This window comes from Miniopterus natalensis, chromosome 6 (assembly GCF_054644295.1).
Source record: "Miniopterus natalensis isolate mMinNat1 chromosome 6, mMinNat1.hap1, whole genome shotgun sequence".
Lineage (NCBI taxonomy): Eukaryota > Metazoa > Chordata > Mammalia > Chiroptera > Miniopteridae > Miniopterus > Miniopterus natalensis.
The window spans coordinates 8,535,026-8,679,204 of record NC_142086.1 but is presented as its reverse complement, the minus strand read 5'-3'; the positions used below and the strand labels follow the sequence as shown (position 1 = coordinate 8,679,204).

General features: G+C 41.9%; 2 protein-coding genes and 1 pseudogene across 2 annotated transcripts; 1 reads left to right on the top strand and 2 right to left on the bottom strand.

The window, feature by feature from the left end:
• The first annotated feature begins 41,821 nt into the window (after positions 1 to 41,821).
• LOC148092847 (methionine aminopeptidase 1D, mitochondrial-like) lies at positions 41,822 to 63,283 on the top strand (annotated as a pseudogene).
• Positions 63,284 to 68,172: 4,889 nt separating this feature from the next.
• CPA3 (carboxypeptidase A3) lies at positions 68,173 to 96,625 on the bottom strand. The gene is given in 12 exon segments (XM_016221716.2): positions 68,173 to 68,360; positions 77,602 to 77,686; positions 79,537 to 79,626; positions 80,519 to 80,629; positions 81,916 to 82,017; positions 83,385 to 83,486; positions 83,595 to 83,694; positions 92,404 to 92,528; positions 94,985 to 95,009; positions 95,011 to 95,052; positions 95,144 to 95,222; positions 96,604 to 96,625. Coding segments are annotated over 12 exon segments (1,071 nt in total).
• Positions 96,626 to 100,915: 4,290 nt separating this feature from the next.
• On the bottom strand, positions 100,916 to 137,016 carry CPB1 (carboxypeptidase B1). Its single transcript, XM_016221797.2, has 11 exons — positions 136,946 to 137,016; positions 136,764 to 136,839; positions 130,046 to 130,170; positions 118,789 to 118,888; positions 118,601 to 118,702; positions 117,658 to 117,759; positions 115,152 to 115,262; positions 114,974 to 115,064; positions 114,139 to 114,341; positions 102,801 to 102,885; positions 100,916 to 101,103 (listed from the first exon to the last, which is right to left on the bottom strand). Exons 1-11 carry the CDS (start codon positions 137,014 to 137,016, stop codon positions 100,916 to 100,918), a joined length of 1,254 nt encoding a protein of 417 aa, XP_016077283.2.
• Between the last annotated feature and the right edge of the window lie 7,163 nt (positions 137,017 to 144,179).

The window sequence follows — 144,179 nt, the reverse complement described above, 5'->3', positions numbered from 1 at the left end:
TAACCTGACCCCTGTTGATGGGTACTTGGGTACTTAGGCTATTTCCACATCTTTTAAACCATATATAAAGAACATTTTACATGTGTGAAAATTCCTAAAAGTTGAAATAGTAAGTAAAAGCACATATATATGCATGGGTTACTTTGATTACTAAGTTACCAATTTATACTCATAGAAGTATATATGAAATATTTGAAAAGTTATATCTCAGTGTAGTTTTGGTTTGCATTTCTCTTTATTATTGAGAGGTTGAATGTATCATCTATCTTTTTTATATGTAATAATTTCTTTTATTTCTACATCTTTTATTCAGTTTTCTATTGGACTATTGGTCTTCTTCTTAGTGGAATATGGTAGCTCCTTACATATTATGGAGATTATCCATTTGTCTGATACGAATTACAGTTGTGTATATGTGTATAGACTATTTTAACAGAGTAGATTCTCTGCCCCAGAGATGTTGAAACATATTATCACTTGGTAGGATTATTATAGCAGGTATTCTTGGATTATATCTCCGCACTTTATAATTTTTAAAGTACATTTCCATTTTCAGCTTTTATGATTCATTGATTAAACAAACATTGCTTTATTTAGACTAGAAAAATCTAGGCCTGGTTAACTGTGCACTCTCCATATAAAACAGCTTAGTTTAACACAGTCTACTCAGCATCTCGGTAGAAGACAGAGCCTGGACACTTGGCAGGCACACATTTGTCAAGTGTCTAGTAGCCTGTACCTTTGCACCCTTTTCCCTAGAAATGAGGAAGCAGCTGTGGCCTGTCACCTCTGAGTATTTTGGCCAACAGACTGGCATCTTGGGAATTTATCCAGCATGCTTTCCGGAGGTATTCAGACCCTTTTAGAAGAAAGCAAAGTCATTAAAGGAAACCAAGAACATTAAAGATTTATGCCTCTTGTGTAATTTAGCAGCAAGAAACAAAGAAACAGTTTCTGTTCAGCACATAATATAAGATGAACTGAAAACTGCAAAGAAACATGTTTAAAGATAATACATTTTTACAATATTTTTGTCAAATTGCTCCCATCACACGTTTTACGGGCAGCTTGGGAACATTCTGTACACTGGAAAGATAAAAGCGTTTCCTGGAGCTGGAGGAACAGGAGTCCTGGGTTTTGAGGTCCCCGGGAAATGCTTCTGCATGTGCTGCACGCAGGCAGCAACTGCCCCCAATCAGCAGGGCCTCGTCTGGGACGCGGCCCTGTCAAGGAGCAGTATGGGGCTGATTGGGGCGAATGGCAACGAGAGGTCAGCAGATGCAGAAGAGTTTTGTTCCAGTGCTATTTTATTTTAACTTCGCAAATTTAAGAGCAAGACCTCACTAACCCGGAGTGCTCCGAGGCAGACATTTTCTAGAAGGGATGAAGTGAGTTTAGGTCATAGCAAACGGTTTGGTGCTTCAATTTTCTTTTCCTTTTTTAAAAAAAGGTTTTCTTTCTCTGAGCTCTTTTCTAATTAGCTTTCTGATTCCTATAACTGTCCCTCATTTCCCCCCCCCCTTCAAATTCTGTTTCTTCCTATCTCCAGCAAGTGAAATCAAAGGCATACTTTCTTTTTGTCTTGAGGGAACATCTCTTTTGTTCAGGGACCACCTGACATTGTTCAAGAAGAATGGGTTCGGGATCTAAAAGAGGTGTTGGGTGCAGCCAAGTGCACAATTGTGACACAACCCCCAACAGGGAGGTGGTGTTTGGGGGAGACCAAGAATGAACTCAGTTACTCTCAGCATTGTTTGTGGCTAATCTGGAACCTGTTGAGGTTATAGATAGAAGCTGATGCTGTGGGAAAGCATGAGCCAACCCTACTAGGATTCATGCAAGTCAAATAATTGTTAGACTCATTATATTTCGCCAGCCTAGGAGAACACTCAAGATATCTCACCTGTTAGGCTCCAGGCAGAAAATCTTCTGTGTCAGTTAAAAAATGAGAGGCGTAGGTGGGAGGGCAGGAGAGAGGGAAGAAAAGCGGGGGGGGGGGGGGGAGAGAGAGAAGAGAGAATGAATTAAAGAGAAGCAGCATTTCTTTTGTCACCAAGGTTGAATTTGTGAGAAATTCGAGACCTCCAGGTTGGATTCACAATAATGACGGGGAGAGAAAGTTTAAATGGCTATATCCCATGCGTGGTGTTAAAAATGGAGCTTGGACATATGCAAACGGCATCGAGCGCAGAGCTGAGGCAAGGGCGAAGCTCAGGCTCCGGGGTGAGAAATCAGCTTGAGCTGAGAAACCATCTGGGAAAACTCTTAGACTAATTTGAACTGAACCAAGCTGAGACCTCAAGCATTTCTTTCCAATGAGATCCAAGCTAAACAGTGACACAAGCTGATGCTCAGTGGAGATGCCCACCTGTCGCTGCCTAACAGCTGTCACGGTGAGTCCACGCGGCTCGGAAAGCTACATAATTAACTGCAGTTTGCTTTGAAGTCTACAGAAAGCTGCTTCCTACTGCGGTACATTTACAACTTCTACAACTGCCAGTGAGGTGTTCAGGGCCTCCATTGCCTAGGCCCACTAACTCCTTTAATGTTCAGGTTTCTCAAAGGTATTCAAATCCCTGAAGCTGCTACATGAGGGCTTTCAAGACAGCTGTTTAAAAAAATACGCCTTATTTTTAATCATTAGATTATTAAATAACTTTACCAAAAACATGGCTATAAGTCATGGATATTGTATCTTTTAAAAAAAAAAAATTATTAGGGAGAGCTGTTTTCAAAGGGATCAGATTTGGGAGGAATGGATATGCAATAGTTAAATCAATATGATTGTCTACATAGTAGCATCACACTAAGAAACATGAATACAAATATGTTTATTTATCTTTTAAATCTTGATTTGGGAGTCAATTTTGATTTTCTTTACCTTAGAAATTTCAGAATAGGCCTTAGGAAAAATATATTTATAAAAAGATTTAGACCTAAAGTTCAGAACGAACTTAAGTTTAAACTAGTGTATGTATGTGTTGAAGGTAATGGAATAAATACCACTGAATGAACAATTTATTTGTATTTCACATGTAGCTCTCTGTGGCAATGTGACAGTTGGATCCCTGTAAGGGACTTTGGTTTCTATATCTTAATCATTCAAGCCAAAGTGGATATAATTTTACTTGATACTGCTGTAAAGAGAAAATAATTAACTTGATATTTTTAAAGATAGTGTTGCACAGCATAATTTTGAAATGGATTACTAAGGCTGTGAAATTATGTTAGTTAATTCTATGTACTTTACATTGTAGTAAGAAAAATGCCAGCATTTTCATGCTGAGATTATTTGATAGGGTTAGCAAAGGGTAATTGTCAGTTTGGGTTTATCTTTGTAGTAAAAATCAAATGTGGACCTCATGCATTGAGACAGAAATCCAGAACTTAACCCGTCCTGTGGGAACATCTGCACTTAGGGAAGTTTCAGTTATTTTTCTTTTAAATGTATGTTGTTTTACCTTTAGGGAGTTGATGGGAAGGCATTGTGAGTGTTTTTGTGGCTAAAGTTAAAATCTTTTCATTAAGTGATAATGGACTTAATAAACCTGTTCAAAAAATCAATATATTAGCCTGTATTCAGCACTTAATGCTGACATGGCTTATGTTCAGGAATTGCATTTGGGACCATAGAGATGAATGTTGGATGTGAGCACAGGTTAGGAATAGGTTGTGTTCTTTTGCTATAAGGAAATAACCATTCTGTCTATAAACGACTTTGATTTTTAACAAAGCAGCTATTATAGATGCAACCAATTGGTTTATTTTGGCCCAGAGAAAGATCTGACGTCTATTTGAACATTAGGGACACAGCATGGCTCACTGGATGCAACCGAATAGAACTTGAGTTATATAAGATTCCATAATATGCCTCTAACTTTCTTTATCACCTTTACTATAAAATGAGCAAACAATGCCATTCAGAGGGATTACTGATTATAAAGTATTTTGCAAATGTGCAAGAGATTTTTGCTGATTTTTTTTTTTTGGAATGGGTACAATTATGTTACAGTAAAGATGTGTCTTAAAAAGTGAATTTGTTCTTGGCTGATGTAAGAGACTTAAGGTTGTGCCATTTCCTCCAGATTAGATGAGAATATGTATTTTTTGCAGTTTTGAGCACTTAAAAGTACATTCTGTGGAGAAAGCAAGGAATACAGGCTTAGCTTAGTCCACAATTCCCTGTGACCTCCCTCATTCTTGTCTTCAGGAATCACCAAACCCTATGGCTGCAGACACATCTTTGTCAGCTCTTTCAAAATTAAGCAACACATGTTAATATAATCTTTAGACATTTGGAAATGGAAATACGTCATGTCTTCACGACACACGGACCACATGTGGTCATGAACCGTATGGGTTCTACGTCGGCTGAGAGCATGACAATGCATGAGGGTCTCCATTCTGCTCTACTTTACAAAATGGTGAGAAATTCAACCGTGAGATGACAAGATGGTAAGATGAAAGTTTAAAGAACTTTCATTCATTCATTCCACAACTTTTTTTGAGCACCAACTACTTTTCTACCAAAAGAAATTTACATTTTACACAACAGTTTATAACTATTTTTAACTGCAACAATTCTAGCATTAGAGAGATGGATTCATCCCAAAGCACTCAGAATAAACAACATACACAAAATGATGACAGGTGGAGGGGGAGGCAGAGAAAGAGCTTGAGACTAATGAACGTGACCTCAAGGAAACAACTGAATTCTCTAGGCCTCTGTGCCCTCTGAAATGAGGGTGGATTGGTGACCTGAGAGGCTCCTTCTCACTCTCCAGCTCTGAGGATCACACAGAGATTATTGTGGATCTTACCTCCTATCCCAGCGTAGGAGGTAAGGCCGACGCTCGGTCCTCCCTGTGGAATGAAGTTTTCTAAAATTCTTGTGGTCAGTTGTTTCGTTGTATGTTATACCTTTGTGTAATGATCCAGTGCTCTGAAAGCTGCCAGGTGCTTGATGACGCAGGAATATTTATTGAAAGATCACATCTCTTTAGAATAGAAAACACAACCCATGGGTAAGTTTCTAAGCTCCAGTCTCTACTTTGAATTTCTTTTATGGACAAAAGGGGGGCATCGGCTGATAGAAGGAACGTAAGATATAATTAAAAATTAGTCATGGCAAGCCTGCATAGACATTCATCTATCTTTTGGATTTTAGCAGTTAAGTTACCTTTAGGAATTCACGATAATGCTATCGCCTTCCTGACCTGACAGTGTTTGGTTCTTTAAGAGGTTTTACATGTTTACGTGATAATTTTACCAATGTCCAGAACCATAAAGCTGGTCACAACAGGACAGAGTGATGGTAATAGCTAATGTTCATTTCTTTCTTTTGCAGGGTGAGGAGACCTAGCCACAGAGAGGTCTGCCTGACATCGCTTAGACTATAAGTGGCAGACCTGGGACTTGAACCTATGTGGTCTGTTTTTAAGGCCCAGGCTTATGTCCACAATAACACAACTGCCACCCAGCATGACTAATGATTTTCCATTTTTGTAGCGACTCACACTAGTAGCTGGTCAGCAGGCGTTTTCACCCAGTGTTTAAGCCAGGTGCTGCCGGGCTGGAGGCAGGGCTGCCTTCACCTTGTAGGCACAGTAGGCCAGGGCCTAGAGCCCATGATACTTTTAGGGACCCTAGAAAATGTTTTATATTTTTTTAAATCAGAAGAAATACATAAATGTAATCTAGCCTGGATCATACTTGTCTTTATACTGGTAGAGTTGTAACTTATATTTTAGATATTTTAAAATGTGCCAGAGACAACATTATGCACTCGATCGGAGGGCAGAGCAGTAGCTGGGGATGCACAAAGCTGCTGCTCGGAGGCCCTTCGGAGGCTCCTTCTCTCTGCAGGTGGGTGCCCAGGTGAGTGGCCGCAGAGCCCGTCAGGCAAAGCTGCTCAGTTCACCGTCAGATCTTCACTGTCCTTCCGGGAGAAGCGACCCCACCCTTTCCTGCCTTCGTCCCCAGGTGGGTGCTGGCTTACCTTCTCTCGTGCCTGTACCGAGGCAAGCTTGCTAACGTGCGTCACTGCTGGCCTGCAGGTGGGTTTGGCCTGGTCTGTACAATTTTTAACAAATCAGAGTTAGTTGCCAATATTAAAAAAATTGGGAGAGTTTACATAAAAATCTTCTCTTGGAAAATCAGAAGTCTTGGTAGCACAGGGCCCATGTTGCATGACTCCATCTGGCAGGGGCTGAGTAAAGCTCCTTGCTTCCGTCCCCTTCTAGCCCTGCCTGTCCCGGTCAACACTCGCATTTCAGCCTTTGCATAAGATGTAAGTGGCAGCTTAACGTATTCTGTTTCCTCAAGATCCTTGCAGGGTCACTGAGAGGGAAGGAAACTGTGGAGGTTAGGGTTTGTAGCGAGGGAATCGCAGGCTTCGGCGGGGAGACCGGGGGGCTGTCGGGGCTCTGCACACCACGTCAGGGGAGGCCCTTGCCTACTTTCCATAGGAGCAAGAGTCACTGCGCCCCCTCATGAATGGCGCCACCAGGGCAGCCTGGCTTTCAGGGGTACAGGGAGCGGAGAGCCAGGCAGGACGACCAGCGGGAAGTTGATTCGCACCCAGCCACACCCCCCACGTCCCTTCAGGTGCTCTATGCTGCTGAAACTACATACAAGATGGACTGAAGACAGAATTCCTGCATCTCTTATCTTTAATTTATTATTTTATTGAATTGAATTTTAATTCCATTACAATATTTCATAGGGTTAAATAAAGAGAAGTTTATAGTATTCAGGGTTTACATCCTACTTTTCTCAAAGTAAATATAGTCCTTTTATATTGTTGAAATCACTGTACATCTATATTTTGTTATTTTCACTGAACATTTTTTTCCATGTGCTAATATAGTCCATGTGCCAATGCTGTTAATGGTGTCACTGTATTCCACTTTTTATTTTTAATTAAAAATTGTTTTTACCATCCTTTTATCTTTTTTTATTGAATTTATTTGGGTGACATTGGTTAGTAAAATTATATAGGTTTCAGGTGTACAATCTTATAATACATCATATGTATATTGTATTGTGTGTTCACCATCCCAAGTCAAGTCTTGTCAAGTCTCCTTCCATCACCATTTATCCCCCCTTTTCCCTCTTCTACCTCTCCCACTCCCCTTTTCCTCTGGGAATCCTCATACTGTTGTTTGTGTCTATGAGATTTTGGCTTTCAGTTGTTTTTTTTTTGCTTAATCCCTTTACCTTTTTTACCCAACTACCAACCCCCCTCCCCTCTGACAGCTGTCAGTCTGTTCTCTGTATCTATAAGTTTGTTTCTATTTGGTTTGTTAAATGGGACTACATCAAACTAAAAGGGTTTTGCACAGCAAAGGAAACCATCAACAAAATGACAAGACAACCCACTGAATGGGAGAACATATTCACCAACGATACATCTGAAAAGGAGTTAATGTCCAAAAATTTTAAAGAACTTAGAAAATTCAATACCAACCCCCCCCCTGAAGCAATCCAATTAAGAAATGGGCAAAGGACCTGAATAGACACTTCTCCAAAGAAGACATACAGATGCCCAATAGACATATGAAAAGATGCTTAACATCACTAATCATCAGAGAGATGCAAATTAAAACCACAATGAGGTATCACCTCACACCTGTCAGAATGGCTCCATCAACATACAAGTGCTGCGAGGGTGTGGAGAAAGGGGAACCTAGTGCACTGCTGGTGGGAATGCAGACTGGTGCAGCCACTATGGGAAACAGTATGGAGGTTCCTCAAAAAATTAAAAACAGAACTGCCATATGATCCAGCAACTCAATTTCTGGGAATATATACAAAGAAACCCGAAACACTAATTTGAAAGAGTATATGCACCCCTATGTTCATTGCAGCACTATTTACAATAGCCAAGATTTGGAGGCAGCTCATGTCCATCAGTACATGAGTGGATTAAAAGCTGTAGTACATTTACACAATCAAATACTGCTTAGCCATAAAAAAAGAAGGAAATATTTTCATTATTTTGAAGTATAGGACTTCAAATGAGCTGGTAAATCCTAACTTCAAAGAATGCACATAAAACACTGTCCAGAGAGTTCAGTTCCATTGAGCAACTCTCTGCAAGGCCATCAGGCACCCAAAGGTGAAAAGATTCCATTTTAACTTCTTGTTGGAAAACTTTCTATTTAAGAAAGATTGTATATCAGAGAGATGCAAATTAAAATGACAATGAGGTACCACCTCACACCAGCCAGAATGGCTACCATCAGTAAATCTGCTGGTGAGGGTGTGGAGAAAAGGGAGCCCTAGTGCACTGCTGGTGGGAATGCAGACTGGTGCAGCCACTATGGAAAAATTAAAAATGGAACTGCCACCTTACCCAGTGATCCCACTTCTAGGAATATATCCTAAGAAGTCAGGAACACCAATCAGGAATAATATATGCACCCTATGTTCGTAGCAGCATTATTTACAATAGCTAAGATCTGGAAATAGCCAAAGTGCCCATTAGAAGAGGAGTGGATAAAAAAGCTGTGGGACATTCACGCCATGGAATACTATGCAGCTGTAAAAAAGAAGGATCTCTTACCCTTTGAGACAGCATGGAGGGACATGGAGAATATTATGCTAAGTGAAATAAGCCAGTTAGAGAAGACAAGTATCACATGATCTCACTCATATATGGACTCTAATGAACAAAATAAAAAAGATTCAGAGACATTGAAGCATGAAACATACTGACGTATTTCAGAGGGAAGGGGTGGGGTAGGGAGAAGAGATTAATCAATGAACTTATATGCATACATGCATAGCCCATGGACAGACAATAGTGCATGCAGGGCAGGCCTGGGGAGGGGGCAAGAGAGGGTCAATGAGGGGGGAAGAGGGGGACATCTGTAATACTTTCAACAATAAAGATAAATTTAAAAAATTAGATTTTAAATTCTCTTTGTAACCATGCAGGCTTTATAAGCCTTGCCTATTTTTTCATTCGCACCCACGTGAGCTTTTTATGTCTGCAAAACATTGCTGCTGCCCAACCTTGACATTGGCAAAGGCTCTTCAGATGTATTAGCATTAGCAGTTGTTGGCTCAGGAAGTTGAGCACATTTCTCCCATTTGGTCCTACCACACTGATAGCGTTTCTCTAGAAAGTCTGTAGTTACATACACTCAATGTTTAACATAAATATGTGATTATATAGCCAGTTACTGAAGATAGGGCTGAAAAAGTAAGATTTGTGTGACCATGCTGTCGAGCTTACCATCCCTCCTAGAAAGAAGATTATGACTTGCACTGAAAATCCCTCTTGCCTGCAGAAAAAGGAGGGCTTCACAGATACATTATGATCATTTCATTTCATTTTTCTTACCAAGCTCAGCACCTGACAACCCAGAAATCCCTCTTTGTTAATATGTATTGTTCGCATTTTTCATGAGTTATGGTTTGTATGTATATGGCACTCAAATGGTGCACAGGATGTAGAAGACATGGTTCCTGCCCTCAATGGATTAGTCTAATTGATGAGCCAGGACTAAACAAAGAGCAATGGGCCCTCTATGCTGCTCTATATTGAGCACTAAATTGGATGGTGATAATAGATGACTTAGTGCACCAGCTGTTCAACAGAGAAGACAGTCTGGTTTGGGCTGTCTGCTCAGAGGAGGCTAACATGGGCCTTGGGCCAGACCTCAAGGGTGAGAGGGAGGACACAGTGTGGTGTAATGGGCGGAGGTCACTGGAGTTGAGGAGGTGGGAACAGAGTCATAGAGCGAAGAGTTTAAGCCAGATTGATGAAGGGATGGGCAAGGCACAGGCTAAAGAGCTTCTGCTTTATCCTACAGGTAATGCTAAGCCCTTTTTACGCAAGGGAACAAAAGGCATGATGAATGCAATGCTCCAGGAAGATTAATCTGGAAGCTTAGAATAAAGGGGTTAGAGCAATCTAAGCTGCTGGAGGCTGAAAGGCCAGTTAGGCTCTTGAGCAATCCAAGCATAAAGTGAGTGGAGCCTGAACTCGGGGTGAGGGTGGAGCAGGGAGGGTGATTTCAGAGAATCACCTTTAGAAAAGGTGACTGAATATAGCTGGAGCAAAAAAAGGGTGGGAGGAGTAAGAGATAACTGCATTTAACTGCAGTTTCCAGCTGGATGGGAAGGAGAGCTGCGAGACGGCCCTGCCCTCACCTCCCTTGCCCACTCCGCCTCAGTCACGCAGATCTCCTGGCTGTTCCTGGAACACGAAGCGTGATCCCTTCACACCTGCCAGGCCCTCCCTCCTAAGCCTTCCTCCCCCGCTGTCACCTGGCTTCTTCATTTCGGTCCTACCTGCCCCTCCCCACTTATTTGTGCTAGCTTTGTAAACATTGGGATTTTCAGCCAATACACTAAGTATGAAAGTATCGCTGCCCCCAAACGCCCCTGCGGGCACACAGAGACGGAGGGGCTACGCCGTGGGGACTGTAAAGTGTGCGGTGGCTGGAGTGGCCTTCCCTGGCTGGCCCGCCCTCCTCCTCCCTTACCCGCTTGGTTTTCCTTCCAGGCGTTTCCTCAGCCCACACAGTCGTGTCTGGCCAGCTGCTTGGTCTTCTTCCTTCTCTTACAAGAACGTAAGGGCACCTGGAAGGGGGCCGTTTCATTTTTAACTCACCGCCTCATAGGGTACCTGCCCTATAGTAGGTTTGCAATAAATAAATGCTAATTAAATGAATGAAACAGGGACGTTGAAAAGGAGCTAATTTGGGGAAAGGAGAAAGGCGACGAGCTAGCTTTAAACAGAGGTCATCTAGAAGAGACAGCCCTTCAGGGGGCGACGGGCAGGGCGCTGAGGCTGGGAGGCAGCTCAGCGCCTCGGCAGGCCCGCCTCTCTCTAAGCATCCCGCAGCCTCCCCCAGCACAGCCGCCTTCTCTGTGCGGTTGTCTCCGTGCTGTCCACCTTGCTTTAGAGTCCATCGCCCCCACCATGTGACTTATCTTTCGTCTGGGAGAGAGGAGAAGAAACAGCTTTGGGACAGGGGGACGTACCTGGCACCTGCTGAGTCTCTGAGAGGACAACCCAGGAACCACATTTTCCCCCTTAAGCTACCCAGCAAACAAATACCTGATACTTTCTAGAAACTCCAATTCTATTTCTTTGGATGATCTACTACAAACTTTGAAACAGACTGATGTAGCCTGTAATGACCCAAACGAGACCAGAAACGAAAACAAGGCACACCTGTAACTCATTTGTTTCCAATGCTCTGGTTGCTGCGTTCCCACCACTGCCAGCAGCGTATGAGGATCACCTGCCAACTGACTCATGATTTAATGAAGTGTCTCACGCACATTCATTTGGTTCTCCAAATAATCCCTGTAAGAGAACACATTTCTCCGTTTCAAATGCAGCTCAGTCTTTCTTGATATGAACCACTCTAACATCACTACTGACTGTATTGAAATGAATGAATACATTATAAAGCATTTTATCTTTATTGCTGCCTGAAGTGATCCACAGAGGGTGCAATTGCCAGCTGTGTATCCAGGCACATAATTCCATTACTGGGCTCTGATGGAGCCATCAGTCCTATGGATGGTCCCCTGCTTGACAAATCAGCCATCACATTCCAGACGTGCCTTCCTGGTAAGTGCCCTCTGCAGGTCGGGTCACCCAGCCCGAGTGCAGCAGGTGCTACCAGAAGCCTGGGTGCCAGGCTGATCTTAGAGCTCCTCAGAAAGCCCATCATGCCTCTGGGAACCAGAGGCTACAGCTTCTGATCAGAGGGTCCCTCTGGGATGATACTGACCTATGTTTTCTGGGACTGTCCATAAACATCCTTAGCCAACTGTAAACCCAATTTTAATTCTCTCACCATGTTTGTGTGCAGGGCAGGGGTCAGCTACCATTCGACCGGGAGTGGCAAGGAGTCTCATACTGTTCTGGTCTTTGTGTGTGCACCAGGGGTGAGCCAGTTTCCCTGGTGTCTTTAAATGCCATGTAGTCTATCAACTCAAGATTAATCGAGTGGGGGTGGGGGTGCTTACAAAAGCAGTCCTGCCAGCATGCAAATGTACTCTGCATTCACACTTGACTATGCATTTCTGTGGAATCCCTGGAATTTAGAGGTAACCCTGTCCAGAATTCTCATTTCATAGGTGAGGGATGGGAACTCCCATCACTGAGGCCTCCTGAGTGTCTGGTACAGTTAGGGGCTCTTCATTCATTCTCTCTATTGACTGATGTGAAAGCACTGGCACCTTTGTCCTAGCACAAAGTAAATGTCCAGTCGTGAAGGAAAAAGAACTTTGATTAAAGAGGAATGGGTGAGTAAGTTTGGGGCGGAGCAGAGGACGGTACACGTGGGTGGCTTTGCTGTCAGGAGGGGGAAGACTCAGGAGACCAGGTGGTGGGAGGGGATAAAAAAGGGAGGTTGCCCAGGGTACACTGAACACACTCTGTGTCCCAGGGGAGACAGTGCAAGGACAATCTCGGAGCCAGGTCCTGGGCAGCCTTTGCCACAATATTCCAGGTTGCAGATGTCTCCTTCCAAGGTAAGTTTGTTTGATTGGAATATAGAGATGTACATTTGAGAAGGCTCCAGGGAGTGAAGTTGTTGTTGTTGTTATTTTAATGGTAATAATAGTTACCATTTGTCAAAACTTAACGTGCTGAAACTGCTTGCTATTTGTGCTATGCATCCTACACAAATTAGGTTTTACAAAAACATTGGGGGTTGATGTTCTTACTCTTATTATAGGGATGACATTTCTTGGCCAAGTTCTCATAGCAAATGGCAGGTCTAGGTTGAACCTAGACTTGTTTGGTTCCACGTTTCTGTCACAGAATCCCTAATAAGGAATTTAATCTCTACTCATAACACATGGATTCAATGTCTTCATCCTACATTTTTTATGCTGCTCAAGCCAGTTCAAAGCATAGCAGCACTGAGCATAGTGGCACTGAACATAACAGCATAGAAGAAACTATAGCAAGAAGACAAGCTGCCCCTGGAGCTATTCCCAAAGTCGTGATCTCCAATAATGCTTCTTGACATGTGTCAGCCTTGCTGATCCCTGGGGTACTTATCCCTGAGTCCGGATATCCAATAATAGCTTATGGCCTGGAATTAAACAGACTACCATTCCCTTATTAAACCCTTTAGATAAAGTCTTTTAGATTTGATGTTGACAATTATTCTTGTTTTCATTAATAATAATTAGTCATATTAAACTGTGATACTGAAGGCCTTTAAAAGTCCAACAAGAAGGAAAATATAATTAGGTGATACTAGGATAAAGAAATAATCTTAAGAAGTGGTATAAAGGGGAGAGAGGTTGCTTGTTTATGTATAATAACTATTTATTTATTATATGTTCCTCATCCTTCCTCATTTACTGGAGAAAACCTAGCTTTCTTGGTATGTAACTGGACAGTGTGCACTGGGGAAAGTGCAGCTGTTTCCAGCCCTCTGTGGCCTTGAGCCTGTTACCAGTCCTTTCGGTTCCGGTTGCTTCCGGTATGAAACGGGTGACTGCAGAAATAGTTCATTCTTCACTGAGAAATCACATCACTGCCTTCTTACAGAGATGAAAGTCTTTTACCGTATGGCTCATTCTTTCATTATTAACATTTCTAACAAAACTTTCTTAAAATCACAGAATGTTACTGCCAGAAGAGAGATAATGGATGAAAAAACTTTCCACTGTAAAGGTCCATTCAAATACAAAGTCCTTACAAATACTTATGGGGCATTGGGAGTCTGTTTTCTGTTTGTTCTGTTCTCAGCAGGGAGAGCAGCTCATTAGTGTCCTAGACATGAGCCTTTTGTTTTTCAAATTTATCTTTATTGTTGAAAGTATTACAGATGTCCCCTTTTTTATACCACGGAATACAATGCAGCTGTTAAGAAGAAGGATCTCGTACCCTTTGGGACAGTATGAATGGACCTGGAGAATATTATGTTGAGCAAAGTAAACAAGGTGGAGAAAGACAAATATTACATGATTTTACTTATATGTGGAATACAATAAACTGATGAACATAATAAACTGATGAACAAAATAGATTTAGTGACAGAAGCATGAAACAGACCGACAAGCCTTTTATATTTTGGGAACCATTGCTGGCTAATCCTGTAATCCTTTGGCCTCTAAACAGAATTACCTCAGTTCTTTTAGCCTGTCCTGGTCTTTATTTCCCAAACAAGGCCTGTGCCTTGTGAACCATTTCCTCACAGAGCATCCACAAGGCTTTGCCAGGGCCCAGTACCTTCCTGGAATTCAGGAAACTGCCAATTCTTGGTCCTCAAAATTCTGCCAAGTTTGTTTGTTTTGTTCACATAGTTAAAACTATGTTTTAATTAATTACTGACATTTTAAAATTAAGAGGTTTTGCCTCCGAATTATTCTGATTTCTAGTTTCTTTCAAATTCTGAAGGCTGGGGAATATTAGGCCTCATGCCAGGCTTGGCACTGTGTGCTGGAACTGGGTGTAACTCCCCTGTATGGAGGGGAACTGCCCTCTGGTTCTCCTAAGTAACCATCCTGTCCATTGTTATGGACTGAACTGTGTCCCCCTAAATTCATGTTTTGAAGCCCCACCCCTCAATGCGACTGTATTTGGGGAAAAGGCCTTTAAGGAGGTAATTAAGGTTAAATGAGGACATAAGGGTGGAACCCTAATCCCCTAGGACTTAAAGGAAGAGGGAGAGGCACCAGAGAGCTGTCTCTCCATGTGTGCACAGAGGGAGAGGAAAGGCCCGTGAGGATGCGGGAGGAGGCAGCCCTCTGCAAGCCAGGACAGGGGCCTTCCCAGGGACCCACTGATGGCACCTTGATCTTGGGCTTTCAACCTCCAGACCTGTGAGAATGTTAATTTCTGTTGTTTAAGTCTGTGGTATCTCGTTATGGCAGCCCAAGCAGACTGTCACACCCATCATCTCACCTACTTTGTGCCTCGCTTCTGGGGGTGTTTGAGTTTGAGACCCCTGTTCTATGCTTGAGTGTTAAAAGAGTGAGAATCCAGTTCCTCTACTTTGTCTACTGGTAGAGAAAGATAAATGGAGAAATAATTTGTAACACAGGACATCATGTAAGAGATATACAACGGATATCATAGCGCAGAGAGCTATTGATGGCTGGGATAGGAGGGACAGTGCAGAAGTCTTCACTGTGGGGAGACAGCATGTCAGGCTGTCGGGAGGTTAGGAAGATTTCAATAACTGATGATGAAACGGAGGCAGGAGCACAGGCACGCGGGCATGACAGTGGGTGGCATACTACTAAGTGTGGTTGGAGTTCAGGGTCCATTGCAGGTGTGTGACGGAAGGTGAGCCCAGAAAAGCAGATGGTCAAACCACAAGCCTTGAATGTCATGCCTAAGAATTTGGTTTAATTCTGATGTGAATGAGGAGTACCTGAGGGGATGGAGGAAGGAACTGAATAGATGAAAGATATGTTTTAATTAAGCAATTAAACATATATTTTTTGGGAACATTTAATGTGTCAGGTACTCAAATACAATTGTGGACAAGATAGAACTAAGTCTCTGCCCTCATGGACCTGACAGAATAAACCATCAGCTATGTAGCAATGTCAGGGAGTGATGAGAGCTATGAAGAAAAGTTAAGCAGTGTAAGGGAATAGAGTGAATATGGCAGGTGCTGGTGTTTAGGGAAGGCATGGTATTAGGGCATAACCCTGAATAAAGTGAGAGAACGAATCATTGGGTATCTGCGAGAATAAAATTCTAGACACAGGGACCCACACGAGCAAAGGCCCTGAAGCAGGAGCACAGTCATGTTCAAGAAACATAGAGGCCCATCTGCCAGGAGTCAGCGATGGGATGCAGGGGACAGTGAGGTTGCAGTCAGGGGTCAGATCTTTTTCCAGGAAGGGAACTCTCGGGCAGTGCGAAGGACCAATCAGGGACCAGGACTGGAGCAGGGAGACATCTAGGAGCCTACAGGAATGACGGGGACCTGAGCCTGGGCAGAACAATGGGGTTGGAACTGGGAGGGTCATACACAGGAGAAGGGTGCATTTTGGACCATTACACAAATGAAATCCCCAAACAGAGCTGGCCTTGGGGAAGACAGCGCTTTGGGGGCATGACATGGGCCACCACCTCCCAACCCCTGGATCAACTGTGCGCGATGGCAGCTGTTAGAGATGAGAATCAAAGTTCTATCTCTCCTAAGGTTCAGCCCATCAGTCTGTGACTGTCCCAAGGAAGGGTGAAGGCAGAGACAGGGCTCATCTGCTTCCACAGCTCAGAAGCTCAGAGTCCAGGGCGGTCTCCATGGGGCATCGTGGGGAACAAAAGTTTTCTTCCCTAAAAAGTACAACACTAGCTGCGAACACTATAGACGTCCGGCATGTGTCTCCAAACCAGGAGGTTTGGTCTAGCCCTAGAATGAAATGGCTCGTTCTAACAGCTGAAAATAAAGAGTTGAAAGGCAATGCAGGCGGAGGGGCTACTGCAGGCCAGAATGGGAGTTGGGTTGGTATAGTTTCTCTTCACGATTTTCTTCTGGAGCTTTAGCGAGGAGGTCAGTTGTCTTTAAGAGCCGTGTAAAACTCTGCCTCCACAGTGCAGTGGCCAGGGGGCATGGTGATCGCCCTGGGCATTCTCTGCTAATCTTTCACCCTTGGTGTTTGTCGCTTTCCTTCTTGCATGGCGGGGAGAATTATGAGCTCCTTCAGAAAGAACGCTGTGCTTTCCTTCTTGGCCCCACTGTGGGGCATCCATTAAAAACCATTAGTGAGTATCTGTGGTAAGGGTGCCCTCTACTGGTACACCCTTCTTGTTCTCAGGTCCCTGGCACTACTATCAAATAAATTTATTCATTAAATAAATTGGCAAAGGAGACAAAAGGTATTGTTGTTGGGATAAGTTAATTTCACTCAGTGTTTCTGGAACCTGCTCCCTCGGTCCTAATCCTTACTTGGCCGTGGCCTCTGAATCTTCTGACCCAGGCTTTCTTTGGGATTTACATTTAACCTTTTACTAATCTAGGAAAAAGGTACGAATGGCAGCAAGCGTGGAAGGGGCGTTGATACAACCGGTCTAACCACCTTTATTCCTCTGTTTCTGTGCTATTTACTTAGTGCTCACTTAGGCTATTGAAGGCTTGATGGCCAAGCATTGTCCTAGTCCCTCTACCATCCTAAATGAGTAAGATAGTTCTTGCCTTTGCTGAGCTTGCAGTGTGGTGGGAAAGATGGATGAACAAAAAGAAAATTATAACACCAGGTGACAAATAACTGAGCTGTGAACAATACAGTTGGTGGTCAGAGGGAGATATAAATTAATTTTTTTGATAATTCAAACCCAAAGGTGAAAAAAATGAATGCCTCCCTGACCTGCATCATCCCTCCTGACAGGCGCACCTCTGAGCACTGGATTTCAAGGTGGCATGTGCAGGGGTTCAGGGGGGCGGTGGAGTAGGGGGATCTGGCTCCCAGCGCCTCCCAGAGCCTCGCTAGCAGTTGCAGCTAAATCCCAGTTTTCCCTGAAGTACTAACTGGAGGCTATCTGAAGAGGAGACTTCTAACCAAGGACTGCAAAAGCCACACCGAGGAGGTAGGAAGGGCGCAGTCGTGGAAGGCGCGCTAACTGGGCCTCCGGAGGGTCCCCCTGCGAGGCGAGGAGTCCATCTCCGCAGCCTGGAGCTCCCGAGCGGGGGACGCGCGCCCAGGAGCACCCAGCCGGGAAGGCGCTGGGTTAGGGTCCCCAGGGAGACGCGCGGCCGCCCAGGGGAGCCGTCGGTTTACAGCAACAACGCGCCAAGCCGCTGCCGGCGGACACGCACCTGGACGGCGCGGACGCGGGGGCGGGGGTCACCGCAGGAGAGTCTGGGCGCTGGCGCTGGGGGAGGCGCGGGGGGGCGGGTGCGGGCGGAGCCACCCCAAGAGAGTCTGGGTGCTGGCGCTGGGGGAGGCGCGGGGCCGCGGGAGCGGGCGGGGGTGCGGGCGCGGGCGGGGGCGGAGGTGCGGGCGGGGTCACCCCAGGAGAGTCTGGGTGCTGGCGCTGGGGGAGGCGTGGGGCCGCGGGAGCGGGCGGGGGTGCGGGCGCGGGCGGGGGCGGAGGTGCGGGCGGGGTCACCCCAGGAGAGTCTGGGTGCTGGCGCTGGGGGAGGCGCGGGGGCGCGGGCCCTCCCGACACCCCAGCAGCGTGTCTCCGGGAGGAGCGAGGACTCCAGGCCCAGCGGCCTCACCCGGGGAACAGCAGCGCCCCCTCCAGCCTTCCTCTCCCCGCCCTGAATTTTAAGCCCCGCGGAGGAGGAGACATCACAGGCTGGGGCTTGGACGGCTGGGCAGCCCCAGGGGCTGTCAGTGACTTGCTCTGGGGCAGGGCCAGTCCCCCATTTTCCAGGGAACCTCACGGGAAATCGGATAGAAACCTGCCCCGCGCCCAGCCGCCCGCACCCAGCCTCGGGACTCCGGGGCCGCCCGCTGGCTGCTGGGGCTGCTCGGGCTGCAGTCGGGGAAACGCGGGCGGACTCGGACTCGGACTCGGACCCGGGGCTCGGGCGGGGAGCGCGCCCGCCGGCTCCCCTGAAGCCTCCGCGGCACCTGCCCCCGTGGAAATCCCGTCACCCCGTCGCCGGGTCCCCCGGCCCGCCGGAGCCTCAGGCTGGGCCTCTCCACGTCCGCGCCCCGGCCGCCCGCGGGGGGAGCGGAAGGCGGCGGGCGGGGTCCCGCGGAGCTTGGGGCTGTGCCGACCCGGGCCCCGTGCGGGCGAAAACCAGCCTCGGGCCGCAGCTGGGCTGTTCGCAGGCGCGGCCGAGCCGCAGAGGCCGCCGGGCCGCGGGGGGCACAGCTCCGGGCGGCCGCGGGCGGGGACCTGCAGCCAGCGGGGCTCCGGCCGCGCCGGGCATCGAACCAGCTGCACGCTTTTCTTTATTTTTCTTTTATGTTATTTTTAGGAGGTGGTTGGTCTTTTTTCTCCCCCCCCTTAATATTTCATCTCTCTCTCTCGCTCTCTCTCTCTCTCTTTTCTTTTCTAATTCTATTTTCTTTCCTTTTTCTTTTCTTACACTTTTTCCCCCCTCTGCTTTTCTCTTCCTAATCTTTTTTTTCTTCATTTTCTTTCTTTTTTCTTTTTCTTATTTTCTTTCCTTTCATATATGTTTTCCTCTTATTCTTTTTTCATTTGACTTTTATTATTATTTTTTGTCTTTTTACTCTTCTTACTCTTTGTTGATGATGGTGGTGGTGGTTTATTTCTGTTGTTTTTTGTTTTATCTTGTTTCATTCTATCAGCACCTGTACAACAACTTGCATGAGGTAGTAGGGGTTGAGCCTCACAGTCATCCAGCCTGAGGGTTGATCCCACACACCAAGGGGCCAACAGCAATCAACACCCGTTTACAACAGGAGGACTCCCATAATCCACACAAGGATTTCCTAGAGCACCCAGGTCAGGAGAGCAAGGAGACTGTGCCCCAGGGTCCCACAGGACGCTTTACTTAAGGCCACCTCGTGAAGACCGGGAGGTATAGCAGTTCTACTTAATACATAGAAACAAACACAAAGAGACGGCTACAATGGGGAGATAAACAACCCCCAAATGAAAATGAAAGGAATCTCTAGAAAAAGAGATAAATGAAACTGAGGCAAGAAATTTATCAGATATAGAGTTCAAAGTAATGTATATATGGATGCTCGAGGAAATTACTGAGAATTACAAGAAACTTACTGGGAGCTACAAAGCATGAAAAAGAAAATAGAAACCATGAACAAGAACCAGTCAGAAATGAAAAACTCCATATCTGACATCAAGAATACACTGGAAGGAATCAAAATAAGATTGAATGGAGGATCGAATCAGTGACTTGGAAGACAAGGCAGAAAAAAACACCCAATTACAGCAGCAAAAAGAAAACAAGAATTAAATACAGGAGGTCAGTTTAAGGGAATTTTGTGACAACATTAAACATAATAACATCTGCATCATAGGGGTTTCAGAAGGAGAGGATAATGAGCAAGGAATAGAGAACCTGTTTAAAGAAATAAAGACAGAGAACTTCCCTAACCTGGTGAAGGAAAGAGCCACACAGCACAGGAAGCAGAGAGAGTCCCAATCAAGATGAAGCCAAAGAGACCAACTCCAAGACACATCATAATTAAAATAACAAACATTAAAGACAAAGAATCTAAAGAAAGCAAGAGAGAGATGGAAAGCTACCTACAAGTGAGTTTCCATTAGAATGTCAGCTGCTTTCTCAGCAGAAACACTTCAGGCCAGAAAGTATTCAAAGTAATGAAAAGCAAGGGGATGAATCCAAGACTACCTATCCAGCAAGGCTATCATTTAAAATTTAAGGCAAATAAAGAGCTTCCCAGACTAAAATGGCTAAAAGAGCATATTACCACCAAACTAGCATTGCAAGAAATGTTAAAGGAACAGCTTTAAGAAGAAGAAAGCTAGAGAGAAGAACATTGGTATAAACAAATAGAAATAAATAATAACCTTAAATATAACTGGATTAAGTGCTCCAATAAAAAGACCTAGGGTAGCTGAATGGATAAGAAAACATGATCCATATATATGCTGTCTACAAGAGACCCACCTCGTAACAAAAGATTCTTACAGACTGAAAGTTAAAGGATGGAAAAACATTATGCAAATGGGAACAAGAAAAGCTGGGATAGCAATACTTATATCTGACAAAATAGACTTCAAAACAAAGGCCATAAAGAGACAAAGAAGGTTACTACATAATATTAAAGGGATCAATCCAACAAGAAAATATAGCCCCTGTAAACATATATGCACCCAATATAGGAGCATGTTAATATATTAAAATAAAAACCCACATGGTGAACTTTAAGGGAGAGATTGACAAGAATACAGTAATTGTAGGGGACTTTAAACCCCACTGAAGTCACTGGAAAGATCTTCCAGACAAAAAATCAACAAGGAAACAGAGACCTTAAACAACACACAAGATCAGACGGACTTAATTGATATTTATAAAACATTTCATTCCAAAGCTGCAGAATATACATTCTTCACAAGTACACTTGGAACATTTTCAAAGATAGACCACATGTCAGGACAAAAAAATAAGTCTGAGCAAATTCAAGAAGATAAAAATCGTATCAGGCATCTTCTCATATCACAATGGCATGAAGCTAGAAATCAACCACAATCAAAAACTCAAAAACATTCAAACACATGGAGGCTAAATATCATGTTATTAAACAGTGAATGGGTTACCAATAAGATCAAGGAAGAAATCAAACACTTCCTGGAAACAAATGAAAATGAACAAACAATAAACCCAAATCTATGGGACACAGTGAAAACAGTCCTGAGAGGGAATTTCATAGCACTACACGCCTAATTCAGGAAATAAGAAAAAGCTCAAATAAACAATCTAAACCTACAACTAGAAGAATTAGAATTAGAAAGAGAACAAGAAAATTTCAGAGTAACTAGAAGGAAGGAAATCATAAGGATCAGGATGGAAATATATGACATAGAGACTAAACAAACAATACAAAATCTCAATGAAACCAAGAGCCGGTTCTTTGAAAAGACAAAAAATATTGATGAACCTTTAGCTAGACTCATCAAGAAACAAAGAGAGAGGACCCAAATAAAATCAGAAATGAAAGAGGTGATATAACAAGTGACATTACAGAAATACAAAGGATTGTATAAAAATACTATGAACAGCTTATGCCGACAAATAGGACAACCTGGGTGCAATGGACAAATTCCTAGAAATATAATCTGCCAAAACTCATTCAGGAAGAATCAGAAAACCTGAAAAGATCAACATCAACTAATGAAATTGAAGCAATAATGAAAAAACTCCCAGCAAAAAAAGTCCTGGACTGGATGGCTTCACAGAAGCCATCAAAGAAGAACTAACACCCATCTTCCTTGAACTATTCCAAAAAAATTCTAGAGGAAGGAAGACTTCCAAGCTCTTTTTATGAGGACAGCATTATCCTATTTCCAAAACCACGTAAAAGCACTACTAAGAAAGAGAATTGCAGGTCTATATCCCTAATGAACACATATGATATAATACTCAACAAAATATTAGCAATTTGGATCCAGCAATACATTAAAAAGGTTATACACCACGACTAAGTGGGATTTATTCCAGGGATGCAAGGCTGGCACATCTGCAAATCAATAAATGTGATATATCACATAAACAAAATGAAGGACAAAAATCACATGATCATATCAATAGATGCAGAAAAAGCACTCGACAAAACCCAGCAGCCATTTCTGATAAAAACTCTCAGCCAAGTGGGAACAGAGGGATCACACCTCAACATAATAAAGGCCATATGTGACAAACCTACAGCCAAGATTATACTCAATGGGCAAAATCTAAAAGTGTTTCCCTTAAGAACAAGAATAAGACAGGGATGTCCACTTTCACCACTCTTATTCAACATACTATTGGAAGTCCTAGCTATAGTGATCAAACAAGAAGAAAAAAATAAAAAAAATCCAAATTGGATAGGAGGAAGTGAAACCGTCACTATTTGCAGATGACAGGATATTATACATAGAAAACCCTAAGGACTCCACCAAAAATCTGCTAGATTTAATAAATGAATCTGGCAAAGTAGCAGGATACAAAATTAACATCCAAAAATCGATGGCATTTTTATATACCAATAATGAACTCTCAGAAAGAGCAACTAGAATAGCAATCCCATTTACCATTGCAACAACAAAAAAATATGGTGTCTAGGAATATACTTAACCAAGGAGTTAAAAGACCTGTACTCAGAAAACTACAGAACATTGAAAAGAGAAATAAAGGAAGACACAAATAAGTGGAAGTGTGTACCATGTTTATGGGTTGGAAGAATTAACATCATTAAAATGTTCAAAACTGAAAGTAATCGATAGATTTAATGGAATCCCTATTAAAATACCAATGGTGTATTTCACAGATCTAGAACAAATATTCCAAAAATTTATATGGAACCAAAAAAGACCTTGAATATCCTCAGCAATCTTGAGAAAGAAGAACAAAGTTGGAGGCATCATAATATCAGATATCAAGTTATACTACAAAGCCATTGTAATCAAAACAGCCTGGTACTGGCACAAGAACAGGCATATAGACAAATAGAACAGAACAGAGACCTGAGAAATCGACCCCAGCCATTATGCTCAACTAATATTTGACAAAGGCAAGAGCATATAATGGAGTAAAGACAGTCTCTTCAATAAATGGTGTTGGGAAAATTGGACAAGTACATGCAAAAAAATGAAACTAGACACCAACTTACACCATACTCAAGAATAAACACAAAATGGATAAAAGATTTAAATGTAAGTCATGAAACCATAAAAATCTTAGAAGAAAACATAGGCAGTAAAATCTCAGACATCGCATGCAGCAATATTTTCCTGATACATCCCCTAGGGCAAGGGAAACAAAGGAGAAGATAAACAAATGGGACTGCATCAAAATAAAAGGCTTATGCACAGCAAAGGAAACAATTTTCAAAGTGAAAAGGGAACCTACTATATAGGCGAACATATTTTCCAATGATACATTTGATAAGGGGTTAATTTCCAAAACATATAAACAACTCATATAACTCAACAGCAGGTAGACAAACAATCCAATAGAAAAATGGGCAAAGGATCTGAATAGACACTTCTCCAAAGAGGACACACAGATGCCAAGAGACATATGAAAAAATGCTCAATATCACTAATCACCAGAGAGATGCAAATTAAAACCAGAGTGAGGTATCACCTCACACCTGTCAGAATGGCTCCATCAACAAACCAACAAACAACAAGTGCTGGCGAGGGTGTGGAGAAAGGGGAACCTAGTGCACTGCTGGTGGGAGTGCAGACTGGTGCAGCCACTGTGGAAAGCAGTGTGGAGTTTCCTCAAAAAATTAAAATGGAGCTGGTGTTTGATCCAGTGATTTCACTTCTAGGGATATATCCTAAGATCCTAGAAACACCAATCAGAAAGAATAGGTGCACCCTTATGTTCATTGTAGTGTTATTTATAATAGCTAAGATCTGGAAACAGCCCAAGTGTCCATCAGTAGATGAGTGAATTGAAAAAAAAGCTGCGGTACTTTTACACAATGGAATACTATATGGCCATAGAAAAGAAAGATCTCTTAGTCTTTGTGTCAGGTCAGCATGGAGGGACCTGGAGATTATTATGCTAAGCGAAATAAGCCAGCCAGAGAAAAACATATATCACATGATCTCACTTATAGGTGGAATCTAATGAACAAAATAAATTGAAGAACAAAATAGGTCCAGAGGAACAGGTGCATGGAACAGACTGACAGTTCTCAGAGGGGATGGATGGGAATCGATTAACCAAAGAACTTATATGCATATATGCATAGCCCATGGACAAAAACAACAGTGAATGAAGGCCTGGTGTGGTGCAGGGGTTGAGTAGAGGGACAAAGTGGGAGAAAATAGGGGACATCTGTAATACCATCATCAACAACAAAAAGACTGTATGTACAAACCATGATGGGTTTAATATAGTTATGTTACTAATCCCACAAAGTGGTTTTAGATCTGAATACACACACACACACACACACACGTATGTCAGTTTTCTCCTAAATTTTTTCTTCCATGTTCAAGGGAAAGTTTATTCTATTATAATTTGAATTTTTGGAAAGACTCTACATCCTTAGCTTCAACCAATTAAATAATACTTTTAGTTATAGAATACCAATGTTTAATGAGAAAGGTTTTGTGTGGGTTTTGCTAGAAATCATAGATTTGATAGAAATGATTTTCCTCCCTTTAAAAAGAGAGTTATATTTAATGAGACGCTCCCCAAATCGTTTCTCATAAGGGGGAAGCTTGTCTCCCCTTCGCCCCCCCGGGTTTTGTCACATTTATCCATTGGCTTTAACCGATGGGCTTGGTCTTGTATATGTGCAGCTATGAATGTTACCCAGTCTCCCAATGACCCATAACCTTTCATTTTGTTTCATTTGAAAAATTTATGAAGCAGTTTATTGAGATTTTTCCTATGCTCTGAACCTTCTACATAAGAAAATTTTAAATTAAAACTAGGAGAAAGATATGGGGGGTGAAGAGAGAAAGAGAATTTATTGATGAGCTACCTTAGTCCCCCATATCCATCTCTTGGCTATAAATTCAGATAAAACATGTTGGTGATATTTTGGGGTGTACTTCTCACCAGACATAGATGGTGTTGTTCATTAGTTCATATTTATTTATTTATTTATTTAAAATATTTATTTTGTTTTTAACTGCTTAGGATTCCTTAGGATCAGATTTGCATAAATCTGATCATCTTTTTAATTTCTTTTTCAATATTGGTTATAAGTCTCAAGTGTGCACTAAAGAGGACGTTTCTGTTCCTTAAAGTGGCACTGGTAACCTTTCTTTTCTCATAGGACAGCTATCTCTAGGAGTCCAGTTTTGGTTCACTTTACCTCTATTGCTTATACTACACCTTGTCCGAAAAGCCTCCTAAATTCAAGAATTCATAAGAGGAATTCTTGGAGAAGTATCCATGGAGTCCTTAGTTATACCCTGAGAAACATCGATTTTGGCACCGTCTTGCTGATTTCAAATAAAAACTTCAAGTGGACTTAGAGGAACACAGAGGCTCACTGGAGCTTTGAAGCTGCTTGGTTCTGAGCTGCTCTTGGTGACCCGCGTGGCTGGAGGCACAAGGACTGTGCATATGCACAGAGGGTGAACAATTGAGTCTCTTTTTTTTTTTTTTGGTAGGAGCAAAAGTGCTAAATCAAGGATAGAAGTTAAACACTCAAAATGGCACTGAGGAGCAAAAAGAGATGAGGCAAACTGAGACCGAGGGAGCAGGGTGAGGGCGCTCTGGTTCCATTGCCTGTCCCTCATGGGCTAGGTGTCCCTGAATAAGCCACAGCTGCGCTGGGACTCATGTTCCCTCTCTGTAAAGTGATCAGTAGAATGCTTCTTGGAGGCGCCTCAGGGAGGGTGAGGCAGGAGAGGGGACAAAGTAGTTGGGGCTACCGGTCCCCACTCCTGTTTCAACCGGAGCAGCTCAGTTTTATTCTATTTTATGTATTTGGCTTCATTGTAAGACCTTGTTTGAAGAAAGTAAAAGATCTTGTTTGATCAGGCAAAATAAAACACAACAGAACAAAACAAAAGCCTTCTGAAAATCATTAGACTAGATGATTTCTAAATTTCTTATTAGCTCTAGAATTCTCCAGGAGTCTGAATAGTGGTATTTGTTGCTTTTCTGTCCAGTATCCATGATGATTTCCTTCTGATTTTCCTGCAGTCATCTTGTGACTGTTATGACAAAGCCAGAAGCTGTCAGAGGATGCCACAGAGAGCTTAGGCATCCAGCCAGTCCAAAGGCAGCCAAACAGAGGTGGGTCCTGGGGCAGCCTTTAATTTGAGGATGAAGCCTCACCTGTGGCTACACTGTCTTCCAGGGCTTTCAGTTGAGTCAATAAATTTATCTGTTCCCCTCCTGCCCCCCCTTTTTTTGTTTAAGACATTTAAAGTTGTTTTCTGCCCTTTGCAACCAAAAGATTTCTAATAGAATCAGGTAGTGTTAAAAAGATAGTCAACAAATGTTAACTGAGATGTTGGAATACAAAATAGTAAATGTGTGAGATACAGATCAAGGAGCTCTTTTTTTTTTGAGTAAAAACTTTAATATGCTGTGCTTTGTGAATGGAAATCAGTCCTGACTTACTATCAGTAGGACATTCCCTTTGATTTGTTTACTTAACTAGTAGTCATAAAAACTTACCCTGTGCCCTGGTCAGGTAGCTCAGTTGGTTAGAGCATCGTCCCAGGTTGAGGGTTAGATTCCCCCATCAGGGCACATATAAGAAGCAACCAATGAACGCATGGATAAGTGGAACACCAAATTGATGTCTCTCTCTGTCTCTCTGTCTCTGTCTCTGTCTCTGTCTCTGTCTCTGTTCCTCTCTCTCTGTCTCTAAAAACCAATAAATAGAAAAATTTAAAAAAACCCTCTACCTTGTGAGGCAAAGTGATAGTCTTATTCTCACTAACATATTGGGACCACCTGAACTCCTGTGGAGGTAGGTAAATCTGAGAAATGTGAACCAGATAAAAACAAGTAATTGCAAAATAACAAAGGACACTGAAGGAAACGGGGCTAAAATCACCCTCCTGTACTGCTTGGGGAAAGTGTACATGGTGACAACTTTTTAAGGGCAATTTGACAGTATTACCAAAAGCCTGAGAACTGTGACCCATTTTTATTCAGCAACCCCACCTCTAGAAACTGAAATAAGGAAATAACTATGGATGTACACAAAATCATAGATAGAGAGATATTCATTACAGAATTGATTATAAACACATACACACAAAGGAAAACATTGTAGATGTCAAGAAGCACACATGCTCACTTGCACAATAGAAGCCCATCCACTCATTTAAAGTGATGCAATGAATACTGTCCTATATTTGTAAAAATGTGCACATGCACATGCACCGTGGGTATTCACTGTTCTAAGAGACGAAGCATCCCTGGGGGCGGGGGGGGGGGGGGATACAATGTGGCATTGCGGGACCATGCTGCTCCCAAGCAAACATTAACTGTCCACAGAGTGCAAACGATGCCAGAGGCCACTCTGACCATGTTCGGACAAGGTTAAGACAGAGCCCCTCTAAACCACAAAATGACCACATATCTTCCTCTAACGCAGGTGACTGCTACTTTCTTTGTTTTCAAGCTAATGACAACTCTTACCCACTTTGTTTCCCTGCAAATAAAAATCAAGAGATTCATCACTAAACTGCCCCTTCTTGACAGAATCCAACTCAGATTTGATCCCTGTGGCCCCAATTTCTCCTTAAAATAATCCACAAAAAGCTCAAATCTCATAAGAAGCCCCCCTAACTCCCTTTTTCTGAGAGGCCCACAGGTGTGTTCCTGGTGGGTTCTGTCAATGGGCTTTAGCACTTCTAAATGAGATAAGTACAGCTCCTCCCACCCACCAAAGCTGGCTAGAAACTCCATCTCCATGAGTTTTACATGGTTGGTAGTGAACACAGGAAGGGCTACAACTGTCCAGATCCCTGTGGGAGCCACTGGGGTGCTTGTTACCTTTCTAAGAGGGCAGCTTCCTTTCCTCTGTGCCAGGCTGGGTGCAAGCATCTCATGCTGCAGGGTGAGGCCAAAGGTCTTCGGTTCAGTCCCCTTTCCCCAGGAGCCAGCCGCTCCTCCAGGCTCTCTGGGAGTGGGCACTGCCACTGGCCGCCTCCTCTCCAGCCAACCTTCTGTCACTGGTTCAGGCCTCCACTCAGCACCACAGTCCTGCTGGGCCGATGAGGCCTTGGCCTTCTAGCATCTCCCAGCTTCTATTTCTAGCCCTAGCCCTGCAAGTACAATCTATCAAGCTGTCGAGACTGGCTGGGAAGCTCAGGCTCTGAACAAAAAGTGTTTGGGAGTGAGAGGAAAAGTGCCTTCCTTTTAGAGCAGGGCGTTCAGCACGCACGGGCCCGTGGCACACACTCCAGAAGGCTCTGGATATATGCGCCGAGGGTTAAAAGTGGCCGTCTCTGCCCCGGTGTTTTATGGACCTTTAAAAATGTTGACACATATTACTTATTGCTGTTTTCTGATTTTTCTTACAATGAATATATGCTTTCAAACTAAGAAAAATGTACATCATTTATTTTTAGCTAATAAAAGGGAAAAACAGAAGAAAGAATGAGAGAAGGAAGCAGGGCCTTCCTTGGCAGGTGCACGGGCTCGTGGGTAGGGTGTGAGCTTAGGTCAGTCCTGGGGGTCTGCATTCACTGCCTTTCTGGAGCCACGCAGCAGCTTTTTTTTTCTTTTAAAATTTTATTTATTTATTTGTTAATCTTCACCTGAGGATATTTTTTCCATTGATTTTTAGAGAGAGTGGGGAGGGGGGGAGAGAGAGAGAGAGAGATGGATGTGAGAAACATATCCATTGGTTGTCTCCTGCACACGCCCAGACGGAGAACCTGCAGCCTCCAGGTATGTGCACAGGCCTGGTGCTCTAACCACTGGGCCACTGGCCAGAACGCTCATCAGCTTTTTGGCTCTGATCTGTACTAGCGAGAATGTTTTAATAAGCTGAGTGGCTCTTTCATCCTCTATCAGTGAATACAAGGGGGTCCTACGGAGGTGGTAGAGGGTAGTGGGGGCTCCCAATTGGGGGCAAATGTCTTTTGAAAGGGAAATGGCATGATGGTATTAATGCAGGCTTCATATTAGAATTACTGGATACCAGTGACTTAGCTGATTATTGAGTAAGGAAGGGCGGAGTGGGTAAAGAATGAAGACCCCAATTTTTGTAGAATTGAGTCAATTGCCCTGGGCCAGGCCACTCAGCAGGGAGGGTTTCCAGAGGTAGTGGCCATTGGTCTTCACCTGCTTCCAATTTGAAAAGTCCTGCTCACAGATTCCTAGTCAAATTCCAGGAATTGAGCTCCTCCATACAAAATTCTCCTGTTCACAGGTTCCCTTAGGGCCATCAAGTTTTGTAAATGTCCCTCCTTAGTACACACACTATGCTTATTGTTACAGGGGAAAACATTTGAAAACAGTATTTAATGGTATATATTTATTGTATTGAGTATTAGAAAAGATATATCAAAGCCATGATTTCATAGTCATGATATAATAAAAAATTAATTTCGTTTATGCAAAAATGGAAGCCAATGGACATACTATTAGGTAAATTGCGGGGCAGGTGGTACAGAGATCTGGCAAAAATCAACAGGGACACGTGTGAGTTTAGGCCGGAAAGCCTGGCAGCAGTTGCCGTCGGAGACCTTCTGAGAGGTGGGGCTTGAGCTGCAGTCCAGAGCAGCGGCTCAGAGGCTGGACTGAAAGTACGCGGGGCTGGCTGAGAGCTGGAGGAAACCAGGCTCCTGGTGCCCGCCTGGAGACTTTAGTGCAGGAGGTCTGGGATGGGGCCCCGGGCTGTGTTTTTTCATGAAGTTTTCCTGGTGATCCTGGTGCAGCCAGGTTTGGGAATCTTGAAGATGGGAGTGATACCTCCCTGGGCCCGGGAGATCAGTGGCTCTTGGTAATTAAACCTATTTTAAGTATGTGCTGGCTACTAAGTCTACTAACTGCTATCGATTGTCATCAGCATGGCTTTAAAAACTTTTAAGTTTTAAACTGTGCCTCTGGGTCTCAGCACTGTGTGTGTGTGTGAACTAAAGATGTGCACAGGCGAGCATACTGTATTCTGGCCCAAACCATATTTTAATCTGATTTAATCAATTAAACAAACAGGAGTGAATTATGCCATTAGGCTCAACCGGGATGCAGGGACCAACCAACAGCGTGGGGTAGACCAGGCATGGGAGCCATGAAGTGCATGTTTCTGGGAAAGGAGACGCTGGAGGGGGAACTGTTTCATGGCAAAGTGATGTTTATTCTGAGTTTCAGAGGAATCTCCGTGGGCAGCTGGGAGGGAGGCCCTGGGCCCTGCTGCGAGAGTCCTGTGAGAAGGCGGTAGGGAGGAGTGGGGGAGGCGGGGTGGGGACCAGAAAGCTGCCACCACACCGGGCAGGATGAACAAATAGCAGAGAGCTGGTAGCAGCCAGAGGCACAGTGAGCTTACTGAGGGGCTGGTGAGCTTACTGAGGGGCTGGTGGGTGGGGGTGGGGGGTGGCGGCGCAAAATATTACCCCAGAGGACATTAGGAAGCAGAATTGATTCTTTATGGAAGTCAAACAGGGCAATATTATCTATGTAGTTACAGCAAGTGAGTATCTTGAGTTTCCAGGGGCAGTTGGTGGCTCTGTTTTTTGTTTTTGTTTTGTTTTGTTTTTATAAATGTATCTTTATTGATTTCAGAGAGAGGAAGGGAGAGGGAGAGAGAGATAGAAACATCAATGATGAGAGAGTCATTGATTGGCAGCTCCTGCACACCTCCTACTGGGGATCGAGCCCACAACACGGGCATGTGCCCAGACCGGGAATCGTACCATGATCTTCTGGATCCTAGGTAGATGCTCAACTGCTCAGCCACGCCTGGTCGAGCTGGCTCTGTTTTATTTGGACTGGGTGTTAGGTTTATATGCTCTGATATTAAGGTCAGAAAAACTGGTGAAAGTATCTGGGGCTGGAAGTCCAAGGTGGCATCCAGGTGGCTCTGCTTGGTGTGAGCTGGGATGTGTGAACTGCAGAACCTCACAGATTCAGGGCAAGAGTAGATTCCTGGACCCCATGAGGCAAAGGGCCAATTGCCGGGGCCGGGCCACTCAGCAGGGCTTCCAGAGGTAGTGGCCACTGGTTTTCACTTGATTCCAATCTCCTACTCACAAATTCACAGTAAAATTCAAACTGTTCTGTTTCCATCTGATGTAAAAATTTTCTACCATGCTAAAGAAACCTGGGACCAAGATTTGTCTTATTATTTCCTTATCAAATTCTTTGGACATATATGTTTTAAAACTCATTTCAATCTGTCAGTCCCCTTTTGCTCTTTTTATTACAGAGATTAAAGTTACAGAATTTTTGGTGCAATTTTAAAGACATTGGCTTTATGACAGCTTGGCTATCCTGTGGAATAATTTTATAAACTACTTTTGTTATAGGTGGAGAGAAGTCCTGGTCCCCACGTTGCTCATGGGACTGGGCTTCTTGCAATATCCCAAGAAAAGTAATTTTCTGAGACTCTCACAGGAAGGTGAGATATTATTTCTGTGGAATTACACCCCTGAGTTTCCAAAGCCCCACTTCTCTTTGTCTCCCTAAGGAAGAAGTGTAGCTATGACTTCAATAGGGCTAGAATCAGAGCCAGTCCAGAGTTTCTATTCCATTGTGTATGGGGTCTGCAGGGCCACACGGCCTAGAGGAAACAAGAGCCAAGAGTCACAAGAGAGCAAACTCTTTGGTTTGGGGGATTATTTGTTCCCAAGTGTTCATGAGCTTGTAGTGGCCATGCCCATTCTGGCCAATGACCTCTGTTTCCAGGTTTGACTGACAGGCACCTTCCCTAGTCACCTCAACTTCACTGCGCATGCACCTATCTCCTCTTTGTTGGACCCTTTCCCCTAGTAATTTGTGGGGAATGGGCCAGTGGTTCCCTGGGGAGTGTGAAATTGCAGCTTCCTGGTGAAGCTGCCCACATGACATGCCTATAATGTCTGCCTTCCCCCTTTGCTCCTTTTCTGTTATTAATAACTAGCTAATTACAACAGTATCAATTTGACTTGCGGGGTGGGGTGGGGAGATACCAGACAATGGCACAGAAATGGAGTTTAGCAAAGCTTGTCCACTAGGTGTCGCTCTTGATCCAACTAAACCTGGCTGGTGGTGGTTAAATAAAAGTACATTTATAAAATATTTATTTCCTTGGCTTTGTAAACATGAATAACAGAATGTACCCACCGATGTGTTCTCAAGCCCTTTCCTGGTGATCTCTGTCATAAGAGGCGACCAAACGTCGGTCTGTGGAGGACTAATTCCTATCACAGAGCCACTTTTGTTCGGAGACCTCCACCATGCAGGCAGCCATCTGAGCCCCAGGCTCCTCTCCTCACCGATTGTTTTATATGACACAGGACCCAGCTCCTTTGGGAAGCACACTGGACACTCTGGTGATTCAGCAAATGTTTCCAAAACGCCTCACTTCTGCCCCATGTTTCCTGAAGTGCTGCCTCCCGGTGTTTCCTGCAGCACCTTCAGGGCTCCACCTGTCCACCCACCGGCCCCGCCTGGCAGGGAGAGGGACCCAGCAGGGTGCTCAGGGACCCTCAGCTGGCCCGAGGGAGGCTGCCTCTTCACCCGCGCCACTCGGGGCACTGCGGCCCAAATCCCTGCTAGCAATTTTGAATTTCAGAATATGGAATTATTTGGTACAAGTATTGGTAAATTCTATTCATTTCTCTTTTGCACTGTAAATTTAGAGTTTACAAGAAAGCAATAATCTGATCCAGACAGATTGTCTATGGTTCTAATTAAAAATGGATTTTATAATTATTTAAACATTGTCTTTCTCTAAAATACAGGGAGTTCATCTTCAGGGAAGAAATAGGGCAATAATAACTAATATTTATATAGTACTTTCCAGTTCAGAGGGTTGTCTCAAGCCCATTATCTGGAGTTAACCTCAGCATAACCTTGGGAGATGGATGTTTTTGCCGCCTTGTATCTGACTAGGCCTATAGCTGTAATGCCCAGGCTTGCCAAACGGGAATTTTAATCCAGATTACGTGAAAAGGTATAATATCCATGAAACCAGTAGTACTTATCTAGGGTGTTCATTGGAATCTCCTGGTGAGCTTTTCAGCATAGGTACTCCCAGACCTAAGCTGGACCTCCTCCATCAGAATTCCTGGAGTGATATTGGGTTCATTTAATAAAGAAACATGAAGCAGGTCAGGCAGTGATAGATGTCTTGGGACGAAAGAACACAGCACAGTGAGGTAGGAAAGAGAGACAGGAGGTGATATTTTAGAAAGGGTCAGTGGGTCAGTTGGGGAGAACCAACCTCTCCAGGGAGGGGACATGTGAACTCAGACACTAATGAAGAGGAGCAGTAACCTTTGCAGAGGTAGGTGGGAAGGGTGCTCTAGCAGAGGGAAGAGCAGATGCAAAGGCCCTGAGGCAGGAGTGTGCTTGGTGTGGAGAAAGAGCAGGGAGACCAGTGTGGCTGGAGGGGAGTTGAGGAGGAGAGTCAGCCTGGAGCCAGATGTCAGACCTTCAGCTGGTGTTGCACAATTTTTAAAACAGGTTCTCATTTCTCTTATGTTCTTTTTTTCTTTTCCTTTTATTCTGCCAAGCAATGAAAAGGAAAAACAGGAAAGATAAAAGCACAGCTAAAATACAGGCCTGATTAGCTGCCACCATTGCAATCAGCTTGAAGCTGCAGTTCAGGGCTGTTAGAGACCAAGGAGACTGCAAATGGTTAGCGGTGAATGCGTAGCTGCTAATTTGATAATCACCGTGAACCCGAGGGAAACAGATTTGTTCGCCTCACTGTCTACAATTTACTTTTATTTGTGATTGAATTGTAATTTCCATTTAAAATAATTATAAGGAAACAATACGTTCCTATCAGGCTCACTTAACTACCATCCTAGAGTTTTCAGTTTTGCTTTAACATTAAACCTGGTCATGCTGTCTTTCATTCCTGCCACCAGCGCTTTCCCTTAAGTAGATTCTGTTCTTTCCCTTGTGTGTTTATAACATGGGACCCACTGCACATGCCTGGAGAAATGATGATCGTGTCTGGTTTCTAAGACAGGTGAAATTTACATTTGAAATTTTCTCTCAAGAGAGTTAAATATCTCCCATAATTTTAGGGAAAGAAATCTTTCATGTAGATATAATTTAAAAATATATTTCTGAGAGCAGGGATCGAATGCCACATCCACAAAGTTTAAACCCAGTACTGTCGTGGATCTTAAACAATTAAACAACTAGCCATGATGAATCCATTTACATTAGGTAGCATTAATGGCCATTTCTTTTCCATAAGCTCAGATTTATTATTTTAAATACCACGTGGAAAAATGACATGCTGTGCTATGATTGGCCACTTGCTTACGCCAGCTGGAAAGGCTGGCTGAGAGAGGGCTCCAGATAGGAAAGTAGGGACCGTCGCTGGTCCCAGCAGTCAGAAGCCTGCACTCCGAGCACCTGCAACACGTGGGAGGAATGACTGCAGGAGACATGCACCTGCCAAGACCTCAGGTCGCCTCAGGGAAGCGGCAGGTTGTGAAACTGGAACCAAAATGTGCTCCTCTCTTTGTTAAAACAAAACCCTGCGTCTACCTGTGCATTTAATAATGTCTGGGACGGCATCTTCCCAGCATTGCCCGTGGTGTTCCTTTAAGGGGTGGTTTCTGGGTGATCTCATTTTTATTTTGTTGCTTATCTGTACTTCTTAAGATGAACACACACAATGAAAGACTTGTACAATAAAGTTTATATACTTTTATATTATAAAGAAACCACTAAATGGTATTTTTAAAAAAATGCCATGTGTGTGTTGCATGATATGCAGACCACATCCTGGCTTCCTCTGAGCCTCACGGGTCGCTTTATATCTCACCAATGAATCATTGGCTCCTACTTATTTTACTTCAACTCAAACTTTGCCTTCTACAGTAGAAAACCATAGTTTAATTACTCTGCAGTTTTTTTCACTTTTCATTATAATCACTCCAACTCAGCACCGCAGTGGAAGGGGTGATTTTTCTGTGAGTTGTCTGTGTTTGTAGGTAGGCCTCAGGGAGCCTGGACCACACTGTCTGCTGTATCCCCTTTGTCCACTAGAGGACAACAGATGACAGGGCTCATGGGCCGTTAAGGTTAACTGTGTTGACAGCTTTTTGGGAGACCAGTGAGAAATGGCCCAGGAGTAGCTGGCTGGGTGTCACAGTGACTGTCATTCAGAAAGCCATACGGTTTATTTGCATTGGTGCAAGTTAACACAGAACGTTCCCCTTGCCTCTGAACTATGGGGATGCAGAAAATTAACTCCTGCCTCATTGTTAGGAGGCTCTGAAGATGCCAAGGACTCAGATCTACACACTTAGGAACAGGACTTGCACCAAATAGGGGATCTTTTATAAGACTTGTACACTACGCACTAGGTATTCCTGGAGGTTCTGGTAACTAAATTTGAGGCAGGGGCTGCATAAAGTTGAGATATAAAACATAAATTGTTTTTGCCCTCAAGGTATATAAAATACAAAAGCCAGATAATACAGGTACGAATTCTGTATCAATTAAGGGGGTATAAAAGAGGGATTATTAGTAAAGAAAATAATAGAAAATAAGTTTGACTTTGTGAGAATCTGAAGAAAGTAATGTCTGCAGGTTAGAACTGAGACAGGGGTTGAAAACTGGTGTCTGCCGAATCCAGGCTGCAGAAGTACTTCGTTTGATTAGTAGAATGCTTTAAAAATTTGAATTTATGTAGACGGGTCATGCACCTTCTAGTCTGCTACACTCCCCACCATTCCCTATCATTGTGTGCCCAGCACTTGATGCATTTCTCTTACCTTCCAGGCCCCTGGAGACATTTCGGATGGCAACCCCTGGCTTGGGGGATTTGGGGAAGAGAGGCACAGGAGGCTGGAGGCAGAGTGGCATGGATATTGGGCCAGAGCTGGGAGCAGGAAGGTCACACTGGAGGGCGTGTGGGGCGGGCCGCTGTGTATACACGGGGTTGACTCAGACCAAGGAGCCCTGTTGGAAAACAGGTTACAAGCAGCTGAGGGTGGTGGTGGTGGTGATTGCAGAGTTCTTGAGGCCTGAGACTGCTACAGAGAGCTCGGTGAGTGCTTGAGGATGGGAGAGCAGGGAGCCCTGGGATCAGAGCAGGAGCCAGCCGGGCCCCTGTCCCTGCTGAGCCGGCGGCGCTGCTGCCCCGGGCGCTGGGCCACTGGCTTGCCGGGTGCAGCGGCTTAACCGCGCGCTGTCGTTTCCCCCCAGCGATGGACAGGGGTGGCGCCAGGCAGCCTCGGAGGACTCGCTCGGCGTTAGTTTCCGGTGACTGGAACTCAAAAAATACAAATACAAATGCCAAGACCCTGCTCTTAGTAATTAAACCAGCCGTCGGCCTAGCACCTGTGCTCTTGAGCAGCGCTGCCTGAGTCGCCTTATGGGAGGAAACAGTGGGGGGAGGGACAGGGGCAGAGAGTCGGATAAGGCCAGACCTGGGTTCCCGTTCCAACGTCACGCTTTCCCGAGTGGCCCGAGGACAGCCACTGAGCTTCTGCGAGCTTCTGTTGCATTAGCAAAAGGACGACGCTGGGAGGTGGGCTGGCAGGGATCTTTGGAAAGTAAACGAGGAGTGTGTAGATGGCCGGCACGTCTTCATTCCTAGTTGGTCCTCTGGGGGTCGCTGGGGTCCCGGGGCCCTGTCTGGGAGCCGCTCTCCCGGGGGAAGGGGCCCGGGCAGGGCCGCACCGTCGGAGCGCACCCGCGTGGAAGAGCCGCGGGGAGCCCCGCGCGCCGTGCCGGCCGGTGGGCGCGCCCTGGGCGGGCGGCCTGCGGCGGGCGGTTCCGTGCTCTGCCGTCGGGAGGTCCAGGGAGAGCTGTGCCCAGGACCGGAGGCCGCCGCCAGGGGGCGCGCGCGCCCCGCCGCTGGGGCCCGGTGCTGCAGAGGAACCTGGGGCCGAGGTGCGGCTCTGCCTGCCCCCGGCTGTGGCCTAAGTCGCCTGTTCCTCCCGGAGTCACTTGGCCACCTCCAGCAGTAACCGCGCTTTCCGCACCCCCCGCCCTTGCTAGCGCCTTGCCCCGCCGTCGGTCGTCCTGGGAAGGAAGAGAGCCCAGCGACGAACCCCAGCAGGAGCCTCTGTGAGACCAGTTTCCTCCAGAGAACCTCCCTCAGAAACCTAAACAAACAACGATCTGTTCCACAGCTAACTAGAAAGGCCCTGTCAGACTTTGCCTCAGCCTTAGATGGCATCTGTTTTGGGTAGAACTTTGGGAGGTTTGTAAGGCCGATGTCACTAACTGTGTTTCAGAGGCTCATAGCCCAACAAAGAACAGCTCTTTGGCTGAGTTTTGTCATCTTGAAATGAGGCCTAGAACTATTTATTAACCTCTAAATTAACCTCTGTGGCTGTCTAAAACCCAGCCATAGGCTCCTAAGCACAGAGGCAGCTTAGCGGAGGCAGGCGGGAGCAAGGTGGTGTGGGGAGGAGGTTCAGAAGGGTGGGAATGAGAGAAAAGGCACTGAGATTACTGCCAAGGCAGAGGGAGGAGCACTGGCTGGGGGCTGGGGGCAGGGGAGGGACCGGGTGGGGCAGGTGAGGCAACTGGGTGCCACATTTAAGGAGGGCCCCTTGTCAGGCTCCTGTGCGTGCAGGGCTGGTCCCCGAGAGAGAGTGCCCCCTCACATTTGCACCAAGGGTGCTTGGTTTGCTCATCCCAGCCCAGGCCCTGGACTGAGATGGAAAGACATTCCGGTTTCTCCAAGACAGTTTCAAGTTTTCTTCTTATTTTGGTTATCCAGAGGTTCTGACAAACATCTCAATAGCACAACCTCGGGGCAGAAAGTCTCAGACGATTATAGAGCTTATATTACAGAGAGACCACAGCTTACCAGCTGTAAACACTGGCCATTTAAGGTAAAAAGGAAAAACAAAGTCTTTCTCCAGGCGAGTGTCCATTTGTACTTTAAGTGCAGGTGCACCTCGTTCATTGCACTTCACAGGCGTGTTTGTTTACACTCTGAAGGCGCGGCCCAGCAGCAAAACCATGACGACCTTTCTCTTTATTGCCCTGCTCTCTGGCAGAGGCCTCCTACCCTGGAACCCATCCCGCAGGGTGGCCAAGGGATGTCTGCTTACAGCGGGGGTGCTGCGACTTCCTTCCTCCTTCCCCTTCCGACTCTCCTGTCTCCTCCTGGTTCCCTCTGCTCCGTGTGACACTACTGGCGGGGCTGCCCCCCCTTTTGTGCCCTCCCCCCCTTTGCTTCCGTGGCTCATGATGGATTCAGAGGGAGTGAGAGAATCGAATATCTGTTTCACAGCCATTTCATAAACAATACGGGCTGCCTTCTCCCGACACCACCAGGCAAAGAAAAGCACCGTGGGAGGACGTTTGTGACAGTGGGGTGATGAATTCATGCGGCCAGCAGTGTAGACGGGAGGCAGGTCCGCTGTGCCACTCTGCTTTTGGCCGGGCCCAGGCCGGGATGAATGCCCCTGTGCGCTCGGCTGGAGGCAGGAAACAAGGAGCTTTTCTAGTTTGTGATGAAAGAAAGCAATTTGGGGGGAGGACAGGAAAACCTGCCCCGACCAGGAGTTCAGTTTGTGTTTGTCTCGGCTAAATTGCTTCGAGCCCAGTCGCGGACCCCGTGGCCCTCAGCTGCAGAAATGTCCGCAAGGCCTCTCAGGTGTCCTCACACCCCTCCTGCGGCTCATTCCAAAGTGAAGGAGCGAGTGCAGCTTTCCCAACATTGGAACATAGTCAACACTCTTTACTTTTAAACAACTTGAACTTTTTGAACTAAGTTCCTTTTTTTCAAATTCCATTTTCAAGTAAAATGGATTTCAGAAATTTATTTTAAATCTGCTAAGGATGAAAGTATCCCGTCTCCCGCAGCAGGAGGAAGGATTAACGTGGCTTATGCCGCCCTCCTTTGTTTAAAACTTTTCACGGGAAAGACTGTGCGGCATGAAGACCAGGAGACCAACTGTGCGGAGCTGGGAGCGGGTGTGCGGCGTGTGGAATGCACGCTGCGCAGGGCTGGGGACGCCCTTCTCCTCACAGCCACTGCACATCTGTGTATTTATTACAGTAATTTCCTGGCCAATCACTTGGAAATGTTTTGGGGAAGGAGCTCCCTCTTCACCCCCTAATTTGCAATAGGTGCCATTTGGGAAAGCAGTGGCCCTAATGCTGAGTTAATATTTAAGAGGTGTCTTTTTACTCTTTTGGTCCTAGGCCTCCAGCTGAACTGAAATGATGAATCTGGATTAGGACCTTTCTCCCAACTTGCTGATCATTCCAAAACAAACAACAAACAAACAACAAACAAACATGGAACACTCTAGTTCCTCTGTTCCCCTCGCTTGCATTTGCTTTCTCCTGGGCCTAACTGCTTTTTGCTGGGCTCCTCTCCTTAGACCTTACTTTATGCCAGATGCTGTTCTAAGCTCGTGATGGATGCTAACTTCTTGATCCTGTGTTGTTGACTTTTTTAAGGGTGAGGAAACTAAGAGAGAAAAAGTAATTTGCCTGTGGTCACACAGCCAGTCAGGGGCAGAATCAGGATTTGAACCCAGGCACCATGGCCTCAAAGTTCCTAGTCTTAACCACCCTACTCTCCTGCCTCTCGTGAGTTGGTCTCTTTCCCCCTAAAACTGTGCCACTGCCTGAAGTCCTGTTTAAACTGCTCTGACAGTGGCTATCCCCTTCCTCCACTGTGCATTCAGTCGGATCTCTGGGCACTGTCATTTGATGCCTCACCAGGCCTCCTTCAGGACCAGCCCTAATCTGAATCACTTCCTTAGCCCCGGTTCCCTGCGATTCCAGTTTTCTGCCGTTCTCTACTGACCCACAGCCGAGGCGCCGGCGTGCCTTCTGGTGGACCCCATTCGCCTTGTGAGGACAGGGATGGGAAACTGCTGTTGAGGGTACGCGATTCCTGGGTCTTTTTACCTACCAGTGTGGCAAAGCCTCAGGAGCCTGACAGTGTGCTCCTGGGCTAGGGCCTGCAAAACAGGAAGCCTCCTTTGTTGGTGGGAAGATATATTGGTGCAGCCTCTTCGGAGGGCAATTTGGTAACCTCTGTCACGTGCTTCAGAATACAACTGGGCTCTGACCACATTTTAGTACCTCGGCTACTGCCATCCGGGTCTGAGCCACCACGTTGCTCACCGCCTCTAACGTCTCCCTGCTCCATGCTTGTCCCCCAAAGTCTATTCTCAACACACATTCAAAGTATTTTCAAACAAAGGACAGATCATGTCACATGTCTTTCTCAGATCCCTCCAATTCTCACCAGGAGTCACAGGGCCTTATATCACTTGGCTCTGGCCACACTGGGCCTACTTGCTGTTCCTTGAGCATGTCAGTGATCTTTCCATTCCAGAGCCTTTGCATGAGATGTTTCCTCTGCCTGGAAGAGTTTCCCTAGATATCTGCAGGTCAAACCCCTCTCCCCCTTTAGGTCTTAGATGAACTCTCCCCTCCCCTGGGGCCGTCACTGGCCACTCGATTTAACACTGCAGCTCTTCGTCCCATTCCCTTTCACTCTTCTCTACTTCTTTCCACAGCTGTTCTCACCTTCTTACATACTGACTTACTTATTGTGGTTTTATCTGCTTCTTTCCATGAGAGTGGAAGCTCATCAAGGGTAGGAACATAGTTTTCTGTTTCATTTATTGACAATGCCTGACAAGCTGTCAAGTAAATATTTTTTATAAATATATTTCTAAAATATTTATTGGATATTTTTGAATTTTTTGAATGGCATTTGACTCAGCAATTCCACTTCTAGGAATTTATTTTATGACACACTTATATATGTGCACAAAGCAACATAAACACTGGTAGTCATTGAACATTGTTTATTGTAGCAAAAGACTGAGCAGTTATCCCAAACGGTTAAGCATTACCTAAAGGGGATATAAGTGATTGGCCAAAGTCTCAAACCAGATAGGAATAAAAGCTGATTTGTGTTCCACTACCTCCTGGACAGTGGGGGCTGATGTTGAGGACCAGATCAGTTATAGTCAAAACTTCATTGTCTTTGCACCTCTGATGAAAACTTGAAATATGTACATGTATGGAGCTGTACTTTTCCCATTACTCCCTAAATGGTGAATATGTTTCAAAGTTGGGGGAAAAAGAGGTGTTCTGTTCCTATGTGCTAAAGAGAAGTGCTAATAATTGAGGTCAGGCACTTCCCTCGGGCTGACCAAGAGGTGCTAAGCTGATGCTGTCCCCTCGATCATCTCCTCTGTCCTCATGTGCTTGTATAAAAAGATTATGGAATAAGTCCAATGGTCAAAGTTCAGTCTCCTAAAATATAGTGAAGGGTTTCCAGAAGGCTCACTCTGAGGAATGGGGCTCCTGGAAGAAGGCGGGGAGGGGACTGGCATTTCCTCTCTTGGCTGGATGCAGTTCTACCTGGAGGCTCACTGTGGTATTACCACTGGAGTAGAGTCCACTTCTTGGGAAGCTTAACTGGTGCTCCAAGGGTTTGGAGATAATCTGAACCCAGGGCCTACTGCTTATTTGGTTTCCTCAAGCTGGAGGCCTGTGGGGGTCAGCCACTGCTGGGAAGGAGAAGCGATGGTGGGCAGTTTGCATGGGAAGAGGAAGGAGGCAGCCCCACCTGCAGCTCCTCAAGTCCTTTGGAAAAAGGGAAGATGAATTCACAGGGTGCTGGGTCTATTTTCATGTAAATGAAAATGAAGGAGAGAATCGGGAGTACAGGCCACGAGGTTGTCCAGGCAGCCTCTGGTCCAAGTGAGTGTGCAGGCTTTAGGGACTGTGTTAGTGTGCTAGGGCTGCCATAACAAAGTACCACAAACTGGCAGGCTTAAACAACAAGCATTTATTTTCTCATAGCTATGAAGTCTAGAAAACCAAGATCAAAGGTGTTGGCAGGTTTGGTTTCTCCTGAGGCCTCTTCCTTGGCTTGCAGATGGCCACCTTCTTACTGTGTCCTCACATGGCCTTTCTTCTGTGTGTGTACAGCCTTGGTGTCTTTTTGTGTGTCTAAATTTCCTCTTTGTAAAGGGATAATAGTCAGATTGAATCAGGGTCCATGTTAACAGCTTCATTTTAACTCAATCATCTCTTTAAAGGCCCTTTCTCCAATACAGTCACATTCTGAGGTAGTGGTGTTTTGGGTTTCAAACTATGAATTTTGGGTGGACACAGTTCAGTCCATAACAGGGACCTACTTGTTGTGTGTGGCTGAAGGGAGACACAGCTGCCACTTTCTGAGGTGGCTCTCAACAGTGGAGGAAGGCGTGGTGACGCTGAGCACCGTTCCAAGAAAAGCATCCCCCACGCGAGGAGACAGCCCCATCAGCACGGGCTCCCAGTGGCAGGAGGAGCTAGACTGAGCCGGAGCAAGACCAGGGGGGCCTCCCAAACACCCACAGGTTGCCAGTAATGTCAGAGGGGCTCTGCCTCTCCTGTTCCCTGCTCTCCACTCTAACCCACAGTGCCTGGTCCAGAAAAAGTGTTGGACTCTTTCCTTCTCTCGTCACCCAGTGAGCCTTTTCTCAACTCCAAGTGCCATGAGGCAATGCTAGGTCTACACTGGGGAGAAGAGAGAAGATAAGTTTTAAATTGGACATGAGGCAGGGATTTTAAACAAATTAAACTGAAAACTGAAAGTTATAGGACCTGCCTAAGAATTCACTAGGAGGAAAAGGAGATTCTTCAGAGCTCAGTTGAGTTGCGGTGCTTGAACAAAAGTAAAGGTATCTCAACTTAAACTCCCCTGAGTTGACATTTCTCAATAAACTGGATCTCTCTCTACACAAAGAGAGGAGCATGTCTTGGAAACACAGTAAACTGTTTTCAGTAGTTATCTCTGGGGAAGGAGAGCTTGAGATGGGGGTTGGTGTGGGAAGAAAATGTACTTTTCATTCTACCCTTTTACATTAAAAAGAAATCATGTGCATATATTACTTAAAAATTCAAATACTTTAAAACTAAAGTAATTCGAACCATATGATACTAACAGAGCAGAAGACTGAGTTAAGAAATAGCCCCGGAAGATACATGTCAGTTCCATATATTTTAAAGGAGTTTCTTACTAGTGGGAAAAGTAATTGTTGTAGGGTAAAGCAGGAAACTCGTAATGGAAAGAAGGTGAGGTGTGCTGGGTGCGGAGGGAACCTCTTCTAAGCACCTGGAGCAGATCTGTAGGAGATGGGAGAGGAGACACTTGGGCCAGAGCTCCAATGTTAGGCACCAGCGTGAACCACTGATGCTGTTGCTTGAAGGGGAATAAAAGCTGTGACAGATGCCTGCAAAGGTTTTGGCAAGAAATGGGGTTCCATTTGGTCTGATGCACTTCAAGGTCAAGCTCTTTTGTGTCATGTAGATGTGGCATGTTTTTGGCTCGATGCTGAACCCTGGGGTTTGGGATTTACATAATTGAGGAAGGCACCAAGTCGAGAGGCAATGCACAGTGATTTGGCCAGTGACATTTGATATCATTCCCCGCACTATGCTCACACAGTAGAAATCACTGCCAAAACACCAGAAAAGTATTCTGCTAAAAGAGGAAGGAAAGAGAGAAGGGTCATTTTAGTTCACATATGTGTTAAGTGTATGCATGTATCATTCATTTCCCCACCCATGTTTAATTCTATTCTCGGGTGTGTGGAGTAAATAAAAATTGTGGAGTCATAGGCACTCTGTGTGCACAGATAGTGGCTAGAAGGTAGGGGGATAACCCTATTATGTTCCTAGACCTGAAGTAGGCCTGGACGGAAGGAGTTCTGATGAAATGAGGTACAAAACTGGACATAGGACTGGATGCAATAAGTGTGGCCAGTCCACACAAATGCCCACCACAACGGTTTCCCCCGATACTCAGAGAGATGACAGGGGAAAAGCTGTAAAATGCCAGTGTCTGCTTTGTTTTAGAAGGAGCCTGCCATTGAGTGTGCTCCTCCAAGCAGTCTACTGGGTCTTAAAGAAAGGCAGTCGTTGGCTTTATCTCAATGTTTGTTACTAATTCACGTCACTGGATCTGATGGCTTCAGCCCAGTTATGCCCCACAGGGAGTGTCTTCCCAAGGAAGGACTCATATACCAACCCATCTTGGCTCAGACACTCTATTTCCATTAGGTTTTTAAATGGCAGTTTTATAGTAACAGATAAGAAAGCTACTATGGCATGTGACAGAGCCCTCACTCAAAAAAGCTGGAGCGAAATAAAGATTTGGGTGGAGAGGAAGGGGTAAAAATTGTGACATACTGAATATATAGAGAAGTTAATATGAATAAACTACTGTGGGTATCTATGTGAATAAATATAGAGAACAGTGTCTAATAAAAAAATAAGTTGGAGAAAGAGTCATAAGATAGGCTAGTATTTAGGTAAATCTTTTAGAACACCCCACACTATGATATATTACTTTGTGACAATTGCACATGTAGTAAAAGTATAAAAATATGGAGAGGGACAATAGACACCATATTCAGAACAAGGGAATAAATAGGATGAAGGGTTTGGGAAGCTTATAAAAGGAGTTTCAAATATATCTATTAATGTTCTTTCACTGAAACCTGGTGAGGAGGGGCTGGAGGTGCAGGAGGAGGGCACGGCACTGTTGAAAGCATTTCTGTAGGAGCCGAGTGGCTGCTCCCTGGTTTTGCTTGGCAGTGTCTTTGCATTTCCGAGCCAGGGCAGACAGTGGGGAGGGGCAAAGCATCTTTCTACCTTCTTTTCAGTCATCAGGTTTTCTGCAATGCAGTGCCAACGCATTCATGGGTCACCAATTATATTTCACATCCAATTCTAAGGGCTTTGCAGATAGTGGGCATTTCTCCCAGGTTTTGACAATTAATTGCCAGCTATAGTTTTTATTACTGTAAGTTTCTGTAATTTTTTGGGGTGTGTGTGTGTCTAATGAAGCATCTGTAATTGCTAAAGCAGGCTAGACTATGTTGTTGTAATAAACAAACACCCAAATTGCAGTGGCTTAATCCAGAGGAGGTTTCTTTCCGGCCCCTGCTGTGTTCAGTGCACACATTTCTGGCCAGCAGGCTCTCCTGGGTGGTTCTCCTCTAAGCAGCCTGCTCGTGTATCTAGGCTTCTTGCACTGCACAGCTCTGCCGCCTTCTTAGCCATAGGGGCAGGGAAGAAAGATGGTGGCAGATTGTGACAGACGTTCAATGGCCAGTTTTAAAAGTGGTGAACTTTAGTTTTGGCCAATATGATCCACCAGGATTCAGTCACATAGTCCCACCTAGATGCAAGGGGGTCCAGGGAAGGTAGCCTTTCTTGGTGCCTGAGAGGATAATATAGTAGTGTGGTGAACTCAGCATTGTTCAGCCACCACATTTTATTGAGAATATGACTCTGAGATAGAATTTAAAACTATCATGTTTTGTTCTTTAACTTTTGCATTTAATTATTTACCTAATTATTATCAATTGTGTGATAACTACCTGCAAATTCACCATCCAAGAAGATCAACGACCTTGGCGATATCCCACAACCAACTATATAGTCTTTAGTTACTATGTCCCCTGACTCTCTATACGAGTCAACCATCATCTTGAAACTGCATTGCTCACTTAATGGTTTTCCTTTTTAAAAAAGTTAACCTTTTATCTTTAGATAATTCTAGATTCACATGCCATTGCAAGAAATAGCTATACTACAGTGTCATAACCAAGATATTAAGGATATTACCATTGACATGGTCAAGATATAGAACATTTCCATCATCGCAAAGATAAGTTATGTTGTCCTTTTATAGTCACAGCAACTTCTCTCTGGCCCTCCACCCCCATTAGCCTCTGGCAACCACAAGATTGTTCATATTCTTATAATTTTATAATTTCAGGAATGTTATGTAAATGGAACCACCTCTCTTTTGGGTTGGGATTTTTTTCCACTTAACATAACTCTTTGGAGATTTATACAGATAGCTCCATGTACCAATAGTCCATTCCTTGTTATTGATCAGTAGTATTCCATGGTATGGATGTACCACAGCTTGTTTAACCACTCACCCATTGAATGACATCTGGACTCTTTTCAGTTTTGAGTTATTACAGATAAAACTGCTATAAGTATTCATGTACAGTTTTATTTTTGGTGAACATACATCTTCATTTCTCTGAGATAAATGCCCAAGAGTGCATTTGGTGAGTTAAGTCTTTTAGCTGTTTTAGTTCCCTTGCCTTTCCATATACTGTAAACTTTAAAATAATCTTGTGTACATCTACAAAGAAATCTTGCTGGGATTTTGAAAGAAATTGTGTTAAACATGTATATCAATTTGGGGGGGCATTGCCAGCTTTACTATGCTGTCTTCCGACTGATGAACATGGTGTGACTCTCCTTTTATTTAGATCATCTTTGATTTATTTCATTACTGTTTTGTAGTTTTCAGCATCCATGTCCAGTACATGTTTTGTTAGATTTACACTTAATTACTTAGCTTTTTGTGCAGTTATTAGTGACATGTTTTAAATTTCAGTGTCCACATGTATTCATAGCTAGTATGTAGAAATATAATTGATATTCCTATATTTATCTTGTATCCTGCAACCTTACTGACTTCACTTATTGGTTCACTCTCAGATGGCGAAACAGTGAAAGACAGCAGAGCAGGCATTGTATGAGCCTGTGAAATGCAAGCTCAATTCAGAGGAGACCCTGTGGAGGCTGCAGGTGACAGTGAAGGTGATCTGAGCTGGGTTCTGTCATTGGAGTGAGGAGGCCCCTGGGGACTTTGAGTGCGGGTTCCTAGTGCTCTGGGAGAATGTCTCCCATCCTGGCAAACAAGGAGGCACAAGTCTGTGTGTGACAGTGTGGAGGTCTATGACCTGTGGCAGAATTCAGAGCAATTCCCACTTATTTAAATTTTTAAAAAAACTGATAAATAACTCATTGGGTAAAATGAGGTCATAATGGAAAAATTTAAATATCTAGAATGAATTAAAAAAAATTTATATATCAAGTTTTATGTGATGCAGAAAAAGCAGTGATCTGAGGGAAATTTATAGCCTTAATCTTAAATATTAAGGAAAAAAAAAAGAAAACCTAAATATTAATGGACTAACTGCCTATCTTAAGATATCAGAAAAAGAACAACAAGATCAAACTAAACAAAATACAAAGATGAAAGATAAAAGAATTTTAAAATAGATAAAACTAACAAAGTTAAAATTGTTATTTGGGTAAACTAACAAAATAAATAAACTTTGGCAGAATTAATCAAGACACAAATGATTCTATAAGTAAAAACAAAGAAAATTACTACAGAAAAGAAGGGGTTAAATTGATTTAAAAAGACTTCTACTTTCAAACAAGATGGAGAATCAGGGATCAGATTGACTCATTTGCCAGAAACAACTTAAAAAGGCCAAGAGTATGGAACGGTAGTTTTTAGATCTTGGTCATTAGATTACAGTTGACAGTGAGTGATGCCTGAGAGAGAGAAAATTTAAGGGGAGCCGCATAATTACCCCAGCTTACTGCTTGGAGAGAGTTTTCAGGCTGCAGTTCAGTAAGCATCTGTAGTATCTAACACATTGCTAGTGGAAATGTAAATTAATGCAATCACTTTGCTAAAGAATTTAGCATTATTTTCTATAGTTGAAGATTTAATAGGCTGTAGCCTAGCAAGTCCACTGCTAGGAATACATCAAGAGAAACTCTAGCACATGTACCGCAAAATACATGTCAAAGATTGTTTACGCTAATATTGTTCACAATGGCAAAACCCTGGAAGTATCACAAATGTCCATCCACAACGACTGGATGAATAAACCATGATCTATATCCACAGCAGTCAAAACTGATGAACAACACTGGCATTTGTTGCCTTAAGGATAATGCCTAAAAATATTTTAATGTGAAAAAAGGAAGCACCTTAAGTGTAGGTTGAGCATAACACTCTTTTAGTAAAGTTAAAAATAAGTAAAATAAAAGCTACATCGGAATAAGTAGAGATACAATTAATCTATATAAAAGGAAAGCCGCTGCCACTTCTCCGGACAATAGGTGTATTTTTCCCTGTTCCTCCCACTAAGTACAACTAACACCCTGGATGTAACATATAAGACAAATATGCTGTACAGTACATCCCCGTGACTTATTTACTTAATAACTGGGTGGTTATACCTTTTGACCCCTCACCCATTTCCCCCACCCCCACCCTGGATAGTCTGGCTATTGGTGAGCAGCACCAACACGGCTGCATCCAACAGCGTCCACCTGCTCATCCGCAGAGGTTGTCACAGAATTTCCTCTTCACCGCTCAGTCATATCTGCTTCCATAGCAGCCAAGCAGTCAACAAACACATTTCTTCCTCCAGAATCAGAGCTACTTCACACAGCACAGCCTTTCCGGCTGCAGTTCCTTCAGCTCACCCAGCCCCTGAGCACAGACAGAAGCCACACTGTGTGAGGACAGGCATTGTACCGGACTGGGGAGACAGCATAGAAGCTAAGAACTGAGATCAGGTTCAAGGGCCTGTTGGGCTTGTGGCACGCCCTCCGGCGGGCTGGGGAGTTGAAAGGAGGCATGACAATGGAAGAGATGAGTGTTCTTGTTCAGCGGGACTCATCAGTCACGGTGCCCGTCTCTCACCTCTAGGCTATGGAGGTTTCCCAGACTCTGTACCTCTGTAAGCAACCTGCTGTGTCATGTGTGGTATTCCTGACACTCGACCTCTTCATGATGGACATATTATCAACACTGATGCCATGGTCTATTACAATGGCATTTTTGATGGGCAACGTGGGTGAAAGTGGTAAACCTTGGAGGTTGCTAGGAAGTGTGTGGAGATAACACAACTGCGGCTTGCAGTGCATGGATTTTTTTGCTGTAACTGGAAATGCCTCCAGCCATATAACACATCAGAATGGTTGGCAAGTTTGCCCACATTTGGTGGGACGCGGGCAGGGATGCCTTTCCTTGCCTGTGCTGCCTGAACCAGGCTGGGCACTTCTTTGAGAATTGAATTAAGCAGTGAATTGAATTATCTGTTCCTAATAATACATTTCACTTCAACATTTATTTAGTTATTAGTATAGCTACAGCAACTTTATTTTGGTTGTATTTACTTCATATTTCATTTTCTGTTCTTTTACTTTTAACTTTTTTAAAAAATATACTTTAGGTATATCTTTTTTAAACAGTATATTTTAGATTTTATAAAATCTAAACTGTAACTTTTATCTTTTAAAGTTTAGTTCATATATATGTTAATCATTAATATGTTTGGACCAGTTTAAATATCTCAACTTATTATTTATGTTTTTTTTTCTCTATTTCTATTTCTGTTCATTAACGTCATCTAACTATAGCCTTTCTAAATGCTGACCGAGGAATTGTTTGTTATTGAGGCACAATGAATCAAGAACCTTGTACAGAATGTAAATTAAAGCATTACTTTCTTCATTCAGAAAGTCCTTATGTAAAAATCATGTCGGCTGAAATAAGCAGTTTGATTAGTGATGTAGTTGATATACACTCTGGTGCAAGATCCTTCTCTTGTCAAGAACTGATTAATAGTTTGCAGACCAGCTTGGTGGAACTCACTTTCAGAAATACTGTTTTAGCATGTTCTCACTCAACTTTCAACAGACTGATAGTATTTAAGCTTTTAAATAAGGGTTATTCTGAATATATTTCCTCTTTTACTTTGATGATAGATTTCTCATCCTCTCTTTAAGATAGCAACCAAGATACCCGATCGCTTTTATTCATATATCACTTGCAGCACCTCTTGTATTTCTTTGTTCTTTTTTTTTAAGAAGTCCCCTACTCTGTTTTCAGTCCGGATCTTTGTACAGCAAACTTTCTGAGGCCTTACATACCTGGGAATATATTTACGCAGCTTTTAGACTTGACTAATATTTGGGCTGGATACAAAATTCTAAATTTAAGTTTTTTTCCTTCAGTACTTTGAAAACTCTACTTCCATATTCTTCTTGCAGTCAGTGTTGATTTTGAGCAATTTGATTTTATTCCTTTGATATGATACACTTTTTTTTTCTTGTTCGTTGTTAGAATTTTCTATTTCTTTTTCTTATTCTTAAATTTTAGTGTAATGTGGTGTGGATTTTTCTTTGTTTCTCCTGTTTGGTACTCTATAGACTCTTGTAGTCTGAGACCTGTTATTTTTTTATTTTTTAAATCTGGGACATTTCTTCCCCATTATTTCCTCAAAGATTTACTCTTCTTTTTAAAATTTCTTCTGTTTCTCTGACTTGGATTTTAGTACTTCTGTTCTATTTCTTATTCCTATTGACTTTTCTTTTATATTTCTCATTTTTTTTTTTTTTTTCCCTTTTCATTTTTTCTTAGCAGTGTCCTTTTAAAAATGTAACTTATCTTTGTGTATTTTATTTGAATATTTGTAATTTAAAAAAAAAATTACCTTTATTGTTGAAAGTACTACAGATATCCCTCCTTTTTTCCCTCATTGATCCCCTCTATGGGGCATCCACCTCTGCCCAGGCTTTCACTGCACTATCGTCTGTGTCCATGGGTTACGCATATATTCATATAAGTTTTTTGATTAATCTCTCCCCACTTACTCCCCCACCCCTCCCTTCCCACTGAGATTCATCTGTCTGTTCCATGCTTCTATGTCTCTGGATCTATTTTTTTCCTCAGTCTATTTTTTTTATTAGATTCCACAGATGAGTGAGATCATGTAAAAGTGAATCAGGAAGAATCAGAAAACATGAATAGGCTAAAAACTGATGAAATAGAAGCAGTAATAAAAAAAATTCCCAGAAAACAAAAGCCCTGGCCCAGAAGGCTTCACAGGGGAGCTTTCTAATTCTTTAAGTTGTAGGGTTAGATAGTTTACTAAAAATTTTTCTTGCTTTTTGAGGTAGGGCTGCAGTGCTATGAATTTCTCCCTTAGGACTGCTTTTGCTGCGTCCCATAGATTTTTGGTTGTTGTGTGTTCATTTTCATTTATTTCCAGGAAGTTTCTGATTTCCTTCTTGATCTTATTGGTAATCCATTCATTGTTTAATCACATGCTATTTAGCCTCCATGTGTTTGAATGTTTTTGAATGTTTTTCCTGTAGTTGATTTATAATTTCATGCCATTGTGATCTGAGATGCTTGATATGATTTCAATCTTCTTGAACTTGTAGAGACTTGTTTTGTGCCCTGACATGTGGTGTGTCTTTGAGCATGACCCATGTGCCCTTGAGTGGAATGTATATTCTGGAGCTTTGGGGTGTAATGTTCTGTAAATACCAATTAAATCCATCTGATCTAGTATGCCATTTAGAGTCACTGTTTGTGTGTTGACTTTTTGTCTGGAAGATGTATCCAGTGAAGTCAGTGGGGTGTTAAAGTCCACGCCTATGACTGTATGGATGTTGATTTCTCCCTTAAAGTCCTTAAAGTTATTACTGATAGGTCCTTATTTATTGCCATTTTAATTCTTTATGCCTATGTTTCTCTCTATTTCTTCTTCTTATTACAGCAGTCCCTTTACCTTTTCCTGAATGCTGGTTTGGTGGTGGTAAATTCCTTTAGCCTTTTTTTGTCTGGGAAGCTCTTTATTTCACCATCTGTTTTGAATGATAGCCTTGCTGGATAGAGTAATCTGGGTTTCAGGTTCTTGTTTTGCATTACCCTGAATACTTCATGTCATTCCCTTCTGGCCTATAGAGTTTCTGATGAGAAATCAGCTGACTGCCTTATGGGAGCTCCTGTGTAGGTAACAGATTGCTTTTCTCTTGCTGCCTTAACATTCTCTCTTTGTCTTGAATTTTTGGTATTTTAATTATGATGTGTCTGGGCATGGGCCTCTTTGGATTCTGCTTGCTTGGGACTCTTTGTGCCTCCTGAACTTGTGTGGCTTTTTTCTTGACCAGATTAGGGATGTTTTCTGCAATAATTTCTTCAAACAGGTTCTCTAACCCTTGCTTACTTTTGACCTCCTCTGGCACTCCTATGATGCGAATATTGTTATATTTCATGTTGTCCCACAGCTCCCTTAGACTGTTCTCCTGTTTTTTTTAATTGTTTTTTCTTTTTGGGTCTCTGAGTGATTTTTTTCTACCCTGTCTTCGAATTTGCTGATCTGATCCTCAGCTTCCTCTAATCTGCTGTTTGTTCCTTCCAGTGTATTTTTTATTTCTGCTATGTTCTTAATTTCCTTTATAATTTCCATATCTTTTATCATGCTGTTGAGCATCCTTACAATCTGTATTCTGAACTCTATATCTGATAGATTGCTTATCTGCATTTCATTTAGCTCTTTTTCTGGATACTTCTCTTGTTCGTTCATTTGGGGTTTGTTTTTTTGTCTCCTCATTTTGGCTGCCTATTTGGATTTGTTTCTATGTATTAGGTAGTACTGCTAGGACTCTCAGTCTTTTTGGAAGGTTTCTCGTGCAGGCCCTGAGTACCCTGTTTGGAGCTATCAACAACCCTCAGCTTGAGGTCTCTGCTGGGGCTAGGTGCATTTGGACAGGACCAAGGTGCACACCAAAATCTGGTTTTTCAAGGCCTGGGTCCAGAAGCAGACCAGGCAAAGACTCAAAGCACTCTGAGGTCTGTCCCTGTCTGCAGGATGATTAATCTGATTCTTGTAAGGATCCTCAGGCTGTGGAAACTCTATGGGGTCGGGGGAGAGGTTTTTTAGTAGTGTGGGGAAATTGTTCCCTCCTGCTCCCCAGGCAAAGGCTACTTGGAAGGTAAATGCCTGCCTCTGCAGTATGGGGAAATGACTTGGCACAGGAATCAAGAGGGATGCCCTTGAGCTCTATCTCCAGAGTCTACAACCCTAGGTTCTCACATAGTTCCAGTCCACTCTGCCCTCCCTCTGCTGGAGCCCAAGGTGAGTGGCTGCACACGAAACTTTGTGCTTTGCCTCTTTAAGAGGGGGCTTGCATTTCCAGCTGTCTCTCCCTGGCAGAAAGAAACCAGATGCTTTTCACAGCCAGATGTTATGTGGGAAACTTTCTCAGTTCTGGTGCTCTTGGCTGGGAAGCCAAGCCTGTGGTTTAGGCCCAGAGTCCTCAATGGGAGCCCCCTACAGCTGAGATATCCCTCTGGACTTTCAGCTGCTGCCTGTGGGAGCCCAGCCAGTCCTCTTGCACCTCCGCACTTCCTACCTCTATGTGGTGTTTGCTTTTCCTTTTTGGTTATGAGGGTGCTCACCATCTCGTCTTCAGTTGCAGTTGATTATTCAGGATGGTTTTGCTATATTTTCGTGGTAATTCCAGTTTGGTCCCAGGAGAGTGTCAGTGTAGCTTCCACTCAGTCTGCCCCCATCTTTAATCTCCTGAGCAATTGTAATCTTATCTTTAAAATATTTACTTGACACTTTTTTAAAATAAGATTAAAAAAAAAATCTTTATTGATTTCAGAGAGAGGAAGGGAGAAGGAGAGAGAGAGATAGAAACATCAGTGATGAGAGTCATTGATCAGCTGCCTCTTGCACGCTCCCGACTGGGGATTGAGCCTGCAACCCAGGCATGTGCCCTGACTGGGAATCGAACCCGGATCACCTGGATCCTAGGTCGATGCTGAACCAGTGAGCCACGCCCGGCCAGGCTACTTGACACTTTTTAATGTGTTTTTTTCTTTTATCATATTGATACATTCTTCCCTTTTAAAATATATTTCATTAACCTAATTTAAAATTATTGGTTTAAATATTTTTGCTTCTGATGGGATCTAAAATCCAGATAGTTGTGCTTCTCAAATATCTTTTCCTTTTGTTTTGTGGGCTTGCTTTTTTTTCTGAGGGTATTTTTGAACCTTTCAAGCAATGCATACAGGGGAAGGCCAGACTACTCTCTGTCACCACAGTCTGCTCAGGGGATGAGAGTGGAGTGTATTCATGAGCCCTAATATGGGGAGGGCCACACAGTGAGTCAATCACTTCTCATTTAAAAAAGGAACTCAAGGTAGAGCTTTGCTCTTTGCTCCTCAGGAAAGAGCATCTTTAGGTGGGGGTCTTCTTTAAGCACAGCAACTTCCCAAAGTCAATACCTCAGTTTTAACACCATTTCACAGTCCCTTCTGCCATTGATTTTCTCTTATTTTCAGATCACTTGGACCACACTGAGTTTCTATAAGTGTGGGTGGGTGTAGCTTTTGTCCCAGGATGTCCTTTCTATTTTATCCTTGCTATACTCTACTGGGCTGCCTCTTGTGCAGGCTGAAGCCATTTTTGCCTTCTTACATCATTTCAAAACAACCCTCTGTCTTCATCTCAGGCATTTCTCATACCTTCCTTGTTGTTTTTGGTTGGTCTTTGGGGTGAGAGCCAATAACAATGCTTGGTCGTCTTCCTTGTAGGATCTGGAAATGGATCCATCCACACTTTGCTACTATTTTTGGGGAACCAAAATTTCTTTTAGAACAAAGTAACATATAGTTTTGTCTCTTGGCTTTATTTTTCACAAAAGGTGTAAATATAAATAAAATGTAGAATACAAAAGATTATACCCAAGCTCTTTGTGCTCCATTTCCAATCTTTAGCCACATACAATCTTAGCATTTTTTTATGCTGCCAGTTTTTTTTACCTTAAATTATTTTGAGTGCATTTCTTTTTGTTTATTGTTATGATTCTATAGTGTTTATTTTTAATGTATTGCATAGTTTTAAAATTATATATAAAAACTTAAAGCTCTATTAGATTAGATTATTTTTACTTTTCACACTAGAGATGAGTATAACATCTTTATAAATATTTGATTCATTGCTTTACATTTATTTTAAGAATAAGATTAAAAAGTTCATGAATATAAAAACTTTATGGCTGTTGGTAAGTATTGCCAAATTGCCCTTCAAAGAATGATACTATTTTTTGAATGGTTTTCTATACACTTATTCTGATGTATACTTAATTGCATATGCACAAACTTCTTGTATATCACTTAAGACAAATCCTCTTCTGTCTTTTTACACTACTCTGATTACATTTTTAAAGATACATTAAATTAAAATGGTGATAGACCTCTTTTTTTAAACCACCATTACCTCCAAATAGCCCTGTAAAATCCTCTTAATTCTAATTCTAATTCTAATTTAAGTAATTAGGAATATAAACATAAATTAAGACAATGGGTGACATTTACTCCCTCAGATTCTAGCAATATAGCAATATGGAGCACATGTCCTACTTATACATAGTTTGAGGTCTTAGGTGTTCCAGAAAGGTACAAAATATCTTTTGAAATTAGTGTTACTTCTGTAAGTTGTCTGAACATCTGGCCTCCCCTGTTTGGAGCCATGTAAGTCCTGGGCTTTTCTCTAATGCAAGAAAGGGGTGGGGATGGAAAAAAGGCGGCTGTCAGACTTCTTGCCAACTCTAATGCCTGGTGTTCAACTTAGATTTCATTTGATATTAAAAAAACTCAAAACTGTAACATTTTTTACATATTGAAGGCCTGCTAGTTGTACCTACTACTATCTTTAAACAAACACTCTGAATATATTGCTTACATTTTTATTGTGCAGTATAGTTTACAAAATTCTTGAAATAATTATGGTAAATATGTACCAAGCACTGTTTTAGATACTATATGTTTAATCCTTGCATTAATTTTTGCTATATAACAAACAATGTCAAAATTTTGGGAGTTGACAATAATAAATGTTCCTTTTCTTCTTCACAGATCTGTGGGTTGTCTGCGGCTCAGCTGGGCTCCAGGAGGCTGGCCTTGACTCCAGGCTGTGAATTGGGTTCCCATCTGCTTCACCAGTGCCAACAGCTACCTAGGGCCTGCTCTCTCATCGCAGAGCACAGGATGTAAGTGGAAAGGCCAAGCCACATAAACATATTTAAAACTTCTGCTTATATCACATTTGCTAAACTTCCCATGCAGATCTCATGGCTAAGCCCAACTGCAGTAGACTGAGGGCTGAGGTGTATACTCTGCCCACAGTGGGCAGCACAGAAGTCACATGGGGAAAAGTGTGGATGTGTAACTTAATTAAGGAATGAGTGAAGAACTGAGACCAATAATTCCATGCATCATAATCCTCAAAGCAATTGTGCAGATGGTCTATTGGAAACTCGCTACCATCCCCAACGTTATATTTAAGGTGTTGATTGCACTGCATTAGGGGAGAAGTCTAGTGTACTAGGCAGCTTGAGCAGCCATAACAAAATACCATAGACTGAATGGCTTAAACAACAGGAGTTTATTTCTCACAGCTCTGGAGACTGGAAGCCTGGTACCAGCATGGTCAGGGTCTGGTGAGAGCTCTCTTCCTGCCTTGCCCCCTTCTTGCTATGACCTCACATGGCAGACAGAGAAAAGGAACACACTCTGTTGTCTTCTTATTAGAGCACCAATACCATCATGGGGACCTACCCTGATGACCTCATTTAAACCTAATTATCTCCCAAAGGCATCTGATCCAAATACCGTCACATTGGCTGTTAACGCTTAAACATGAATTTGATGGGGCTTGGGGGTGGGGCTCCAGTCTGCCCATAGTTCCTAGGAACAACATTTCCCCGAGTTCCTAGCCAACAGTTCTGAGTCAGGTTCTGTTAGTGAGAAACCCTTAACTCGAGATAGCAAATGTTCAAAATTAGGAGCAGGCGGTACGGCCTGCAGGGTGGGCGGGTCAAAGGCAAATGGCAGGCAGGAGGCTTACTTGAGTTCTGGACGTGCTTTTGCAAATTACTTGCTTTGGCACAGCCTGCAGCTGAGATCTGCAGAGGTTTTCTGAGATTTCCTTAAGCCTCCTGACATCTGAAAGCCAGTGGTGGTTCTCCTGACCTTTGCTCTCCCAGACCTCCCCGATTTTATAAGCACTTGCCATATTTTATGGAATTTAAGATGATGTCCATTGTGTCACTAAGAAAGGAAAAACTTCCAAAAAGAAAGAAAAAACTTCTACTAAATTAGATGAAAAAATTTCAGCCCTAAGATTTTTATTCCATAATTTAAAATAAAGCTCTTTTAGACGTATGCCGACAGGTTTGATAAAACATATATTACAATCATACATACATAGAAGTGCAGAGACGGGCACAATACATTCGCTGCTCTTTTCTGAAATAACTTCACACTCGGTATTTTGCTCTTGTGAGTAATTCTTCCACAGAGAGGCCTCAGTGAGTGTGTTCCAATCATCAGGGGACACCAGGAGCATCAGTGTTGGATCATTTCTTAAAACAGTGCTCCATCAGGATCTCCTGTCTTTTCCTCCAAGCTGCTAATAACTATTCTGCCAATTTAACTGGTGTTGTATTGTTTTTGTGTGAACTCATGGTCTGTTCTCAAAGCGTCCTTAAGAGGTTTGTGGATTCAAAGTGTGAGGATTTGCAGTGGTATTGTCTGCCACCAGGAAAGACCATAAGGTTCTGCACTTCTCAGTGAGCTAACTCTTTACAGTCTAATACCCATTCCTGCAATACGTCAAGAACTAACCTAACTGCTGGGCTGTGTAGGGTTCCTGGATATCTATTCTGAAGACTTTCAGCTAGCTCAGTGGTAATCCATCTACGTATTTGAGCATATACTATAACTTCTTGGGGGAAGATCTCTTTTTCCTATATCATTTTAAAATTTAAAATTAAATGTAAAACAGCAAAAGTGAACCTTAATCTAAATGTAGGCTTTGAGTGATGGAGACGTGTCAGTGTTGGTTCACTGATTGTAATAAATGTACCTCCTGGTTTGTAATGTTGCTGGGGGAGACTGTGCATGTGTGGGGCTACGGCATCTCTGTACTTTCTGCTGAGCTTTGCTATTAACCTAAAATTGCCCTAAAAATAAAACCTTTTTAAAAATTAAATGTGACAACAACACTTTTGTTGGCAATTATAAGTAGCTTCACAGGTTTTGGCTGCTTTTGTAACCTGCGTCATGGACTCCATCTCTTTAGCACCTTTAGTAATGATAGCATCAGTCCTGGAGTTTCTTTAGCATTTTCTATTTGACTAAACAAATATTTTTATTAATTCTGCAATTGAATCATGTGTTGCTAGATATTAAGTAACTTTTGTCCACGGTCAGCAGAAAGCTTCTGACTGATACGAAGGGCCTTAAGGATGATCCTGGACGGTGCATGAATTATTCACACGAGCCTCTCTTTGATCTCTTCTGGAAGATTTGTCTGTTTCTCCTGTTTTTGCTTCCCTCTGAATTTGGGTGCATAGAGAGCATATTTAGAAAGTAATCTCTGGGAGCAAGTGACCCTCTGGGCATTAACTTCACCCCTGTGGGCACTGACTGTCCCCCACATCCTAATTTCCAGGCGTCTCTGATGTAGAAAAGCAGAGACACCCTTATTGTTTTGAGTAAAGAGAAAGAACAGTGCTGAAGACAGAGAGGTGGCTCCAGGGAAGCACGATGCCGCTCTTGCTTTTCTCATGTTTGCCAGGCCAAAGGCATGAAGCTGAGACTTAACATGAGCTCATGACATTTACTCTCCCAGCCTGTTTGCGCTTCTGCCCCTTTACTTACTGCTTGGGATGGCGGGTCTGTTTATCCCCAGTGGATCTTTTCAGCATTCTCCAGTTCACTCCAACCCCCCATCGGCCCATAAGAAAGTAATAATTGGCAATGTCCTGCAGAAGGGAGACCCTAGTGCATCTGGTTGGCACGCGCTCACCTAGCAGAGCCTGTTCACTCCCCGTCACGTTTCTGCATGGCAGGCAGATTCGGGACTGTGGCCACTCCACCCGGGCATTGCCACACCAGCAGGCCCTGCTAGAGCAGCCTGCCAGGGTTGGTCTTACCCTTTACTATGTCAGAGAGATGTCAGGTGCTATTGGGAATTTAAAAAGTCCATGCAGTCATGGCTGAGTTTCAGGAGTATAGATGCAGGCTCAGGAGTAACCCTACCTGAGGGGCAGTTCACCAAAGTCAGCAACTCAAACTCTGGGAGCAGCTGAGAGAGTGGAGAACAAAAGTGAGCTGGATCCTTCAAGAAAGGCCCAGAGGGAGCCAGGTCTGAGCAGTGAGTTTGAATGGAAGGAGCAACGGATAAGGGCCCCAGGACACTTTTTGGAGCCCAGGCCTCTCAATCAAGTGCCACTTTAAAATGTGATGCTACGCCTCTCTGGTCACCAGATTGTCTGGTAAGTTAGTTGGATTCTGTAGATCTAAGAGCAGACAACTTGATTGTGGGATTGAGGTTTGAATGTGAGTCCAAATGCTACTTTTGCCAAAGAGGCGGGTGACTGACACTTCTCAGTGCCCTTGGAGAGGCTTGGTGGCTGATTCGTGTATGGGAAGCTCAGTTTCTGAATGCCTGGGAGCTCTGAAGAAGAGCCACAGATTAGGTGGGACCATGAAGGGGAGAATCTGGAGGCTTGCTTTCTGGGACAGCAAGACATATTGTGGTCCACGCACTTGGGTTCAAGCCATCGTGTCACTCATGCTAGACCTTGCTGGGGGAATTGCTGTACCTGGCCTGTTGGTGACACTGAGCAGCTCCTGAGTGCACCTGTACCTTGTGGAGCCATGCCCCCCTCTTGCTTTCCCACGGGCTGTGGTGGGGTGGGGGCAGGGGCTAGGGTGTCTGGGAGGAGCAGTTAACCTATCTTTTATTGACTCCTCCTGTGTGAGTCTCTGTTGTCTGTAAACTCTCACCTGTTAGACAGGAAACAGTTCACTTTCAGCTCCAGGGGCCTTGAGTGATGTACCACAGGGATTTATGGCCACTATTGGAAAGCATTGTTCTTGGGTCTCAGGCTTGGGTTCCAATCCTAATGCTCTGGTGAAACCCATGGGCGATTCTCTCAGGTGGGTCCAGCTCTGAGTCTCGGTTTCCTCCATTATATGGTGGTTAATTATACCTGTCTCAGAGCATCATTGGGAGATTAAATAAAACAATGATGTAAAGAGCCTGGCGTGGAGGGCCAGAGACGTCAGCTCTCCTCCAACATAGTCTGGTATGTCAGTTGTGATACCTGATGCTGAAGCCTTAAAAATACAATTCAAATGAAAAAAGAAGATATTTATACATTATTAAAGAAAAGAAACACTCTGAGAAGAATCTTTAGATTTAAAATGAAGAATTTCAAAGGTGGAAGTATAGTTTTATTTCCTAAATGCAGTTGTTTCCAGTGAGTATTTTATCCACTTTAGATGGAATAAAATGTCATATAGAAGAGATGGCCTTCGCATAAAGACATCTGATGAAATGCAGTTAATTAAACACATAATTTGGTACAGGCTGTGTACCCAGCATATTTTGGCACCTAAAGTATTTACTCTGATAAACGGAAGCTGTTACTCTGAGCTGGTCTGAGTTGTTACTGAGACTGAGTGTTTTTAATCTAGCAAACTAATAACTTCATCCCTTCTGACTTAGTGCGTCTGCTCTCAGCCTGGAAAGAGGCTTTACTGCCTCCCAGCTTTCTGTAAGAGTGCTCCATAGACTATTTCTCCAAGATCCTGTTTTCAAAAAGAACATTAAATACTTGTTAATTTATATTTATATTCAAAACTCTAAATTCATTCTAAACATAAGCAAGTCTCCTAATTATGAATTTCTCCCTATAATATTGAGTTTTGGGTGAAAGCCAAGAACTTGAACAGCACAAAAAGTATATCGGCTCAAAGTTTCTTTTCAAAACATTTTGGTCTCTGCCGTCCCTATTGCCTGATGCATCCGTATTAGAAAAAAGGTATCGTTTCAGTCGTGTTCTAAGGAGGCATATTTTGAGGGAGAAAAACCCAAACCTGTGTTTAAAAAAACATTGTGAGGGTTTATTTCAGCTTTAAGCTTACTTAGTGCTTTTCGGTTTCTTCTGGAGATGCAAGTTCTACTTTAGTTCAACTTGAGCTTCCTTCATTCCTGAGTCTCTGTGTGGCTTTTAGAGGTTTGGGGCTTCAGATTTGTGCCCTCTTGAACTAGGGGCATGAATGAGAAGTTGCTAATGTGATGTAAAGCTCAAGACTCTAAATTGTTTTCTGGCTGCAGGTGTCTCAGGGCTGGAGCCTAGTGTCGCAGCAGACCCTGGGTCGGTCAGTCTGGGCGGCTGTGGCCCTGAGTCGGTATTTCTCCCGGGCTCCCAGGTGACGCCGAGGCTGCTGGTCTGAGGAGCACACAGAGTAGAAAGTTCAGTGCACACATTTTAAACTTTAACTGCTTGGGTTTGGATGCTTTTTCTACCATTTATTAGCTCTGTGACCTTGAGTAGGGCATTTAGCTGCTCCACGCCTCCACTTGGCATCTGTCAAAATGGAAGTAATTAATATGGCATTTAGCTCTCAGGGTTTATGGCATTTAAAGAATTGAGAGAATCCATGTAAAGTATTGAACATATAATAGCAAAGTGATAACTACTAATAAATAGTAATATTTATTTTAACTGCTGAAAATAGTTTCTAGAGAATTGGAAGGGGAGAGGAAGGAGTCCTAATATTTATTTTTGCTGGAGAAACATTTTGGAGCAACCTGGTGACTAACCATCCCAGTTTCCCCAGAACTGTCCTGGTTCAGCCCTAGAGTCCTGCCTCCTGGGAAACCCCTTGCTTCTGAGCCAAGCAGAACAGTGTCCCTTATGTTCTATAGAGTTCTTTTTAGTCTTCACAAGAGTCTCGGGACATGGAGTGACTGTGACCCCTTGTGGGCTCCATTACATGTGCTGTGCACTCAAATGTTCCAGCATTCTCACTTAGCCTTTATTTATTCTTAAATATATCTTTATTGATTTCAGGGAGAGGAAGGGAGAGGGGGAGAGAGAGAAACATCAGTGATGAGAGAGTCAGTGATCGGCTGCCTCCTGCACACCTCCCACCGGGGATGGAGCCCACAACCCGGGCCTGTGCCCTGACCGGGGATCGAACCACGATCTCCTGGGTCCTAGGTCGACGCTCAACCGCTGAGCCACGCCGGCCGGGACTTACTTAGCCTTTTAAATTGTGTTCCAGAAGCATATTTGGTTTAGAATAAAATAAAGAGATAAAAGATCTTACCTCCTCTAATAGAAAATGAGATGGTAATCAGGAATACTCTGGACATGCCATGTCCATGAGGCTGCCCTGCCCAGGGTCTGAGGAAGGCACCTCCTCTCCAAGACTTGCTTTCTTATTTCAAAGATGGGCTTTTGTAGGCCAAGTGAAATGGGCAGCGGGTTAAGATGAGGCAGAACGTTTAAACATTTATAAGAGAGAGTGTTAGTTTGTGGAAGGGGCTAGGGAAACTCTGATTTTATTACTTTTTTCTTCCTGACCCTTTTTTCCCAGTCTTCTGCCAAAACCACCAGACACGTGCTCCTTACCGCCTTCATTTCTCTGCCTTTGTAAAAAGTTAATTACAGCAGATACAACTGAGCTTTGTCCGCGGGAACATCAAGGGAAGCCGGGACACCAGCGAGCCCTCGGGCATGCCCCCGCCCCGTCTGAGCTTACGCGACAGCCAAGAACCACGCCAGCTGGAGTCCGCTGCTTAGTCTTCACCAAACAAGCGCTGTAACTCCAGAAATATTTCTGCAAATACTTCTCAGGACTTCGCTTGGTTTCCCTGTGAAGGAAGCTACTGCTCGTTGCCAGAGGAATTTTTACAGTGGATTCCGAAGTGGAGTTTCCTCAGCAGACACAGCGGGCCTTGGAGGAGGTCACATTTTTTATGTTCTAAAATGGATTCGAATATGGCATGTAACATAAAAACCTAAGACATTCAGTATGTTCATAAATAAAAATATAAGTAATAAAAATAAATTAATGCCAGTTATCTTATAATTTATAGAATCATCAAAATTTTAAAGCAGGGAGCCTTATTATACTTATTTATGTATATTTTAAAACTGCTTTAATGTTGAGTGGATTTGAAGTATATAAGTCTGTGTTCAAACACTTGTCTTTGTGATTTACAAACATTTTCATAGATGATGGGGATTTTAATGAAAGTACTCCTGCTTTATTTGGTTTTCAGTCTACAATTTCAGTTGAAGATAAACTGGTAAGTTACTTTTGCAAGTAAACTGTGCAGTTCAATAAAGATCACTAAAATTGTTGAAAAAAACTATTGACAAATAGAAGGCAATTTTAGAATCATTTTGTATCAGTGGTTCTCCGAGTGTCTTCCTGCACCAGCAGCATCGGCATCACCTGGAACTTGCTAAGCCTGAGGATATCGTGCTTCATCGCAGACCAGTTGTTTCGGAAACTGGCGCAGGGGCTTCGCAGCCTGGGCCTGCGCTTGAATAAGCGGCCCGGGCGACTGCAATGTGCGGCCACGAGTCAGAATCCCTAGCCTAGATCATCAGGAAGAGTGAATCCAAAATGATGAACCACAGCTTAGATAACCTCTTTCTCTCTCTGCCTTTTACAGAAGTAATGACCACTGGACAGTGTGGTGTGATGAATTTGAATTTTGAACTGTGAAGATCTAGTTTCAATTTGCAACTTTATATACCCAGGCCACTTAAGTAGTGAGTGTCATGGATTCTAATTTATAAAATGTGGATGACAAATAGCCTCCCCTCAACTCAGTCTCATAAAGTTGTGGTCAAATGCAGGTATGCATATGGGGCGACTTTTAAATTACCTGGTGCTGTGCAAGTGTTACTTTTCATATGGTCCTTACTGTCGGTATGATTATAATTCTCAAAACTTTCTTCTCACTCCCACCCTTTGCTGCATTAAAATTTAATTACCGCTCAAATTTAACTTTTGCAAAGCAGGGATTTAGTAAAAAAGAAATTGGAGAGTTTAAAATAAGAAAATAGACCAGAGTTCTTGTTATGTCTTTTATATATGAAATAAGCGATGTGGATTCTTTTCTTTGTCTCATGACTCCAAAGTGAGTTGATAGCCCACTTCAGTGATACCAGGGCAATAATAATGCATTTGGAACATTAAGTGTCAAATTTCTCTCACATATTTCAAAAACTGTTTTACATTTTTCTGGTTTAACCTCTCTTGACACCAGTGAACTTAAGGCTTATAATTGAAGGATAAGTGAGCAAAAGAGCAGTTCAAGTGATAATATATCCATTTCCATTCCTATTTTCTGGACGGACACCTTTTATGCTAAGTTCATGTGAGAGCAAATTTTTATGACAAAATTATAATCCTCACGTAGCTGTTACTCAGGCAGGCTGAGATGTGTCCCAGTATAATGGATTTTGTGACAATGAAATGCAAGAGAGTCTCCCAAAAGCTTTGCCTAAGGAGTCTCTGACAGTAGCCTATATGCTGCTGAGATTTTCAAGATGCTATTATGACTCATTTCAACTCATTATAGAAAAATGCTTGGTATTTTAATCATGAAATACAATTGCACTGAAAAGGAGTGAGAACTGTAAAGGCATAATCTTTGAAATATTGCCATGTATTCCTATTAGCTGCACTATTTAGTAAATGTTGTTGCTTTTAATGTGGTTTTACGCAATAAAACCTTCTAATTTGGAAGGTTGCATATATTTGTTACTCCTAATTTGAGTTCCACTCATAATTTTCTGCACGTCACTATTTGAATGAAAAGGAGGCGTCTTCTATGACCAGAGGTAATCTGAACTTCACATAATTCTCTATAAATTCTTTCTTCACTAAATGGTAGAATACTGCTTCTCCTATTTTAGTGAGTTAATTTTCTGAGTGAAAATATGTAAAGTTGCCTCAAAATGTTGTAACATGTACAGTTACAAATATCCCAGCAAGAGCCACATATTGTCTTCTTTTTTTTCCTCCAGTTTTATTGAGATACAATTGACATAAACATTTTATAATATAAGGTTTTCAACCTGATTATTTGTACATTATAGGTTATGAAATGATGATCACAACAGGGTTATTTAACACCTTCATCACCTCACATAATTACGTTTTCCTGAGTGTGTTGAGAACATTTAAGATTTACTCTCAACAACTTTCATATATTTATGATACCCAACGTCCATACATTTGGAATGGCCAAAGTAATTTAAACACTTTTGCAGGAACAAGTTGCTATGGGGAACCTGAGAACAGAGAATTTTTGTATTCTCAGTGATCTCCTGTAAGTTTCACTGGGATTTACTTGTTTCTTTTTTCATCTAAACAAAACCAGGCATAGATGTTTGTCTTCAATGAGAAGCAGGCTCTTGTCAACGAGCCTATTGTTTACTCATTCCCTAGTTATAGGATCTATCCACTGGGTAGGATGTGGGGAAGGTACCTCTGATAAGATATTTTAAAATCAGTTTGGAGTCATAATACCCATTGGAAGCTCAAATTTATTTACATGAGTAAATCAGTAAAATCTTCCTTTTTTTACTTTTTTAATTGAGTTTATTGGCGTGACAGTGATTAATAAAATCACATAGGTTTCAGGTATACAATCCTATAATACGTCATCTGTGTATTGTACTGCGTGTTCACCACCCCCCTCAAGTCTCCTTCCATCACCATTTATCCCCCCTTAGCCTCTTCTACCTCCCCCACCCTATTTTCTTATATAATGGAGATGTGTGTCTCAGCCATTAGACCACTGCCAAGAAAAAAAAATCAAAATATAAAACAATGTCCCTTGAGTGAATATGGTAGTAAGAATACTAGAAAAGGAATGATTCAGAAGAATTTTTTTTGTCTGAGACATGCTGTAAGAGACAGCATCACTTGTAACTTGTGTGCAAATTGCTCTTACTGGTAAATGAGAAATGACAAGGGAAGACTCACAGCACTGAGTACTAAAACTTTCCTATAAAGCTTTAGTTTTTAATTTTAACATGGATATTTTTCTTTGCCTATTTATTTTCATAATTTATATAAAGTCAAAGGAGTAAAATATCCTGAGAAACCATACAAAAAAGCTATGTAATTAAGCTAAAAAACGGTCTTGTTAGAATTTTTGATTTTTTTACTCAAATGATTTTCCTCTGATTGAGAAAATAAATGTTCAACTACATAATTGCTTAACAAAATAGTGTGTAAAACTTTTGTGTCCTTTGTAAACTGAATAACCCAGGATGATATTCAACAATTGGGATTATTCTCTCACCTCCTCCATCTATACAGCCAATGGAATTAAAATATTTATGTAAATTTTAAGGTTAGAATTTTTCAGCCCTTTCTCAGTTGAGTAAGCTAGTGGATAATTCCCATGTGACATATTTAATAGGACAAATTTACAATCCCATGTTCTGATCCAGTTTTGAATGCTAAATGTTTACGTATAGATGTTATATTTTTTATAAGGAACAATTTAATATCCTAACCACAGTCTGTCTTGTAATTTATTGGCTCTTTCATGTCTCCCTCCTCCTCTTATAAAGCAGTCTTGTTAGTTTGTATTGGTTTCCCTCCGACAATTTTACACAGGGAACTTTTTCCCTACCTCCATCAGAAACACTATCGCCTTGTAGGTCTGGTGGCACTCATTCTTCTATGGGCCCTAAAGGATTTATGAGGAGTGTCCCAGATTATTTGTTGACCCAGTTTCTCAGGATCTTACGGATCCTCAAAAATTTTATGCAAAGTGTTCTGAAAAGTTAGATTATAGGAAGTTAAGGAACTTTCTATTTGGCTTCAAATTCTGTCAGGCGTCTGTGTTCTGCATTTCTGGAATGTAGACACCACTGAGGTCACCTGATGCAGTATTGAAGCACTAAGGTTGGGGAAAAGGTATTTTGTAACCCTCTCTAAACAACAGCATTATAGAGAGTGTAAAGGTAATAATTACTCTGAGTGCCCTTGGTCAGCATGACTCTCTCTCTCTCTCTTCAAGGTGTCCTGCATTTCCAGGCCTCCTTTCTATCCGTTACGGGCCGGCCTCGAAGCTGACCAGCCGTCCTGGCTGTGCTTGCAGCTGCCAAGAGATGTTTCGGCAGGTAGTTCCCTCTGGTTATGACAGGTTAAACTGTTTTGAATTTAACGTATATTATGTTGAGGGGAACTGGTTGTTTAAAGCACTGAGATTGATCCCCATATGAACCACTTTATTTCTTGCTAGTGTTACTGTTGTAATTAGCTAGATATTAACAATAGGAAGAAAGCAAAGGGAAGCCAGGCATTCGTGAGCAAGGCAGCTTCGCCAGGAAGCTGCAGTTTGAACTCCACGGGGAGCTACCAGTCCATTCTCTGCAGGTCACTGGGGGAAGGGGATCTACAAAGGGGAGATGGACACCTGTGCAGAAAAGTCGGGGTGACATAGGGAAAATACTTACCTGTCAGTCTAACCTGGGAACAAAAATAACTGGCTAGAGGGGTGGAGCCACTGCAAGCACACAAAATCCGGGAATACGTAATTCCCAAAGGAATTCTCTCTCCTGTTCCCCCGGCTTTGTCCCTGCTTCCTGCACTCACATGGCCACGTGGACCCCACACACAAGGGACTGCAGCTGGAAACACAAAATATGGAGCAGAAACTCTGGACAACGGCTTTAATCTCAGCTCTGCTGAAGACACAGCTGGACTTTTCCTTGATGGGATGGAGGGAGATGGGACCTTGGAAACCCAGGGGTTTAAGTCCATGCAAATAAATATCACTCATTGTCCCATGTGAGTCTCAGAAAATTCCTTTTCTCGTCGCATTGCAAGAAGTCCACTTCCACCAGCAGCTGGTTGGGACACGGAGAGCTCCCCACTGATAACACTAGGACATGCTTTTGCTGTTGTGAAGATATAAGCAATATCTACTTGTATTACAAAAATATACATATGTAAGCAAAATAGGTTTTTGAAAATTGAAGATATTCTTTCTTATTAACAGAATGCATGAGAAACATTAATGCTTTATTATTAATGCTAATAGAGGAATATAGAGAATATAGTTAAAAAAACCAGAAGATGCATTTGGAATGTGTTAATTTTACTATATTAGCCCATAAAATGCTGAAGCCACACTGAAAATCTGATTCTGGAGAAACTGAGGATTCTCAACTCTTTTCTGTGACCCACTGTATATCACCTTTGAAAACAGTCAAATTATACTTAGTGCTGGGTTTGAACTTTAATTGGAGCAAAGAAAGGTAGTTAAAAGCTTTTTAAAAAAAGCTATTTGTTAACTTCCTATTAAGAGAAAACAAAAGCAAAAAGAAATAACATAGGACTTAAATGAGCAAGGTGATGCGGAAGCTTTATTTAGGGATAATGGAAGATTGACATTCTGGTGAAAGGCACAAAGAAGAATTAACTGGCTTATTTCAAACTGAGGGCAGTTCTTTAGGAAGCATGCCTGAGGATATACTTGGCAATAAACTTGACAGCTAGCATGGTCTCCTTGCAGGTTGACTTCATCTGAGATTCTGGAAGGAGAAAACCAAATTTGCCTTTATCTCGGAGCTCAAAGGCAAATGCGTGCTGGACGCCCAAGTTGTAAGCCCAGTCTAAAGATGAACCTGATGTTGGGTCTGTAAAACATGAGCAGTAAATACTTAATTAGAAACAAATGCTAATGTTTGTCTTGAAATGGAAATTCACTGGTGTAAAATTAGCCATAAAAAATAATTATGTGTACAGTTAATTGCAGTAATGAATGGGAGTAGTGGTCTGCATAGTACAGAGTGTCGAGTAAAATATAATCATAGCTTTGATACCCACCACACATTTTAAATATATGCTGTGTTTTCAAAATTACATTTTGCTTGGGTTGGTCCTCTACAGTGAGTTTGTTTCCTGGCACACACTATCACAGATGGAGTCTGTCCGAGCAAGGGCAAGCCGCTGAGGAAATCACTGAAGAGGGGTCACTGAAGTCCCACCAATGAAAACTACACATACAAGCTCTGCAAAATTACATTCTTTCTAACAGTTCAGCTCTCTTTCTAGTCATTTGCTAGGGTAAACTCTTTTATAGCTAAAAGACCAAGAAAGTGTAAATCAGTTATCTTAAGGATGCATTTAATCTCCTAATTCAACTTTTCCATGTCAACTTTTATGAAATTTTATTAAAAATATTATTATTTGGTAAAATGATTGAAAATATAAATACATCTAGAAGTTATATACACATAAGGTTTATGTAAGTGTATATAAATACTAATATTCATTCATATATATTTTTTGCTTTACATAATAGGAAAACCATTTTTTTTGGTACATAAAATGATTTATGTTCCAGGACAAGTATTGAGTTTGACTGACATTAAAATTTTTAGGTTTGAAAGATAAGAATTCAAAGCTGTGATTAAAAAAAACAGAGAAGTATTTTGGTGGAAAGAGATAGACTGGCTCTTAAATTATTCAACAAATATTTATTAAACCTTTCATATGTATAATGCACTCTACTTGGCACTGTGGAGGGTGGGAGGGCAGGCAAAGCTGAGATGCCATTGGTGTCTTTAGGAACTTAGAATTTAGGGGAGAGAAGTCAGAGATGCAAAGCCATAGAGACTGGACAGAATATATAAGTACTATAGGAAAGGGACAACATCTTATGAGGATTTTAAGGCAGAAAGAGATTATGCCTGGTGAGGAAGATGGCATTTCATGCCCAGTGCCTGCTCTAATTCCACCTTCGTGGTGGAGGTGGTGTTTGAGGTGAGGCTTGAAGAAAGGTGCACTTTTCCAGATGAAGATGGAAGAAGGGCATTTTGGCCAGTGAGCCACAAGGACGGGAAAGCATGAAAGCGTTTTTAGGGGCCAGTGACATCCAGCTGGACTGGAACCAATGGAGCAGTGAGAGTTTGTAGGCAAACTCAGAAAACCCGATAAATCAGGCCAAGGCGGTTTGTCTGGGAGGCAATAACAGCCAGTGGCGCTACACTTAAGATGGTGAATCCGCATTAGAAAGAATAGAGACCAGCAGGGAGGTTGGAAATGAAAGCTGTGCCAGTGTAGACTCACCACACTCAGAATAGAATTGAGGGCTCAATGTAAGAAACACAACATTTGGAAGTCACAACATTTGATAAAAATTAGTGAGATTTCAATCTGAGTGGCTTAAAAAATCCACATTATTAACAGAAACAGAAACTCAGAGAGGGCAGTGCTGGAGAAAAGAGAGATTAAAGGAAGGAGGCACAATGATATATATTTAGATCAATCAAGAACTTGGAAAAATGAATTTTAAAGTTTGGCAAAAGCATCACAGGGGAAATCGGTTTGCATAAGATCATTATGTCCTTTTGGTGAATTATTTTATTATTCTTAATGCCCCTTTTTGGTTCTAGAAAATTTCTTTGCTCTGAAATTTACTTTACCTGATATTTATATGGCCATGCCTTCTTTGATTAATGTTTTCATGGCATATCTTTTTCCAGACTTGCCGTTTCAACCTGTCTGTTACACTTGAATTGGGTTAATGATAGTGTATTGGTGAAGCATATATTTTTTAATCTGCTTGCTAATCTCTGTCTTTTAATGAATATATTTAGGTAAATTATTGTTAAGATTTAAATTTTCCATTTTATTTGATTTTTGTTTGTTCCCTCTGTTTCTATTACTCTGAAATAAGAGTTTATTTTATATTTTATATCTTTAATTATATTTAATATTTAGTATTTGAATTCATTGCCTTCTGCTTGGTTACATGAACATTTTTAGGATTCCCTTTTGATTTACTTATAATATTGCTTTTGAGTATATAACCTTATATAGTTTTCTTAGTGGTTGCTCCAGGTATTATAATATACATATGCAACTTACTAAAATCAATGTTTTATCGTGTCAAGTGAGATATAGAAAACTTGCATTTAGGTTCTTTTCCCCTTCTCGCTTTTTAAGTACAATTGTCTTGAGTACTTCTCTATGTACATTGAGCAGCAATCAGACGGGGTTATAATTTTTTATTCATCCCTCAGGAGGAGAAAGATAATCTAGTTCATTCGCTCATTCATTCATTCTCTAATCCATTGTTCTTTCTTCTTTTCTATACTTTCAAGACTTCTTCTGTTATCATTTCTTTGTTACTTGGAGAGCTTCCTTTAGCCATTTTTAAAGGGTAGGTCTGCAGCTGACGAATTCTCTTTGCCTGAGAATGCCTTTATTTTTCTGCATGTTTGAAGGATATTTTTACTGAGTATAGAATTTTGGGTTGATAGCTCTTTTAGCACCTGAAAAATGTCACTTTCTGTTGGCCTTTAGTAGTTTCAAACAAGAACTCTGTTGTCATCTGAGTTGCTTTCCCTCTGGATGGTTTCTCCTGTCTGCCTTCAAGAGGTTTTCCTTTGTCTTTCGATTTTAGAATTTTAGTTATGACCTGGTTCAATGTGAGTTCCTTTGAGTTTATCCTGTTTAGGGTTCACTCAGCTTGAGAACATTGGTTTATGTCTTTAGGAAATTTAAGAAATTTCAGTCTTTATTTCTTCAAGTATCTTTTTCTAGCCCCACTCTTCCTCTTCTCCTTTTGGGACTTGGATGACATGAATGTGGGAGCTTTTCTTATGCCACAGTTCCCTGAGGCTTTGCTCACCTTTCCTTAGTTTTCTCTGCTCGTATTGGGTGAATTCTATTGCTCTGTCTTCAAGTTCACTGATTCTTCTTGCCATTGTATTCATTCTACTATTGAGCCACTCCAGTGAGTTTTATTTATTTATTTTTTTATAAAATATTTAAGTTATTGCATTTTTCAGTTTTCTAATTTCCATTTGGTTCCTTTCCATGTCTTGCATTTTTGTGTGTGAGATTTTCTGTATTTCACTTTTTTCATCTGTGACTGCTTGTTGAAAGGTTTTTATGATGGTGACTTTGAAATTCTTGTTAGAGAATTCCATCATCTAAACCATCATCTTAGTGTTGGCATCTGTTGCTTGTCTTTCCTCATTAAAGCTGTGATTTTTCTCACCTTTGGTATAACAAGTGACTTTTGATACTGGACATTTTAGCTATTGTGTTAAATCTGAAATCTTAACTGAAATATATTTTAGCAGCAGTCACCCTGTTTAGGTTTAGCATGCAGGCCCTGGTCTTCTGTTGTGACTTGTGGTTCAAATGACAATATAGTGTTCAGAGCCCTTGCATTGCTATTCTGGTCTCTTGGTTCACCTAGTGCTGTGGGGCTCCCACTGATTCCTGCAGGTAACTGCTGCGTGGGGCAAAGGTGATTTGCCAGCTGGGCTACCTGGTGCCTCCAGGTGGCAAATGCAGGCTCCAGCCTGTGAGGCGAGAGCACTTCCCCAGTGGGGAAAGTAGCAGAAGAGGAGGGGCCTGGAGAGAGAGCCTGTGAGGTATCTGCATATGATATCTATGTTTTGGAAAAAGTCTACGTTTCGAAGCAGTCAGCAGAGACAGAGTAGAAAGAATGGAAAGGCAAATCAGGGGGCTTTAGTGTCAAGGAAGCCAAAGGAATGGCAAGAAGAAGGGATGTGGCAGGGAGTTTGTGGAGCACGTAAGCTGAGATAACTGTCCTGGCTTCAGTGATCAGGAAGACTGCCAGCTTTAGCTGGAGTTGGGTTTAAGTTCGTTAGGAAGAAAGTACATAAAGGTAGGAGTTCGGTAGCAATGGAAGTAAGGGAGTGTCTTACATGGTGTGTCCTGCATGGTGACTGAGAGAGTTAGACATTTTAATAAACTGGGCCAGTTTCTAGCTGTACCAGCTATCCACTTGCAGTTAAATAAACTGTTGTGCTTTCAAAGAATTAAAGAGTACGGCTATTTCATTTTGACAAACTTATTTTATGTGAAATTTCTCATTAAGTTTAGTAGTGGTGATTGAGAATATATATATTTTGTGATTTTTCATAACAGTATGATGTTATTGGGTATAATAAATATTCTTTTATGATACCACTTTTTGTATCTTCAAAATCTTAAATTTACAAACCAAAAGTGTATTAAGGGAGAAATAAATGCAACATTGAAAGCTTTTTACTTGTAAGAAATAATACATTATTGTAGAACTTAATTTGTTGAACACGCTACTTAGCTATTTATTTACCTCCATCTGTACCCACTAAAATATGTGTATATTTATAAAATATAATAACAATCACTTGCTAAACTAACTCATTTCATTAATTCCTATCACAACTTTATGATTCAAATGCCAATTGCTATTTTACAGAAGAGGAAACCTAGACACAGAGAGATTAAGTGATCTGTTCAAAGACACATAGCTAGTAAGTGGTTGAGTCAGGCATCAAATCCAAGCTGCCTGTCTTCAGAGTTCGTGCTATTAGCCACGTACAGTGCTACCCACCATATGCCAATCTATAGTTCTCTCAATAAAGAGTCTTCATTGAGTGCTACAGGTAATTTTTTTTGTTGACAATATTTTCTTAATTTATCAATATTACAAAAACTTTGTATTTTCAAAGCACATTAAGTATAAGGAGCTTACTGTAATACAACAAAAACAAGTCAAAATAAAACTGAACTGAGCTAGGAATTAGGTTTTAGCCCAAAGGAATCCACATAAAGTGATGCTGGTGAATTAATGTATTTTTTTAAAGTATTATTGACGTGCAGTAGACATAATAATCTGCACTTTTGTAACAACACTAAATGAAAATTCCATTTGAAGTAAGAGCTGAAGCTAGAGATACACGGTCATAAATTAAAATATTTTTTCTGCCCTTCTGTTTGTAAATATAATCTCAGCTTGACTTTCTCTTAGGTAGATATTGGGTGTTGTGAGCTACAAATTTTTGGCCTTGATTTCCCCCTTTTCCAAATGTACTGGGGGAAGCAGCCCGGGGCTGAGAAACAGGAGCAGATCTGGCAATTTTGGTGCATGGGAAGGCAATAAAAAGGCACTTTGAAGTCAACTTTTTAATGCATGATGTGGCTCACAAATGGATGATACTCATAATGATGCTGGAGACCTGGTTTCTATTAACTCAATGAACTATTCTTGCTAACCAGGGACTCTGTTCAGTTATTTCTAACATGGTAAAGGATTGGATATGCTATCAATTTGCAAATGTAAACATTTTGCAATCTTTTAACATCAATTTTTGTGCGATCTAAATATTGCTGTTTGTGGCAGAGTACTTGGTATCCAGTTGACTGTGGCCTGGAATGCTGACTTTGTTCCTGTTCTGCTCTAAAGTAATAAAATCTTTCTGTATGTCAATTTTTCAGTCTATAAATGAAGGGTTTGGCTCAGATCAGTGGTTCTCAAGCCTTGTTTCATCTTAGAATCCCTTTGGGTACTTCAAAAAAAAAAATGCAGCTGCCTGGGACCCACTACAGACTAATGAAATCAGAATTTTTGAGGTGGGGCCTGATCATCTGTGTATTATAAAAGCTCCTCAGATGACTCTACTGGGATGGGAGGCTTAAGAACCATGAATTAGATTAGTGATTTTCAACTGAGTGTGCTGCAGAATTGTTAAAACAAGCAATATCTGACTATTTAGTCAGGGGCACTGACCTCTTTCCTCTTAGATTATCAAATAAAAAAATGACAACAGCCAACACAACAATAACCATCCCATGTGAATTAATCAAAATTATAACTATTTTTTTGTCAGCTCGGCATAAGACATATTTTTTGGTGTGCCACAAAATTTTAATAATTAGTTTATGTGTGCCACGAGATGAAAAAGGTTGAAAATAACTGAATTAGATAATCTTTTATGTTTCCTCCTGGTTTAACATTTTTGGCTTTAAGTTATTTGCTATAATTGCTTCTTAGGTTCAAATTGCAAACATTTATTTTTTTCTGAAGGTCAAAGAGCTCTTCACAATTTGGGTTTTAAAAATGCTCCCTCAGACTTTTTCTTCTGTTTCTACCAAATCAAAGAGGTTTGGCTGCTTTCCCCAAGTCCCTGGACTTGCTAAGTAAAACCAGGATATCGAGATGACTGAGTTTAATCGTGGGTGCCCTTGTTTTCGATTCTTCTCAAGTCCACCGCTTTGGACCCCTTCCTTCTCAGGAAGGCTTGGCGTCCACCAGGCGTCATCAAGGCCTGCTCCCCTAACGGCTCTGAACGTCCGTCAGGCTGCTGCAGCCCTGTGTGGAAGAGGCCATGCTTCTGAGCCTGAATTCCTTAAAAATCTTTTAATATCATATAGTAAAACTTCAAAATACTGCTACACAGTTGTACAGAATAGTAATTCCTCTTCAGCCTACCCTCTTGTTTCGAAAGTGCCACACGGTGGGGTGGCATGCAGCTGTGGCATCTTTGGCTATCTGCCAGTTGGAAGGTAACTCCTTGGGAGCAGTCATTGTGACTTAACTCTTCCCACCTCTCTGTCGAAGCTCAAAGCCTGGGCAATTACTAGGTAGGCGCTGCGTAATTAAATGATTCTGCTTCAGTGCCATGCGTAGCTCTGCTCCACTCATAACTTGCATATATAGATGTGGAAAGTGTGAGAGGAACAATCCTTGGATTTTCGGGTTGCCATTTGCAAAGTTTGTTCCAGTTGGAACCCTTCGTTCTCTGATGCTAAGAATATCTGTGCGCTTTTCCTGCTTCTGATGTAGGAGCTGCCCTCACATCGTGGCTGGTGGCTTCTCTGGCCCTGCCCTGCTTCTGATGTAGGAGCTGCCCTCACATCGTGGCTGGTGGCTTCTCTGGCCCTGCCCTGCTTCTGATGTAGGAGCTGCCCTCACATCGTGGCTGGTGGCTTCTCTGGCCCTGCCCTTCTCCGCACCCACGAAGCAGGCTGCCGTTTAAGCTGCTGCTCCAGCCTGTTCGCCCGTCCTTTGCTTTGCCTGCTTTTTGTCCGTTCACATAGCTGGATGCATAATTTGTTCTGAAATCCCGTTGTCCTCCACTTGTGTGTATGATGAATTCCCGGCACGGCTGGATCTGTTTGGATACTGGCAGCATGATCTGTTCGGGTGCTGGCGACTGGCTGGGCCATTGCACGTGTTCTTTAGCCTCTGACAATGACTGGCTGATAGGTGCTTGCTGAGGAATGTCCTAGAGGAATGGCCCTTGCCTGGGTTATTTTTTTAGTCATGAATTCAGTTCCACCAAAGGAGCCTCTGCAATAGGTTGGCTCTAGAAGTTGCATGCGATGACTAGGCATTTTCAAAATTCATACTTCTAGCTCGGGGTAGGGAAGTGGTTTATAAAGTGTGGCCAGGGAGAGTTATTGCAGAGAATCCACAAATTCGAAAAGTGTAATGGAAGTAAGCGTGTGTTTTTGGCTGTGATGAGTTGCCCATGAAATGCAGCCTTTATCCTAAAACACTGGCTCTCATGGCTCTAGGGAGTGAAGCAGGCTGCATCGAGCCTCGTCCTGTGGTGGCTTTGGCTCACGTTTACTCTTTTTGGATACGACAGGACACCACGTCCACTGAGCAAATTCACGGCAACTACTTCTGATGTCCGTGCCCTGCACTATGCGAGATCTTATGTGGGCTAAGAGGAGATCGGAAGTATAATCCTTGCTTTGGAGGAATTAAATTTTGTTAAGAAGTTAAGATTTTGTAAGCAGTTTCACTGGGAATTTTCTGTAAAGTTTGGGCTTAAGAACTGAAGCTCAGAAATGGTTTGGATAAAAGGCAATTTTTAATAAAGTATTTCCAAACGAACGCCAGTGGATCTCGCCACAAGAGCAGATATGACCTCACTTCCCAGGGTCTGGATAATGACCTTTGGTGAAAATCAAATGAATATATTTTCATTGCTCGAAAATAGAAAAGCCTGATTATTTTAGCTGCAAAAACCAAATGGGAGAAAAGTATGCACAGTGCTCAAAATTGTGGGCTTTGGTTTTTGTTAAAACCCTGGAATGAATCCCAGTTTAGCTAGTTACAAGTACTGCCCAAGTCCTAGGGTGTGCTGAGGATATTGGGTCATGGACGCAGGTACTGTTCTGTGGTTTCTTTTTGCATTTAGATAATATATTATTTATTGACTTGTAAGAAATATAAGTCAATAATTTAAAATGCACAAAGCAAGTCTAAAAATAGTGAAGAGGAAGAAGCGGTGCTGAGACACTAAAACAGAACAGCAGAACTAGAGCCCTGTGACCTTCCTTAAGCACCATGCAGACTTCAGCGGGACACACTGGGGCAGGGCTGCTGAGAGGGACAGGACACTGGTTTTATAAGGTGAAGGTGGCTGGAACCGTCGGCTCACCCATTTTTCCACCAGGAGCTCAGGAAAAGGCTGTGCTTGCCTGGGGGGACTAGCCCAAGGAAGAAAGAGTCTAATTAAAGTGAAATGATTAAAATAAAAAAGGATTGCCTGACCGGGTAGCTCAGCTGGTTGGAGCTTCATCCTGGACACCAAAAAGTTGTGGGTTCAATCGCCGGTCAGAGCACATATCTAGATTGTGGGTTCAGTCCCCGGCTGGGGCACATACGGGAGGCAACTGGTGGATGTTTCTCTCTCGCGCTCTTCCTCTCTCTCTCAAAAATCAATAAAAACACATCCTCAGCTGAGGATTAGAAAAAAAGTATCAACTCTGCCCTAACTAATTCTTATTGTTCCTGTGAGCATAAAATGTTGTGTAGTTGGTGGGATAGGAAAGGGGATGAATTAAACCACAATTTTTTAATTTAATGACTTTGGTTGACCTTGTAACCCTGTAAAGAGTTCAGTATAATTTGTTTCTAGAAAAATACGATCCTCACCAATGGCAGATTTTAGCCCCCTGATTCACATACAATTCAAAATCACCTGTTAAAAATAAAGGTTAAATGAGCAATTCCAAATGTTCGAATTCTAATTTACATATTCTATGCTTTTCTTAAATATTTATAAAAAATGATTAGGGAAAATGTCACAGTAAGTAATAGGAAAAATTTACAAATTGTTGATGCTATTGGGCCATAGGCGTAGATGGTTTCATATTGAGTTGATAAAACATCGGTGCTGATCTTTGCAACTTTGGCCTGGAGAGAAAGGGAAGTTAGGAAGTTAGAGAACTATGTAAATGCCATTAATTTACTGGGCATTAAAAAAGTCAATTATACTGGCATTTGCAGATCAAAATAAAATAAATGGTCAAATGAGAAATTTATTTTCAGTAGGAGATATTGTCATTGTGAAGACTTCTAAATGTGAACTCAGTGATGTGCAGTAATGCCTTGTCTCATTTTGTGTGTCTAGGCTTTCTTTTCTCTCTCCTTCTCTCCCTCCCTCTCTGACGTTCTCCCTCTCTTCATTCCATCATTCCTTATAAAAAAATCACATCTTTCTTCTTCCTCTCAGACTTTTTTCTGGTTTCAGATTTTTTTTTTAGCTTTGACATTTTATTTATTATTTTTTTAATTAAAATTTTTTGGGCAAAATTGGTTAATAAGATTATATAGAAATGTATAGCATGCATTTCTATGATACCTGATCTGTACATTGCATTGCATGCCCACCACCCAAAGTCACATCATCTTCCATCACCATGTATTTGGTCCCCTAAACCCTTTCATCGCCCTTCCCTCTGGTGACCACCATATTGTGTCTCTGAGTTTCAGTTTTGTATCCCGCATATGAGTGAAATCATATGGTTCTTAGCTCTTTCTGTCCGACTTATTTCACTCAGTGTGAGATTCTCGACGCCCATCCATGTTGTCTCTGGCTTCAGAGCTTTGTCTCTTCCAAGCCAGCTTGTCCCCTGTTCCTCCTTCCTTTGCCTTTGCAGGGTCCGCATCGCCATAAGACTTTCTCCGCATGAGGTTTAGCAAGCCAAGGGAAGAAGGGTGGTCGGCTCCACTTTAAAACAGTTCTCTCGTACCCTTTGGGACAGTGTGGATGGACCTGGGGTGGGTGGCGGAGGTCAAAGTCTGCGTCCCTCAGCACAGCCCCCACTTCTTCTGATGGGGACTCACAAAACACTTTAAGTATTTTAGTCGCCCAGGTTGACGGGGCCCCTCTGTTTCGGGCGCGGTCGTCACTGCAGACGACCTTGGCACACGCAGCCCCGTGGAACAGCCTCGGCCCACTGGGGCACCCTCAGCCGTGGTTATTTCTCTCCTGTCCCAGGGTCACTGGAGTCGCACACCAGAAGCAGCCCCGGGCCCAGGCCGGAGGGTCCCGGTTCCAGTCCAACCCCAGCTCCAGCTTGCTGGGGACCGGCTACTTTCTTGGAGCCAAGTTTCTTCAACCCATTTCAGCAGGCAGCCCTCAGTCAGGAAAGCTGCTATGACCATGTTCCTTACGGTAGAATGGAATGAAAAGCTCAGGTGGCATGTTAACAAAATTAGGTAACGAAAAATAGTGAATTGGAGTAGTGGAAATTTCTCCTTGAATATTGTAATGATAAAGTCATATTTGTGTAGCAACTACAGAGTCAACTGATATAGCAGGCCTTTGCTTTTCATTCATTTCCATAAACCTCTCCACTCTCTTTCCCCAGATGTTTCTTTTTGCTGAATATCTGAAGAACTACCTGTGTGTTGGTTTTAATCACTGGTCTTTTTCAACTTTTATCAGACTAGAATGAGGAAGCATCTGACATGTTTCTTCAGATTAACTGAATTTTTGTACATATGGATTGTGCTTAATCTTTAGCATGCTAAATATATTAAGTGAGAGATGGCTTGATAAACAACCCCATGCTCTAATTCTTCCCATACAACAAAATATTCACAATACTTCCATAGTGGTGATGATTACTTTTCATTTTTTACATTAGAAAATGAACACTCAGGCAATACATATCTTTGCTGAAATAAGTAGGCAGTTTAAGTAAACTTGGTGTCTAAACACTCTTTATAGCTCTTCTCCTTGAGCCAAGTCAACTCACAGTCCACGAAGCATTGAAGTTCCTGTTGAGATCAGAGCTGATGCACCTGTAGCCTCGGTTCCTGGAATGATTTTTTCTCCACGTGTGGTTCTGCAGGATGAAGTGATGGAAGAGTTTACAGCAGATCAGTCTGTGTCTTTCAGCTTGATCATTTCAGATCCTCTATGCAAGTGTCTACAGCTTTATTGGAAATCTATCTAGTAAAACTGAGACCTTTTATTATAAAGAAAAATATATTGTTTTCTTAAAATTTGTTATATTTTCCAAAAGATTGCTTTTTACATTAATATTCTAATTCAGTTAGTTTTAAAAACTGTTGATTAGTTCTCAGTATTAGAAAAGATAAATGATGTCCTGAAATGACCTATACTTTAAATTATAGCTTCATTACATCGTTCATCATTTATAGATTCAGATATGATACAGGTCAGATTGTGACTGCTGGAGCACTTTTCAGAAAAGAACGTGATGTGATAGTATCTGTCTGAAAGTTCATTATTAATTTCATTTAGCAACAGAAGGGAAATAAAGGGTCCTGTTAAGAGTCACATATCTGTGTCACTATGAAATTTATTTTTTGATACAATTATTCCTCTTCAAATTCTGTCCCAAGTTGATGGAATACAGTGACGTTTGCTTTGAAGTCAATGTATTCATAATATCTTTAAATGACTTGTATTCTTAGCTAGAACATGCTTTTGCCATATCATATAACATACATTCCCTTTATAATTACTGCTTTATTTAATTTTTCCACACTTCCAGCTTCAGCAGCAAAAATTTCATGTTGTTTTCAAGGACCTATGCAGCTAGGAAATCTTGCTTGCCTTAGTCTGAAATCAAGATTTTAAAAAATATACTTTTCTGGATTGGAATTAACTGGTTACCCAAATCTTAGACTTAATGCATAGCAATCAGTGTGCATTAAAGTCAGTAAGTACTATATTAGCTAAGTGCAAAAAAGAAGCTACAAGAACAGTACCTGTGTCCATGACCAAATATAACCATCAACGTTGAACACAGGAAGAACATAAAAATCCATTCGGTCCAGGATTTTGGTCATAATTTTGTTTTTTCCATAAGTTTTGGTTGCCTGTAGGGAACAGGAAGAAACTGAAGCTGTTGGTGTAAAATTCAGCTGCCACATGGAAAGCTGCAGTTATAATAGTAGTAACTACCACTCTTTAAGTCATTTGCCCACGGTCACATGATTTCAAACATATTTCTCCTAAACTGCAGATAAATAAATGACCCATAAATGACAGAAAACAATGACATTTATTCAGACTAATGAAATTAATTGAACTGAGCATTCTTTACAGGATCATTTAATTATTGAGACTTGCAGCATTTCAAATGTAGCATGCAAGATACCTTTCACAGGGAGAAGAGAGGCCAAGTGCGAAATTAGCATGATGGCTTATTTTAGATGGGTTATTTCCCTCACATTCCCTATGTAAATATGGATTGAGTCTGTAAGCATAAGAATATGTAAATAATGAGAGGATCATAAATTAATTATAAACAGGATTAAAGAAAAAGTGTTCTATTGACAAAAAAACTCAAGCATTTAGAAATTGGCTAATCAACTTCTTCCTCCTCACATCTGATTGAAATTTCTCTAATTATCTGGACTTTGCATGACTACTGAAGTCTCTGTCACCATTCTTGGAAACTCTCTCCCAGGCACAGCTGTACTGGGGCCAAGGGATGCCGCATCGTCCCATCACGGGTGTTCCTCTACAGGCTGAGTAAGGGGAGCGGGGGCCCTCAGCTGGGAGAGCTACAACATGGCAGGGGTAAGTCAGCTCTACTGGTAGGTTCATTCCTAGTGAAACTGTCCGTGCCCACAAAGCCACCGTTACAGGCTGCATGCAAAGGCTGTGGAAAGAGAAAGTTAAAGGTAGTAGGACACAGTAGGAATAGAGAGGAATAACTAACTAACTTTTTAAAACAGTGAGTTATTTTCCACTTGGAAAGGGAACGTAAGCAGCCAAGTGCACGTGTGTTTAATGAAATACTAACAGGAACTAAAGGCCTGTGCTCTGAGCCTCCTGAAGAAACTACGTTTGTAGGTTATAACATTAAGGTGGTTTCAGATTTTCCATACTTACCTATAGGAAAAACTCTCATTTTGTAACAAAAAAACTGTTTTCATTTTATAAGCTGTCAGCTGGAGTTTAAGAAGTCTGAAGGAAGGTGTCAATTTTTTAAAAACTGAATGCTGAGTAAGATCCAGAGCATTTATTTCCTGACAGCACCAGCCGTGGCTCGTCTGGTTGAGTGGAACTGCGCTCATTTGGAAAGGGGGCTTGCCACTCAGCGAACTGCTGAGACTTGACCGTCAAAGGAGAGCCCTGTGTGTTCCAATTCACTTACCTGATAGACGAACCACTGGCAGAACGCTGGGGGGATCCATTCTCGGGCGTGGATGCCACAGTCCGTAAAAATAGCCTTTCTTCTTCCATCCCTTTTCCCAATCTATTTAAAAATGAAGTCGAGATATTATTTTGCATGAATTCACACATTGATCTCTTGTTGTCCTATAACCATATTCTCAAAGCAATTCTTTCCCCTGTCTCCTGCTGAATGGGTACCTGTATAAATACATGTTCCCAGGGAGGACCATGGAGTATATGTATCCTTAAATGTCTATACATAATTCATAATTTATTATGTAGAATATTTTTCAAAAGTTTTCTGTAGTGTCAGAGTTGCTTTTAGGCTCTTTTCTTTTTTTTTTTTTAAATCACAATCTATTGTTTTTTTTTATTTTATAGCTAACATTCTTTGGTCTCAGACATAGATTATAAAGTTGCTTCTGTTTCTGCCATTTTCTTTTGTTTTTCTGTCTTCATAACTATTAGGTTTGGACAAAAACTTAATGTTCCTGAGGGTTCACCCCTCCCTGGCATGAGGATGTAACTTTTAGATGAACTCATTTCACTGGCCACCTTCTGTTCCTTATGCTCGGTAACTCTCCACTCCCGCTCAGAAAAACCACGCGAGTGTCAAAAAGTTCCCTCCCTACCCCCTGTGAAGGGCCTTCCTCCCCAGCCACTGGCGCGGATGCCACTTGGAGCTCAGCCCTTCTGTACTCAGATGCTCTAACCACCTGTGTTCAGATGCCCTGATAAAACTGCTTTGCCTTCTCATCTGGCCTCGTGTGTTCCTCCTCTGCAAGCCTCACAATAACCTGGGGATGCTTTGCTAGGCGTGGAAAAGATTTTGTAGCTGTGTTTGAAGTGGCTGTTTGAAGGGCTGTCATTTTGAAGAGCGGTTGGATTTGTTTTGGGTGGTTGGAGAGAATGAATGGGTGGGAGTTTTGGATAAAGAAGGGCTTCCCAGTTATGAAGGGCATGTATCAGGGAGCGGTGTCTTTGGATGTACAAAAGTCCAGCAGCAGCTGAATGGCAGTTACCAGCTGGGTTATAGAAGGGAATCCCCCTCAACATGGGGCGGGATTGCTTCACTTAGTGTTCTCAGGTCCTATGATTCTGTGATTCTTGAATTTCTCTTTTCTTCATGACACTTTAGTCATCAGTTTCACTGAATTTTAATGTCAGGATGCTTCTGCACCAGAGAAACCATTAACTCATAATAAAGAAACAGGATAAGATGTTTGTCTGTGTTAGTCCACGGTGTATGACAGATGGTTTAATCAGAACTTTTTTGGTTCCACCTAAAACCAGCTGTCACTCCTATTCTAGAATGGATGTCTAGAGCGAAAATGTTCTTCAAAAAATAACTTTTTATTGTATCAAAATTAGCTGTATGTGTCAAAAGTAATCTTAAAAATCATGTTTTTCAACAAGAATAAGAATCAGTAGTTCTTGAAGTATTTTTACCTTGAGAACATACGGTGGGTTATCTTTAACAGTGGTTCCAATTTTAATACGAGAGACCATGTCAGGATGGTTATGCACCATTTTTTCAGCCCAAGCAACAATCTTAACAAAAGCAATTTGACGAATTAATACGAGAAAATTAATGAAGACAAATGTTGAGGCTCTTTTTTTTTTTTTTTTTTTTCGGAAGCACAGGCATTTTACTGTAACTTGTCCCAGTATTGTATTTGTATAGCTGTGCTTGCCTGGGATATCTTCTTTAACATCAAACTGTTTCTCAATCACTTCTTGTAGATCATGAGTCAAGATTCTGTTTGATGGGGCAGTGATAAAATTTACATTTACTAGAGAAAGAAAAACACATTTATCTTTAATTTGCAGAAATTTTCTCTTCCTTTATCTTAGATCAACTTATTCTCTTACCGTTTCCTTTAGATGTGTCATGTGCCTGGCTTCAGATCGTCCCTTTAATCTACAGCAGTGCTGTCCAATATAGTAGTCTATATCTGCACGTGGCTATAGAGCACTTAAAATGGGCTTGTCCAAACGTAAAGATTGCTGAAATAGCTCACTAAGAGGTTATATTCATTATATGTTGACATAATATTGAAGATGTTAAAGTAAATAAAATATTTTGTTAAAATTGCTTTTTTTACTAGAATGTTTAAAATTGCACGTGTGGCTTGCATTGTACTGCTGTTGGTCAGGTCTGCTCTATAGTCACTCACACCCTTTCTTCAAAGCACACACCTTCACAAACACACCACACAGGCAACAGTGGGTATTCTTATGCACAAATCTACTCACTGTCCTGAGAAACTTGAGTAACAATATTAATAAGCATTTACTTAGCACTTACCATGAGCCAGTCATTGCTCTAAGCAATTTACATGCATTAAATTATTTCATTTCCAACTGAGATTATTATCCTCATTTTATAGGTGAGAAAGCTGAGGCATAAAGTGTTTAAATAACTTGCCCATGATTGCAGAGCTAGAACATGGCTAGGCAGGTTTGGGGAGTGTGACACAAGATGCAGGAAGAATCACTGGAAGGCTAGTGTTGGGGACCAGAAGGCTTATGTCTCTATCCTCTTATCTATTCCATCTTATCCTGAGTTATCTCATCTCATCTCATCTCATCTCATCTCATCTCATCTCATCTCATCTCATCTCATCTCATCTCATCTCATCTCATCTCATCTCATCTCATCTCATCATCTCATCTCATCTCATCTCATCTCATCTCATCCCATCACCTCATTGAATCCCACGGCTTTATGGCAACCTAAAGGGCATCCATATTTCTATCTCCAGTTCTGGCTTCTGCCCCGAACCTACATCTAACCTCTTCCCCTACCTCTCCCATGACTAGCACATCCAATTACCACCTGCCATTTTCACCTAGATATCCATTTATTTAGTATGGTCCAGGTACTTCTTTACATACATTGTTTTATTTATCTTATTAATATTATCACCATTTTACAGATGGGAACATTGTTGTTCAGAAAGTTTAAATATAACTTGTGTATGGTGGAGCTGGGAATTTGAATGCCAACTTGCCTGACTTCAAGATTTATATTTCAAAAATACCACTGTCGTCATATTCACAAATATTTTTGTATATTTTGTCTGTTTAAGGATTTTCTATTTTGCTCTATTGACCTATTTTTTTTTTACTCTTGTGTAAGCACCAAACCATATTTAATTACAGTTTTAATACTGAATTTTAATATTTCATAAAGTGTCTCCTTATTTTTGCTTCCAAAATTTTTTGAGTAATTTCACCTATTTTTAACAAATGTTTTGTCAGAATCATTTGAAAAATTATTACAAAAAAGGGCTTTTGATTAGAATTGTATTAAATTATGGATAAGTTTGAGAAGACTTATAATTAATAATGAAGCATAATATAGCTTTTTAAAAATTCAAGAAAATTTTATATTTTTTGTTTATTCATATACTTTTATTAGTCTTGTGAGTAGCTTTTTTCCACTAAATACAGGAACTGATTATTTATATATTAAAAAACTTATTGCTTTGGTTATACTTACCTATTAGCCACTGTATTAGTTTAAAAATTATCCTGTTCTAATATGTTTTAGCTATGTCTTCAGGGTTTCTGTGTAGTTATTCTGCAAAAGATTATACTTTCTATTTTTTTTCTATATCTAGTTCTCCCCCCTCTTGTTTTATTGAATTGGCTAAGCTCTCTGAACAAGAGAAATAATAGTGGTAAAAGAAGGTGTTCTAGTTTTTCCTGGTTTTAACAAGAAAAATCTGTCTTTCACCATTAAGTATATATAATATTGGTTGTCATTTTGAGATTAATATGGCACTGTCTATATGATCAAATTATCATTGTCTATTGATGTATTATTGCAATTAAATTTTATTATATTTCTTAATATGTGTAATATTATGTTGCAGCCACAGGAGACTTACAAACACTCACAAAATGTTCATCTTATTTTAGAAATAATTATAAAAAGCTTGTTTTTTGTTGTTATTAATCCTCACCTGAGGATAGGAATCGAACCTTTGATCCTTCAGTCTGCAGGCCAATGCTCTAACCACTGAGCAAAACTGGCCAGGGCTAAAAAGCTTGCTTAACCTAGGAGGAATGCATTGGACACAGGCAAGGTGACTCCCAGGAAGCAAGCATACCATCAGTAGGTGACAGCTGACAGCGGAAAAAAGCAAAGTAAAATTACATAGAAGACAGGAAACGCAGGGGTCAGATGTAAGTCCAAATTCCCCAACATACTTTTGGAACTTAGTCCTTGAAAAGACCATTCTCTCATAGCACAGTATGAAAATTTGTGTTGATGCCCGGCCGGGCGTGGCTCAGGGGTTGAGCGTCCACTTAGGATCCAGGCGATCGGGGTTCGATTCCCAGTCAGGCCACATGCCCGGGTTCCAGGCTCAGTCAATGACTCTCTCATCATTGATGTTTCTATCTCTCTCTCTCCCTCTCCTTTCCTCTCTCTGAAATCAATAAAGATATATTTTTTTAAAAAAAGAAAATTTGTGTTGATAATGATAATTTCTCAACCAAAAGTAAACTATATTCAATATACTCGATTTTGTAGGGTAGTGTGGCTTATAATGGAAATAGTTCTGTGAAATATTTAAAATAAAGGATTTTATGAAGTTGTACTTATCTGAACATTTTCTTTATTTTGATTATATAAAAGAAGTGTTACTCAACTTTTGTTGACGAAACACGTGTGTTTTTCTTCTATGAGCAATGAGTCCTATGTAGGAAGATGCTGTCTATTTTCAAACATTTATTCTAGTCATTTAGGACAGTATTATGCACTCCTGTGCTTCCATGAGTTCTATCAAGTAAGGAAGCAGGAATCTAGTAGGAAGGGCTCTGTGATCAGACATTGTTGGGTTCCAGCCCCAGTTTGGCTACTTAATACTTAATCTGCTCTTGGGCAAATCAGCTATCTCCCTGATGACTCACTTTTACAACGGTGCCAAACGTGCCGTCCAGGGTTGTGGTGAGAATGAAATGAAGTGAAATAGGACATGCACTTGCCATGCCAGAGGCACCCAGGGAACTTCAGTGCAACAGTGAGGATGAGTCACAGACTGACAACCGAGTCACCGTGGTTTGACACGGCTCTGAACCGGGCTTTGATGGCGTGTACTTGTTTGACTGATTTTTTCGATTTCTCATGATGATGAACTGTGACGCCGCAGTGCCCATTCTGCTCATCAGTTTCTTCTGCTGATTGACTGACTGATCTGAGTTCGGAGGCGGAACACGAATGAGGTAGACTCCTAATTAGAGCTTATTTAGCACGTGAGACCAAGTCCTGCTCATGAATATTGATTCCCACGAACAGCACCGACATGCACATTATATGCAATTCACTGTTTACTTGGCTTTCGACTTATGATGAATCTGGGATTTCTGAGAGGAAAAAACTGTGACAATTTTGGAATCAGGTGGGGCATGTTGCACTGAAACTCATACAAAGCCTGAGCAGGTTGGACGTCACGTTTTGGGTGGTCACTACGGGCATAATTAATTATTTCAGCCTCTAAAGAGGGCTATGGCTTTTGCTCTACCCACATTAATAGAAGTAGAGGAACCAGGCCAACGAGAAATGCTATGGTCCCAAAGGTTGATTTGGAACATACAGCAGTATTAATTAGTCACAGGAAGCTCGTATCTAAGGGTGTTTTTAGACTTACACATATCAATTTAGCTCTTGCGATAACAGCAGCAAAAGAAACCTGTGTGAGCTGAAATCCGACCTGTCCACAAAGGCAGCTCCGTGAGGACATCGGAACAAAGCCAGACTGCTGCTGGCAGGGACCGGAAATGAAGCCTAAAGCTGAAAATTAAGAACCAGGCCAGATGTTATTTTCACGAGCCCTTCCAATAACCAGCAGCTAGGCTTACACAAATGAAACCAAATTACCCTCTCAAATATTATTTTAGCACTCCCATAATTGCTTAATTTGTTAAAAATATTCCTGAATGTAGGTGAAAAGATAAATAACTATCACCGAGGACTTAATGCTACGAATGGCTAATGTTTTCCAGTCTTCCTTCTGTGCCAGGCACTCTGCTTAGCACAGCTTTTACAGTTTATCTTCTACTCTTTATCCCACCACTATTCCGTTGGTTGGGCATCATTATTGCCCCCATTTTTATACAGGTTTGGTGCGTTTCCAAAGTTCTCACAACTGGCAGAATGTAGAAGTGGGGTTTGAGCCTAGAGATCTGACCTCTGATGTGACCATTGTACAACCGCACCTCCGCTGCAGGGAGTGAAATCCCTGGATGGTGCCGTCGGGCCTGCAGTTTGCTTAGTTCACTGGGGCTTGTGAAAAGTTTGACCAGTAACCAGCTTTCCTGGAAACCTGTGTCTCATGCCAGGGAGCGGGTGAGCTCAGAGAAGAGGCAAGATGAGCCCTATCCTGGCAATTTCAAGGCGCCCTCCTGCTGCTTTTAGAGAGGGGCCGAGAGGAATGATGAGGACTGTGCGCCAGTGTACCATTGTCCTCCCTGATCCACAGTCTCTCTCTCCAAGGTTTAGTTGCCTGTGGTCAACTGTGGTCCAAAAATATTAAATGGAAAATTCCAGAAATAAACAATGCATACATTTTAAATTGCATGCCATCCTGAGTGCTTCGCTTCATCTTATTACGGAGGCATTGCATCATCCACATCATCAGAAAGAAGACAGTAAGATATTTTGAGAGAGAGACCACATTCACGTAACGTTTATTATAGTATATTGTTATAACTGGTCTATTTTGTTATTATTGTTAGCTTCTTCAGGTGCTTAATTTGTAAATTAAACTTTATCATAGGTATGTAAGTATAGGAAAAAACAGTCTGTGTGTGTATATGTGTGTATGTGTGTGTGTATGTTTATGTGTGTGCATATGTGTGTGTACGTTTATGTGTGTGTGTGTGTGTGTGTGTGTACTGGTGGTGAGGAAGGATGTTTTGGGGAGGCAGAGCCATTGCTATAAGCTGATCTGAATCCCCCCATTCCAGTAGGACAGGGGCTACTCAAAAGCATGATTTCATGTCTCCATAAGGTACCTTTTATCCCAAGTATCTCACGAATCGAGTTACCAGGTATCAAACGTGCCACTTGCGTCCACGGATCTCCCAACACTTGAGGCAGACCTCTGTGACAGGTAATGAGCTTCAAGGCACTAATTTATTCACGAGGAGGGAAAGGGGGCATCCGGTGATGCTATCCTGTGGTGCAATGTGTGTGCTGTGTGTGTGAGTGTGTGCGTATGGGAGTGTGTGTGTGCACGCGCAGCTGAGTAAACGTGTAAGTAGTCTTCCCTCTACTTGATTTAGTAGAAGTAAAGGAGCAGCGAAGGGCGACTTCATGAAACCCCATTTTAGAGATGAAGAAAATGAGGTGCAGAGAAGTTAAGTAAATTCTTCACTGATGCGTGATTGAAATGGGACTGGAAAGGACCGGCCTGGCTCCCGAATCCACACTCTTACCTACACACCCTGCTTTCTGCCGTGACCACCATCTCGTCAACGCTCGGAGCAGGTGTCAATATACCTGTTTCACTCCTGGGCAAGTAATATATGAAAATGTAGAGCAGAAGCGAATGAATGGAATGAGGCATTAGAATTATTTATTTTGTTAAAATACTTATTTTATAGGCCCGTGTATATACTTGGAATGTGAGTTTGTGCCTGACTGGACATGACTGGATCAGTGGACATCAGTGTGAGGTATTGGTGATCGCTGTGCCAGTTTGGGAAAGGTCTCTTTGGCAATCCCCACACAATCTTATGTGGATCTTAATCAGATTTTACTTAACTGTATCATTTGAATTTTACTAATATATTAAGAGTGGTTTTCTGAATTACCTTTTATTAACAACTCTATCTGCTAATTTTAACTTTGATCAGAGAAAAGATAATCTAAAGTGTCTCTAAAATATAGATATCTAAAATATTTAAAACACTGTAAACACACAAGGGTTTTTAACTGCTGAATCCAAATAGGGTGCCTGCCACTCTAGGCTTAGTTGAATGAATGTACTTTCCTTTAGATATTTTCCCACCTGTCTGTTCAGGTTTAATAGTATATACATATTACATTTTTTAATTTGGCCTTTTATGATTTTATAAAAGTGTAAATGAAAAGGGAACAAACATGCTACTTTAAAATCAACTCTGGCTTAGTAATTTAATTTTCTGAAAATTAAAAACAATTGCACCCAGATGCTTTAAATTAAATAGTGGTTTATATGCACGTCTAAGGAAGGGTGTCTAAGTAAATAACTGTGTCAAACCAGCCTTGTAATGTGGTATTATTCAGACTGGAGCTTGGGTCCCATCAGATGTTTCTGTTCTCAGAACCCTCTTTCGTTACTGATTGATACCAAGTAACACATATAATTAATATGCAAATAAAATTATCTATGTAATTAGTACTTGGAGACAAGATTTTAAGTAGTTCTTGTCTGCACAGATCACTTTACATATTTATATTTCTGAGTAAGGTAACTATCTAATTATGTGGCTTTCCTACAACTGTGGCTAATTTGGACCAATTTCTAAAAATCATGTCCTAATTAGATAAAACTAATTTTTATAGGTAGTTTAACACTTTGGTTTTTGATGTGGAGAGCAAGGAAGTATCTTGGCGTAAGATAAATTGAAAAACACACTATTTATGAGGATCTGAATTTAGATAACAAAATTTCTGTTTGAAGTCAGAATTGTGTCAGGCTAGGAGAGCCTATGGAGGACCAAAGGGGAGACAGGGCTGATGTGAACTATTTGATAAAATGGAAGGATGTCAGCCACCTGCCCAGGTGCCTTCTGTCACAGTGATTTATCCAGCTATCCACACTCAAAGCAAACAACCAGCTCATTGTCTACATTACCAAAATATTAAGAAAAACACAATACTTTATTTTTACCCAGCTGTTCAAAACAAATTATACAAAATCAGCCAGCTAAAATTTATTTTAGCTTGGGCTGAGTACTTTGTAAGAATGGGTTGATCACAGGAATCTGAGTCATGTCTATATTAATGAAGCAGAGAGGAGAGTGTAGTAGCTGAGGCGCGCATTTGAGAAGCCCGGCGGTGAGGGGAATGGAGAGACAGTCTCGGGAGTGTAGGGTAGGGCCGGCGTCTTTTAGATGAAGGAATCCAGACGTCACCTGAACCTGAGCGTAGCCGAGGCTTCATCATGCGCTAATTCCTGAGATCTCGGAGGCATATGAGTAAAACGTCTATTCTAACTTAATGGTGCAACTGATAAACACAGAAAAGCACATGCCGATATATCACTTAAAAAGAGTTAAATGCTGGTGTAAATGAACTTGGGAACCCTTCTACCCATATATTAACTTCCTTTGTTTCACATCCCTTTTGAAACAACAGTAAACACAAAGGCAGAGATCAACAACAGCCTGCGGCTTTTTAAGCCACTAAGCCACAAACGAGAACGCTTTCTGACTTGTCTTACATCTTTCCTTACTTTCAGAAGAGTTTATACTTGAGGGTATTGTCGCGACGTCACAGTGCAGCCAGGCCGTGGGGCGGCAGGAGCCCGCCTGCAGCAGCCGCTGGGGTCTCCGTCCCAGCCCAGGTCTCCCGAGTTAGGTGGCGGGGCACGAAGTGGCAGGTGCGGCAGACAGGACTAGTGCTGAGCCGCGTTTAGAGTGGTGAGGGCCTCAATAAACGGGGCTCCTGGGGTGACAAGGGCTGGGGAGCTAAAACAGGGCCCCTTAGTACATCAAATCACTAAATGTTTGAAAGAATCAAGACGCTTTGCTTTCTATGTTGTGTTCACGTCTGATCCTCCCCGACGGGCTCCGTTCTTTGCGCTGCCCCGGGGCCCAGGCAGGGCCTGGCCCGGCTGGTGCTCGGTGCCTTCTACTTCCCCTTCATTTTTCTGTGGGGCCACAATGACTCATTTTGGCATCTTTGGCCATTAAAAAATTCTCTCCCCTTGGACGTGTCTTATTCTACTGCGTTGCTTTTGCTTTCTCGGAGGAAGAATTTCTTTCATAAAAATGTATTTATTCCCTATATATTTTACATTTCCTCATCTCTGACTTAAAGGTGAACACTATGTGGGTCTCCTTTTATGTATCAGGAGGATTCAAATAAAAAAACACTTGGTGCTGGTGGTTACCAGCAGCGTCTGAGCTCTGGGAGATTACCTGTTGGGGCGGCGAGTGTGGCTAAGCCATCCGGGCCTGCTCGCGGGCACCCTGTCTTCACATCGGGCTGATTCTCAGAGATGGCAGAGGGAGATAATTGCCATTCTTGCAGATCAGGGCAAACATAAGATGGAAGTTGAGTGGACAAGTTTGATTTCATTACCTCTGTAGGCAGACCCCAAGAGTGTATTTGGAAGTAATGGTAAGTTTTGTGTCATAGATATACCTTTCGTTTTTCCTAATTCAGAAATAGTACTTTCCTTTCAATTTCAAGACTCTCCAAACTCTGAATGTACAACACATTTGAATATTGAATAATAGGACTTACTCATAGTGCATATTATTTTGATCCAAGGCAAACTGGATGGACTGGGATTCCTTTTCACTAACTCGGAAATCCACCCTCAAGTTAGCAGCCACATGGTGGGCTGGATCCAGATACCAGAAGTCAAGCTGCAGAGAGGAGTTCAGTGTTAGTTACAGTTGTTGGTTTGCTCACCCAACACATGTTCATTAAGAAATGACTATGTGCCATACACCAGGAAAGGGAGGTGGGTTCAATGTCACTAAGCTATAGACCCTTCTTTTAATAAGCTTATGAGAATTTTGCAAATATATTTAAGATCCGTTGAATATCCTGAAGTGGAAAAGAAACCATTTGTGCCAACACCTCTTGCAGGACATGGTATCTGTAAATACAAAAAGTGAGCAGCTTTTGGTTAATTTGTTTGGTTCTACCATCTTGGGGTTGTTTCATAATTAATTTAGCCACAGCATCTGTCTCTAATTGGGAATACAGATTAAATATATGGTCCCCCATTCCCCTTTCTAATTCAAGCCTCAAAACCAAATGTTCCTGTAACTCGAATTCCTGGAAAGTTTGTGTCCAGCAGAAGGCATAGTGCTCAGCTGTGTCATTTTTCTAGCAGTATGTCCTTGGGCAGATTACTATGACTCTTTGAGTGTCAGTTTTCTCCCCTAAAATATGAGGCTAACAGGGCTCTGTTGGGATGTTGCAAAGACCGTGAAATGATGTGAGGTCTGGGACACGCAGGCATTGATGAACTGCTGATCCCCTCCACTGTCTTTTCCTCCAGCTGAGAATTTCAGAATTTTAGTGATTGGGCCCAGAAGGATGGCATTCAGATTAAGATAACTTTGAGAAGATTCCAGCTCTTCCTGTTCTTCAAAATCATACTCAACCATGAAACCTGGGAAGTGTGAAGGAAATGCCCAATTTCCATCCATCACACCAGGCTGTGGGCACGTGTCTAAGTCTACCTGGCTGATTCCTAGTTGAATCCCACTGTACCTCTAAGTTAATTATTATGAGACTGCTATGAACTAATATTTATTGGTTTATTTTGATCAAAAAGCTACTGCTGTATTGAACATATGAGAGATGTAGTGATTTAAAGGTGAGTTAAGCAGGGTGATCTAATCATACAGCAGTTTCTCTGTCCTACAGCAGAACAAGTGTTTGGGGTTCAGTGAACTTTCGTGAGCATTTATTAAGCACCAGGCATGGAGCTGGGTGTCACTAGTGTGGAGGCTAAGAAAGGACTTATGAGAAGCAAGAAGTTCAGTGTGAGAGGGAGCCACACATGCATCTCCAACACGCTGAGCAATGCCAGGGAAAAGCACAGGAGCTCCAGGGCACAGGAAGCAATGCAAACTGGGTCAGAGAGCTGATGGACAGAGAAGACCTCCTTAAAGAAGGAAACATTCCTCCTGGGCAAAGGTGTGCAGGGCCACAGTGGGTGAGTCTTTGGTGTCCATGAGTTTTAGAAAAAGAGGGTGAGGGAGCAGGAGACTGCAGAGGCTGGCAGGCTGGCAGATTGTGAAGGACTTTGCTGCACCAGCACCAACAGAAAATGCTCCTCTAGGCCCACTACTGAGCTCACCTCGTCTTTGATGGAGAAGGAAACTGAGATCCAGAGAGGTTACGTGACTTGCCTAAGGCCACATAGCTGGGATTGGAACCTCTGAAGACCATACTCTTCCCACAGTCGGCTGCCTCTGGTGAAAAAGCTTCAGACGGAGGAATGCAACCATCAGGTTTCAGGGAGAGCGGCCAGGTTGCGGTGTGCGCCGGCCGCTGGGAGGAAGGGCTGGGGCCCTGCATTCTAGCTCGACAGCTAGTGAAACGGTCCAGGAGGAGGCAGGGCCAACATGAACTTGGCAGTGGCCGGGGAATGGAGAGAAAAATGTGGATTTGAAAGACATTTGGGAATTGGAGTAGGTGGAACTTTTGATTGATCTGAGGTGGAGATAAGGGTGTGGGGGACAAGAATAAATCTCGGATTTGGGTATGGGTTTAAATCTGGTGTGTAATCTCGATTATTTAGCTTACTGCCTTTGAACTTCTATTCTTCTGTTTCAAATGGGTTAGATTATGACACAGACACGGAAAATCTTATGGACAATCAGATAGAAGCAGCTGAATAAATGACAAAGTGATTACGCTGGCCTGTTGGGTTTGAAAAGACCAATCTGACTTTCAGAGTTTCCTTTTGCAGTGGATCTGCTCTTGGGAAGGGTGGCCTCTTGATATGATCACCCAGGTCCTGGATGTTATCAGTTAATAACACGTTAACAGAGATGATGCCTCGAAGACCAGGGTGGGAGTGAGCAGACGGGCGGAGCAGGGAAAAGAGGCCCTTATTTCACAATTTCATCTAGAAAAGGCTCTTGTTTGCAAGGCTTTTTGGGGAAAAGTGGAAGTGGTAGTCTGGGGAAAAACAAAAAACAAAACCGAAGCCAAGGAAGTGTTGGCGATTGTCTGAATTATCCAAGCAGCTCCTGCCACTTCCCCTCATCTTTGTCTTTGGGCATTAAACACAAAGTGAAAAAGAAGCAGCTTTTCGAGAACAGAAAGAAAAGATAAAATTTCTCAGTAAATGCTTTACCTGGTTGGTTTTGGCCAAGTCCTTTGGCTCGGTCTTCATCCTGGGGCCTCCCTCGGAGCACCTTCTCCCTTTCCGAAAGCAGAGATGGGAACTGAACCGTAAGGAGCACCCCTTAACCCTGTCCCCACGCGGGGACCGCAGCGCGGGGCGGGGACTTACCTGTCGAGGCAGACCGGGGCAACGGCCAGGGTGGCAGCGGTCAAACCCACGGGCAGGACGATCGGCCTGTTCTTCTCTGCTGCCCTCAGGCCCTCGGCCGGTTTTATGCCTCAGCTCTTATCTGGAGGAGCAGCTGATTTCCTCTTAGGGTTCTGGTGGATGCACTGCCCCCTCAGCCCGCGTGTTTTCTAGGCGCGAGAGGCAGGGTGGCAACGTTAACAGTAAATGCCACGAGACTCGTATTACTTTTACAGCAGGGGATACCTATTTCGCAGGTGGGATGGGAGGCAAATTCCTTTTTTAGCAAATAACTTGCCCAAGGTAATGGAGCTAGTATGTTCACAGAGCTGGGATTTGAACCCAGTTCTTTGCTCTAAAATACTACTCTACCCTATGTTTGCCTGCGGAAGGAATCAGTTTGAATTTGCATTTGACACCTGTGACAAATTTGGGTATCTGGCTGGCCACAGAACCTTGGGGGGTGGTCCTTAATAACACAAAATATGTTTTTGAAGCTACATTGTAAATTGTTAAATGAAAAACGTTTAAATTACAAAATATTTTAAATATATTAAAACATTAGAAGTAATCTGGAAAACATGGATGTAGTCACCATCTAGATTTTATGACGGTTATGCCTCGGCCATGTGTCTGGCTCTGCACCTCTCTTTGCGAGGAAGCAAACATTACAGAAAGAGCTGTAGCTTCCACCTCCCCTCCTCCCCTTCCCCTCCTTCTGTCCTCAGAGGGAGCCCCCAACCCTAAAGCGGTTTAGGACTCCTGAAGGGCAACATAATATGGTTACTCAAATGTTTGTACATTGGCTGCTGTCTTCAGGATCTGGATGCTGCAGGTACCCAATAAATGCTTTTTGAAAGTCTAATTAATGGATAGACCATTTTTAACAGTCTCTTGGGGGGGGGGGGATCTTTTTGTCTTGAACACATCTCAGTTAATTACGGATTATTTGGGAGATGGCAACACCTTTACCCAGAATCATAGGTAATCTAACAGACTGAGTGAATTTACCTAATCAGGTAAGATGTTAGAATTTCCTTTTAAAAATGACCCCTTCACATTGACAAATGTATAGGTGGTCATGTATGAAGCTTCTCAGAGTCATGGTTGCATATTTTTATTATCCAAATACTGTTTTGGGGGAGATTATAAATTATAAGTAGCAGCAATAGCTTCATTTCTCTCTGATAGGTGTGCGATATAATCTAAGACTTTCTTTCATTCCTTCAAAGGTCCCCTTGCCCAACCCTGCAGGTAAGGAGAGGAGGGTTTTACAAATGATTTCATGTTCTTGACATCGGACAAGCTCATCAGCTCTAGAAACTCCCAAAGCAAATGCTTGTTCGGCTGTCTCTAAGGGTGCGTTTGGCAGGGGCACAGAGAGAGAGAAAGAGCTTGACAGATAGAGCCTTGGAGTGGCTCCCGGACATTGGCTACTTTACCTGGAGCAGGCTGCCTCGTCATTCTGGGCCTTGGTTTTCTCACCTGTAAAATGGATGCAAATGTGACCCTAAAAAGTGGCTGCGAGGACCAAATGAGGTAGCATATGTAAGGGACGTGGTGGGTGGCAGGGACTAAGGGAATGCCGTGACCTCTAGGGAGTTGATGAAATTGTCCGATTCTGTGACCAGACCCACAGCTGGCCGTGGGCCGGCTGCAGAGCTGATGCCAGTCGGCGGGCATCGCTCGGTCACCTCAAGCGCTTGCTGTGACCTTAGGGTGAGAGCTCGCTCTGTTTCAATCTGGACCACCTGGAGAATTTTTTAATTTTTATTTTTGTTTTATGTAGTAGCTTTGCTTTTTGGAGTTTTATTTTCTGATTCTAAAAGTAATAAATCCCCCTGAAGATATTTTAGCAAAATACAGAAAAGTTGGGAGAGGAAAATAGAAATCACCATTAATTCTATCATTCTCACATATTTTTTGAAGCCTTTTCTGTGTGACTAATTTTAAAACGGTGAGGAAAAGGCTTCTATATCTTTTTTCAAGTGACGTGTGAAGGACACCTCTATTTAATTTTGGGATCTAAGTAAATGTTTGAAGGATCCCGATTCCCTCAGGATAAGACTTTGATGCGGGACAAATCTCTGACTTCTTCGTATCTGCTGGGTATTGACTGCCGACAGCTCCCTGTTTCTGGAATAGGACACAGACACGTGATGCTTTTAAGACCTGCCACGTCTCCCAGTCTATTTAGCCTCTGAAGGATGGTATAATAGATGGATTGCAAGAATATACTGGCGCTTTTTCTCGGAATGGGTTTGATTTCTTGGCAAGCATAGTTCAGTACAACTTTACGTTATTGCAGCAAGATTTATAAAAGGTCTTGGTACTTGTATGGGGTAGGATAGCTGCTGGACACCGTATCACTCGCTGCAGGATTGGCTCTGTGAGGCAACATGCTTTATAGTTATAATGAGTCTCTTTGAAAAGGGATGTAGAATTGAATGCTCACATGGCAATAATTTTCCACCTTTCTGGGTCTTTGTACTCCTAGGATTTTCAGTAGTGTATGTCTAACTATGGTTTACAAATCCCATTGTTTTTTAAACTATGCTTCTCTGCATATTTTCAGACATTATTGCTATAAGAGAAATGTCCTGGAAAATGAAAGTCAAATTTCTCTTGTAATTATTAGAATCTTTAAATAGTTTTCTGTCTTCAAATCAAACCCAACAAACTTCTGGCACACCTTTAGACATTTCATAAAGGACATGGTAAAAGAAAAATTTGTTACCTTAACTGTGGATGTTGGATGCTTAACATTGAAACAAAACTTAACACTGAAGCAAAATGCTGCAGAAAAACTTGTCTTCCTTAGTGGAGAACAAACTGGGTGTGCGATTCAAGCAGGGTCGGACCTGATGAGGGGCGAGTGATTGCCTGTTCAAATGGGATGACCTGAAAGGATCAACAAGACCCCACCTGGCACCCGAAAAACCTCATTAACTGAAATTCTCTCTGGCCAATTCATATAGGTCAGCTGGCAAAGGCAGCTGAACACATGGGATGTGATTCTAGGTATGTGGAACCTCCGTGATCCAGGCTGGAAAACCAGCCTTGCTATTTTGTAGCCAAACCATTGGAGAGCGGAGGGATTCAGGGCCTTTCCCGTGTGTTGGGTCCTTACTGCTTTGGGGGGATGAGAACCGGGAACTGAAGGAAGGGCTCAGAGCCTGTCTTGGGCTCCGGCCTGGGAGTAAGCTAAAGAGGGGAAGTGACCTCACAGCCGGGGCTCCTCGGCGCCTCCAGTCAGCCGGGCAGGAGGGCATGTGGCACCACTGCGTTGGGAAGGATTACAGCAGACTCTTCTTTCTGGGGTTTTTGTGGGTTTTTTTTGGATTATTTTTTTGCTTTAGCTCAGGCAAGTGACACTCTTAGCCAGTTAGCCAGTTAGCTGTTAACTTTCAGTTGGCAGGAGATATAGCAAAAATGTCTCCGGTGCAGGAAATCTTGGCTACATGGGATTTTAAATGAGAATATTTTGTATTTGCTTTCCTAATCCTTGTTCTTCTGTTTAAAAATTCCTTGTGATTTTAGAAAATCCTTAAATTATATTCCTATTGCATATTGTCTGCATTCCTAATTTCTGTTTTAAAACACTCAATTTAGAGACTTTGGGGGGTTCTTTTTTACTCGCTGGACTTCTGAACTTTGGGCCACAGCACCCCCTAGAGGCGGGGTAAGGGATCGTCCTGTGGAACTATGAATTCGGTGATATGCCTCCAGCAAGCACATCTCTCAGTGACCGGCTGAGTTAGCCTTCCAGTTCACAGCATGCATGTGACTTAAATAAAGAATGGGAAAGACAATTTAGCTAAATTACATCTATTTTTAAAATTACCATCAGTACCGTTTAAGGATTTGTGGGAATTTCTTGTTTGTCCTTAAGGATGTCTTCCTCTTTTTTAAAATCCTCACCCAAGGATATGGTTTTTCCCCTTATTGGTTCTTAGAGAGAGAAAGAGGAAGAGATACATGGTAGATAGATAGATGATAGATAGAGAGAAACATTGATGCGAGAGAAACATTATCCATTGCCTCCCCTGTGCGCCAGACCAGGGACTGTAGCCTGCAGCCTGGGCATGTGCCGTGACCAGGGATCGAACCTGTAACCTTTTGGTGCACAGGATGATGCTCCAACCAAGTGAGCAACCCTACCAGGGCCAGGATGTCTCTTTTTATCTTCTTATTTAGACAATGTATTACTAAATTATTTTGATGATTGCTTGACAAATTGTAGCAGCTTCACTGCTACCATCTAGTGGACAATGAATGCAGTTAATCATTCTTGGGCTGGACAACTTCTAAATAAACCGTGTGACTTCGAAGAATTCTTTTTTGTTTTGTTTTCCGTCACATACTATCATTTAATCTTTTTTTTTTTATTGAAGCAACATTGGTTAATAACATTATGTAAATTTCAGGTGTACAACATTATTAGTAGGTATCTGTATTACGCTATTGTGTGCTCTTTTGGTGGTGAGCACAAAATAGAATTTTTGAATAGAACACTGTCCTAGATATTTCAGCATATTACGGAGATGTGGAATCCTATTTTCCTTGAATCCACACAGAAAACAATGAACTAATATTTTGTTCTATGGTTTTAAAGTAAGAGACATCCCCAAACTATAACTAAATACGTATTATTTTAAAATTTGCACTTTGCAAAATACACTCCACCATTAGCACGTTCATTTCCAACTCTGGAAAACTTCAAGTCCTGGAGTGGTTTTTGGTGCAGCCAGGATTCCTGGCACCTCTTGTTTTACTTCCAATCTACATTCTACACCTCAGCCTGGTGGGTGTTTTAAAAACTGATCACGCCATTTACAACTTAATGTCTTTATTGCTTTCCATTGTTCCTAGACCACTGTTCCAGATCCTTAAGATGACCTGTCCAGTATGGTCCCCACCCCTTCCTCAGCCCATACACAGGCCCTTCTTTCCTCAACTCTCTGTCTCACATCCCTGGCTCCTTCTCTCGGGCTCTGAAGAGTCATGGGCCTGGCAGGGGCGCTCTCTTCGCCCAGCTAATTGTGACTTATTCTTTAGGTTCAGTCCTTCCTGGGTGCCTTCTCTCCACATCGGGCAGATAGGCCTTTTAATGTTTTGGGGTTTTTTTATGCAGTTTGTCCAACTCTTACTTGCTTAATATAAATTAATGAATTATTAAATAGTAAGTTAAATAACTATTTGTTTCACGTCTGTCTTTCCAAATGGTCTATACAACCATTAAGGGCAGAAATGTTCTCTTTTTTTCACTGCTCTGTTCTCAATTGCTTAGCAAAGCGCATGGCACGTAGCACACAGCTCATGAAATAACCTGAATGAGTTGAGTGAGATGAAAGCTAAACCAAGATGGGGTCTTTCCTCCTATACTATGGTTTACAACCCTAAGTTTCCCCTTATCTTTATTCCCCCTTGCAAGTCCCCTTCATGGCCAGTACCTTGCAGTACTCGGCCCGGGTTGGCCAGCACCCCCAGGGCTCCCATGTGCAGTGGGCCACTTCATTACCTGTGCCCAGCGCGCTTAGTCATTTGTTCACTCCAGTTGTCCCCAAAGAAGTAGGCGATCTGTCAGGTTTTCTGATGATAATGACTCACTTTTATTATTCCTTTTTCCAACTAATTTAATAGACCCAGAAGCTTAAAAGAAAGATTGGGATCTGGAAACATCCAGGCAAACAGAAATTAGAACTCAGGACAGGAAAGGCTGAGCGTTTTAGACTAAGGCTCTCAGATGCTCGACTAGTACAGATGCTCCAGGACGTAGCTGGCGATGTGCTTGATCGCCAGCATGGTCTCCTCGCAGGTTGCCCGGATCTTGGATTCAGGAAGGGCAAAGCCGTATCTGCCTTTATCCCGCAGTTCAAAGGTGAAGGAATATTTGATTCCTTGGTCATAAGCCCAGTCATCAGAGCCTCCGGCAGCAGGATCTGAAATGTGCAAACAGCAGAAAAAAAATCTTTACATCTAGGAAGGAAATTAAAATGAAAACCCAGCTTCCTTTTATAATTATGAATGTTTCACTGTGCAAAATAAGATAGGTAGGCTGCTTGTCTAGTAAACAGGATCATAAAGATATGGGGCTATTTAAAAAAATTAGACCATTGTTACCTCGAAACCTCCTTTGTGGGGATGATATGTTTACTGCCCTAGGAAGTATGAAATTCCAATGTATAAACTTCTCAGGGTGCTTGTGTGCTGTGGTAAACTATGCTACGTAGTATGTAACTTCTGGGAAAAGAATGTATACCTGCTAGAAAAATAAGAAAAGCTGCTTGGTGACTGGTGAGAGGAGTGGACTCCAAGCCCTGCTGCCACTGAGCTGAGAGATGACATGGGAGCAGCCAGAGGGCAGGGCTGGGCCTTCATTTTCGCTCTCTCAGGGTCTGGCCTATGCCCTGGCATAGATTAGACATTCGTCCAGTCACTCATTCAATAACAGTTGGTGCCACTGCCACATGGATTATGTCTTCCTTCCTTCCTTCCTTCCTTCCTTCCTTCCTTCCTTCCTTCCTTCCTTCCTTCCTTCCTTCCTTCCTTCCTTCCTTCCTCCCTCCCTCCCTCCCTCCCTCCCTCCCTCCCTCCCTTCCTTCCCTCAACTATTTAATTCAGTCAATGACGCACAGCCCCCACTGAGCAGCAGGCCGTGGGCTCACTCTGGGGATGTCAGGACAAAGGAGAGACATGGCCTCTGACCTCCCAGGCCTTACATTAGGATGAAAAACCTCACTGAACCGGTCTAAGTAAAATATACAAGGAGTTCTCAGGGTATGGAAAGGTGGGTTATTGCTGCTAGAACCCTTAAGAAAATCGTATCTGTTGTCTGCCTCGGAGCAGTTTAAAAAGGACAAGAATGGAGAACTGTGCTCCACGTAAAGCTTCTTAATAAAAGCCTTGGGGTTGGAGCCTCCCCAGCTGCCCTGGAGGCCCCCTGATGATAGGCCTGGGCCCTTTTTCCTGTATTTCCAGTACTTTCAGAGCTGGGGCAGAAAGAAAGCATGCAAAGGCAAAGAACAATATTGGTAGAAGCTGAAAACAGAGCGCACAGAATGTGCCTCCCCGGTGAGATCCCAGCTGGGTCTCACCCGCCTCGCTCTCTCACTGTGTCTCGTCGCTCGTTTGCACACCCCCAGTGACTGGCTTGAGCCTGAAGCAGGCCTCCCTCCTGCGCTTCCTCCAGCAAGTGCCCTTCAGACAGAGCTCCGTGCCGTGGCCCTGGGCAGCCTCCCTGGCACCGCGCTGGGCCGGTTAGTCCGCGGCGTGCTCCCCTTGCGCCCCCTCTGTCAGCATGTAGCTCGCCCGTCCGTGCCGGCTCCTGCTTCCCCCCGGGGCTCCCTGAAGACTGAGCCGGGCCCTCCTGCCCCCTCCTGCCGTCTGTCCTGCCCTCCGCCCTCCTTTCCTTCCCGGCACCAGGAAAGGCTGGCCCACGGCAGATGCTCAGTGGTGCACGTTCACAGACAGCGAATGTTTCCGTGGGTTGAAAGTGATACACTTTTCTCTTATTTTCTCAACAGAAAACTGATGACATATTTTATAAAAAATTCACTGTCGGGCAAAAGCCTCATGCCTTAAATGACCAGAAAGAAAAGGCCCCGGGCTCCCTGCACAGTTGCGACGCGAGACTCACAGATGGTGGTGGCTCCCGGGCCGTAGGTGTACTTGGTGCCGTGCAGCGTGGCCAGCTCCTTCACGGTGGCCTTGGCCAGGGCGTTCTGCAAAAGAGCAGGAAATCAGAGCAACGCTGACAGACAGACGGACAGCACCCACACAGTGCCGTCAGGACAGCTGCAGTTCCCTAACGGCTCATGCTGTTAGCACCCATTCTGACTTCCAGCCAGGAGATCCCAGGGCTGCCGTGAAAGGATGCCTTTCCCAGGGCGCAAGCGGTCCCCGAGCTTCCCTCGTCCCACAGAGTGTGGCATCTGCGTCAAGACCATCTGCTGGCCTCTGAGTCCTCAGTGACTTTTTTTGTCTTTATTTCAGTGTCCCCAGAGTCTAGTCCAGGGCTTGTCACTTAGTGGTTGATCAGTAACTATTTGTTGGAACTCTGAGGATGGGCAGGACTCTCCTTAATTGGTCCTTTACTTATTTTAAATCACTGTTACAGAAAAGTATGGGTTCTAGGGATAAGTTCTGTTTTAGCTACGGGACAATTTTTGCTTCATTTTTGTTTTTATTTACATAGAATTTAGTTGGCTTTTTTTTTTGGAATTCTTATTTAGGCCTGTTAAAAATGTTTTTAAATCCTATCTCAGGCTAGAGAAATGAGGCTATTGCTATCTGTAACTGTCCCAGATACCACATTTATTGACATAATAGAATTTCACTGTGTAGTAAAAGTCAGGTCATGTCTAAGGATTAGTTTGGCAAATTTATCCTGTCTCTGGGTCTTGTAAGAGAAAAGTGGGAGGCAAGGTCTTTATGGTTAATTACAGGCAGACAAAAGTAAAATACACACAAAATAACCCCAAACAAGAAACATAAACCACCCGGCAATGACGCAGGTTATGAAGCCAAGATAAAGCCATGAGAGGACCGTGGGGGTTGGGCAGGAGAGCTACTGAAGGGTCAGGTGACCTTCAGTGCCTCACCGCGAAGCTTAGGCCTCGGCAGTCTCACCGATGCCGGGCAGTTCGGCCGGAAGATTTTTAGACTGAAAAATTAGAGAACATTTATCCTATTTCAAAAGGGAGAATGTTTGAGTTCCAGGATAAAAAAAGTAGGAAATATTAACTCGTGTGTATTCTTTTCTTCTTAGAAGCAGCATCACCCTCTCCAAAGACCCACTGCCCTCCTGCCCCTGCCCTCAGTTCCCGAGGAGAGCTCTGCGCCCAGCTCCTCCCTGCCCTGTGGACGCCCCAATACCCACGGACACCCTGCTTATTTAAATAGGTCATTTGAAAGGCAAGGCCTGCGTAGGCTGCCTGGGGAACACAGACTTGAAACCCGATTGTCTACTATAGGAGAAGCCACGATTCACTCTGGTGATGAAACTGGCTATATTTCACACTTGGGCGTCTTTGGTATGTCTTGTACATATGCTTGGAAAACTGTGAGGTTGGTGATGAAATTAGAATAATTCTATTTACAAAGTAGCAACTTCCCTTCTTTATTTTTCTAATATTAAAGCCAGTGTAGTAGAGTCTTATGTGCAATTGATGAGCACATGTCTGTAAGGCTTCAAGGATTCCAGCCCCCAAAGAGTTCAGGCTTCATCTACTAAATGGTAAATTAGAACATTTTAAAAGAATTATAAAATTTAAACCACGATTTTCTGGTTTGATTGACTGAAATGATGCAAACCGTTTTTGGGAACTAATTTTCTCAGACTTTTGGATAGCAACGTGAAAATTTTAGGGTTTCACTTTCCTTTTTTCCCAAACTGCTAAACTAACATGTGCTTTCTCTGACTGCTCGGCCTCTTTACTGACATGATCTGTCTAGTTCCTGTTCAGTCTCATTCACCAGAGTCAGGTCTTCTGGCCACCCTTTAGTGTAGGGATTGTTGCCAAATAGAATCAAACTAGTCTACAAACATTTCATAACGCTCAGGATAGATTTAAACCATCTTTTAGAGATGCAAAACATGGTGAGGTACTAATTCTTTTGGTCGGTAAACAGTATGCTTTTACTATTCTACAATTTCTTTAACTTGCCATTGCCCAAGGACATCTGTAGTTAGTTATTTTTCTGTAAGGCAGAATCTCTGATTCTAAAAAACTTTTATTTCTTCCCTAGTTACCTTTTTTAGGCTTTTCATCTGCTCTGTTTCCCTGCCCTAAGCCTTGGGTTACTATTTTTATTCAGTAAAAACATGACTCTAATAAGTTCCGGTGGCCTAAGGTACAGCATTGTGACTATAGGTGACTGTACTGCTTTGACACCTGAAGGCTGCTATGAGAATAGAGCTTTAATGTTCTCCCTGTAACTGCAGTACATGGTCATTCTGTGAGCTACAGGAGGTGGCGACTAATGTGAGAAACATTTCACAATATGTGCATGTGTCAAGTCATCATAGCGCACACCTTACCCTTACGCAATCTTATGTCAGTTATATCTCAATAAAGCTGGGGGAAAAAAGATATGATTCTTCAGGGTCAGTTCCAAATGTGAAAAGTTATGAAGACTAGAGAATATTTAAGACAAGATCATTGTCATCCTCTACTGAACTCCTGTGCGTCAGCTGACCTTCAAGTCTCTCAATATCCTTATTGGTGTAACATGATATTTGAGTCATCCGACAAAACCTAAGGGGCCAACTCGTGATCTGTTACCCCTTTTGCCTTAGTCAACTTATCAATTTAGCCAGTTAGGGTCAACACAAAAGTTCAGTTTGCCTTTTCTGAAATAGTTGCTGTGCCTTTGATGCTGAAGATTGATGTTATCTTAAAACTACAGTCATTTTGTTCTGTCACAGTGCACGTTGCAGAAACATTTAGTTTGCACCTCAGCGTCAGCCCCCTTGCCCTCAGTTGCTCTCTCAACTGGACATTTACCTCATCACCACATCTGTCAGTGGCTCTCACCTTCCTCTTTTCTTGGCATGAGAATGTGGGCTTGGCCCTGTTCTTCCCTCTCAGGCTGCATCACTTGCTGTGTCTCACCTGTTCCTTCCGAGCTAGGCTCCCTGAACTCATCTCTGCACACCCTTCCCTACCTCTCCTCACCTTCTTGACCTTGGGTACCCTTCTCCCTTTGCTGGACTCCCCTTCCCCTCTTTGCTCACATGGAGAATTGCTATTGTTCTTCAAGATTCAGTTTTAGTGTCACCTTCTTTGCAAACATGCTCAAACTCTCTTCAGGAGCACTGAGCCCCCTCCTTTGTGAGGGCTCACACCTCTATCAGAGTTCTTATCACTCTGTGCTGTAATCAGTTTTTTTGGTATTTATTTTCTCCTCCCCCCATGAGCTCCTCATGAGAAGGGGTTCTTGGCTATTCATTTTGTATCCTCAACAGGTTGCATAGCACCTAGCACATGGTTGACTGAGTCTAATTCTGCAGCGTCGGGGCATTACAGATGGCCTGATTTGGAATGGGGTGCAGGGTGCTGAGCTCTGCAAAGGCTGAACTGTGACCGCCTTAGTGGAGATTGGGATGCCGGTGGGGAGGGTGGCAGTACTATGTACTGATGGCTGATGAGTTGCCACAGTTTTAGACATCGACCTCCACTGTGAACTTCATTTATTTCTATTAATTTTTTAAAAATGAAATTCATGGCCAGCTGGCTTGGATCAGTGGTTGAGCATTGACCCATGAACCAAGGGGTCTTGGTTTGATTCCTGGTCAGGCCACATGACTGGTTTGTCACTTGATCCCCAACGAGGGGCATGCAGGGGGAAGCTGATCAATGCCTCTCTCTCATCATTGATGTTTCTATCTCTCTCTCCCTCTCCTTTCCTCTATCTGAAGTCAATAAAAAAAAAAAAAATTAAAAAGAAAAGCAAGACCAAATTTGCTACATATATGAACATTATATAGCAATGTTTAAAATAGAAATCTGTGGACCCTTTCTCTTAGCCCCTCAAAGCCAAGAGACAAAAAAATCAGAACACACATTAATCAACCAAAATACCATTTTAAATTCCAATGATCTTAACAAGAATCTCTGGACTCAGTGTGGGTCTTTTCTTTTCAAGAGTTCAAATACTTTCACAAATGTTAGTCATTTATCTTTCCAACGTTATCTGTCCACATTTCATCGACACAGAATTTCATGGGGGAATGGAATGCCATGAGGGCAGTGCGCTTGGTGGGGATGCTTCAACCAGGCTGAGTGACTGAGCCCTGCCAGGAGTGGGAGAGGAGAGTGATTCCTGCGTTTGCGAAAATGTTAGAGTGGTAACTCCTTTCCCTTGTCTACCTCTGTATAAAGGGGTGCAGACAGCTGGCCAAAGACCCGCAGACGCACTAGCTCATCGGAGTGTGAGCCACATCTTGAAAAACACCAATCAACAACACTTTCTGTACAACCTGTCATTTGAGGGACATCTTATGTCTTTGCTCAATGGACTTCAAATTGAGAACTAATATTTACATAAACCTTAGACTCTACAAAGAATGCTTGATAAGAGCTAGGTATTTTTGTCCCCATTTTACAGATAAAAGAACTGACACTCAGAGAGGGTAAAAGAGCTCTCCCGAGGGCACGCAGCCCTAGTAAGTGGCTGGCTCGTGCTAGGTCCTTCTTGCTTCAAGTCCTGTGCTCCTTTTCACTTCTCTTCCTGGCCTCCAAATACTTCAAAAGAAGTGTTGCTGGAGCTGGTTTTACCAATTGTAAAGAACAGAAGAAAGCTAAATATAAATCAGCCTCAAGAAAACTTTGCTTTTAGTCAAGGCCAAACATGGCCAGCCTTTATTAATCCTTAGCTATGAGTTTCCTACCACATCTTATGCATGTTCTCTCTTTTGTCACCTGTTTTCTTAGAAAGAGGCCTTTGGTCACACAGCAAAAGACAGAGCAAGTCTAAAGTGTCACCTCTAACTCAAAGCCCAAGAGACAAAGGAGCCACTGGTGTAACGGTTCTGCAGGCTCTGAGCTCCGGGGGGCTGGTGAGGTGAAGAGAGTGAGGGTGTTTTTCCCACTGACCTGTGTTCCCAGGTGACCTGTGATCAGGGAGCCCCTGACTCAGGACGGTGCTCACGGTCCTCACTGCAGCCTCCGTGCACACAGCAGTGTCACAACAGGGAGGCTGCGGCCTAATCTACCGGGCCCATTATTCTAGTACGAGAAGCAGACGCCTCAGACTGACTAGGGCTCTAAACCAATTCAAAGGACATTTTCTTCAGAACTTTGTTTCTCACTTGGAGTCTGGAGTTTAACCATCCCTGGGGGTGCAGACGTGATAACGGAAGCATCAAATTGATCTTTAACTGCAGTTTCCTTTCTTCTGTCCTGCGATAGCGGGGAACTCACACCAAGGGACCAACAAGGAATTTAACATTTGTAATTTTGGTGCAAAAGGAGAGGCCTGCAAGGCCTAGAGCCGGCACTGAGGAGAAAGCCTTTGGGACTTTAAAAAACAACAGTTTCTGAGAACAGGAAGAGGTAAACAAGCGTGGCTCTGGCTGTGAGGCCCTGGGGTGAGAGCAGGCGCGAAGCTGGAGGGCCTGGCTTCGGAGAGCAGGCTGCCCGTCTCGGCAGAGCCCAGGGCGAGTGTGGGAATGTTTTCACTGATGTCAACCACATTTTTTCTTTGGCTGATCTACAGACATATTTTTAAGCTCTTTAAAATTCAAGGAAAATGTGAAGCGTGAGTCAGCTGAAGTTTCAAAGTCCAGAGAATTTTTTTTTTTTTTGGTGGAAACGGTGCTTCTTTCAAATAAATATTAAGAAATAAATGCTTTAGGATGGGATGCACATGGTCTCCTGCACTTCAGATTTGCAGGACACTGAAAACTACTCGGGAGAAGGGTGGGAGGTCCTGTGGAAGCCAGGGGCCTTGGCCAGGAGTGTGGCTCGGCTCTTATCTGGGCTTACAGCAGGGTTGCTCAGCCGCCAGCTCCGGCCACGTGGGCTGGACAGCTCTCCGCTGCGGGCCGCCCTGTTATCAGCGCCCCCGGCCTCTGCCCACCCGATGCCAAGCTCTCCCACGGTTATGACGACCCCAAATCCCCCACATGGCCGGATGGTCCCTGGGGGCACAGAAGGGGGCAAAACTAGTTTAAAGGAAAGTCAGATAAAGGACATAACTATGGCAAAAAGAGTGTATTTTATAGAAAAAAATTAAAAAGGAAGAGAACTGGTTTTAAAGGCGCTCTGAATCCTTATTTCCCTGTTGACTATGGTATAAATGTCTCCTAAAAACTGCTGCTAGGTCAATACCGCTCAAACATAGTGCTACCAGCAGGGGTGCCAGATTTAGCAAAAAATAGGGGGTTCCCCGGTTGAATGTAAATTTCAGATACACAAAGAATACTTTTTCAGATAAGTCTGCCACCTGCAATATTTGGGACATACTTAAATACTAAAAATTATTCGTTGTTTTTCTGAAACTCACATCTAACTGAGTCCTGTACCTGCCCTAGCAATGCCGTGTCCCGGGTCATGGCTCCGGAGCCCAGCTCCCACGCGGGGTCACCGGGCGTTCCAGCTCCCCCGCAGCCTGGCCGCCTCAGCCCACTCTTTTCCCAGGGGAACTCTCCACCAGGGCCCACCACCTCCACTTCCAGTCCCACCGTGGCACGTTCACTGGCTCTTCTCTCTGTCTAAAGTGCTCTCTTCCTTCCTCTGCCACCCCAATTCTGCGCATCCTTCAAGGCTCAGAACTGTGTCCCCTCTCTGTAACCTTCATTGAATAGCTTCACCACATATCATCGTCTCCCCACCCTGAACTCCTGCTGTTGTGCCTGGTTGGAAACTGCCATCTGCCTGTCTCTTGTGTGGTGTCAGAGGCTGAACCTCAGCCCTTCCGTAAGACCCGCGCTGTTCCCGCTTAATAGGGGCTCCATGAAATTTCTGGGAATTGCCTGATGAGCCATGGACTGACAGGCCCCTGGAGGGGAATTTTAACAAGCCAAGAAGTCACTGAAAATGTCTAGTGGTAAGTCAGCAACCAGTTTCTCTAATCAAAGAAACTCTGCGGCTGTGATTTGAAACTTTTTGTCTTTTAAGTGAGATTACAAATTCTGAGAAAATCCTGAAGGGGATGTTTTGTGCCTCAAGTCCTGTCTGCCTTAGCTGCTGGTGGCCTGCCTGACAGTGGGCTGTGGCCCCAGTGCTCTTGTTATCAGGCAGGGATGTGGTGACAGCTGTGATTGGATGTGTTCGTGCCCCTGCAGTTGTCCACCTCCTAATCACAATATTTCTTCCCTCTGATTTTTATGTTTATCTCTAATCAGAGCCTTGCTCTGTGCTCAGATGCTCGGGTGGAGTGTGGGTTTCTATCCTGGTGGCTCATTAACTGAAACTTTAATTGAGAGGTAGTGAGGTGTCGCCAGGCTGACAGGTGTTAGGCTTTAGAAAAATATATCTTCTGATCAAGTTTAAGAATTTTTCATTAAGACTGTGATTTTTTTTCCTCCTGTTTAATGAATATATACCTATGAAAGCACAGCCAGAATCATAAAGCCTGGACCCTGAGAAGTCAGGCACCTCAGCTGACCAATGTAAATCCTTAGCAAAGTCCAGGGCCGGGAGCATGAAAGACTGTTTGATGAATAACAGCTACATGGGTGCCAACATGGGACACAGCCACACAAGCCTGTGTGTGTAGGCTTGGAAACTGGGGCGGCCTAGGGAATTCTTCAGGATCCAGGAGTTCTAGGCCCTAGGCTCCCTCTACTACTGCTGTTGTCTTAGCCAAGCCTTTATTATCTCAGCTGGAAACGGAGAAAACCAGAGAAATTCCAAGGTTTCCAGCTGTGAAAATTCTGAGCTTCTAATGCAGAAATGTGGTGTGAGATGCATGCCCCTTGGTGGACCTTTGTATAGCCTTTATCTGTGCATATCAGCTGTGCATTGGGTCAAGATGCTTAGTTTACATTTTATTATCCTGGGGTCTTGCCTTTGAACTTAGAAGTGGCATAATGATAATAATAATTATTAAGAGTGCCATGTAGGCCTCTTTGGGAGGAAGGTGTAGCAAAGCTTGGGAGCTCACCATACTTAATAAGTGCAAAGATATGAATAGGTTTGGGAGCTTTTTCAATGGTGTCTCCCAGTTTTTATTTCCTGTGACAATAAAGGGGTCGTACAAGTCAATATTTCATTGTCCTTTAGAATTTTGAAAATGTAAGTATAGCCTTTATCTGAGCTTTAAACCTTGCTTTGGAGATAGTGAGGAACTGGGCGGTTTGTTAAAGCCCTGGAAACTCACAGTGCACTGTCTCTTCTTTCTCTGAAAGCAGTTTGCAAACTGGGGAGCATTGCATGTGTGATACTTTTATGATTCCTCACTCTTTTTTTTTTTACTGATCTCCCGAAGGTGTCTGTTTTGGCTGCCTTCCTCGCTGGTTGGTTGGCATCTGCGCAGTTACTTCTGTCCTTTCACCTCGCTGGTCTTCTGCATTCCTATCTCTGCCTTTCTTCCCTCTGAAGGTTGTCTCATGATATGAGCGATTGTCAGGCAATCAACACATCAGATCTTTCAGAAACAGAGCCACATAAATTTTCATCATGACTCAGATATCAAAGGATTGCTACTTCTGATATGTCCTAGGTTGGGCTGAGAATGCTAATGTAAGTACAGAGTAATTTCCTTCAACCTGGACTCATTTTCTTTGAAGCATTTTTCTTGGCAACAAATATAATCTTATAAAATTTATTAAGTATATAGAGAAATTAGAATCATGCTTATACACACACATACCAAATTTCATGTAAGACAAAATCTGCTTTGCGTTGCTTTAAGAAAATTCTGACTTATCTGTAACGTGGTACGCCCAGAATTTATCCCATTAACTTTTCCCTACCTTTTGTTTTCTACTGTGGGGTCACATTTTTCTAACTGAGAATTAACATGGAGGCACTAGATTTGGATGGAACACTCATCTTTCTAGATCAAGACTTACTTTTTCCTTGATATCCGCATTACAAATAAAACCCATGAAAAGACTAATGATTTTCGTTTTGAGAGACTCAAATTCTCTTTTGGTTATACATGTATGTATAATAACTTTATAGTTATGAGTTGCTCTAGAAAAATGTGCTTTGAAGAAAGTGAATTGAATTTATACAAAATAAGAAAAGGGTTGGAAAGATCTTAAGTTATTCAAAAGATTTAAAGTTGCTTTGGGGTGCCAAGCTAAATCCAGATCCCAAAGGAATCAGAAAATCAACTAACATTTACTTTAGATTTTACTAGTGGCTTTTAAATATTTCTTTAAAGATACTAGGCAAAAGTTTAGTTATAGAAAAAATGATTGGAGATTAAAGTAACTTTTAAACTAAGTACAATTACATTTTGCATTTTACTCACCTATCTTATTATGCTTGGAGAGAGATAAGAAGTAGCATGCTCTTTTCCTGGAATTCATTAGTTTTGTGAATATAAAAATAAACATCTAAGGTAAGATTATCTTGTGATTTGTGCTTTTTTTGAGAATAGATTGTGAATATTTTACTTTGATATAATTCCGTTTATTACACTTCTTTGCTAATTAGAATTTAAAAACAATATCGGAGGACAGGATTTCTAATATCTTTTTAACTGTTACTTCCCTTTCCTTGATTTGAAATGAAGGACTGATTGTCAGAGTATTGGCGGCTCGCTTTCTATGGGAACAGCTTCATTTTTGGGGTGCATGTGAACTGGCCCACCAACCCACTAACTCGGAGTCTTGGGTCTTTTCCTGGATAAAACTACTACAGGAATTAGCAGAAATTATTCAGGAGATTCTAAGAGTAGAACTTGATTTTTTTTAAAGGGAGAATCTGTAGGATTTTAGAGTAGCCCAGATACTATGTTATTATTGTGTGGGGTGACAAAGTTTAAGCCCATCTACAAGGGCTTAAATTTATTCTCAAAATAAGAAAAAAGTATTGAAACTTTGTGAAGCAGTTCAATTCCAAAGAATACTTTAAGCGTTAGTCTTTTAGAATTTATGTTTAAAACTAGTTGCTATTAAGCAAACTGGATATCCTGGTTATTGTTATACTTAATATGGTTTATAATTTTAGTTTTACTGTTTTACTTATTAGTTTATTAGTGCTTAGTTATTATGGCTTCATCTTTTTGTCTTCTGATGTGGCACAACTTAAACATACTCACAGGAGTCAAGCACCCCCCCCGCCCCCTTGGGCTGAAATGAAGAGCTGACCACACCCATCTCTGGGGCAGGGAGCCCTGAGCACCCACTGGGAACACTTACAGACCGAGTATAATTGAAACACTGAAATATTTAATGGCTCCAACTAATGATGTTTTCCTTTGTGTTTTGGTTACAGATATGGAAAATGGGAAGCTTTTTGAAAAATAGGATTTTTTTAAAGAAGGACCTTGTCAGCTATTAGCTAACATTTTTTTCTAAGATGCTGAGTTATTTTTCTGTTTTGCTCTTCACAAAATATTTACAGCATTACATGTTTTATTTGGTCTCTGAAAGACTGACTCTGAAAGTACAAAACAATAATTTCCCCTTGTTAAAGTTACTGGGTCTTCAAATTTATGTATTTAGGTGAGCCAAATATCTGTGTCATTGTCCAAGTGGAATACTTTTTTTTGGGCACAACTCAAATGCTTTAAATCTTGTTCTTTTAGATCACTGGTCCCAACTTCTGGCAGCCAGATTTCTCATAAATTAAAAAAATATTGTTTGAAAAATTCAAACCTGCTTACTTAAAAAATATGCATTGATGTGTGATATTTGTTAATTATGTAATTTAGCTTTTCATGTAGTTACATCTTGAGTCTCCAACAAGATGGCTAGTTTTTTTGAGTCAGGGATACAAAATTTTTTTGCATAATTTTCTGTATCAACTAAGGACCCATTCACATCATTTTTTCATTGATTAATTTACTTTTCTGTCTCACCTCGTCAAACAGTGATATAAGCAATATTAGGATCTCATCACTTAACCCAATGTCAACCAAACGTGCCACATTCCTAATGACATCTGCCACGCTCTGCCTATGTCAAATCCAGCTCAAGGCAACTTGACAAACTTGACTTTCTCATTAAGATTATGTATGAGATGAAGGAACTTTGTTGATTACCCCAGGCACCTCTGAAATCCTCCTGTGAGACAGTATTGTGGTGAAGCAGGAGGAGGTAGAACTATTGTCATTTTGAAGATAAGTGGATAAACCACCTTTTGGGGACCATTCTCTGCATCAAAGTCGTATTTCTTTTAGCTAATTTATTTAGCCAATTCTAGATTCCCAGTAAATCTGTTTTAAGTCTTTTGCTTCTATTACTAAAAATTATTAATGGAACTTCTAGAAATTGTTCTTATAATTTTTTTCCAGGAATAGAATTTTAAAAAGTTCCGCGCTGAAATACCATCTCTACTGTCATGACGACTTACCAGCTCAGCATTGTTCGGCGTGAGTTTGTAATCATAGGAGTAAGGGTAAAGCATCATCTGGGAGTAAGAGTGGATTGTCAGGTACGCTTTGATGGAAGACAGGTTGTTGCGGATGAAATCAGCCAGGGCCTTGGTCTCTTTTTCAGACTCGGCAGAAGGTCCACAGTAAGTGTCGTCACAAGGTCTTTGAGAGGCTCCCATTTCTGGAAAAACATATATTGTTAGTGGTAAATGATCATCGACTGCAGTTCTCACAGGGCATGTTTCAAACTTTCAGATTAGAGAGTTAAAAATAAGTGGTTTCCACAGGAGTACTTATAATCATCCTCATGTATGTATACATTCTAAAACTTGTACACATCTAGTCAAAGGTTAGAGTAGCATGCTTTTAAGCTGACCGGGGAACAGGCTGCCTGTGAAATCAGCAATGTTTCCCTCTGTAGTATTATACAGTGAGATCAATATAGCGTAAGAAAATGAAAAAGTAAGGAGCAAACCAATATCTATGAGAAATTTTCCTATTATTGTAATCATTTTCTGAGACTCGAATCACAAAATTATAATTCTATCTTGATTTTATTTAAATAACTGTTTAATGATGGTCTCCTCTAGATTATACCTTCCACAAGTAGTAGGATTATGTCTGGTTTGTTCACTCTTGTGTTTCCAGCCTCTAGCACAGCTGGGCACACAGAGCGCACAGCACATTTTTACTGACTGAATAAATAAACTCTATGGTCTGTGCTTTCAGAGGTGAGAACTCTAAGTGATAAAGTGTTATGTGCTCTCTTGTGTTAGACACTCCTGCGTTTCTCGTGGTCAGACGGACACTCACTGCACCAGCCGGCGTCGAAGTTCCTGTTGGGGTCTGTGCCGATGCAGCCGGTCGCCTCGTGGATGGAGCGCGTCTTTCTCCACATTCGGTTCTGCAAGTGGATTCAGAGGGGACAGCGAGTGTGACAGGAGGCGGCTGCTTGTCATTTGACCGGTGCGCTCGATATTGGGCCACATACCTTGGTCCAGGTGTAGACATAGCCGTCGATATTGACCACAGGCAAGACGTAAAAGTCCAGTTTTTCGAGAAACTCTGTCATGTGGATCTCACGTCCGTAGGTGCGAATGGCCTGCGGGCGATTACGAAGCAGAATTTCATGGAACAGCGGAAAGCACGGGGCTGCTAAAATTTACGTGGGCCGGATGAACGCTGACTTTGGTAACGAAAGCAGTGTCCCTTGTTGAGGTAGATATTATTAATATTTAAAAAGCAATTAGCAAAATACTACCTATAGTTTTGTTTAAAATGCTTGTTTCTAATTCCTCTCTGTTTCCAGGATACTCTATTTCATCTCCATGTAGCCCACATAATTATTACTTTTTACTTTAAAGATGAACAGAGGTTTAACAAAATTAAAGACTTCGAAAGGACATACAGACTCACTTCCTTCGCAATAATAACTGCTAACTTCTTTTCAAAGTTAGTAGGATCTGAGGGTAAGACCCTACTAAGCAAGGAATGCCTGTGGGTGGCTGTCATGTTTCTCATAATGTCATCTAGAAATTTATTAAGTGTCCGTGAAACCTCCTGTCGATGGTCTCTCCAGAGTGTCCCTCGTGGAAGAAAAATGAGAAACTCTCCCATTGTAAACTGAGCTCGCACCTCTGGATTTGGGGGAGCCTCTCACTGAGGCTCCAAGCTGCACGACAATGGAAGTCTTCCTCTTGCTCTTCTTTCTCGAGAAGGGAACCCTTCAGGGGCTGGACTAGTTCTCCACGCTACGTAATGTGGGCACTTATCTACGAATGAGGACCTCCTGCCCATTCATTATGTTCTCCTAGTCACGGTCTCAGCTCCAGAATTATTTTAAACTTAATTGAACTCTTCTATAGGCTTGCTTGAATAGACTTTAAGATGCTTAAGGCTTCTATGTATTAATCGTTTTTATATACTCTTTGTGACTCTATGTGTGTATGTACATTATAACAACACGTGACAAGCATGGGCTTGTGAGGTCAGAGGAGCCACGGAACCATGCTTTTCCAGTGGTCTACTATTGGAGATAACCACAGTGATGATAACAGTTTCTTCTAGAGGACAGATGGTGAGACAGCCACTGAGGTTAAATGGTGCCAATTGGATACATAACTTGTCTAGAAACCAAAACCATACAAATAGACACAGAAGTGCTTCATAGGAAAGAAATTATATTGCATACAATAATATTCTTATATTTTTAAAGCCCTTTAATGTTTTAAACCTTGAATTTTGAAATAATTTTAGACTTGTGGAAGAGTTGCAAGTACAGGGTGTTCCCAAATACCCTCCACTCAGCTTTCCCTAAGGTTACACTCACATAACCATGGTGCGGTGATCACCGTGATACACTTTGGTACAATACGATAAACTGAGCTACAGGCTTTACTCAGATTTCACTAGTTTTTCTGCTAGTGTCCTTTTTCTTTTCTAGGACCCCACAGTGCATTTGGCTGTCATGTCTCCATGGTCTCCTCTTATCTGTGACAGTTCTTCAGTCTGTCTCTGTCTTTTATGACTTTGACATGTCTCCTGAAGGGTACTGGCCTGGTTATTTTGCAGAAGGTCCCTCAATTGGGCTTCTATGGTTTTTAAAAAATAATTAGAGAGGAGTTATGAATTTTGGAGAAGAATACCACAGAGACGATGTGCCTTTTTAGCTCATAGTATCAGAGGGTGCATTGTATTGATTATGTCTCATACCGGTGATGTTAACCTTGATCACTTACTTGGCTAAGGGAGTTCCTGCTAGGCTTCTCCACTATAAATTTTGCCTTTATAAATTGATACATATTTTTGAGTAGATACTTTTGCGACTGCAAATATTCGACTTCTCTTTAAACCTTTACCCCCGATTTTGCACACACCTGTTGACTTCCCAGAAATGATGAGCAATGTGGTGTCTGAGTGGTGACTTTCCATTTTGCTCATCCTTTGTACATCCGTTAGTAGTAATTCTGTAAGAAAGACTAGTTCCTTCTTTCCTTTTTATTTACTTAATCATCTATTTATATAAATATGGCTTCATGGATATTTAAAAATTTTAGTTTTTAAAGGGCTTTCACATATATCTTATCCTTAGAATGATAAGGAATGGAAACAGTGCCACTTATAGTAGGGACCACTATGCACTGTTTTCTTTTATTCTGAAACATGCAGCGACTCTTCCCAGGAGGTAATGATCGAGTTAGCGTTTATCCAGCATTACCTTTTATCCACTGTACTACCTATTAGCCTCTCCACCAAAGCTGGGTGCAAATGTCCAGGTGAGGGAAATTCAAGTAAATACAAGTTGCTAACTTTTTATTTTAAACCTTGCCTTAAGAAGGTCTCTTGATGAGAGTTGAAACTAATACCCCAAAATGGGAACTTAAAATTATGATTTTTCTGTTACTATTCTCTTTTACTGTAGCTAGGTTATAAGGAATTGATTGAAATAAAATAGCACTGTCTACTTCCCTCTCCCCAAAATCACTTTACATACTTACCTCTCTCACAAACCACTGGCAGAATGCTGGGGAAATCCACTCTCTGGCGTGGAAACCGCAGTCCATGAAAATGGCAGGCTTATTGGGTCCAGGCTTGCCAACCTATTGCAAACAAAAAGAAAATTATGATTCATCACATTTGGGGCTTAACATTCTCTATGCTTCTGAGCTTTGGACTCAACAGGTGAAACTTGACAGCAGCAAGAGCTATATCCCACGGTTAGATTGAAACGTAATACTAGCCCCGTGTGTTCTTGCCTCTAGACACCCACAGCGTTTGAGCTGAAGGCTTACGTGGCCGTTTATTATTTTTATTAAGCTTGACAAGCTCATATTTTCAGAAGATGCTTGGTTACCCCTCTTACTTGTCCTCAGGTGAAGGTTATTTTCAGCTGCTATTATTAGGAGACATGACCAAGACAACTAGATGCCTAATTAGTAGTAATAGTGATTGTTGCTAATCTTGTAAGAATTTTTGCTTCTCTCCCCCTTATTCTTCCTCTTTTTATTTTCTTCATTAGAATCATATGACCTAAGTGGCGTTAGAAGATGACAGGAACAAATTATTGATACGCTTTGTAACGTTGTCTGAGACACATGAAGTTTATGAACCTCTTTAGCAAATGGGATTTGCAAACAACATCTGGGAGAAAAGAATTTCATCAAGGTAGATGATCATTTACGTTGCTTAGAGGAATGTGGTTAAATTTATAGGACATCCATTTTATGGCATTTTTTCTTTTGAATAAGTCAACATAATGATTTAAAAATCCATGTATGACAAAAGAAGCAGGAAATCTGTTTGATCCCCTGGGGGATATAGGTAGGGAAGGAATTTTGACAATGTTTGGGATGAGCAAATCTGTGAAACAGATGGTGATGTGTTAGAATTCACTGATTTAAAGCCCTCAGATATGGCAAGGTCATGGTTAAGAACAATTACCTTGAGGAGGTACATGGTGCGTCCTTCAAATGTGGTGCCGATTGTACTGCGAGAGATGAGGTCTGGATTCTCGCTGGCAATTTGCTCGGTCCAAGCCTCTATCTACCAAATGGAACCGTGTGGATTAATGTGACATTCTTGGTTCAATTCCCAAAGTACCATCTGACTAAGTGATGTGCAGTTCATACCGTTTCCCAGTTGTTGTACTTCTCGTAACTGTGTCCAGCCGCACGGACCTGGCTGTCAAACTGAGCCTCCAGGGTAGATCTCAGGTTGCTTATTAACACCCTGCAATAAACCAAAATGGGTACTCCTGTGAACACAAGGACATTTCCCAATGGACACAGGCGAAAAGCCAGAGCCACTGCACTAGTAGATGGTGCAATGCGCTCTCCAGGGAGTCACGTGTGTTCTTTGGTAGTTCCCGATGTCCTTCACCCTGAGCGGATGATCACAAATGGTGAGCAGATCGCTGAGAAGGATACCGCAGAGTGTGAGCAAGGCAGGCTCTTCCTGGGCCCAAACTTCTCATATTTGGGTGACCTGGACCCTAAACTGGAAAAATGGCTTACTCTGGTATCTGGGGCATTTTCGGTCAGGGCCATGGGCTGCCACACCAAAGTATACACTTGAGCCCTATCTGTGGTCTTCCTCAGGACATTAGCACTAAAAGTCCCAGGTCCCAGGAACCTGCTCAGTCCCAGGTAAATTGGGACAGGCGATCCCTGGAGGCCTGTCTGTATGTTTTTTACAAAAATATCTTGATGGGGGGAAATTCAGAAATATATTAACAAGTGAAAGATTTATTAGACAAAAGAATACTGGGTTTAAAGACCTAGTTTCCGCTTGCCTGTCCTTCTACTGCCTAAAGAAATCTAAGAGTGGGTCTGCAGCGAGGTAATATGAACACGGGTGGCAGAGCCTCTGCGGCCTGCATTTCTATAGACGATTGTTCAGGTGAAAGTGCCTGCTGTCGGAGGCAGGCCTGACGGGGTGTGTGACTTCATTTCTCTCTGCTGCTTTTGAGTGGAAAGTATGTTCTGAAGGGACACAATTTTGTGAGCATGAATGTCCTTACTCGCAGCCCTGTGAATATTCTGGGCAGAGGCCAGTTTGCAGAAGCCTCTGTTAACGGCAGTGGAGCCTTGAGCTGTCTTGATCTGACACGGAGGAGGCACCGCACATCAAAAGCCGGCCTCTCCGCTGCCCAAGGGCACTGGGACCAGGCCCCGGCCCGCAGCGACGTCCTCTGCCCTCCCGCCCGAGGCTCCTTCATTCAGTTAACTTGGGCATGAACTTGTGTCTGTTTATGGAAAACGCAATAAATTAGTACGAAATGATATTTGCCTCCTAGCAAAAGGCAAATGCTGTTTTACAGAGGGTTTTTTTTTTTTTTTAAAGGAAAAGGAGCATATTTTACAGTGTGTTCTGTGGAGAGGGCGTTTTCTGTGCGCAGCCGTGGGCACTGTGAGTGCACTGCTTTCTGTGGCTGCCGGCAATGACCACAAACAACGCGGGTTTGTTATTTTACACTCTGTGGGTCAGCAGCCTACCCGGCCTCACTGGGCGGGAATCAGGCAATCAGCAGGCCTGAGCTCCCTTCGGGAGGCTCCAGGGGAGAATTTGATTCCTTGCCCTTCCCAGCTGCTAGAGGAACATTCCTTGGCTCTCTGCTCTCTTCTTCCATCTTCGAAGCCAGCTTCTCACATCGCATCTGACCTCCCCTTCTGCCTCTCTCTTCCAGTTTGAAGGACCCTTGAGATTACAGTGGCCCTATTTGGACGATTCAGGATAATGTACCTATTTTAAGGTCAGCTGCTTAGCAACCCTAATTCCATCTCCAACACTCACTCCTCTTTGCCAGTTAACATATTCAAATGTCCTGGGGATTAAGATGTAGGCATTTTGGAGGGACTGTCATTCTGCCTGCTGCAGTTAGAAACAATGATTATAGTAAGTGTTATGAATATATTTCAACCCCCAAATTGGATTGTTAGGGAAGAGGGAAGAAGTGGAAGAAATCTTAAATTAGAAATCAAAAGATCAGGGACATAGTTTTGCCAAACTTATCATTTGGACTAAAAAAATTAATTTAATCTCTAGGCCTTAATTTTATAATTTTCAGAATGGGAGCATTTGACTAGCTGGCATTTAATGTTCTTTTCAGCTCTAAGATGCAATGACTTGACTCAAATCCATGGGCCTTGTTCATTTACAAAGATGTCTTCCAAGGTTTATGAAAAAAATTAAACTATGGTTAAGTTGCTAGTTACCATTTTCACAAAATTCAGGAGAACACAGAAGAAACTAATGTCTAGAATAGAGATAGTTTAGGAAAATTATTTTCAAATACAACTAAAAATTAAAAACAGACAAAAACAAAACAAAAATCTTGAAAACTTAAAAAAATTAGCAAGCAGAAAATTTTAAGGAAACAACTACATTCCAAGGTCATCAAATTGAAAAAGAACAAGTCCTGCCAAATAAGGATGAACTTCTCTGACCCAATGACAAACTAAAAATCCAAGAGGAAAAGGTACATGATATCTATCTTCACTTTAACAGATTTACTATGGTCAGTGGGCAGGTAATATAGCATCTGGGTTGTGCGGCTACTTCGTGGGTGCCCAGAGGAAAGAAATCATCAATTAATTGCTCCCAGGCATTCCACAGCCTCAGGACTTCCACTAGCCATTTGTATCTAAGACCATAAACCTGGCGGTGGCCTCTGACCCACGGGGAACCGGCCCTGAGTGGAGGGGCTGCAGACCTCATACAGCGCATCCTGCCCTTTCTCCTGCACCCAGTTCTCAAATCCAAATTGTTCAGGAGGATCAGTGACTGTGCAGGGGTTGGTGTTCTGTTTAGTACTAAGACAAGGCATTCTGTTAACGTTATGACTGTGTTAAATATTAAGCATTTTAATCAATAACCAGGAGAAGCAGCATAAAAATAAGCTATGTTTAAGATGACATCTAAGAGCAAAAGTCTCCTCTAGGAACTTACAGAACAGCATCAGAATGAGGTTGCAGTGTGGTGCTGGCTTTTGCCTGAAGGCGGAAGACTGACCTCAAATGCTCTTTCCAGCCTTATGATTATTTAATTTTATTGGATTTAGGACAAAACACTATTTTAGCTATATTACAAAATATTATTACTAAATAATGAGCCTCTATTCTAGGAGATTAAAACAATGCCTCTTAATGTAATGGAGACCGCATTACAGCTCCAAAATACAGAGGCATGTACACTATTTTATACTTTTATATGATTCTTTTTTAATAGTGCTATCCAACTTCCTTTTTAAAAATATGCAGGCAAATTAGATAACAGGGACTCCCCACAAAGCCAGGAGTACAATGCCTGAGAAGGAGACATGCCTCGGTTCTCTCCGCCTTTCAGGGCCCTGGGAGAGGGGTGTTTGCTCAGGTCCTGGAGGCGGCGCCCATGGCTATGGGAAGACACTTCCATGCGCCCCCTGCTCTGGAGGACACGTTCCTGTGAGAATCTGCATGCAGAGAACAATGTTCTAGGCAGCAGCAGTCAGGCCCTCTCTGGAATGGAGGCTGACACCATCCGATTCCTAGTTTTTTTTTGCATCTAAGGGTGCAACATAAGCATTTAAAAGTGGGTATTTTCCTGGTTACACACATTGTGAAATTCTCCCCATGATAATTCAGAATCTGATACGAGTCTTGGTGGAGAGGGTCGGAACCACTGAAACATCGGAAAAGCTATTTTGGTGGAAGTTGTGCAGTAGATGGTTCCTATTATACACAACTGCACACTCTTGAGGCAGGAAATCGACTAAAGTCTAAGCACAAATTAGTTACCATACGAGGTGATAATGGGATGCGCAGGGACTGCTTGCGGCCTCGGCAAGGATATTGCTAGTGTGCTTCTCCAGGATTTCTAGGGACTTATTATTATTTAATATTTAGAAAATTACATGCACAAATGTGCTCCGCAGTGAACAGAGAAGCAAAAATTAACAAGATCTTTGCCTTTAGGGAACGTCCTGTGTTCTAGATGAGAAAACGTTCAGGAACAATTCCTGAAAGTTTACCCCTGAAAGAATGAGTACATTTTCGACCTGATTCAAAGAGATCGATGTGTGATTAGGAGCCACTTTATTCCTTTGTGAGATGGGTAGAGTTAGCATTCAGGTGGCTAGCGCTAGCTTATGGCCACTGATCTTCCTTTCTTTTTAAAGAATTGCAAAGAAACTATCATCTTTTGAATGTTACGGGAGGCTCCTACAGGCTAGGAATTTAAAAGTCCTTCCTAGTGTAATAATAAGAGCAAAATGTCACAAACGTGAATCTTAGTCACATTTGGAAACTTACTGTGTTATATCTTTGTTTTAAAAAACAGTCAGCTCTTAAGGTCAAATTTTTTTGACTTCCCACAGGCAGAAGCAGATAGCTCAGCTATGCAAAGCACGGTAATGGGGTTAAATGTAACCCTTTCTGTTGACCTTTAAAAATGTATAATCTCCCTCTTTGCACAAAACTAAAGCATAGCAATAGAAGTGTCAGGTGCCATTTATTTATGTAGTGCTTTGTTTGTTTTTCACAACAGCCCTTTGAGAGGGGCATCACATCCTCATCTTAACAGAGAGAAACTGAGCCTCAGAAAGGTTAAGGAAGTTGTCCCAGGTCACACAGCCAGGAGGTCACAGAGCCGGGATTTGAATCTGGTCTGCTTTTTACCAAAGCATTTACTTGTTGCATTGTGCTGCACCGCTTCTCCTGATGCAGGTAGAGATCTTACAAGGGGAAATGCTGACATGTTCAGTAGCATAAATACTATTCTATATGTTTAAGATGTGAAAAACAAGAATTTTCTGTTAAAATGATGTAGGTCACATTTTCCTGTGGTGGGGAATTGGTGGGTAGACGATTGAATTTTCCGGATTGGAGCGTGAAACTGTCCCTTTGCTCCACGCTGACCCACTCCCTGGAGGAAGAACTCTGCTTAGGGCTAAAGCCTCGTTTTCTCCTTCCCTCTAGTGTCCATGCCTCTAGGTCAACATGCTCTGCCCAGTTCTAAGCCTTAGCATGTAGTCTGTTCTCTGCCTAGAGTACAACTTGTTCTTATCTTTGTCTGGTTAATTCCTACTCATCTTTCAGGTCTCAGCTGAAGCCTCATTTCTTACGATGGCCCTTTCTTTTTTAAATTTTTACTGAATTTATTGGGGTGAAATTGGTTAATAAAATTATATAGGTGTCAGGTATACAAATCTATAATACATCATCTATAATGTACTGTGTGTTCACCACCTCAGCTCAATACTCCTTCCATCACAATTCCAACTCCCTCATGCTCTTCCCTCTGCCAATTTCCACACTGTTGTCTGTGTCTATGAGTTTGTTGCTAAATTTGCTTAATCCTTCAACTTTTTCACCAGGACCCCCAACCCTCCTTCCCTCTGATTGCTGTCAGTCTGTTCTCTGTATCTATGAGTCTGTATCTATTTTGCTTGTTAGATTATTAGATTCTACATATAAGTGAAATCTTATGGTACTTGTCTCTCTCTGACTGGCTTATTTCACTTGGCATAATGCTTTCCAGGTCCATCCATGCTGTCACAAAAGGTAAGATTTCCTTCTTTTTTATGGTCAAGTAGTGTTCCATTTTGTGAATGTCCCACAGCTTTTTTATCCACTCATCTACTGATGGGCTCTTGGGCTGCTTCCAAATCTTGGCTATTGTAAATAACCCTGCAAAGAACACAGGGGTGCATATATTCTTCTTTCAAATTAATGTTTCAGGTTTCTTCAGATATATTCCTACAAGTGGGATCACTGGGTCATAAGGCAGCTCCATTTTTAATTTTTTGCGGAAACTCCATGCTGGTTTCCACAGTGGCTGCCCCAGTCTGCATTCCCACCAGCAGTGTACTAGGGTTCCCCCTTTCTCCACACCCTCGCCAGCACTTGTTTGTAGGTTTATTGATGGAGCCATTCTGACAGGTGTGAGGTGATATAACATCATGGTTTTAATTTGCATCTCTCTAATGATTAGTGATGTTGAGCATCTTTTCATATGTCTATTGACCATCCGTATGTCCTCTTTGGAGATGTGTCTATTCAGGTCCTTTGCCCATTTTTTAATTAGGTGTTTTTTGGTTTTTTTTGGTGTTGAGTTGTATAATTTCTTTATAAATTTTGGATGTTAACCGTTTATTAGATGTATCATTGGTGAATAAGTTCTCCCATTTAGTGGGTTGTCTTTTCATTTTGTTGATGGTTTCCTTTGCTGTGCAAAAACGTTTTAGCTTGATGTAGTCTATTTCATTTGTTTGTTTTTCTTTTGTTTCCGCTGTCCGAGGTAATATATCAGAAAAAAATTGGCTACAAGAAATGTCCAAGATTTTGCTGCCTATGTTTTCTTCTAGGATTTTTATGGTTTCAAGTCTAACACTTAAGTCTTTAATTCATTTTGAGTTTATTCTTGTGTATGGTATAAGAAGATAGTCGAATTTCATTTTTTTTTTTTTTTTTTTTTGCCTCTTTTGTCAAATATTAATTGGCCATAAAAGTATGGTTTTATTTTTGGGCTCTCTATTCTGTTCCATTGATCTATGTGTCTGTTTTTATGCCAGTATCATGCTGTTTTGATGGCCTTGTAGTATAGTTTGATATCAGGTAGCATGATTACTCCAACTTCGTTCTTCTCAAGGTTGCTGTTGCTATGTGGGGTCTTTTGTGGTTCCATATAAAGTTTTTGAATATTTGTTCTACTTCTGGGAAATATGCCATTGATATCCTGATAGGAATTACATTGAATCTATGGCTTGCTTTGTGTAGTATGGCTATTTTAGTGATGATAATTCGTATCCATGAACACGGTATGTGCTTCCACTTATTTGTATCTTTTTCAATTTCTTTCTTCAGTGTCTTATAACTTTCCAAGTACATGTCTTTTACATTCTTGGTTAAATTTATTCCTAGGAATTTTGTTTTTTTGATGTAATTGTAAATGGGATTGTTTTCTTAGCTTTCCTTGATAGTTCATTACTGATGTATAAAAATACAACTAATATCTGGATATTTATTCTGTATTCTGCTACTTTACTAAATTCATTTATCACTTATAATCATTTGTTGGTGGAATTTTTAAGGTTCTCTCTCTATAGTATCATGTATATATATATATATGTATGTGTATATATATACATATACATATAACCATTTGATTTCTTCCTTTCCAATTTGGATACCTATTATTTCTTCTTGTCTGATTGCTGTAGCTAGGACTTCCAGTACTATGTTGAGTAAGAGTGTGGTGAAAGTGGACATCCCTGACTTGTTCTTGATCTTAAGGGAAACGAAGGTAGTTTTTGACCATTGAGTATGATGTTGACTGTTGGCTTGTCATATACAGCCTATATTATGTTGAAGTATGTTCCCTTTATTCCCAGTATGCTGAGAGTTTTTACTATAAGTGGGTGCTGGGTTATATCAAATGCATTTTCTGCATTTATTGATATGATCTTGTGATTTTTATCCTTCATTTTATTTATGTGATGTATCACGTTTATTGATTTGCAGATATTGTATCAACCTTTCATCCCTAGAATAAATCCTACTTGATCATGGTGTATGATTTTTTAAAAGATATTGCTGGATTTGGTTTGCTAATATTTCATTGAGTGTTTTAACATCTATGTTCATCAGGGATACTGGCCTATAATTTTCTTTTTTTTCAGGGTCTTTTTCTGGTTTGGAATTAGGATAATGCTGGCCTCATAAAATGAGCTTGGGAGTCTTCCTTCTTCTTAAAATTTTGGTAATAGTTTGAGAAGGGTAAGTGTTAGTTCTTCCCTGAATGTGTGGTAATATTCACCTGTGAAGCTATCTGGCCTAGGACTTTTGTTTGTTGGGAGGTTTTTTGTTTTTTCCTGCTTTAATTTCATTAGTTGTTATCTGTTTATTTAGATTTTCTGATTCTTCCTGATTCCTTTTTAAAGATTGTATGTTTCTAGGAATTTATCCATTTCTTCCAGGTTGTCCAATTTGTTGGTATATAGTTGTTCATAATATTTTCTTACAGTCTTTTGTATTTCTTTGGTGTCAGTTGTTACTTCTCTTTCATTTCTGATTTTATTTATTTGCTGCTTTTAAGATTCTCTTTTTGTCTTTAAACTTTGCCATTTTAATTATGATGTGTCTTGTTGTGGGCCTCTTTGGGTTCATCTTGTTTGGGACTTTTCGTGCTTCCTGTACTTGTGTGTCTTTTTCCTTCATCAAGTTTGGAAACCTCAACCCCTTGCTCTCTTTTTTCTCCTTCTGGTACCCCTATGATGTGAATGTTGTTACACTGCATGTTGTCCCTTAAACTACCCTCATTTAAAAAATTTTTTTTTCCTTTTGCTGCTTTGATTGGGTGTTTTCTGCTACCTTCTCTTCCAAATCACTGATTCAGTCCTCTATTTCATCCAACCTACTGTTTATTCCTTTTAGTGTTCATTTCAGATATTGTAGTCTTCATTTATGACTGGTTCATTTTTATGGTTTCTATTTCTTTTCTTATGCTTGTTATCTCTTTGTTGAAGTTTCTTTAACATCCTTATAAACAGTTTTTGGAACTCTATATCTGGTAAATTGCTTGCCTTTATTTAGCTATTTTTTCTGGAGATTTCTCCTGTTCTTTCATTTGTGGCATTTTTTTTTGTCTCCCCACTTTGCTGCCTCTTTGTGTTTGTTTCTATGTATCAGGTAGGTTTGTTATGAGCTCCAGTCATGGTAGGGTGGCCTTATGTAATAGGTGTCTTGTGGAACCCAATAGTGTTGTCTCCTTGGTCACCTGAGCTGGGTCCTCCGGGAATGCTTTTTATGTGGGTTATGTGGGCTCTCCTGTTGTAATTGAGTCTTGATTTCTATTGGTCTATTTGTACATGGGGTCAACCCTCAGGCTGGCTGACCATGAAGACCAACGTGTGCCTCAGTGTATGAGCTGCTGTGGAGGTGTTGATCACACAAAGCAGATTTCACCTCAGCAAGGGCTGATGCCTGCCAAATCTCCCTTTGGATATGCAAATTGCAAAGCTAATTGGATCCTGCTCTGATGTTATCTGAAGCTGGCCACTTGGTTTGTTGTTTCTGGGGCCTTTAGGGAGGGACTCTGGTACAGGCCAAGTATCAGGTACTGTCTCTGACTGGCCCTGGACAACCTGTTTGGAGCTAATAAATGAACCAAAGTTTGTGGCTGCCTCTGCTTGGCTTGGGTGTGTGCAGAAAGGACCAAACTGCATACCAAGGGCAGATTTTACCAGCACCAGGCCCAGGGACAGGTCAGCAAAAGTACCAAGGGACCCTGAAATCAGCCTCTACCCGCCTCCACCTGTTGGCTGCCTGTGAGCTTTAGTCACTGCAAGAGCCTCTGGTGATAGTCAAGTTACATGAGGTAGGTTCTCAGTGAGTCACTAGGTAGGGCTGAGTGGTGTTCACTAGATTGACACAAGTTCCAGCTTGGTGCCAGGGCTGGGCCTGAGGCCATTCAGCAAATGTCCCAGTATATACCCAGTCTGGCTGCCACTGCTGGGTGCTCGCACAGCTTCATGGTGGGACAATGTCTCAGAGAGTCATCAGGGTGTGGCCAGCAGAGTTCATCAGGCCCAAACATAGCAAGATTTGGCCTTATGAAGGGAGGACTCTGTACTACTTGGGTGTGTGAGGGGAAAATGGCCCCTGTCCTAGAGCCACACAACTCAAGTTATTCCAGATTCTGCCAAAAGCCTGTTCTTAGCAGAGGAAGGCCACATGGAGTTGGGTCTAGTGGGCCTGCCGGGAGAGAGAGGTACAAGTAATGCTTGGAGGAAGGTGAGGAGAGTGGCCTCTGCTGCAGAGCCATACTACTCAGTCATGACACCCCCTAAATCTGCCCAGACCTCTATACCCTGGCCCAGGCAGCTGACTCCTCAGCAGAGTGAAAACTCCTCAGGGTGGGGCCACAGGGAGTTCAGAGGGTGTAGCTATTGCTTTCCTCCAGAGTGATGCCATATGAAGGGGAGTGCTCCACCCAAGGAAGATGGCATGTCCTGTTTGGGATAATGACTCAGCACAGGGATCCTGGTGGCTGTTCCTTCAACTCTCTCCCTAGTGCCACAAACCCCAGTGTTTCCTCACACAACTCTAGCCTACTCTGCCCTCCTGATGCTGGAGCTCAGTGTGAATGGCTGTGAATGACATTTCTGCATTGGTCCTTTAAGAGGGCACTTGCGTTTCTAGTGGATCCCTGTCTCTCCCTGAGGGACAGAATCCTTGCTGATTTTCATAGCCAGATGTTATTTGGGTGTCTTCCGAGCTCAGGTGGTCTGGGCTGAAAAGCCCAGCATGGGGATCAGATCCCATGCCTCTCAGAGGGAACTTTTCCAACAGAGATATTCCTCCAGAATCTCAGCTGCCACCTGTGGGAGTGGGGCCAAGCCTTTTTGCATCTCCACCCTTCCTTCCAGTCTCGATGTGGCTTCTTCTGTAAATCCTTACTCATAAGACTTCTCTTTAGCTAGTCTTCAATTGGTTATTCAGGTTTATTGTTCTATACTTTAGCTGTAATTCCAGTTTGGTCCTGGGAGTTGGTGAATGTAACATTCACCTACTCTGCCACCATCTTAGATCTTAAAATATCAGGGTGGCTCTTTCTAGTCCCTAGACTTGGTCTATTTCACTTCATCTTGAGCCCTTTACTCTTCTTGACTTCTATTCCACATTACTGAAATTTTTATTTATAGTCTGGTTTCCTCAGAAGTAGGTAGAGCCATATCTATCCTTTTTGGTACTTGGTATATGTAGGCACTCACTATTTGCTGGGTGAACAAATGGACAACTGCCTTTACTTAGGAGAACATTCTCATCTTAAAAGGCTGGACCAGTGTACTATTTGGGGAAAGGAGACTTAGTGTGATCAGCTTAGCCAACTCTACTCTAGGCCTTTGGAGAACCACCTTCCTTTTATTCAGCCGTTCTGTCCATGCCTCTCTTACCACTAGAGCTAGTTGTGGGGCCTTGGGGAACAAAAGACAGAAGGACCACTCAGTCCGACTCTAGTCTGGTCCTATTATGAGTCACGAATAGCCCTTATGGCTCATAATAGGTCTGACTTCTCACCTGGAAAGTGGACTTGATATGATTTGTGAATAAAATTGTGTCTAGCTGATAATAGAGCATCAGTTGGTTTGGCCTATAGTATATTTACCTGACTGAAGATTTGGGGTTCAATAATAAAAATAATTTTTATTGAAGAAATAACTAAACACAAAATTGACCAGGCCTGAAGTCCTAAGATTTGGAATCCAAGACCACCTCTGCCATGACTTATTTGTGGGGACCTGGGGAAGTCATAGTCTTGATCTTATTTTTACCTTCCCAGAGTTATTCAGAGGCTTGGATGAGAGCATACATGGGAGAGAATTTTAATAGCTATAAAACTTAAACTTACTCATATGGTAGTTCATTCTGCTCCAAAAAGTCTTCCACAGCGGAAATATCTTGTGCTTGAACACGGAAGTCAACTGTACTGTGAGGTGTGACTTGTGTGACAGAATCTGGTTTCCAGAAGTCAATCTGAGTAAGAAATAAAATATATTGTATTGGACACCTATAATCTAATGGATGGATTATCATTGGCAAGAACATATTGCTCTACTCCATTGAGTTATTTTTAAACTCAAATTATTCATGAAATCTCTTAGAGATATATCCTTTGAGTGAATAAGTGTTGTGACCAAGTAGTTAGATGCCAATAAAAATGTTTACATATATTTTCATAGCCTTAATTGATTATCAACAAGCATGAAGAACATATAATTATTTCCCAGAATGCTAGTTAATTGTAGTTTCTATAACTACTCTTTTCTATTTATTGATTTTCAAGAGCAGTTGCTTATTGAAATAGCAATGTTTGTGGAAATGGATAAATGTGCTGAATGCGTGATGAAGAATTAATTAGAACCACAAAATTTAATGGAGAGAAATTGAGCTTTCCTTTTAAATTTTTAATGAACTTATTTTATGATGAAGTCAGTGCTGCACATGTCAGAATAATGAGTGAACCCGGGGACATTCCTGACCTGTGGAGGATACATAAGGGAAGAAAAATGTATCTTTCCACAGTAGTCATCTAGGTACCATGACCACAAACAAAATACTCTTGAGAATCCGGTAATGTACTTTTGTTCAGTTATTCATCAACTATTATTGAGGGCCTTCTATGTGTTAGGCTCTGTGCCTGAGACTATAGTGAGCAAAAACAATAGTGAGCAAATCTAACATAGCTTTTGTCCTCATGAGGGATATTTTAGAGAAAATTATGCACGAAAATAACAAGATGATGTATTTGATAATCCTAATGATTTTTAAAAATGGATGTGTGGTTTCAAATCTCCTGTTTCCATGGAAAAATAATAACTAAGGACATGCTGTCTTCTGTAGTTGTCTGTTTTCCTGTTCCTTCCTTGGGCTGAATAAAGGCCTGGAGGCCTGATGTGAGCAGTGGGTCTTTCTCTACCTCGGTGTCTTGCACAATCCCTGTTTAGATTTTACAAGCTAGTCTCAGGCCTGAGATGTGACAGATGGAGATAGTTAGGACCATTGCTTGGAAACTTGGAAGGGAGTTGGGCAGAGTTAGAGGTTCTTTAATAGAAACTAGTGAGGTAAAATATTAAGATGACTCAATTCTAGATACACCTGTGGAGAATCCAATAGCTTATATCCTGTCCTGGTAATCTTCAAACCACTATAGTTGTCTAGTGGGTGCTGAGTCATGAGTCAGGGTCATAGGGAATGTCAGTGCAGTGGGAGGCAGGGACACAGGGATTACATCAGGAGGGATTCCAGAAGAAACAGTGTGGTTGTCACAAGGTCTTGAAAGGATAGAGTATTGATGATTTGATAAGGACTGGCTACAGCATGTGAGCTAGAGAGTCAATGTTCAGAGGATGAAGATGAGATGTTGAAAGATACTGGAGGGAGTAGAAACCATATCGTGGTAAGGACAGAAAATAAGGGACTGGTAGTGAATTCTGGTTAGCCAACGTTCTCAAGAGCACAATGAAGACAAGCACATTATAGGAAAAGCATATTTTCCTAAGTTAACTCTGAATTTGTGTTTCTAATAAATGCTTGTCATTCTAAGGTAGGATGGGAGAGGGAGGTGTGTCTTCGTAGACACAGAAGTTTAGAATTGGTAAAGCACATAAAGTCCTCCAAGTATCTGTAGCAAGTTGGCAGTGCCCTCCCCATACATAACGCTGGGATCTATTAGTGTCCTTAGAGGGCTCCCCACTGCCAAGATCTGCACCTCTGTGCTTGAAAGCTATTTCCCTGAGAATTGGATAAAGCTGAGCTAACAGTTCCAAGCAGGCAGGAACTCCCAAAGAAATAACTCTTGTCAGAGAAGTGCTCAACCATGACCCTGGAAGTGGATGTCTAAATACTCCAATTCCCTCACTTCTCAGGTAAGATAATTCTGAAGTGTGTGATTTGCACTCTTCCCTAGAGTTTCTCTGTAGCATTAAGCTCTAGTCATCCTCTGTGGTAACTGACTTAATAGGGACCCCTTTGTTGGTTTCTCTACATCGCTCCTCACTTCTCTATCAGCACTCCCTGCACTTCCCAAATGAAATCTTTGCTCTCAAATCTTTGTCTGAGGGTCTGCTCTGGGAGAATCCATATTAAGATGTAGCATCCCACTCAGTGGAATAAATGCTTGCACAATATCCTTGGTGATGGTTCCAATACATTCTTGAGTAGGTCCAGTTCCACTTCAAAACAGCCTAATGATCTTGTGGATGGTTTTATTTTTGTTAGTAAGTTGCAAGTTGCCTTCCCTGATCTCTTAATCCCTTGCGCATTTGTCTTGGCTCTGCCAAATTTTGCAGAGGGTGGGGGGAGGAATACATATGATTCTGCAGTAAGAATGATGGATTCTTTAAAATAAGGTGGGGGAATCTCATAAATATATTTGACAAAAGACTTGCAGACCTAACCTGAAGTTCCTTAAAAATTTCAGTTTGGCATGGAGAAATCCTTCAGCAAACATACTGACATTTAACACTATGGAGCCCTGCAATTATGATGCAAACTTATTATACTGAAGTCACTTCCCAGTGCTTAGGAGAAATGGAGCCAAAAATCCAGAGCAACAATATAGGTACACAGATGTTTACCAATGGATCAAGTATGGATACAAATAATAAACTCAAATTATTAGCACAAGGAGGTAAATATAAATTTCAGTAATTACATGACCTTGTGAGTGAGATTATGTCTGAAGTATAGAAATGGAGTAAAATATATAATATGAAATGTGGGGAATTGAATTATAAGTTAAGAAGTTATACAACTGAGGTCATAAATATAATCCAAGAAACGGAGTGACAAAGAACCATAAAGAACATAAGTTGGAAGATAAAAGAATATCTTTAAGTGATAGCACTATGAGATGTCAGCCTAATCAGCCAGCTGGCTAATAACTAAAGAGCTTTTCTTAAAACATATCACAAGCTAATGCAAGATACAGTAGTATGTCCACTACTTTATCTTAAGTACATTCTTCATTTTAAATTCTTTGGGGAATAAAATGGGTGTATAACACAATATTGGTGTTGAGGATCTTTGGTTCTTCACAAATTTACACAAATTTGTTTCTTCACATTGCATTTGACCAGAAGTTGAGCATATTATAGATTCTTCATTTATCTTGATGAAATTTTCCTTTCTTATTGGGAGTGGAGGTGACTTCTATTGTAGGCTTGATTCCTCCTGATTCATGGAAGAACTTACTAATGTAGTGGGAGTGACAAGAACATTGGAAGACTGTAACCAGGCTACTCTAGGCACAGATAAACATGTACCTTAAACTAGAGAGACATAATTTAAAAAGTACAGAGAGCTTGGCCCCGGGTGGCTCAGTGGTTGAGATCTTGGTTCCATTCCCGGTCAGGACACATGCCCAGGTTGCAGGCTCGGTTCCCAGTAGGGGGCGTGCAGGAGGCAGCCCATCAATGACTCTCATTGTTGATGTTTCTAGCTCTCTCCCTTTCTCTCCCTTCCTCTCTAAAATCAATAAAGACAGAGAGAAGAGAGTAGGCTTTATGGTGAATGTCACCAATAAAGGAACAAGTGCAACCCTGATTGCAAAGAATAAAAGTCCTTACTATACAATTACAGATGAAAAAGGGGAGGCAGCTAGAGTCCAGTGTGGTCACAGATCTCTCCAATACATTTAACTTTTAAAAGGACATGTTCAAAAGCTGAGAGGAAGGACACATGGCCAAGGATGAATACAAAGACTAGATGCCCTTGTAATGATCTTATCAGGAAGGCTGCAGTCCAGAATATGCTGTACTTGCAAGATTGCTAAGGAGAATAAAAATCTCTTTTTCAATCATGTTGGAATTAAAATGAGTAAAGAAGGAACATGCAGTTCCACTGCTTGGAGCTAAAGCATAGTGTTTGCAGCTAGAAGAGGGAAAGTAGCCCTATTTAACTCCTGTTTGGCTTTGTTTTTTCCAAGGAGTTACCATTATCTCTTGTTTCTTCCTATACTGAAGTGAAATTAACATAAGGAAAGAATTTTTCACATTATGATTTTAGCAGAAATAACCTCGTTTGGACAGAGAACATTGAGACCCACGGTAGATGTGAAGAGAGGGGATTATACTGGCCTTGTAAATTGCCTTCCAAATCCCAGATGTAATAAACACTTATATAGTTCTTATTGTATACATTCTTTCTAAGTGCTCTACTTATATTCTTCTAAATTTCACAAAAACCCTATAAGGTAAATACTATCATTGTTCCTCACTTGATTAACAAAAATGTTGAGACCCAGAGAGGTGTCCAAGATCCAGCTAGCAAGTGGCAGACCCAGGAGTTGAACCCAGGCAGTCTGGGTCCATATTCTCTTCTCTTGATTACCATAAAATGCTGAATTTTAGGTAACTAAAAAAGTACTGCAGATGTGTTTGCAGAACTTTCTCAGCAATCTTGGAGGAATCAGAGCTTGAGGGCATCTCTGAGGAGTGGAGGGGGCAAGTCTTGGATTTCATAAAGAGAAAAGCAGGAGCTCCTGGGGCCTGGCATGGATGCTGGCAAAGCTGCAGAATAAGCTGGAAGCAGATGGATTGTGAATGCTCAGAAAAGGAAGCTGTGATCCCTGGGAGCCAGCACCGTTTAAAGCAAGAATAAGTCGGGCCCAATTAGCTTCACCTTATTACTGGAAGAGACTGCTAGCCTGCATGCTGAATTTGGGTCTCAGCAAAACATCTGACCAAGTGTCTTCACTTATATTCTTTTTTACAAATTGGAAAACAGTGTTATCTGTAGGTGAAACTACAGAAACATGGGCAGTTGGGCAAACTTATTGAAGAAGAGTTGGTTAATGAATCACTTTCAGTGCTTAACACTACGTCTGGCAAGTTGGAGGGTCAAGGTAAATGTGCATTGAATGAATAAACCATGAAGGAGGCCTCTAATTCTGTGCTGACCCCCAACTTCCTTAATATTTTTCTTTGTGACAAAGATGAAGTTGAGAAGGCAACTTATCAAACTTGCTATGGATGCAAAGTTAGGGAGAATTATTACCCTGAATGACTGAATTTATTTTTTAAATGATCTCAACATGCTAAAAAGAAGCTATTAAGATAAATTTTATTGGGGTAAATCTAAAATCTTGCATTTAGGTTAAAAATCAATTAAGAGATTACATAAGGAAGGATATCTTACTTGAGGGTGATTCATGTGAGAGAAAAATAGCTTAATGGTTTTTTGATTGGCCATAGGTTTACTATGAGCTAAGATTATTCAATGACTGTTCAAGATGCTAAAAAGGATCTTGGGCCCCATTAATAAATGTCTGCTTTACAAATGAAGGTAGGCAATGGTCCTGCAGCATGTATTAATCAGAGCACACCTGGAGGTCCATTGTCAGTTCTGAGAGCTACATTTTAGAAAAGAAACATAGACAGAAACCTTGAGCAATGTTCAGAGGTGACCAGAATGATCAAGTGTCTGTAAAGCAGCGCTACGAGAAATGATGGAAGGCCTGGAAAAGATAAATCTTTGAGATAAGACAGTATTTGGCACAGCTAGGTCCAAGCTAGAAGAGGTAGCTTTCAGCTTCATATAGCTATTAGAATTATTTTTAAGGCAGATGGGCTGCTCTGAAGAGCAGTATTCTTACTGTCCCCAGAAGTGCTGAAACAAGTTTTATTAAGGCTACCAAGCAGGGGTGATGCTATTTCTATGGAGGAAATTCCAGATTTGAGTGGAAGGCTGGGATAGATGACTTTATATTCTCTTTCAATTCTAAACTTCTGACTCTGTTTTACATTATGACACTGTCTACCTTCTTTTCTTTGCCTCCATACCTTAAAAGGTAAAAAAAAAAAGTCTATAGAAAGAAGAGATAGATGGATAGATACTTAGGAGCTAGTAAGATTATTTTGGTTTATATATTCATGAAGAAAGAGCTTTGACCTAAGTGAACTATTTGTGATCAGCAACAATTTTTTGCTACAAGACATGCATACTTAAAGATGTCAGTTTTTATTACACATTCAGTGGATTTTTAAAAAGTAGCATAAACATTTTGGTTTCGTGAAAGTAAAGAGAAAGCATGGAAATCATTCATGCCTTTTTACCTTCCCCCCCTCAACTGCCTCCCCCCCATGTCATATCATGAAGAGGGCCTGGATCAAGGTCCTGAAAACTCAAGCTGTTTGATTTGGAATGAAATAAAATCAAAGAGGACAGATGAAACATGGGATGTGGAAATGAATTTCAAGTTGGACAAAAGCCCAGTTTTTCAGTAAGATCCAACTTGATGATTTTTCTTTTTTGCCTTAGAAGGGAAGTGACTGTACATTAGCTGTCCTCTGACCTTTGTGACAGCCCAGCTCATCCTGTTGACATGCTCTGTCAGCTCTTAGAAAAGTTACCTTGGATTTATAACACTATGGGGCTTGTGGCAATCTAATTTAGGCAGGAAAAAAAAGTATGTGGCACTACGTGTTTTTCAAGTTTTTATTTCTTGCTACAGAAATGCGTTAGTTAGTATTTCATGCCAGTCTCCCTTTGATGGAATCACAGTGCAGTCTAAAGTCTCAACTTTAGAGTAAGTGTGAGCAAGCCTGCGGCACAGAACTGTTCTTTACCTGGTGGGCGCTGGCCAGCTCTTGGAGCAGGTCGATGTGATCCTGATCTTCAACGCTGACGCGGAACACCTTCTCCCTGAAGGCGGGACGGCAGAAGGAGACAGCAGCTCAGGTTGGGCAAGACATTCACATTTGGGGCCTGGCGAGGAAGGACTTGCTCATCTAAGGAGCCGCTTACTTACCCTTCAAAGTGCTCACCAGAATGGTGAGCAGACGCGAGGGCCACGGCCACGAGAACCAAGAACGCCAACATTGTGCCTGATTAGGTCTTTTGGGTGTGTTTCACCTGCTTTTATAATCCAGGGTGTTCCTTGTTTTTTTCTTCTGATTGCAAATAGGTGCTATCAAGTCGTGATTAACGACTTTCCTGGCATTGCTGCCTTGGTGGCTGAGTAAAGTCAGAGAGGATATCTCCCTCCACACCTGTGGAAACAGAACAAATAATCTCAACTTCAACCGATCTCATTCGGGCGTCAGGCCTTGAATAGTCTGGAGGGAGAGGAGTTTTACAAAAAATCTGTTTTTTAGTCTTTTTTTTTTTTTCATTTTGAATTGAGAATTACATACAATTAATTGTATAGATTTAAAAGTAAATTTTGATGAATTTTGACAAATGTATACACCCATGTAAATATCCTGATCAAGGCATAGGATATTTTCATCACACTGAAAAGCTCTTTGGGGTGCATTTTAGTTTGTTTTTCCTTTAGGTGGCCACTATTCAGATTTCTAGCTTCATCCATTAATTTTGACTGTACTAAAACTTCATGGAATTGAGGACATACCACATATATTCCTTTGTGTCCGGCTTCTTTCTTTCAAGATAATGTTTTTGAGATTTATTAGTATTTTGATTTGCATTAGTGGTTTGTTCATTTTTATTAACAAGTAACAAGGAATTCCATTATATGAACATACCACATTTATCTATTTTTCTGTTGACGGATATTTGTGTTGTTTTCAATTTTGTGTTATTGTGAATAAAACCCCCATAAAAATTATTATACAAATCTTTTTGTTGACATATTTTAATTTTGAGAAGAGGTAAATAAAAGTGGAATTGCTAAATAATGTAGATGCGCTATAACATTATAAGGCTTCCCCATTTTCCCGCAGTGGTTGTACCACTTTAAGCTTTCACCAGTATCCAGTCGCTCTGCATTCTCTCCAGCATTTTGGTATTAATCTTTAATTTTGGCAATTCTAGTGAGTGTGAAGTGGTACCTAACCGTTTTAATTTGTATTGTCCTGGTACTGATGATGCTGAACATCTTTTCATGTAGCTATTGACCATTTGTAAATTCCCTTCAGTGAAGCATCTTTTGAAGTCTTTTGCCTTTATAAAGAAATTTATTGTTTTGCCTTTTAAAATTGTTTTATAACAGTAGTTTATACATTCTGTATACAAGTCCTCTTTAAAACTATATCTTGCAAAGACTTTTTCCAGTATGTGGCTTTATTTTCTCAACATTATCTTTTGGTGAGCAGAAGTTTCAAATTTTGATGAAGTTTTAGTTTATCAATGTTTTTCTTTTATAATTCATGGTTTTTATATTCAAGAAATTTTTTACTATTCCAAGGTCTCAAACATATTTGCCTATGTTTTCTTTTCTTTTCTTAATGTATCTTTATTGATTTCAGAGAGAGAAACATCAATGATGAGAGTCATTGATCGGCTGCCTCCTGCAAGCGGCCCACGGGGGATCGAGCCCGCAACCCGGGCATGTGCCCTGACCAGGAATTGAACCCCGATTGCCTGGATCCTAGGTCAGTGCTCAACTGTTGTGCCACGCCTGGCCAGGCTCTATGTTTTCTTACAGGAGCTTTGTACTTTAGGTCTTTATGTATGGAGTCAGGTATGGATCAACACATTTTTAATATGGGTATCCAATAGGTCCAGTACTATTTTTTGAGAATACTTTTCTTTCCCTATAGAATTACATTGGTTTCTCTGGCAAAATTCATTTGGCCATAGGTGTGGGGTAATTTCTGGACTTTTAATTGTTTCATTGGTCTGTTTGTCTAATTCTGTGTAACTATCACAATGTCTTGGTTATTATACTATATAGTAAGTCTTAAGTGATATAGTATGTAAGTCCTTCAACTTTGTTATTTTCCAGGATTGTTTTGTCTATTCTAAGCGCCTTATATTTCAATATATATTTTAGTATTAATTTGTCAATTTCTATGGAAAATCTTGCTGGAATTTTGATTGAGATTGCACTGAGTCTATAGAGCAATTTGGGAAGAACTGATATATTTATGATATTGAATCTTTCAACTAATATACATGTTGTCTTTGTATGTTAATCTAGGTCTTTGTGAAAAAGTGTGAAGGGTCTGAGATTTTATTCTATCTTCAAGGTAAAAGTTATCCTGCCATGCACCACCAGGTGTGGTTCAACAGTTGAGCATCGACTTAGGATCCAGGAGATTGAGGTTCGATTCCAGGTCAGGGCACATGCCCGGGTTGCAGGTTCGATCCCCAGTCAGGGGTGTGCAAGAGGCAGCCGATCAAGGTCGACTCCCTCATCAATGATGTTTCTGTCTCTCTCTCCCCCTCTCCCTTCCTCTCTCTGAAATCAAGAAAGATATTTTTTAAAAAAAGCTATCCTGCCAGAGTTTCATACATGTTGGCAGAAGACAAGACACTCCTGGGTCAGAATCAAAGGACTTTATTATCTACGGCGCAGTGGGTGGCATAAGCTTTATATTTGTACCAGTCCTTTTATGCTCAGTCTTATGGGATGATGGATGGTGGGCCCAGGTGAATGTTTGGTACTCAGGTTTGTGTCACAGCTGAGGTATACTGAGTTTAAGGAACTCCCAATTTTATGTGGGGGCTGCTAGCAAATCTGCCAACGTTTGTTCCAGAAGAGACATTAGCTTTATTATCCTAGAGGTTAACAGAACTTTCTTTGCCCTAAAGGCAGACACTGTTTCTGTCTTCCAGGCTGTTTTCTGTAAAAATATCTTTGAAAAGGTAGTTCAGAATAAAAACTGTCCTAAGACATGCAGAAACAGAGGACTCCATGGATACCTTTCTCAACAATACCTTTCTATATACTTTTGACTTCTGGTGAATTTTCCCAAGAGTATGTTACTCTCTTGGTCACTTTGATAATTCTGACTGATGGGCTGGGACCAAATCCATTCAATTTGTCGAATGTGGCATTTAATTAAGATGACTATCAAAGGACTCCCAGCAGCATGATGAAACCAACCTGCAACACTGACCTCAACCACGCCTCCCCAGGATACGAGACCCGACCAGCTGAACAAATTCCATGAACCATCAGCGTCTGCTTTAGAAAGCCACGTAGCTATCTTCTTAAATTTCAGTACTGACTATTCAGCTCCACCTGAAGGAGTAATACAGATACAACAGGATTTAGAAGCTATTGCACGCACTTCACCATGGCCCGCAAGGAGGGAATCTAGGGCCATTATATCATGGATAACAACCCCTGGTCTTAACTAGCTGAATGAAAGAGAGAACTCATTTATGTAACTAAGTTCAGCAATAGTGCTGGCTTCACAAATTCAGTTGACGATGCTTGTTAAACCTGGGTTTCTCTTGTCAGTCAGTTTTGTCACGTGATAACAGAATGGCCTCTATTGGCCCAGTTTTGCATCCTACTGGATTGGCAATCTTATTGTAAAAGTAGTTTCTTTTTCCCCTAAATTCTGTCCCAAATTTTCAGATTGAATCTTAGTGGACTGAGTTGGCACATGTGCCTCCCTATCTTTGAAGCAATTCTGTGGTCAGGATAATGAGATGTACTGATGGCCGGGCCTAAGTCATATGACCAACCCTACGCCTTTGGCATAAGCCCCACACAAAATACAGCTATTGCCACCTTTCCCAGGATGGATCTTGAGCAGTCCTCACTTGTGTTTGTCACAGGCTCCCTAGTCAAAGTTGTGGTCGCAAGTTCAGGCCCTAGCTACAAGAGAGGCTGGGAAAGTGGGAGTCTGACTTTTAACTTAAATAATGGGAAGGGCCTCTGCCTCCTCTGGCTCTTTGGCTAGAGCACTCTGCAGACTTAGAGAAGGTATTCAGATCTGATGGCTAAAAAGAATGACAAACATACACTGAAGAAGGACATGACCACTTGTGGGTGACGTGTGGTGTTACGCTTGGAACTGCAAATATACTAGAGGGTTTATTTCAACTGATGCATCTTTTAACACTTTTTAAAATTTATTGGGGTGGCAATAGTTAATATGAATATATAGGTTTTAAGTGTGGGTTTCTATGTTACAAGATCTGTATATTGCTCTGTGTGTCCACCATCCAAAGTCATATCTTCTCCTGTCACCATATATGAAGACCTCCCTTCACCTCCCCCCACCCCAAATTGATGCTTTTTGAATCTAAATGGAGGACAATTGGAATTTTCAGTTAGTAATTAAAATTTGTTTTTGTTATTTACAATAATTTTTTCATTGATTTGAAATTTCTGTTTCCCGTCTCATATTTATATATTTGAATTCTTCTTTTTTATGCACAGTTTTGTCTATTAATAAGCCAAGAGGCACCGTTATGTCTGTGTTTGATATAACAGTGTGAGATTTTGGAGAATCTGTAACTGCCCCATGATGTTATAATTCATCCTATGGGATGTCTCAGTTTCTGGAAAAACATTTCCAAGCATATTCCATGGTGTTAAATAAGAGAGGGTGCTGAGGTCGAATGTGTATGTTTTAAACTAACACAGACAAGCTCTTTTAGTGCAGGGCTTTTTGGAGTCTAATGTGTATTGTAAATCTTCAAAAATGTACCTCACAGTAGAGCACTAGGTTAGTTAGACCAGATTAAATTAGAGGGCTTAGCACCGTTGCCACACTCCAGTGTGTTTGGCTGTGGAACACTTTCTTCAAACGCATCACTTAGGCCATTTTGGGAAACTTGACTGAGTTCACAAGTGGAGTCACATTAAATTAAAAGTTTGGCCTTTTGGATTCTTGGTGAGTTTTGTTCAAGGCTAATGAGTTTATTTTGACTTCAATGTTAAGGTCACTGGGTTAAGGGCTACGGAATATTCAGAGATAGAAAGGGCTCAATTCCTGCCCTTTGAGCCCTGCTGTGCCAGGCACGCAGTGGTCAGGCACAAATATTAAGGGAGTGGTTTTCGCGACAGTTTTCATTTTGTTTTAGAGTGTGGGGTTAACAATAGGGTCAATTGATGATTCTGGGTTAACCATTCTCTCAACCTGAATGCAACCTCGAACTGATAGGTGAGGAGGAAATAGAGGGCTCTTTGTCACTAAAGGACCAGATGACAAAAAGGAAGAGAGATAAATTAGGGAACGTGCAATTTCTGTTAAGTCAGAGAAAACAGCTCTAATGACTTGGACGAGTTAAGTGCTTTGTACATGTATTTGTGTCTATTGGATATTGAATAGGAAAAATTTTATATAAAAATGATTCAGAAATCCTGTGTGGTCATCTCCGTCACTGTCATATCCTGTCATCAATTGCTAGACTGTTTACTATGAAAGGAGAACACTGTTGCTTCAATTCTGATGTTAAAAACACAAAAGGATTTTAGGCCATAGAAGAGGGAAGCTCCTAAATGGGAAGTTATTTCTGAAAAGAGTTAGCTTTTCTTTTTGTTTGCATCCAGTCAAATTAACTAATTGGCTCAGCCAATTCAGTGAAACTACGGCTCATACCCTAATCTTAACTGACCAGTTGTTTGTGGGGCAGCCAGTTTCCCTGATGAGTGTAACTGATTGGTGACCCAGGCTATTGGTATTGCTCCAAGGAGGGCAAAAACAATGCAAAAATGTTATCCAGGTGCACAGGGGCCTGTCAGCTTTGTGTAATCATGTTTACTATTCTAATAAACTGCCTTTTTTGTGGACATGATCATGTTTACTATTCTAATAAACTGCCTTTTTTATGGACATGAAAGGAGATGCTAGTTAATATTTTCTTGGTTGGCTTTTCTCTCTGGCATCTACTGATGATGTTGATATATATATATATATATGTAAATATATAAATATAAATATATATATAAATATATAAATATAAATATATATATATATAAAATGTATGATCATCATCATCATTAATGGGCATGGTCTGCATATCTCTGGTGGGAATGTTTGTTAAGAACTGCAGACCGGTATTTTTGAAAGCTGGGAGATAAATAGGACAATTTCATCCCATAAATCTTACCACCTGACTCATCATTTGAGGTTCCTTATTGAAACAAGGAAAACATCTTTAATCATGCAAATATTTGGAAACTGCAAGCATATCTCTATTTGGAATTTGGGAGATAATTACAATGGACAAGTTATGATTGATTAGCTCATGAAGAATGGGTTAGTTAGAAGGCAGTTGGTCCTCTTTCCAGACTTGTATCAACACTCCATCAACAGGAATTAAGAAAACAGCATAACTAGGCTCCAGCTCCTTGCTGAGGGCAATTAATCAGGGCAGAGGCATGGGGAGGTAAGTTGGAATGATGCCAAATAAATCAACCTGGTTTTGTACCTACATTTATCTTTGTTAATGCTTATAGACCATCTTAATATTTTGACCTTTGATTTGTGTATGAGATGATAGGTATTAGGAAAAAATTCCCCGGTATTTTGTCTTATTATATGAATAAATTACATGTTATATTTCCATAGTAACACTTTTACTTTATGAGAAAGATTTGTTTTATTCTAGTTTGTAAGGTAATGGGGAGCTATTTTTATTCTTAAAATGCTGTAACAGAACATTAAAGCTCCTTAAAACCTTTTGAGGAAAGGGCAGGGTTTTCATAAATAAATGTTAATAATATAAAATGTCATATGGGTAGAGAAATAAAAGCATAGAATCAATTTAGAAAAGAAAATGTCAATATTTTCTGACAACCTGTTTACTCTTTACCTGATAAGAATCTTAAAAAGGTCTGTATGGCTCCAGTTCAATTTCAATTTATTCTTAAAATTAGTTTGGAAGGGCAACCTCAGGCACACAGGTGCTGCAGCCGAGGCTGCCGCTTGGCAATCTGGTTCTAACCATCAGGTGGGGTTTTTCTGTTCCCCGAATCTAAGTCATTGAGATGCTTGTGTTTGTCTCTGTTATATTACTATGAGGAATTTTACAGGTAGAGAACCGAGAGTTATTTGAAAAAATTGACATTTGAGTGCTGAGAAAGATGATCAGTATGATGGATGTTATCACTCCGATTTTCACCCATTAAGAGTGATATATTTTAATGTTGGAATGCTGTGCAGTTCCTTTGGCAGACTAGGTATTATATCATATTCTTAAATAATAAAATCCTTCCAAAGAGCTGAGAATTAAGTAACAAAATTGACACCTTGATTGAGATTTAAAAGAAGATTCCAGAATCCTTGTTTTGTTTCCTTTTACCCCAGAATGTTGGTCTCCAAATGCAAGGAGGG

Excerpts from the sequence above, each read along its gene's own strand:
- CPB1 (XM_016221797.2), bottom strand. The coding sequence starts at position 137,016 with ATGTTGGCGTTCTTGGTTCTCGTGGCCGTGGCCCTCGCGTCTGCTCAC. Across the intron at positions 130,171-136,763 it reads AGCTGGCCAGCGCCCACCAG|ATTGACTTCTGGAAACCAGA; the intron begins GTAAAGAACAGT and ends TTTCTTACTCAG. Across the intron at positions 115,263-117,657 it reads GCCAGTGGTTTGTGAGAGAG|GCCATTCGCACCTACGGACG; the intron begins GTAAGTATGTAA and ends AATCGCCCGCAG.